Source organism: Pezoporus flaviventris, unplaced genomic scaffold (assembly GCF_033815535.1).
Source record: "Pezoporus flaviventris isolate CSIRO_AGI_PZ_B2104156 unplaced genomic scaffold, CSIRO_AGI_Pfla_v1 ptg000121l, whole genome shotgun sequence".
In the NCBI taxonomy this organism is placed as follows: domain Eukaryota; kingdom Metazoa; phylum Chordata; class Aves; order Psittaciformes; family Psittacidae; genus Pezoporus; species Pezoporus flaviventris.
This window is the reverse complement of record NW_026892669.1, coordinates 1377068-1521246: the sequence shown is the minus strand read 5'-3', so window position 1 is coordinate 1521246 and position 144179 is coordinate 1377068. Positions and strand designations below refer to the sequence as shown.

At 41.2% G+C, this 144179-nt stretch overlaps 2 protein-coding genes across 3 annotated transcripts; both read left to right on the top strand.

Annotated features, from left to right (window-relative positions):
- Positions 1 to 60841: 60841 nt before the first annotated feature.
- On the top strand, positions 60842 to 136775 carry LOC133282381 (chromodomain-helicase-DNA-binding protein 9-like). 2 transcript variants are annotated; one of them, XM_061478403.1, is made up of 38 exons: positions 60842 to 61169; positions 62341 to 62678; positions 73664 to 73769; positions 77727 to 77870; positions 79287 to 79355; positions 79444 to 79499; positions 87187 to 87304; positions 87850 to 87936; positions 89134 to 89271; positions 91386 to 91507; positions 92679 to 92922; positions 94010 to 94186; positions 94849 to 94992; positions 99542 to 99797; positions 100762 to 100972; positions 103348 to 103543; positions 105544 to 105708; positions 106228 to 106407; positions 107775 to 107885; positions 112991 to 113187; positions 114297 to 114496; positions 114977 to 115136; positions 116052 to 116141; positions 116933 to 117036; positions 117164 to 117281; positions 117973 to 118030; positions 118351 to 118393; positions 118542 to 118761; positions 118898 to 119100; positions 119351 to 120256; positions 122304 to 122467; positions 123267 to 123491; positions 124429 to 124588; positions 125663 to 125802; positions 126308 to 126529; positions 127357 to 127485; positions 131478 to 131582; positions 133349 to 136775. In XM_061478403.1, exons 1-38 carry the CDS (start codon positions 61131 to 61133, stop codon positions 134192 to 134194), a joined length of 7191 nt encoding a protein of 2396 aa, XP_061334387.1. In that variant the 5' UTR covers positions 60842 to 61130; the 3' UTR covers positions 134195 to 136775. The 2 variants fall into 2 exon arrangements, with proteins under 2 accessions (XP_061334387.1, XP_061334386.1); XM_061478402.1 differs by having other exon boundaries at positions 60843 to 61169; positions 123267 to 123539.
- A 1294-nt stretch (positions 136776 to 138069) lies between these two features.
- Positions 138070 to 138739, top strand: LOC133282374 (coiled-coil domain-containing protein 96-like). Its single transcript, XM_061478392.1, has one exon. It carries the CDS (start codon positions 138113 to 138115, stop codon positions 138689 to 138691), a length of 579 nt encoding a protein of 192 aa, XP_061334376.1. The 5' UTR covers positions 138070 to 138112; the 3' UTR covers positions 138692 to 138739.
- Positions 138740 to 144179: the final 5440 nt, after the last annotated feature.

Here is a 144179-nt window from a genome sequence, read left to right as displayed (position 1 = left end):
TCTCAGCGTGGTCATTATCTCTATACTATGGGAGGCATGTAATGGGAATTTTAAAAAATTACATATCTTTCTTTTTCCTTAACTTGGGGGGTCAACCTATGGAGGAGATACTCCCTCATACCCTCTGCTCCCCCACCAGGCTATTTACAGTAGGAGTAGATTCTGGAAAAGTTAGATTTTGAATATCCTTTCAGTGCCCTTGAGAACATCCTGCTCCTTCTGCCGGGAACCAGCTTGTTGCTGCATATGCTTTCTGTGTTTTGCCTATGGCGTGACCACCCTGAGAACGCTTGACCTTGTCCGATTTTGGAAGCTAAGCAGGGTATGGTTCGGGTCTTCTCTAAGGTTAAATGGCTATTTAAGAATATTACCAAGACATGTTCCTCGAGGCTGGACAGTCATGAGTGGCAGGGTGTGTGGGATCATATAGGCAAGCACTTAAGCCAGGTGGCCCCTCCAGTGCTTTGGAATTTCATTCCTGAAAAAATGTAGAATCCGGAAAAATTAGCAGAACAATTAGATGAGGTGTGATGTCATCCTGGCACTACCACAGAGGGACAACTCACTGCAATGTGCTGGGGCTTGGCTTATGCCTATAGGGGCCCTGTTCTATAAGGAGCAGGAAAAAGATGTCTCTGGATCTGATGGCAAAGCAACAGACAATGCAGGTACTCAAACCCAAACACAGGAGCTACACCAACTCCAGGGACAAGCACAGCAGCTACTCCAGCCCTCGACCATAACAGACAACGCAGCTACTCCAACTCCAAGCACAGTAGCTACCTCAACTCCAGCGACAAGCACAGCAGCTACCCAAACCCACACCGCAACAGACAATGCAGCTACTCAAGCCCCAAGTAGAGCACCTACACGAACCTCGACAACAGACACTACAGCTGCTCCAAACCTAGTGACAGACACTGCAGATATATCAAAGGACCAATCAGTGTCAATATCAGTTGCCCCTATAAGCAAGGGGAAAAGCAAAAAAGGGGCAGAAAGAGCAACCCGTGCAGTGAAGAAGGATGACCAAATGTGCGCAATAGAGGGGATGCCATCTTAACCAGAGTTATTACTACAGAAATCAGAGAAAGAGGAAGAGGTGACTTCTCAGTCCCGGACCTCGACCCAGCTGTGGAATATGCGAAAAGATTTCAGCCGTCTTCCAGGGGAGCACATCGTCACCTGGTTGCTCCGATGCTGGGCCAATGGGGCCAATGGTCATGAACTAGAAGGTAGGGAAGCAAAGCATCTAGGATCACTTGCTAAGGAAGGGGGAATTGACAAAGAGATTGCAAAAGAGAAATGAGCCCTCAGCCTTTGGAAGTGGCTCTTGGCAGCTGTGAAAGAAAGGTATCCCTACAAAGACAATGTTATGTGTCACTCAGCCAAGTGGACTACTCCAGAGAAAGTCATCCAGTCCCTGAAAGAATCAGCCATTCTAGAGATGATCTATCATAGGCCGGATGCTAGGAATGAACCTGTAGATCCAGATGAAGTCGAATGTATATGACCCATGTAGTGGAAATTAACACAGAGTGCGCCATCATCATATGCCCACTCATTGGCATCAATGGACTGAGGCAGCACCACCAACAGTGGATGAAGTGACTCATCAATTCTAAGAGTTCGATGACAATATCACCCCTTCCATCATTTCAGCTGTGGAAAAATTGACCAAGGAGGCCAAACAATTGAAAGACAATCTATCCAACCCCTGTCTCAGCTATTAACAGAAGGCTCCCTATTGACCAAGACAGAAGATATAGGAGGTACATGCCACGGGCCACCCTATGGTTTCACCTGCAGGATCATGGAGAAAAATGAGAAAGTGGGATGGAAACCTACCTCAGTTCTGGAGGAACGGGTGCGTGACTTGAAGAGGAAAACAACAGTTAAGGATGATCCTCTCAAGGAAGTTACTGCTCCAGCCTTTGGTGAGCAGCTACCCAGATGGAGTAGAAGAGCTGATTTTACTCATGCTCCTATGATAAGGAATTCTGATCTTTTTCTACATGACGTAAGTGGAGCATCTTATGATCACTATTAGAGGAGCCTTGCCTCCAGCCAGGTGGAGGAGAGGAACAACCAGGTTTACTGGACTGTGTGGATCAGATGGAATGGCATGTCAGTCCCACAGGAGTATAAGGCTCTAGTAGATAATGGTGCACAGTGTACCTTGATGCCATCAAATTGTCAAGGAGTAGAACCCATTTGCATTTCTGGAGTGACAGGAGAATCCCAAGAGTTGACTGTACTGGAGACTGAAATAAGCCTAATTGGGAAGGAGTGACAAAAGCACCCTACTGCAATTGGCAAAGAGGTTCCATGTATCCTTGGCATAGACTGTCTCAGGAGAGGGTAATTCAAAGACCCAAAAGCAGGGAACCAATGGGCTTTTGGTATAGCAACCTTGGAGATGGAGGAAACTGAGCAGCTATCCACCTTGCCTGGTCTCTCAGAGGATGCTTCTGTTGTGGGGTTGCTGAAGGTACGTCATGTAGATGCCCATGTACCTAAGAATCAGGCCACTGAGGAACACCAGAACAACCAACAAGTGGATCAAGCTGCTAAGATTGAAGTGGCTCAGATGGATTTAAATTGGCAACATATGGGTGAATTATTTTTAGCCAGTGGGACCATGACAAGGCCATCAAGGCAGAGATGCTCATATAGAGGGGCTCGTGATTGAGGGGTGCATTTAACAATGGACACTATTGTCCAGGTTATTCACAACTGTGAAATGCACTGCAATTAAGAAAGCCAAGTGGTTAAAGCTTCTGTGGTATGAAGGATGATGGCTGAAGTACAAATACGGGCAGGCCTGGTAGATTGACTATATCACACTCCCACCAACCTGCCAAGGCAAGTGCCGTGTGCTTACCATGGTGGAAGCAATCACCGGACGGCTGGAAACATAAGCTGTGCCCCATGCCACTTCCCGGAATACTATCCTTGGCCTTAAGAAACAAATCTTGTGATGACATGAAACCCCTAAAAGAACTGAGACAGACAATGGGACTAATTTCAGGAACAACCTTATAGACACTTGGGCCAAAGAGCACGGCAATGAGTGGGTATATCACATCCTCTCCCATGCCCCAACCTCTAGGAAAATAAAATGGTATAAATGATGACCCAGGGAACTACAGACCAGTCAGTCTCAAATCTGTGCCTGGAAAAATCTTGGACCAGATTTTCCTTGAAAAAATGCTAAGACACATGAAAAACAACAAGGTGCTTGGTGAAACCCAGCATGGCTTCACTAAGGGGAAATCCTGCCTGACAAATTTGGTAGCCTTCTATGATGAGGCTACGGAACTGATGGACAGGGGCAGAGCAGTTGACGTCATCTACCTAGACTTGTGCAAAGCGTTCAACACTGTCCCACACGACATCCTTGTCTCTAAATTGGAGAAACATCAATTTGACAGATGGAGCACTTGGTGGATAAAGAATTGGCTGGATGGCCACACGCAAGAGTTATGGTCAATGGCTCAATGTCCAGTTGGAAAACAGTAATGAGCGGTGTCCCTCAGGGATCAGTGTTCGGACTGGTCTTGTTCAACATCTTTGTTGGTGACATGGACAGTGGGATTGAGTGCACTCTCAGCAAGTTTGCCGATGACACCAAGCTGTGTGGTTCAGCTGATATGCTGGAGAGAAGGGATGCCATGCAGAGGGACCTTGACATGCTTGAGAGGTGGGCCGATGCCAGCCTCATGAAGTTCAACCAAACCAAGTGAGAGGTTCTAAACCTGGGTCGGAGCAATCTCAGGCACCGGTACAGCTTGGGCAGAGAAGAGATTCAGAGCAGCCTTGTGAAGAAGGAAATGGGGGTGTTGGTCAATGAGAAACTTAACATGAGCCGGCAGTGTGCGCTCGCAGCCCAGATAGCCAACCAAATCCTGGGCTGCATCAAAAGGAGCATGAACAGCAGGTCAAAGAAGGTGATCCTGCCCCTCTAATTTGCTCTCGTGAGACCTGACTTGGAGTACTGTGTACAATTCTGGTGTCCTTAACATAAAAAGGATATGGAACTGTTGGAACAAGACCAAAGGAGGGCCACCAGGATGATCAGGGGGCTGGAGCACCTCCCATATGAAGACAGGCTGAGAATGTTGGGGCTGTTCAGCCTGGGGAAGAGAAGGCTGCATGGAGACCTCATAGCAGCCTTCCAGTACCTGAGGGGGAGCTATAGGGATGCTGGGGAGGGACTCTTCATTAGGGACTGTATTGATAGGACAAGAGGTAACAGGTTAAAACATATATCTAACCTAAAATTACCCTGTTTAAGGAAGTTCTGTACTGCAAGGGTGGTGAGGAACTGGAATGGGTTGCCTAAGGAAGTTGTGAATGCTCCATCCTTGGCAGTGTTCAAGGCCAGGTTGGACAGAGCCTTGGGTTACATGGTTTAATGCGAGGTATCCCTGCCCATGGCAGGGGGTTTGAACTTTATGATCTTAAGGTCCTCTACAACCCTAACTATTCTATGATTCTATGATTCTAATGGGCTGTTAAAAACTACACTGAGAGCAGTGGGTTGTGGGAATTTCAAACATTGGGATACACGTTCACCAAAAGCCACCTGGATGGTCAACACTAGGGGATCTGCCAACAGGGCTGCCTTAGCCCAATGAGAACTTTTATGTACTATAGAGGGTTATAAAGTTAATGTGGTGCACATAGAGAATTTGCTGGGGAAGACAGTCGGGGTTATTTCTGCCTCAGTTAAACAGTTGTGGGATTACTTTTGCTCTGGGTCCCAGATATACTTTTTGAGTAATGTGTGAAGATGGGGAATTCTGATGTGTACCTCAAGGGGGTTTAACTGTGGGGGAAAGCAGCCAGTGAACTCAGTTATATGATGTTGCCTGCTATATAACACTTCTACAACCCGTCAGGTAGATGCCCATCTTCAACACTCTGGGCTTTGAAAAGAAGATATTTGCTATCATGATCATCAGCGGAGAATAAAGTCATGGGAAAATCTGGCAGCAGCAGAACTGTCGTTATGTCACCATTGACTCATTACTTCTCTCCAGTCATCACCCTAACAAAGAATGATTAAACAAGATGAGCTCAGCAGTGACCAGATGAGGTTGGCAGTGTTGTCAGCAGGCAACAATCCAACACTGCACACTGTCTCTCCTGCCCTGAAAGACTGTTGCAAGAGATGGAACCTGACTGGATGAATTCAGCAACTTTATAGGGATCGGTCCATGGACTAAGGAATGATATCTCTCTCTCTTTGGGTGTTTGTGTGCATATATATACATGAGACAAAAAACAATGGTACATTTTAAAAAAAATGGGATCTGAGCATGACATGAATGGTATGGAATAAGGGGTGGATACTGTCCTGGGTTCAGCTGTAGCATTCATTTTTCTCCTTAGTAACTGGTACAGTGCTGTGTTTTTGACTTTTAGCCTTAGAACAGTGCTGAGAACACATTGATGTTTTGAGTTTTTGCTAAATATTGCTTACTCTGATCAAGGACTTTCTCACTCTCATGCTTTGCCTTTGAGGAGGGGCATAAGAAGCTGGGAGGAAGCAGAGACAGGACACCTGACCAAAACTAGCCAAAGGGGTATTCCATACAACAGCATGTCATGCCCAGTATATAAACTGGAGAGAGTTATCCAGAAGACCTAGATCGCTGCTCAGGTTGGGTTGGGTATCAGTCAGCGGGTGGTGAGGAATTGTATTCTGTCCCCTTGTTAGTTTCCTTATCATTATTATTATTGGTGGAAGTAGTAGTGGTTTTGTAGTAGACCTTAGTTACTGGACTGTTCTTATGCTGTGGGAGTTACATTATTTCAATTCTCCTCCCCATCCCTCCAGGAGTGGGGGGAGGAAAAAGGAGGGGCGTGAGCGAGTGGCTGCGTGGTTCTGAAGTACTGGCTGGGCTTAAACCACACAGGCTGAATTATTTTTAGCCCAGTGGGCCCATGACACCTCAGGCCATCAAGGCAGAGACTGAATATATAGATGGCCTTGTGATCGAGGGGTGGACTCAACTATAAGATAATAGTTTTATATTCTCTCCCCTTGTTATTTCCCTTATAATGATTATTATTGGTGGTAGTAGTGGTAGGTTTGTGTGGTGTCTTAGTTACTGGACTGTTCTTATGTCAACCTGTAGGATTTACATTGTTTTGATTCTCCTTCCCATCCCTCTGGGAGCAGGGGGAAGAAGTGGGGGGAGTGAGTGAGTTGCTGTGTGGTTCTGAGTTACCGGCTGGGCTTAAACCACAACAGGAGGTTGGGGAACATATATCAATGTGGTCTCTTTTGAAAACCACTAGGATGGGAGAGAAGAAAAAAAGAACCCAAACAAAACAACCAAACAGGCAAACAGGTATTTTCATTTTCTGATGTTGTTCTGAATTATTAGATAGAGATAGGGAAATTAGAAAAGAAGCAAGGTCCTTAGGGATGGCTAAAAGTAGCAAGTACAGAAACTTTACCATAAGTCTTCACAGTGGACTTTCTAAAGAACCTGAAACACGATTAAACTTCTAGCCATGAAGAAAAAGAGGAAGGTGCTGCAAATCTAAAACATTCAAATAGCTCACTTTAAGGTTTGTCTTCAGAAGTAATATATATTTAGAAATCCTGAAATCAATTAATGCACTACAATATATGACTAAGCCTATAAGATACTGTCCTGGGTTCAGAAGTAGCAGTCATTTTTCTGTCTTAGTAGCTGGTGCAGTGCTGTGTTTTTGACTTTCGGCCTGGGAACAGCACTGATAACACTGATGTTTTTAGTTACTGCTCAAATGTTTAATCTGACCAAGGACTTTGTGAGTCTCATGCTCTGCCAGGGAGGAGGGGAAGCCAGGAGGAAGCAGAGACAGGACACCTGACCCAAACTAGCCAAAGAGGTATTCCATGCCACAGCACATCATGCCCAGGATGTGAACTGAGAGTTACCCAGAAGGGCGAGATCACTGGGGGGTCAGGCTAGGTATCGGTCGGTGGGTGGTATTGTATTCTCTTCCCTTGTTATTTCCTTTATCATTATTATTATTGCTGGTAGCAGTAGTGGTTTGTGTTATACCTTAGTTACTAAACTGTTCTTATTTCAACCTTTGGGAGTTACATTCTTTCGATTCTCCTCCCTATCCCTCGGGGGGGGGGGGGGGGGGGGGAGTGAGCAAGTGAGACTGCATGGCTGACTGAGTTTAAACCACAACATATACCCAGGAAATTTAATACTGGTTAAAATGACAAACTCTTATGTTAATTAGTATCCTAAATATGAAAGCAACAGGTTGGAGGGAACTGAAATATATCCTTAGTTCCCTGTTAGCAAACTACAGTAGGAAGACTTAGGATGGGATTTCTCATTACCTCTGTGCATACAGTCTTCCCAGGCACAGTATCAAAGTGTAGGTAACTTGGACTGGGAGTTCTCTTGTACTCCTGATTTAGTCCTTAAGTCAACTCATCAAGAGTTATGTAACTTCCCACCTAAAGAGTTTTTTCTATTTATATGCCACTACAGATAGAACTGCATGCAAGCCCCTTCAGTAATGCTCATTGCAAACATGCCTCCTCCCGCTTTCTGCTGTGCTCTTCTGCTACAGAGAACTTTGTAGATCAAGAAGTTTAATAAACATTACCTTAGAGCACGATATAAACATGAAGTGTCTTGTAAATTGCTACTTCTAAATTTTGGTCTTGAAATCAATACTTGGCATTTAATGCACTTTGTACGATTTTAGAAGCAAAGGGAAAGACTTATAGCTAACTTCATAGGAATCCATTTCCCCTGTTAACATATTAAAGTGCTCTACTTGAAAATGGCTTCATGTGGTGTGCCTGAGATTGTGCTCGCCCTGTCTGGTGTCCACCTTTATTTACCTTGGAAAGGCAGGCTTTTTGCTCTCCCTGCTAATACTTGGGCTTCAATGTAACATCTGGCAACGCCATCCATAGGTCAACTCAGTAATCGAGATGCTGACCATAGAGGCTCTCTCTGGAGAGAGACTTTGCTCACAAGCTGCATCTTGGAAGCCTTACACGAACCCCAAGTTTTATTGTAATAAAGGTAACGTCCGCAACGGGACCCCTCTTTTTCCTCCTCCCGTGAGGCGAGCTCTACCCCGCTATGCCCCGCAGCGTTGGGTCGAGCACCGCGCTGCTCCTGAAGAGACCGCCGATAGCGACTGCGCCAGCGCAAGGCAAAAACGTGCCGGAGCTCCCACCTTCCTTTCTCCAGGGAGAATCCCGGCTCCCCCTGCTGCTCCAGCCAGTGGCACCGCGGCGGCCTCTCCTCAGCGGCGGCCTGCTCAGCATCCTGGGCCAGAGCCTCCAGAGTAAACGCGACCGGGATTGGTTTCTGTCGGCGTAGGGGACCATATTGGATAGGCTCGGCTGGCCCCGCAGTGTGCACACATTACTTCATCAGCTTCACTTAGGGTTGCCCCCTCCCGTGGGGGATGTGGTGGAAGGTGAAAGTGTCTCGGGAAGTAAATCTGCACACTCCCGTTTCCCCTGCCCGACTGCTGTACACATTTCTCGCTGCGCACGCCCCTTTTCCTGCTTGTGTCTTTATTCCGTCCTCCCCTTCCTCCCACCACTTGCGGCCCCATTCAGCCGCTGCTGCTCCTTCCCTGGCCGAGGCGCCGTGTTAGTGTGTGGCGGCGACTAATCACCGTGGGAGGTAAATGCACCCTTGCCTGCGGGTGTTCTGGGGTTGCGGTGTGATGTGAGTGAAACTTCGCCCGGGGCTTGCCCTGTCTCGCTGCGCAGTGGGCGGTGGGGGAGGAGAGCTCGGCACGGCACATCGCACCGCCTACCTCTCCTGGCCTGCGCCAGCCACTCGGTAAGTGCCGTCCTCGGCTAGCGGCTCCCTAGGCGCCGGGGGGGAGGGGGGGGTGTGGGGGTTGGAAAGCCGTCGCCGTCGTTGACCTCAGAGTCGCCACGTCAGGCGGGGGAGCTGTCAGGCGCGGGGTATCTCATCCTCCTCACCGCTCCGTCTCCCCGCCGCGCGCGTGCCTCCTGCTGGGCAGCGGCGGCGGTTCCTGGCGTTGCTGTTGCTGCCGCTGCGTAATGGCGAACACGGCGGTGAGTACGTGCGGAGGGATGGGCTGCTACCCACCACCCCCGGAACAGGCCGCGCTTCAGGTGCCGGAGACGGTAGTTGGCCTTGGCGCCCTGTCAGCCGTCCCCCGCCCCTCCTCCCGCCGGGGCACGGCGCGGCCTGCTCGCCGCACGGGTTCTCTCCCACCTGCTTCCGCCCTTTGCCGACACCGGCGGTGGAGTCGGCGGGTGCGAGGCTGCTCGCCGGCCCCTCGCACCTCTCCAGTGAAGGGGGGAGGAGGAAGAGTGAGGGGGAGGCGGCGGTGAGGCGAATTTTTCTGGCCCGGCGGGGGTGCAGTGGGGCGGGTGGGGGCTCTCCGCGATGCGGTCCCCGGCCCCGCAGTGGGGCTGAGGCGGAAGGGCGAGTGGGGCAAAGTTTGGAGGGGAAGAATTGTGCTTTCCCCAGGTAGTGGGAAGGGGGAGAGGCTGGATATCGTGCCCCGGGACACCTTCAGGTAAGAAGATGGTAAGGAGAAGGGAAGAGGGCTGGTTTCCTTCTCAGGGAAGTCGGAAGACAGAGATCCCTCTGTCTTCCAGCGAGGAGGTGGCAGTGGGAGGAAAGGTTTGGGTGGAGGAGGTAGAGCAAGAATATCCCCAGCTGCCTTGTGCCCTTTAGGAAGGGGGCTGCGTGGCAGGGAGGGGAAGGTGACACCCTCACAGGCAGGAAAGTGGGAATGTTAGACCTGGTTTCTTATTATGCAAGATAGTGGAGGTGGGCAGAGAGAGGAATTTTTTAATTTCCCAGGTCAAGTGAAGCAGAAGGAAGAAGAGGAGCTGAGTTTGACAGCCCACTGGCTTGAATCCATGACAAAAGAAAACGTGGGAGCTGGGTAAAGGAATATAGAAGGGAAGGATTGACATTGCGTGAGGTGTGTCCAGGAGAGATGGATGGGCATGCAGTCTGCTGTCCTTCTGGACTGGAAGATTTTTGGGTTGAGGAGAACTGATGGCACATGGCTGCAGATTGCTGCTGCATGTGTGGAGGCTTAAAAAGAGACTTGGCTGTGAAAGTGCAAGGTGGGAATTTATAGACTGGCATTTTCCAGATAAGGGGCAACAAGCTGACTTCCTGTGGGGATGACGAGATGATTTTGAAGCTAGCTTGGTACTGTATGTGTCTACCACTGGGTGGATAGGTGCCATGCATCTTTATTTTAGTGAAGTGGAGAAATTATGCTTTTTCCTGCTGAGGCTTAAAACCTCTTCATTCCCTCTTCACATGCAAATTTTTGTGAACAGGTGTAGAAACCAGGCTAAGAGAGTCCAGAATTCTCTTGTGTGGCTTCATAGCTTTGACATCTGGGTTGATGCATACACTTTCAGTTCATAAGAGATGGTTTGCACTCCTTGCTGTCTTTGTAACATAAGTGCCTTGAATCTTTAGCAACTATAAATTTCCTTCAGTTTATGAAAGTTGTTTAACTTCTTCAATGTGAGAAAATACAGCTCAGTCTCTGTCACTTATGTAGAAGAGATCTGAACCCTTTAGTGTTATTTAGTGTCCTGCTTGTGCAGGACAAAATAAGAGTCCGTGTAAAGGAATAAGGTTCATAGCTCTCCTCTTGTGTGTCTTCTGAGGCTTTGTAAGAAGTACCACTAAAAAGTAATCCGCTTTTCTCAGGAAACCTAGGCCCATCAGTCCTAAGAGCAGTCTGTATCTGTTTTTAAACTTATGTCGTTTGACACCATGGAGTGAGTTTCCAGTTGGCAGGTGTGATGTAAAATAATTATTTCACCTTGTTTTACATGTAACCATTTATATGCAAATGTAAATGATTAGCATTCAAGACAGAATATGAACATTCAGTCATCTTTGAGCAATATCTTGATTTTTAGCCTGGCTCCAAGTTTAAATTTATTGGTGCATAAATCAACTTTTTGCTAGTTTATTTCACAAGGTGAATATTTTAAAATTAATGTATTGTTATTCCCATCTAACACTTTGTTAGCTGTTAAAGAAAAGGTAGCAATTGATTCTTTTGGTTTTACCTATTAAAAAAATTTTCTTATGCACCCCCAACCCCTCACCAACAACTGATAACTGAACTTTTTCATTGTTCCTGAATCTGGTAGATGAGGCTTCCAGAGTGCCATAGGCTTCAATGTCCAGCTTTTGTAAACCAAAGAGCAAAAAATTAATACAGATGTTCTCAAAAGAGGCCCTGTGCCAGGCCCTATGTATAAATCAAGGGCACACAGAGAAGTTAGTGGGATGTGAATCAGTAGGATGCAAACTTCAGGTATCAACAACTCTGTGATTACTGTCCTTTAACTCTTTAACCTTAAAGTAAATATGAAGTAGCTTTCTCTTTTTATTCCTCCATTGGTGAGTAAGCTACTTCAATTTACTTTGCATTTATAAGATGATAAGGGCAGGCACATAAGTAGTTACAAGGCCTCTGCGCTGGTTTACATTGTGGTAACTTACCTGTTTCTGTTTAATCAAGTAGTTTCAATTGTAAGAATTTATGTTGCTCTTCATGATGATGGATGATGTATTAACTTATTTCAATCTGAGTAAAGCTGTCATTTTTACTGTAAAAAGAAGTGGAATTTTAAGTCTTGCAATTTTTCAAGAATTTTGAGGAATCTCGGCACCTATTCATTTCATATGAGCTGCTGGTGCTAAATGCTTCTAAAAATTAGTCCAGTAATTCAGTCATGGAGAAAAGTTGATGAAAGCAGTGTGCTTTTAAAAAGTATTTTCAGTGATTTTATTTAAAAGATATATGACGTGAACCACTAAGAGACTATAGAGGCCCTAAACCAGGCATTCTCTCTCATAAAAGGAAGCAAATGAACAAATTAGTGATGCAGGCAGATTAAAACAAAAAGATTGTCATGCTTCTTGAAAATTGCTTTGCTTGTGCAACCCATAAAGTAAATGGATATGCTTTCATTCTTCCTTGCTTTATAGGGCTAGTTGTTAGAATATATATTTTTTGGTGTATGTTAGAATTTTACAATACAAATTTTCTCTATAATTGGAGTATATGTATCCTTCAGACACTTCAAAAATACAGGTAAGCTGGACAATTATATATTTTATGGGTCAAGATTCCTTAAAGTGCATTTTTATTTTTCTTTTATATCAGCCCTGTAGAAATAGGCTTCCAAACACTGCATTGTTGTCTGTCTTTGATACTTTTCATGCAGTTTGGGATGAGGGTAAGTTGGAGCTGATGGGTTGAGGTAATAACAGTTCAGTAACTAAGGTACAATACAAAACTACTACTGATAATAATGGTAAGGGAAATAACAAGGGGAGATAATATAAAACTAAAAAGGGAAGGAAAAAAAACCAAACAAACCAATAAGCACAAGTGATGCACAATACAATTGCTCAGCACCCACTGACCGATACCCAGCCCGACCCAAGCGGCCATCTGCCCTTCCAGATGATTCCCCCCAGTTTATATACTGGGCATGAGGTGCTGTGGTATGGAATACCCCTTTGGCTAGTTTGGGTCAGGTGTCCTGTCTCTGTTTCCTCCCAGCTTCCTGTGCCCTTCCTCCCTGGCAGAGCACGAGACTGAAAAGTCCTTGATCGGAGTAAACGTTACTTGGCAACAACTAAAACATCGTTGTGTTATCAGCATTATTCTCAGACTAAAGCCGAAACAGCACTGCACCAGCTACTAAGAAGGAGAAAAATAACCATTACAGCTGAACCCAGGACACTGGCCAAAAGTCAGACAGGCTGAACATGTGACCTCTTTTTACTCAGTGCAGGGAGGAGAGATCTTTCTTTAAGCAGTATATTTATTTTTTTTTCTCCCCTTAAAGTATTACATGAAAAAAATATGAAGTGGTTTGCAATGACCATGTTTTTGAGCAACTGCAGTGTTGGAAACTTGCAGAAGACCAACTCTAAATCAATCACTTTAACGATGTGGTTAGTGAAGCTATAGATTGACTTCAGAAACAGCATCTTAGTAATACTTCCAAAACATATATCTAGTAGTATTTAGGTGGATATACAGCTACTTCTTAGAATGAACTTTAGTGATCTGCTTTTGGCAGCTCCTTTGAACCACGTTCCTCTTTCAGTGCTGCCTTTACACTTACTAAGCTGTAACAAACAAGTTATAAGGCAGGAAGCATATATATATATATAAATATATATATATTTGTTTAACTTGGAATTCAGCAGGAATATATTGGTATGATATGGCATCTGTCAGGGAGCAAATGTGTTAAGATCTTCATACAGCTTACCAAAGAGATGCCAAATATCAAAATATCCATGTCTTTAGGCTGCTAGTATACATGCATCTTTCTTTAAGATACATGTTTTTGTTTCAATCTTAAATCAACAGTTCAAATCTGCAGGAAGGTGGAAAAATGTTACAATGTTCCTTTTTTTTTCTTTCTTCCCTAAAGACATAGTAATTTTGATTTTGTTCTTTATCTGAGTCATATTAGAAAATGTAGTAACTCTGGTTACCAAATTATTTCCTTCTGCAGTGCATTCTTGGGTGCTTTTCCTTGTGTTGCATGAGCAGTATTCAAAGGTTGGTTCACTCCTTTATGTTGGTCACTAAAATTATAGAATCATAGAATAGTGATTCAGGAAATTCAGTAATTCCTTCAAAATGTATTGTGCAAAGGGCTTTTGAAAAGTAAATGATTCTACTACATTTGATACTTAACACTCTAATGAAGAAATTTCAGATATGAAGTTTCAGAAAGGTTATATCTGTATAACAGCATGAAAATCTACCCATCTGATAATCCATATGTTAGAAGAAATCAGAATTAAGTAGGGTATATTTTTGTTTTCAGTTACCCTCTAGTAAAGCCATTGTAGTTAGAGGCTTCCATTGACAGTGAGAACAAGTGTTAGGTAAGACAAGGGCCTGATTGCATATAGTATGACATTGCTCATTTCAGCATGTAGTTTTTTAGTGTGTTTTTTGCTGTTTGCTTGGTTTTGCTCATTTTTCAGAAGCTAAGCTAAAATTTAGCTTCAGAGCCAGTTTTTTAGGTAAGTTTCAAGGTACCTAATTCATAGATACCTTGAGGGACAGATGAGTATTGTCTGTTTGGCTGGGCAAGTTTTTTAAAAACCTACTTGATTAACATCTTGTAGCAGAGTATTGATGTTACAGTAGAAGTCATCTGGAGTCTCTGCCTGTTACAGGTGAATGCTGGAGCAATGCCCTGAGTGTGCTGGAAACCATGAAATGAGACTGGAAATGTCTTTTGCTTGTGTTATCAATTTTAATTAATTTCCTGGTTTAAGAAGAGTATATTAAATCAGACTCTGAGCATCTTGCTTAATGTGCTTGGTAGGAGAATTTTGGAGGAACTTTGTCAAATCTCCTTACAGTAGATTTTTCTTTTTTTTTTTTTTAAACCAACCTGTAGCTGTGCCTGGGATTGCCCAGACCCAGGTGTAGGACCTTGCCCTTGGCTTGGTTGAGCTTCATGAGGTTGGCATCAGCCCATCTCTCAAGCATGTCAAGGTCCCTCTGGATGGCATTCCTTCCCTCCAGCATATCAACTGAACCACACAACTTGGTGTTGTTGGCAAACTTACTGAGGGCGCACTCAATCCCACTGTCCATGTAACTGATAAAAATGTTTAACAAGGTCAGTCCCGACATTGATCCCTGAGGGACACCACTTGTGGTCTCCAACGGGGCATTGAGACACTGAACACCACAACTCTGTGTGCAGCCATCCAGCCAGTTCTTTATCCACTGAGTGGTCCATCTATCAAATTGATGTCTCTCCAGTTTAGAGACAAGGGTGTCATGTGGGACAGTGTCGAAGACTTTGCACAAGTCCAGGTAGATGACATGAACTGCTCTACCTCTGTCCATCGGTTCTGTAGCCCCATCATAGAAAGCCACCAAATTGGTCAGGCAGGGTTTCCCCTTAGTGAAGCCATGCTGGCTGTCACCCAGCACCTTGTTGTTTTTCATGTGCCTTAGCATGTTTTCAAGGAGAATCTGCTCCAAGATTTTGCCAGGCACAGAGGTGAGACTGACTGGTCTGTAGTTCCCCGGGTCATCGATTTTCCCCTTTTTGAAAATAGGGGTTATATTTTCCTTTATCCAGTTGTTGGAAACTTCACCTGACTGCTATGATTTTTCAAAATATGGCGGACAGTGGCTTAGCAACTTCATTTGCCAGATCCTTCAGGACCCATGGATGGATTTCGTCAGTACCATGGAATTGTGCATGTTCAGGTTCTTAGGATGGTCTCGAACCTGAACCTCTCCTACAGTGGGCCTAGGGTCTTCATTCTCAGTCCCTGCGTCTGTCTTCCAAGACTTGGGTGGTGTGGTCAGAGCATTTGCCAGTGAAGACTGAAGCAAAGAAATCATTCAGAATCTCAGCCTTCTCCAAATCCAGGGTAGCCAATTTTGCTGATGGCTTCTGGAGAGGGCTTATGTTATCCCTAGTCTGTCTTTTATTTGCAGTGTAACTATAGAATCCCTTCCTGTTATCTTTCACATCCCTAGCATAGTTTAATTCTAACAGCCTTAGCTTTCCTAATGTGGTCCCTAGCTTCTTGGGCAACATCCCTGTATTCCTCCCAGACTGCCTGTCATTGCTTCCACCTTTTATAAGCCTCTTTTTTTTCCAATCAAAGTTTCCTCAGCAGGTCCTTATCCAACCATGGAGGTCTCCTGGCCCTCCTGCTGCACTTCCTTCTAGTTGGGACGCAACACTCCTGAGCTTATAGCAAGTGATCCTTGAATATCAACCAACAGTCTTGGGCCTCCCTGTCCTCTAGGGTTTTATCAAATGGAACCTTACTAAGCAGGTTCCTGAAGAGGCCAAAGTCTGCTCTCTTGAAGTCCAGGGCAGTGAGCTTGCTGCATGCTCTTCTCAGTGTCCTTTGGATCTTGAATTCGACCATCTCATGATCACTACAACCAAGGCTGCCCTGGAGCATCACATTTCCAACCAGCCCCTCCCTGTTGGTGAGCATGAGGTCAAGCATGGCACCTCTCCTTGTCAGCTCCTCTATCACTTGCAGAAGTATCCTGGGTTCAGCAGTAGCAGTCATTTTTCTCCTTAGTAGCTGGTGCAGTGCTGTGTTGTTTACTTTCAGCCTGGAAACAATGCTGATAACACAGAGGTTTTAATTGTTGCTCAGTAATGTTTGGTCTGGCCAAGGACTTTGTGAGCCTCATGCTCTGCCAGGGAGGAGGGGAAGCCAGGAGGAAGCAGAGACAGGACACCTGAACCAAACTAACCAAAGAGGTATCCCATGCCACAGCACGTCGTGCCCTGGATATAAACTGGGGGCAGTTACCCGGAAGGGCTAGATCACTGCTTGGGTCACACTGGGTATTGGTCGGTTGGTTGTGAGCGGTTGTATTCTCTTCCCTTGTTATTTCCCTTATCATTATTATTATTGGCAGCAGTATTGGTTTTGTGTTGTTCCTTAGTTACTGTACTGTTCTTATGTCAACTGGTGGGAGTTACATTCTTTCGATTCTACTCCCCGTCCCTCCGGGAGTGGGGGGAGAAATGGGGGGGAGTGAGAGAGGGCATTGTGAGGTTCTGGGTTGCTGGCTGGGCTTAAACCATGACAAGAAGGAAGTTGTCTTCCACACAGTCAAGGAACCTCCTGGATTGCTTGTGCTGGGCTGTACTGTCCCTCCAACAGATATCAGGGTGGTTGAAGTCTCCCATGAAGACAAGAGCCTGCGAGTGTGAGGCTTTATGCTCTTCTCAGTGTCCTTTGGATCTTGAACTCAACCATCTCATGATCACTACAGCCAAGGCTGCCCTGGAGCATCACATTTCCAACCAGCCCCTCCCTGGTGGTGAGCATGAGGTCAAGCATGGCACCTCTTCTTGTCAGCTCCTCTGATACTCACAGGAGGAAGTTGTCTTTCACACAGTCAAGGAACCTCCTGGATTGCTTGTGCTGGGCTGTACCGTCCCTCCAACAGATATCAGGATGGTTGAAATCTCCCATGAGGACAAAGGCCTGTGAGTGTGAGGCTGTTCATGTCTGCCTAAAGAGCGCTTCATCCACAGAGTCCTCTTGATCAGGCGGTCTGTAACAGATCCCCACAGTGATGTACTCCCTTTAACCCTTACCCACAAACTCTCTCTTGACTGATCACCTGTCCCCAGACAGAGTTCCATACTCTCCATCCTATCCCTAACAAAAATAACATCTCCCCCTCCCCATCTGCTGGGCCTATCTTTTCTAAAGAGCCTGTAACCTTCCATTCCAGCACTGCAGTCATAGGAGCCATCCCACCATGTTTCTGTAATACCAATTATATCATATCCTGGTAGATGTGCACACATCTCTAATTCCTCGTTTGTTCCCTATACTATGGGCATTTGTATTGAGGTATCTGAGCTGAGCTCCAAATAAAGCCAGCTCATTGGCTGGAGCGGCTGGAATATCTCTACATTGCTCCGAGCATTTATTATAGGTGTTGGCAAATGACTGGGTGTGTTGGGATGGAATGATGCCCCCTCCCCCAGTATATCTAATTTAAAGCTTTCTTGACCAGCCTGTCAAGCCTCCTAACAAAACAGCTCTTCCCCTTCTTTGTCAGACCAGCTCCACCAGCCTCCAGTATACCTGGTCTCCCAAATTGAGTCCCATGTTCTAAATACCCAACCCCCTGAATATGGCACCACCATTCTAACCATTTATTAACCTGCCAAATCCCCCTAGCCTTTTTAAGGTCCTTCTCTTTCTCTGGGAGATCTGATGAAAAGACTGTCTGAGCTTCAGAGCCTCTAACCACCTCTCCCAGGGCTCTGTAGTCCTTCTTAATATTCTCTAGGCTACTGCTATCTATATCGCTAGCACCCACATGAGCTAAGTGGGTAATAGTCAGTGGGACTTATTAGTCTCGGCAGCTTCTCTGCAACATAGAATCATAGAATACTTAGGGTTGGAAAGGACCTTAAGACCATCATGTTCCAACTCCCCTGCCATGGGCAGGGACACCTCACACTAAACCATGTCACCCAAGACTCCATACAACCTGGCCTTGAACACTGCCAGGGATGGAGCATTCACAACTTCCCTGGGCAACCCGTTCCAGTGACTCACCACCCTCACAGTAAAGAACTTCCTCCTTATATCCAATGTAAACTTTCCCTGTTTAAATTTGAACTCGTTACCCTTGTCCTGTCACTACAGTCCCTAATGAAGAGTCCCTCCCCAGCATCCTTATAGGCCCCCTTCAGATGCTGGAAGGCTGCTATGAGGTCTCCATGCAGCCTTCTCTTCTCTAGGCTGAACAGCCCCAATTTTCTCAGCCTATTTTCATATGGGAGGTGCACCAGCCCCCTGATCATTCTTATGGCCCTCCTCTGGACTTGTTCCAACAGTTCCATGTACCTTTTATGTTGAGGGCACCAGAACTGCACACACTACTCCAAGTGAGGTCTCACAAGAGCAGAGTAGAGGGGCAGGATCACCTCCTTCGACCTGCTGGTCGCGCTGCTTTTGTTGCACCCCTCTTCTGAGCCCCTGGTAGGTAACACACTGCCCTTGAGACTTTTTGAGACCTATAGATGGATGCCTCTGTTCCTTTCAAAGTTTAATCACCTACCACTGTGATTTGGAGAAAACTCCAGGAACAAACTTGCCAACAAAGTTTTCAAGCTGACAAGCAGGTATTCTTTATTGCGGTGCCGGGAGACACGGGGGATAGCTCCTCCCAATGTGTGTCCCCCAGTTGCCACACAAGCTGTCCTTTTATAGCCACTGGGCATACATACGTATTCAGGAGGCTATGTATGGATTACATCATTTTCCAGAAAGGTCCCCCCCATGTACAGAATTGTGGTGGTGGTCTCTGAGGGTCGTTTACTTCTTCCAACAATCTTCATCACTTCTGGCAGCCTTTGAAGCATGCGCAGTAGATGCTCACACCAGTTTAATTGGTTTGTTAGCACCAGAGACATAATAATCCTCCTATCCTCCTACTTATCAGTTAGTTTAACTGTAGCCCATCCTGGACACCTGCCATTCCCTGTGTCCTGTTCTTCTAGACTGCTTTTCCTAAACTATGTCACAACTACAACTATTTATCTTGTGAGATTTCTCAGTATGTTCTCTAGCTGTACTCTATTTTTTTTTCTCTATGTATCATGCACCTCAGTAATTTTCCATTGCTACTGCTACAAAGCCATCAAACTTAACATTACTTAAAACTAATTCTAAAGGTTTCTATATTCCATTTTGTGATTTTGTGCCCCCTTGTCTCAAATTCCCCCCTTTTTCTGTCCTTTTGCAAATTCTTTTGCAAGATTTTGTATATTACCATTACCATCACCATCAAAATTCTTTTTGAAATAACTTCCCATTTCTACTTGGTGCTTAATTTCATTACTTTTCCAATCATAGGCCGTTTACAACACCAGAGGGAACATTTTATCATACCATAAGTAATCAATATTAAAATAAGTAACATCAGTATTCCTGCAGCCATTTGCCTCAACCAGGAGAGATTGGGTAACCATGAAGTTAACTTTTTCCATATTTCTTCAGAACCCCAGGAAGTATCATCCATGGCCATTTCATGAAATATTTTAGTTTGTTTCCAAATTCCCTCCAGATCTGTTTCAATTCTGCCACTTTGGTATATGTAGGAACAACAGCTTTCATTGATTATGGAGCAAACCCCTCCTTGTGATGCCAGTAACATGTCTAGAGCCATTCGGTTTTGTAATACCGCTTTAGACAGGTTGCTTAAAATTGGGTATTACAGCACCTAAGGTACATGCCCGATTCCAGTTGGGGGGTAGAGTCTTATAAGCATTTTCTCCACATAATCAATATCATCCTTTCCCTTTAGGAACGGGCCATCACTGAACTACAATATCATCTATACTAATAGTATGATTGCAATTTGAATGGTGACCTACATCTGTGGCATTTAAGCAAGATTTCCTACCCTGGTCCCTGGTGTAATACATCTTTGTGCACAGGTGTAATATTTATTACCTGGATTAGGATTAGCTATCCCAAATTTTAACCTTTCCCTCAGATGTAGATTGCTAGTGTTCACCCACAAATATGTCCATGAGACAGTGTTAGGAATTGGAACTTCAATTAATGGGAGATCCAGGCTTTCTCCTGATTTAGAACACTGTGCACACACCCAACAGTCACTACAATTAAAAACATTAGTAACATTCTTCACTAATTTCAGTTATAAGTTATGGTCCCAAGCTTGTGCGCCAGTTATCATATAAGTCCAAATTATGACTGATGCAATTTCATACCTAAGGGTCCTGAAGGTTCGATCCGCCATGTCTTCTCTGGCTCTGGTGCTTTCTTTATTCTTGAATAATGTATCCAAGCAGGTTGTTCCTTTATCTTCACTGCTGTAAAGGTGGTCAGTAATATCTGGTACGGTCTGCTCTACTTCTGTAGAGGATCTCCTGACAAATCCTTAACATAAACCCAGTCTCCAGATCTGAAAGGGTGAATCGAATAATCCAAACTTCTTGCTCTTGTCCCTACTATTCTCTTATTTATCTTTGCCAATTGTTTTCCCAGATTGATCAGAAACTGTCAGAGATAGCCTTCTCCCACTTCCTGAAGACTTTCTCCTTTAAACTGGGACTGATATGGTCTTCCATACAAAATCTCAAATGGACTTACCTCTTCTTTCAACCGAGGTTTAGTTCAAATTCTTAATAGAGCCAGTGGTAATGCCTGGTACCAATATAAATTCATTTCCTGACATATTTTACTGATCTGTTGTTCAATCAGATGGTTCATCTTTTCTACTTGCCCACTGGCCTGAGGCCTGTAAGGAACATGTAGTTGCCAATCAATTTCTAATTTTTTGCTAATTTCTTGTAACAATTTTGCACTAAAGTGTGAACCCCGGTCAGAAGTAATTGCCGCTGGTACTCCAAAACAAGGTATTATTTCATTTAATACTGTTTAATCACTTGTCTTGCATTATTTATCGTACAAGGGAATGCTTCTGGCCAGCCTGAAAAAGTATCTATTAACCCCAACAAATATTGATAACCCGCTTTTCTTGGTAATTCAGAAAAATCTGTTTGCCACTGCTGTCCCAGATAACTTCCTCTCCCAATTGTCCCAATTTGATTTCTATTTTCAGTCTTAGGATTATTCTTAAGACATAACTGACATTGTTTTGTCACTAATTGAACTGGGGTGTATAGATTCCTTCCTACAATTTGTTTGTCTAAATATTTATACAAAGAGTTGCTACCCCAATGAGTTTTATTATGTTCTTCCGGAACTAACTTCCAGAGTTGCTTATAGGGGATTACAATTCGCCCCTCAGGTATTTGAGCCCAACCCTCTTTATTTTCCTGTCCCTTTAGATCCTCAATCATTTTTCTATCCTCTTTTGAATACCTAGGTTTAGATTTCTCAGTTGTTAGTTTGCCATCAGGGATTAAGGACATGATTTGAGATTGTTCAGCTACTCATTTGGCTTCAAAATCAGCCAAATTATTTCCAATTTCCTGATCAGAGTCACCTTGTTGATGTCCTTTACAGTACATAATAGCTACTCCTTCAGGTAGCTGAACAGCTTCCAGTAATTGTAGAATTTCTGTAGCATGTTTAATCTGTTTCCCTTGTGTGTTCAGAAGTCCTCGTTCTTTCCAGATAGCACCATGTGCATGGACCACACCAAATGCATATTTAGAATCAGTCCAAATATTTATCCTTTTATCTTTAGCCAGTTCCAGGGCTCTTATTAATGCTATTATTTCTGACTTCTGGGCAGAGGTGTTCGCAGGTAAAGGTTTAGCTTCTATTACCTGTGAAGTGATGGTAATGGCATATCCTGCCTTTCATTTACCATTTTTCATGAAGCTAGTACCATCAGTAAACCAAGAATCAGCATCTTCCAGAGGTTTTTCTTTCAAATCTGGTTGGCTCAAATATACAGTCTCTATGGTGGTCAAGCAGTCATGTGTTAGTGGTTCTGTCAATTGTTCCTGCAAAAAAGATGCTGGATTCACAATGTTATTGACCACAATTTCCATATCATCCTGTTCTACAATGGTGGCCTGGTATTTTAAAAAACGTGAAGGAGATAACCAGTGGGCTCCTTTCTGTTCCAGGACTGCTGATACCACATGGGACACTAGCACAGAAATCTTTTGTCCCAAGGTGAATTTGCGAGCCTCTTCAATATTCATGACAGCTGCTGCCACAGCTCTTAGGCATCCAGGCCATCCTTTGCTCTCTTCATCCAGCTGTTTTGAAAAATACCCCACTGCCCTTCTGTATGGTCCTAGTTTCTGAGCAGGGACCCCCAAGGCTATTCCTTGTTTTTCATAGGAATATAGCCAAAACGGTTTGGTCACATCTGGAAGTCCCAGAGCTGGAGTTCTCATTAACTCTATCTTTAAATTTCTAAAAGCCTCCTCTGCTTTATCAGTCCAGTCCAAAGAGGGAGGGTTTCCCTTCAACAGTTCATGTAGAGGTCTTACCAGAACACCATAATCATGGATCCAAACTCTGCACCATCCTGTCATTCCCAGGAATGTCCAGAGCTCCTTGACGGTCGACAGTTGTGTAGTCTCGCAAATGGCTTCTTTTCTGGCAGTTCCAAGTTCTCTCTGTCCTCCTGTTATTTTATATCCTAGGTAGGAAGCTCGGGTTTGGATTAGTTGTGCCTTTTGTCTGGATACCCGATAACCGTTCAGTCCCAGAAAATTTAAGAATTCCACTGTCCACTGGACACATTCTTCCTTTGTTTCTGTGGCAATTAATAGGTCATCCACATATTGTAACAGAGTCCCCATCTGAGTAGGTGGCTTTTATGATTCTAATTCTCATGCTAACTGATTTCCAAAAATTGCTGGACTGTTTTTAAACCCCTATGGTAATACTGTCCAAGTTAATTGAGTTTTTCTTCCTGTGTCAGGATTTTCCCATTCAAAAGCAAATAATTTTGGCTTTCTTTGGCCAATGGTAAGCAAAAGAAAATGTCCTTTAAATCCAGGAAGGCAAACCGTTTCTGATTATTATTCAATTTAGTCAATAAATCATATGAATTAGCTACTACTGGACAAATATCCTCTGCAGTTTTGTTGATTACCCTGAGATCATGAACCAATTTGCAACTTTTTCCATCATATTTCTTTACTGTCCAGATAGGAGTATTATATTCCAATTCACATTCAATTAATAATCTATACTTTAAAATTTATCAATGATTTCTTTTTTCATTCCCTTTGATCTTCTAATTTTAAGGGATATTGTTTTATTGTAATTGGGCAGGCCCCCCTTTTTTATTTCCACTTTAACAGGCAAAGTATTTTTTGCCTTACCTGGAACTTCAGGTTCCCATACTCCCACATATACCTGATTAAGGATTTCTTCTATTTCAGGGAGGTCCTCCTTTTTGCTTTTCTGTTGAATTAAAGATAAACTCAAAACTGCAATTAATTGACTGTTTTTAACTTTTTTTTTTTTTTCCCCGCTTTTTCTTGGTGGCCAGTAGCTCCCACATGTGTAACAAATTCTTTTCTCTCTAACACCAAATAAGTTGCTCCTGTATCCAGTAAAATTCCTCTTTATTTCCTCTAGTCCCTAGTTTTAATTTAACCAGTGGATCTGCTAGGGTAGATTCCCCTGGTCCCTGTCAGTCTAGTTCCAATTCAGTCACCGGAGCCACCCCATGGCACTGCCCCCCACCCAGGGCAGTCTCACTTCCAACGTCCAAACTCCCCATAGCACGCACACCGATCCAGTTCCAAGGAAGAGCCCACTCCCCCACCTCTGCACGTCGTCCCTCCTCCCATGCTCAAACACAGGAGCTGCCTGAGCTCCCCTCCTTTCCCCCTTGGTTTTCCCTTTTTTTTTTCCTCACAGTTGTTCACCCTGCTCTGCAGGGGCTGCAGATGCCTGCCGATGCAACAGCACTTCTGGTTTAACCCTTTCTTAACTCTGAATGCGAATGTGCTGCTTGTTGCCAGTGACAGCAATCTCTTCCTCCTTATCAATATCAGATAGAACAGATGCAGAGGATGCTTCTCCGGGAGGTACCTGTGATACATAATTTTCAACCTATCTTCCTGATTAATGTTTTTTTTAACTTTAAACATCTTTCCCCAATATCACAGGCTGAACAACATCTCTTCAGCTTAACTTTCAGTTTTTCCCTGTCCTTTTCCAAAGCCAAAAAAAAGGAATCTGGCAGAGCTATATTAATTTTGCATTCAGTCTGTCACTCCACGTGATTTGTTAAAGTGAAAAACATCTGCATACATTACTTCATCCCATTTTCCTTGCCCCCTCAAAACAACATTAATTGTAACAACGTATTATAGTTCAGAGTTCCATTTTTAGGCCATTTTCCCTGATCTTCCAAAGGCCACCATCGGTTACAATATTTTGCCAATGTTTTCTTATTTACCGAGCCCCCAGGAGACCCTCCAAGTTCTTTCCAGTGTGCCAAAATGCACCCAAAAGACTCTTTTTCAAGATCTCTTCACTCTGCTGATTTTGCATTATCAATCTCACATTCACACACACATATACACAAATGGGATCCCACAGACACACTCCACACAGTTACAACACTTGAGACAGAGACTAAAATTCAACCAAACAAACAACAGTTAATAACACAGTTATAACATCCTGTCAGCAGTACCAAAATCACAAGACCAAAATCATTACTGCAACAAGCCACAAAATAAGACGAATACCAGTAGAATCAAAAGCAATACTTCCCAACCCCTATGGCTCAGACCATATTGTAACATTAATAGGGGGGTTTCCTTGAACCCTTTATAGTTGACCAGCCTGTCAGTGTCCCAAGAAGGACGAGACCCTTGTGCCCAAACAGCCTGCCTGTGTCCCACTGTGGGACGTACTGGACAGCCCACTGTATTGGAGGGTGATTCGACTAATCTATTCTGAGACCCACGCTGACAGCATCACTGAATCAAATCCCTTATGGGCTGTTGATAGCACACTGGACCCAAAACCATTTCCACAAGACACCTCCTGTGTCTTGTAGGACCCAAACCACAAGATGCCCCCTGCTTAGTTATAACAGTCTGTCACTGATACCAAAATCACAAGACCAAAATCCTTAATGTAACAAGCCACAGAATAAATACCAACAAGATCCAAAACCATTTCCACAAGACACCCCCTGCATCTTTCAGGACCCAAACCACAAGATGCCCCCTGCTTCTTGTGGGTGTATACCAAATGGACGCTAGCAGCCAGGTATACGCTTTTACCTATGAGATTTCCTATCTTGATTTACGGAAGGCTTCCGATCCATGCATACACTTACCAAACAAACCCAATTACCAATTTAGTTTTTATGCAAGATGACCCCTGCACCTTACAGACTATATAAAAGAAAAGAATACCTTTTATGAGATGGTCCTTGTCTACTCCCGCAGTGATCCGAATGAGTCGAGGGGTCCCTCTGGGAAAAATTTCTGAGGGCCCTAGGGAGCCCTGTCCTCAGGGGGTCCCATCTGGGGTGCCAAATTGATTCGGAGAAAACTCCAGGAACAAACTTGCCAACAAAGTTTTCAAGCTGACAAGCAGGTATTCTTTATTGCGGCGCCAGGAGACACGGGGGATAGCTCCTCCTAACGTGTGTCCCCCAGTTGCCACACAAGCTGTCCTTTTATAGCCACTGGGCATACATACGTATTCAGGAGGCTACGTATGGATTACATCATTTTCCAGAAAGGTCCCCCCCATGTACAGAATTGTGGTGGTGGTCTCTGAGGATCGTTTGCTTCTTCCAACAATCTTCATCACTTCTGGCAGCCTTTGAAGCATGCGCAGTAGATGCTCATACCAGTTTAATTGGTTTGTTAGCACCAGTGACATAATAATCCTCCTATCCTCCTACTTTTCAGTTAGTTTAACTGTAGCCCATCCTGGACACCTGCCATTCCCAGATACTCCTTATCCTGTGTCCTGTTCTTCTAGACTGCTTTTCTTAAACTATGTCACAACTACAACTATTTATCTTGTGAGATTTCTCAGTATGTTCTCTAGCTGTACTCTATTTTTTTTCTCTATGTATCATGCACCTTGGTTATTTTCCATTGCTGCTGCTACAAAGCCATCAAACTTAACATTACTTAAAAATTCTAAAGGTTTCTATATTCCATTTTGTGATTTTGTGCCCCCTTGTCTCAACTGTCACCCACCACTTTTTACTGGTGATGCCAGTAGTTATCCTTTTTACTGGTGCATCAGCAGGTTGTTCATGTGGTGGGGTGTGTTTCGTCCTTATTTCCCTGCAGAACTGTGAAGTGGTTCTGGGTGGGGACATCAGATTTAGGAGGAAGCCCCTTGCTTTTTATTGTCCTCTTCCTCTTTTTTTTTTTTTTTTTTTGTTTTGTTTTGTTACCAGTTCCCAGTTTTCTGGGTTAATGCCCTCTGTCTTTCCTGTATGAGCTACAATGAATGCTTGAGGCCCCTGCACAGTTTGGGCCTGTGGCAAGCAGTCCAGTTTTCTCTCAGCTTCCCTGACATCTTTTAGCCTATTGACTTTGTCCCGCAGTTCAGCCATCTGCTGCAGGAGGACTTCCACCAGAGGAAATCGAGTGCAGCCCTGCCCATTGTGCACCCTCGCCTCAGGAGACCAATCGAGGCACTTTCTACACTCCGAGGTCTGTGCTGCAACCTTCTCTCTCATCTGCTCTGTCTGGGTGCTGCGCTGGCTACCGCCGGGCAGGCTAAACAGAGCTCCGAGACCGGGCTCCGGTCATGTGCTCACCATACCACTCGCTACTCGCTACCCGCTACCCGCTACCCGCTACCCGCTACCCGCTACCCGCTACCCGCTACCCGCTACCCGCTACCCGCTACCCGCTCGCCCTGCCTGCGCTAACTGTCGCGTTCCTAGTCGCTCGCGCTCCTTGGGGCGGGTTTTTACCCAGTCAGCACTGCCGCCGTCCTTCCTGGCACCGCCCACTTTCAGTTAGCTGCTTGCGTCTGTTGAGCTGCCGGTTCCTGGGCAAGTCCTCTCGAGGATTTGGGACTCCCTCGGTGGTTCTTGCAGCTCTGAGTTGAGGTTCCTGGGCGCTGAGCTTCCCCCTACTCCGGTGTTGAAGGCGTCCTTTCTGTAGCTACTCACCTCAGCAATTCATATAATCTTTTGCATGTTTAGCATGGTGTCTGTGAACTCTGTAGCAGAATTCTAAACAAAAATGGTATGTGGAGGGTATGATTTTACTAAAGGGATGGCTCATTTACTCAAAAATAATCAGAAATGCATACTAATAAAAAGCAACTTTAAAATATCAATGCATATTTGCATATTTTTTATATATGTGGGTTTTTTTATTTGATGAAACAGGTTATCCAAACAAGTTTTCTCCCAATTTTAATGATACCATAAGAGCAAACTCATCTTTTCAATCCATATTTAGTTACAGATACCATGGCGACATGGTCTAGTGTGAGGTGTCCCTGCCCATGTCAAGGGGGTTGGAACTAGATGATCTTAAGGTCCTTTCCAACCCTAATTATTCTGTGATTCTATGGCACTCTTGTACGTAGATTTACTCCTTTCTAATAGGGAATAAAAATTAATCTCTTCTGAATGTTTCAATGGTCTTTTTTTAATCTTCTGCTTTTCTTGGACTTTGAGGAAATTGTGCTGTCCCTCTGTGCCTTTTAAATTTAACATGTGCATTGATCTTTATAATAGCATATCATTTATATTGGCACATCAGTGTGAAGTAACTTCTGAATTATTTAATTTACTGCATCTTTTTGAACTGTGCCAAAGATTTAGTTGTAATTAAATCTGGCAAATAATTTTAGCATAATTGTCTTTCATTTTTAATATCGGGGAAGGAATGTCTCTATTGTTTCTGAATATTATGCAGAAGTGATCAGTTTTTTGAGTATTTTTTTTTTAACGTGCTGTATTGAGTGTTACCTCTAGAGTATTCTGTCTGCTAGTAGATGGGCAAATCATACAAAGCCACAAACCTGTCATGCTGTTGTATGCTACATAGAACTTAGCAAGTGTAATGATTCTTTTCAGTCTCTTTGGGAGATCTCTTGTTCAGAAGCATGTCTGTTATGCCTGGGTGCATTGCTTTCCTAACAAAACAAAAAATAAAACGCCAGAAGACCCAAATATTTTTCATTCAATGCAAAACTCTTCCCTAGCTATGAGTATCTGTGTTTACCCCTTCTGTGTCCTTTACCTGTGGTCTCATTTTCTGTTATGTCATGCTTTTATGACTTCACTTTTAATTCCTTCTGTCTACTGACTTGTCCCTAGCTTCCTTCTAGTTTCTATTATTTGTTTGCCATTGTTTCAACTTCTTTTGTGTAAAATGGCCATCAAAGTCACTGACTTCCTCTTATCTACAGTACTGTCACACATCAGTCATGCGAAGCAGTAATACTCAGTCTATCAAAGTGTGGGTATCGTGGTAGTGTGCTGAATCCTTACCTGTTTTACTTGCTTATAACTAGAGTACCTTGTTTTTTGTTGTCACTTCATCAAAAGTAATAATGCAATTAATGAAATAAAGCACATCAGTAGTTTTCATTATATTCTATTTTACTGCTACTCCCACTTAATTTATTTTTTTTTTTAAAGCAAAATTTGATGATTTTGTTCCATTCTATTTTCTTGTGTTCATTCTTTTTTTGGTGTATTCTGTAAAATAAATCTTTCCTTTTCTCTGGTCTTTAAATCTTGTACCATTCTCTTCATTTCTGCTCTTGCTTGTGTCTGTAACTATAGCTTGTCTTTTTTTTACAACTTAGATTTACTGCATGCTAATGTAGGGGATCATCTCTTTGAGATTTTCAGGCTATTTCTTCTAGGTATTTCTTAATAAAGGGTTATTAAGCTCCCATAAACAACAAAAATGCAGAAAGTTTCTTTATTGTGGTGTTTTTTGTTTGGTTTTGTTTGTTTTGGATTTTGTTGTTTGTTTTTTTTTTTTCTTTCCTTGAACTGTAACTTGAAAGCTCAGTTTCCTAACCTAGCTCAGGTGTTGATTTATTTTTCTTGCCACGCTTAAGGAAAAGAATCTAACTGGGATGAGTGTAGCCAATTTAATTTCTAAGTGGTTTTGAATATAATAAGTAAAATTTCAAAAATATCTTAATTTGAAAACTTAAAATTACAGCAGTAGTACATACAAGCTGCTTTTGCAGATTAAGAGGAACAAGAATAATGCATTGTTTTATATGCTGTTTGTAATTGAAAATATAGTTTTAGACCATAGAATGTACAACATTGTTTTTAAATTAAAAACATGGGTTGAGCAGAAATTAGTATTTTTTCATTCACTTGGACTTGTAAGGTCTATTTTAATACCATTTCTCTTGTTCTAACACTTTGGTTTAATTTTTTTAGTTTAAAATAGATGTCTTAAGGTTAAAAACTAGTAGATTAAAGAAAGTAGAGGTGTTCAGTTGAACAGATGAAAAAAACCCAAGAGCTGGAAGATGTTTCTGTTCTGATTCAAGTTCTGATTCTGTTCTGATTCTGTTTGCAGAGTAACTTAATACTTGGAGGAAATGCTGTGTTTTGTGCAACCAGGTTCCCCATTCTGATTAAGATGCTGCTCTAGTGGGAGCTTATCTTCCATGAGAAGTATTTTGGAACTGGTACTGAAAAAAACACTGGCTGCCATTGCATTGTTAAACTTGTAGCTGTCAAGTGATATAGATGAAAATCTTCCAAATGTTTACTTCCTTGAATGGTTTTCTGCCATCTGAAGGTAAAAGCATGTCCAAAGTTCAAATTGGTGTGACACATCTGTTTGGAGAACAAGGCTGGATAAAAGCGTGTTAAAATATAATTGTAGCTGCCATAATTTTCTATATAAGTGGGAGTAAAGACATGGAAAAGAGAATCACTTGCAGAAAGCATGTAAAGGTTCCAAGTCAGAACTGTTTCCTTTTGTTTCATTAAGTTTGCTTTGAGATGGTAGGTTTTGTGTTTGTTTTGTTGTTGGTTGGTTGTGTGTGTATTGGTTTTGGTTTTGTTTTGTTGGTTTTTTTTGTTTTTTTAAGGAAGGGACAGGAAAATATTAAGTGTGTGCCAATTAAGTTCAGAAATGCATCACAGTTTGCCTTCATAAACCTTCACAATTTGCAAGCTGAGGATCTAATGTCTTCATATACAAGTATAGAAGCAAAATAAAAAAGCACAATTGCTTAATAAATTTAGAAAATGGCTTTGTGTGAAAGGCTAGTTTCTCCAAATCAAATATCCTGAAAAGATGTGATGGATTTTGTAGATGCTGGAGTAAAAGGCTAGGGGTAAAAGTACTTCTCTGGTCAAAAAAACAAGGTGTCTTTGCAGCAATTGTGTTCAGGCTATCTTTAGCTGTATCCTTTCCAGAAGAAGTTTGGGTTGTTTAAGCTTTCTTCTTAACAAATTTATGTTGGTCTAATTGCAAGGTTTCTCATGTATCTAGCCTTCTTGCTTGGATTCTTGAAGTGAAGCTGAGATCTTCAGGTCATATTTCCTTTTTATACCTACCAAGTTTTGTTTGTTTTCATAGAATCATAGAATAGTTAGGGTTAGGAAGGACCTTAACATCATAGAGTTCCAACCCCCCTGCCATGGGGCAGGGACACCTCACACTAAACCATGTCACCCAAAGCTCTGTCCAACTTTTTTATAAAGCCTTTGCATTTTAAAGCAAGTTTGTATTTCCTTCCTTTTTTTTTTCTTTTTTCTTCTCCTTATGCTGAAAACAACTACAAAAAAATAAAGATGAAAAGTGTTTCTTGGGTTTTGAGCAAAGCAGCAAATTCCTGTGAGGCAAGTTCAGAGTTACAGTGCCACGACTGCAGTGATGCCAGCTATTTAATGTGCTTTTTCCCGTTTTTTATTTTTTTTCCCTCATTTTTTTACTGTAGAGGTACACAGTCAATCAGATATAAAGTGTGATACAGGATCCATCTGTCCTTTTTCTGTGTAGCCCAGAAGTTTTATATACCCAAACCTCAACAAGGTTTATTAGTTTAGTTTAGGCTTTATTCTGACTATGGTCACAACACCTTCAGTGGACTAGGAGTATGAGCAGAACAGGTTTTCATCGCCTTGTTAAAGACTACTTTGTATTTAATAGGTTCAACATGAAAAGAACCTATCTTTCTGGAAAGATCCCATATTCATTCTTAGGAGAATTCATTAATAAAGAATTGCAATTGAAATGGGGGGGGGGGGGGAGTGCATGAACATGAGATTTAGTAATAGGGTCAGTATTTAAGTACTGTGGCCATTTACTTCTTATAGAAATTGGATATATGTATTGACAGGATAAAGGAATGATTATTCCATGAAGATGCTTATTTAAAGTGATTGCTGCTCTATTTGAGAGGTTTACTAGTTACTTGGAGAGGTAAATTATCATGGAGACACATTTTCATTAATTTCTCATTCTGTTTGATTACACTATGAATGTGCAAGTTCTTAAGCTCAAGTTAAACTAACCATCCTTTTCAGCTCCTCTTGCCTGAAATCCCTGAATGCAAACTAATTCATTGGTGATTGCTCAGTGATGCTGTGATTAAATAAAAAAAGGAAAACAACTTGTTTTTCAAAAATAGGTAAGTGTGTAAACTGTGGTGTTGAAACAAAGGTAGTTCTTTTCTTGTGTTTTTCTTTGACTTTATCACTGTATTCATCCTCTTGTCTTGACTTTAGTTCTGTTTTGCCTCTGAGGTAAAATATAGTTTTTCAGCATCTTACTTAATTGAACTTAAATAGAAGAAATTGAGTATCTCAGCATTTCCTATTGAACTCAAGGCAGTTTTTTTTCTAAATATAGTTTGTAACCTTGTTAAGTTTCTTGTTTAAACATACAGAATTGTGTACATTTTGTGTACACAATGTATGGTATGTATGGTTTCTTCCTACAAACACTTTTTAATTCTGGTTTGCTGAAACCACAATTCTGTTACAATTTGGTAGTTTTAATGAAAATGGCAAAGGAAACTCTAAAACTTGGGTAACAGCAAACTGAATGAAAAACAGGAAACCATTACATTTAGAATATTAACTATCACTTTAGCTATGTAAGGCACAAAAAGGATACATGCTGCACAGGGCATCAAGTATAAGCAAAAATAACTTGATTTGTGGTTTAACTAAACTAATGTTATGAACAAAATATCAAACATCTGGAAAAGTATTGGAAGGAGCAATGAAGCGCAAGCCATGAAAGTAATTTTTCTCTTTTATCTTTCTCTTCCCCCCCCTCCCCCTCCCCCCCAATGCTTTAATACTTCGACATGAACATTTCATCACTAATGGATGTTGGCATTCCTTGGATAAGGTGGTGACCACTGGATATCATTTGTTTCTGTTCACTGCAAAGTACCAAAATTGACTCCATTTGGAGCTGAGAGAAAAAGCAGTACAGATTTATCAAGATGACTGATCCTATGATGGATTTTTTTGATGATGCCAGTCTTTTTAGTGAGACCTTAGAAGGTTTGTCAGATGATGCCTTTGTTCAACCTGGGCCTGTTTCGCTTGTTGATGAACTGAATTTGGGTGCAGAATTTGAACCTTTGCACATAGACTCATTGAACAATGTGCAAGATGCTCAAAATCAACAAAAGATGAGTGAGTTTGATCAGCTGAATCGGTATGATTCACTGAAACTTCACTCAGTAAATCAGTCTTTCAATAGCCCAGCTGATGGTGTCTTATCACCACACTCTCAATTCAATTGTTCACCAGTTCATCACCAAAACCAGTCTAATGGGATGTTTCCAAATGTGGCTGATGGTAGTCCTATGTGGGGTCATCAAACTGCCACAACTCTTTCAAATCAGAATGGGTCCCCTTTTCACCAAAAAAGCTTTGTAGCACACCATGACTTTGCCTTATTTCAGGCTAATGATCCACAGCATCAGCGTGCCTCTCTACGGTTGCAGCAAAGCAGAAACAACACAGGACAAGATACTCTGAGTCGGACAAAAGACTTCATGGAAGTTAATGCATCTACTTCTCTCGGAGTCAGTGTTAACTGCCCATCTCCAGTTTCTAATGCATCAACTTCACAGCAGCCTCTGTCTGTTCAACAGTTTTCTCGAACTGCAAGTAATTCAGTACATTTTTATGGAAATCAAGAAGGAAATTTTGGTGGACAGTCCCCAACTATTTCTCCATGTTCTATTAATAATAGCCAACAATTTTCATCTCCTTTTTCTTACTCTAATAACCACATTTCTCCTACCAGCCTTCTTCAGTCTACAACAGCTCTTTCTACTAGCCAGAAGACGCATTCTATCTCTGACTTCACTGGAAGCAATGCCTTTACATCTCAAACAGGGACCAAGCAAGAAGCAACCGATCACATGCTGAATCCTAATATACCTCTGAACTCAAATGCTTATCAAATGTTGCATTCTGTGCGTCCTCAGGGCAGCTTTAGTAGTTCAAAACTCTCTCCTGTGAATATTAGTTTTTCAGCTTGTACTTATTCTGTGTCTCAGATAAGCCATTTCACTGACCCAATTGAAAGCAACGGTTTTACATCTTTAGATGAGAACTTACTTCATCAAGTCGATACTCATAATGAACCATTTACAGGACTTGACCCAGATGACCTCCTTCAGGAAGACCTTCTGCCACAGTTTGATGAGTCTGCATTTGTTCAGGATAGCACAAGCCATGTTTTGGAGCATGACCTAGAACACCATATAAGACCACAACAAATAACACAGTCATCTGATCATGTTCAGGCACAGTCTCACAGTCAGATCCATCCCTGGCATTCTTCAGTTTCTAATCAGCATCTACAAGACAGAAGTCATGTAACCTCAGAAGGACAGGTATGTAAGGATTTGAAGGTGGGGGTTGAGCTCTTTGTTTTGGTTGATCTGGCGAAATGAATAATAGTGACTGGTGCTTGTGCCAAACCGTGGTAACTGAAGTCTCCGAGATTATGTTTTTTTTGATCCTAAAGAAGTTCAAGTAACAGCTACTTCAGGGGAACAAAACCCAACCTGTTGATGCAGACCTTGTGTTCTCTTGTTCTTTTCTTACCATTGCAGAAAACAAGATTTATATGATGTGAAATATTTGTTTAGAGAAGATGGTGCCAGTCCTTCTGCTGCTTATATTTCCTAAGTACAGTAGAGAAAATTGGTTGTTTTATGATTTTGATGTAAATACAGTGCCTTATTGTCTTTTAAAGTACTTATAGCAGCATATTTTTAAGAGCTTTGATAAGGCTTGTGTAGCTGATTTCCTGCAAGAATGGCACTGGTTCTGTTGTTACTCAGTCCTTTGCTTGGTATCTTTGTGCTTATGCTCATTGGCTAAAAATGCAGACTTATTGTTGTTGGTTTTGATGTGATTAGCAATAATAGAAAACATAAAAGGCTATGCCTATGTTTGATTTTTGTTACTTATGGCTAAACAAAACACCCCTCTGCAGTTGTTTGTGTAATTTGCACATCTACTGCAAGTATTAAGCCTTCCATGTGGAGGACAAGATAGCATAAAAATTATATAGTACTTTTTTTAATGGTATGCAAGAGAAACCAACTTTGCAGACAGTGCTTTTCAGATTATCTGGGAGAAATGACAATGGTGTGAACATTGAAGAGTTTGAAAGACAGTCCTTCAGCCTGTTTCTTAGGAGTGTTTTCTCATAACATTTCAACTTCTGCTTATGGTTATGGAGTGTGTAAGTGTTGATTCCTACTAGTGAAACTTTTCCTGTAAAACTGTGGTGTGACATTAATAGAAGATGTATACAGCTGTGTATTTGAAATCAGTGTGATTAACTGAATGATGCAGTAGATGCAATCTGTTGGTTTTGATAAACATTTCTTATTTTTTAGGTTGAGGAGGGAAGAACAGAGCACAGCCCAAGTAGCTACTCGTCAGTTATCTATCTCTGTAACCTAAAGACACATGGTATAGTAGCTACTAGTGAAATGTGATGTTGTTTATTACTGTGTGTACAGTAATGCAGAGGGGGCAGTGCCTGAGTTCCCTGCCAGGAAGTGGAACAGCAGAACTCCAAGCTGTGAACAGTAGTGTTGAGGCTGTTAGTCTCCCATGAGAATACTTGGGGTGAAGGATGAAGAGGAAGTAGATTCCAGGAAAGGTGGGGGATGGGATTGGTTGCGAGGAGCATGTGAGATACAAGACAGATGGTAAAAAGTAGGTCTAATAAAATTCTCCAGTGCTGTGACTTCCCTGTTGTATTCATCAAAACTATTTAAGACTTATTTCCATCTTGCTTACATCAGTTGTAGTGCTTTGTTCTGTAAATAGGAATAGAGGGGAAGTTCTGAGACCTGTGGAGAGTGTTTAAGGTTCTTGGGATTTGGTTTTCATTGTGGTGTGAAAACAAAGCGACTTTGCGGTATTTAAACTTCTTTTTACATTTTTTTTTTTTCCCCTGGAACTTTGAAATGAAACAGACATTATCGTGGTTCAAGCCCAGCCGGCAGCCCAGAACCACGCAGCCGTTCGCTCACTCCCCCCGCTTCCTCCCCCCACTCCCAGAGGGATGGGGAGGAGAATCGAAAGAACATAACTCCCACCAGCTGAGATAAAAACAGTCCGGTAACTAAGGTATAACACAAACCACTGCTGCTACAACTAATAATAATAATGATAAGGGAAATAACAAGGGAAGAGAATACAACCGCTCACCACCCCCCAACCAATACCCACCCTGACCCGAGCAGTGATCTAGCCCTTCCGGTTAACTGCCCCCAGTTTATATACTGGACATGATGTGCTGTGGTATGGAATACCTCTTTGGTTAGTTTGGGTCAGGTGTCCTGTCTCTGCTTCCTCCCAGCTTCCCCTCCTCCCTGGCAGAGCATGAGACTCAGAAAGTCCTTGGTCAGGGTAAACATTACTTAGCAACAATTAAAACCTCCGTGTTATCAGCAATGTTCCCAGGCTGAAAGTCAAAACCACAGCACTGCACCAGCTACTAAGAAGGAGAAAAATGACTGCTACTGTTGAACCCAGGACAGTATCCACCCCTTATTCCATACCATTCACGTCATGCTCAGATCCCACATTTTCAATACACCATCGCTCTCCCACATATATACATCCATATACATACAGACCAAGAGAAAAAGATCAATTCCTTAGTGCATGGACCAATCCCTATAAAGCTGCTGAGTCCATCCGGTCCACGATGTCAGGCTCCATCTCTTGTAACAGTCTTTCAAAGCAGGAGAGGCTGTGTGCAGTATTGGATCATTGAAGGAGGATGATACGGCAGAACTTGTCTGGTTTCCTCAAAGTTCATTCTTTGTTGTGGTGATGGTCAGAGGGAAGTCAGGGCCAGTCGCTGGTGACCTGGAGACATCTAGCAGGTGGGCTATAAAAGTGCTACATAGCAGGCAACAGCCTACAATTGAGTTCATTGACTGTTTTCCCTAAAATCAAATCTCCTTGAGGTACACATTGGACTTCCCCATCTTCCCGCATTACCCACCAAGTATATTCAGGTCCCTGAGCAAAAGCAATCCCACGAGTGGGTTTGCCTTTACCTGAAGCAGAAATAACCCAGACTGTCTACCCCAGCAAATTCTTCATGTGCACCACAGGAACTTTATCCCCTTTTACAGTATGGAAAAGGTCTGACTGGGCTGGGGCAGTCCTTTTGGCAGATCCTCTGGTGTTGGCCAACCAGGTGGCTTTTGGTAAATGTGTATCCCAATGTTTGAAAGTCCCGCCACCCATTGCTTTCAGTGCAGTTTTTAACAGCCTGTTGTACTGTTCGATTTTCCTAGAGGCTGGTGCCTGGTAGGGGATGTGATATATCCACACAGTGACATGCTCTTTGTCCCAATTGTCTATAAGATTGTTCCGGAAATGAGTCCCATTGTCTGACTCAATTCACTCTGGGGTGCCGTGTCACCACAAAATCTGTTTCTCAAGGCCCAGGACAAAGAAGCTTTAACCACTTGGCTTGTTTAATTGCAGCACGTTTCTCATTCATGAATAACCTGGGCTATATTGTCCATTGTTAAGTCCACCACTCTATCATGAGCCCTTCTGTTTATTGCATCTCTGCCCTGATGGCCTGAAGTGTCATGGGCCCACTGGGCCAAATATAATTCACCGTTATGTTGCCAGTCTAAGTCCATCTGAGCCACTTCAATCTTAGCCGCTTTATCCACTTGTTGGTTGTTCTGGTGTTCCTCAGTGGCCCGACTCTTGGGTACATGGGCATCTACATGACGTACCTTCACCACCAGGTTCTGCACCCTGGCAGCGATATCTTTCCACAGTGCAGCAGCCCAGATGGGTTTACCTCTGTGTTGGCAGTTGCTCTTCTTCCATTGCTGCAACCACCCCCACAGGGCATTTGCCACCATCCATGAGTCAGTATAGAGGTAAAGTACTGGCCACTTTTCTTGTTCAGCAATGTCCAGGGCCAGCTGGATGGCTTTCACCTCAGCAAACTGACTTGATTCACCCTCTCCTTCAGCCGCTTCTGCAACTTGTCGTCCAGGACTCCATACAGCTGCCTTCCATCTCCGATGCTTTCCAACAGTACGGCAAGACCCATCAGTAAACAAGGCATACTGCTTTTCACTTTCTGACAGTTTATTATATGGTGGGGCCTCTTCAGTGCGCACCACCTCCTCCTCTGGTGGCATTCCAAAATCCTTGCCCTCTGGCCTGTCCATGATGTCTTCTAGAATGCCTGGATGACTGGGATTTCCTATTCGAGTTCGTTGTGTAATTAGTGCAGCCCATTTGCTCCATGTAGCATCAGTTGCATGATGTGTAGAGGAGACCCTGCCTTTGAACATCCAGCCCAGCATAGTCAACCGGGGTGCCAGGAGGAGCTGTGCTTCAGTGCCAATCACTTCCGAAGCAGCTCGAACCCCTTCATAGGCTGCCGGTATCTCTTTCTCAGTTGGGGTATAGCTGGCCTCAGATCCTTTGTATCACCAACTCCAAAAGCCGAGGGGTTGACCTCGAATCTCCCCTGGAGCTTTCTGCCAGAGGCTCCAGGTAGGACCGTTCTCCCCAGCTGCAGTGTACAATACATTTTTTACATCTGGCCTGGTGGGGACAGGTCCAAGGGCTACTGCATGAACTATCTCGCGTTTAATTTGCTCAAAGGCTTGTTGTTGCTCAAGGCCCCATTTAAAATCATTCTTCTTTCAGGTCACATGATAGAGAGGGCTTACAATCGAACTGTAATTTGGGTTGTGCCTTCTCCAGAACCCCACTGCACCCAAGAAAGCTTGCATTTCTTTCTTATTAGTGGGTGGAGACATTGCTGTTATCTTGTTGATCACATCTGTGGGGATCTGTCTACGTCCATCTTGCCATTTTATTCCCAAAATTGAATCTTCTGTGCAGGTCCCTTGACCTTACTCTGTTTATGGCAAAACCGGCTTTCAGCAAGATTTGGATTATTTTCCTCCCTTTCTCAAAGACTTCTTCCGCTGTATCGCCCCACACAGTAATGTCATCAATGTATTGCAGGTGTTCTGGAGCTTGCCCCTGTTCCAGTGCAGTCTGGATCAGTCCATGGCAAATGGTAGGGCTGTGTTTCCACCCCTGGGGCAGTCGGTTCCAAGTGAACTGGACCCCCTCCAAGTAAAAGCAAACTGTGGCCTGCCCTCTGCTGCCAAAGGAATGGAGAAAAATGCATTGGCAATATCAATCGTGGCATACCACTTGTATGTGCTGTGGTATGGAATACCCCTTTGGTTAGTTTGGGTCAGGTGTCCTTTCTCTGCTTCCTCCCAGCTTCCCCTCCTCCCTAGCAGAGCATGAGACTCAGAAAGTCCTTGGTCAGGGTAAACATTACTTAGCAACAATTAAAACCTCTGTGTTCCCAGGCTGAAAGTCAAAACCACAGCACTGCACCAGCTACTAAGAAGGAGAAAAATGACTGCTTCTTCTGAAACCAGGACAGACATAAAACAGTTAAACTGCTGGGTTTGGATTTTATTTTCTGGGGCATGCAAGAAATTGTATTAATTGGATTCTCACCTTTAGTTTATCTAATCAGACAGATGTTTAATGATTCCTTCAGAAGCTGGTTGCAAAGCAGTAACTGTCAAACTGTTGTGAGGAATGTATTCATGGGGGAGTGCAGAAACAGATGTTATAGAAACTTCTTTAAGTCAGTGGTGTATGTAATGTGAATGCTAACAAATGTATGGCAATTACTGAAGTTAAGTTTTTCAGATCTGTCTGTTGTCTGAGTAAGGTGGGAAGGGATTTTGATAAGTTTCACTTGTAATAGTTAAGGTGAAATGTTTATTGTTTAAGAAGGCAATATTTCATACTGGCTTTTGTACACACTGAGGAATCAGTTATTAGTGGATTTAGTTATTTTCATCAGGTTTAGTTTGATCATGATTGAGATTTTTTTTCAGGGAGGAAATAGTTAATGAACTGTAGCTATTTGAATGGACCCAACATTAGACGACCAAAGATCTTCAACTACAGTTATGCTGAGGTTATTAGAATTAAGGAAGAACATTAAACAATTGTTTCATTATTTGAAAGCAGGCATACTCATCAAATTTTTACTCGTATAGCTATTATTTTGATATAAATGAATTTTAAAATTCATGCATTCTGTTCAGTGTAATACTGCAGAATTAAACAGTCTAGAATGTCTTATGATGCTATCACACTTTCTATACCTGCTGTAATTAGGTTATAGTTGTAAATAAATTGTCTCTTAATTTTACATTATGCATTTTTCATTATAGTTAGAGAACAGAGTAAAGTGGAGAAACGCACTGAAGATTCATGTAGCCTCAGGTTTGACTAATATAACACTTCTGATCTTTAACTCCACTTAAAACTCCTTTAAGTTTGCTAAAGCTAAATAATCTATTCACTTTATAAAAAAAGTTGAAGAAAGGTGGCAATAATACAGGCTTCAACATTCAGTTCTGTATGTTTAGAAGAAAAAGGAAGTTGGAAAGATAATCTGAAATATAAACTAAAGTTTACAACCCTGTCACTGTGTATGTTATTTTGTAATAAGTGTTTTCATCTCTTCTGGCTTCATGCATGAAAGCAGAATTACTGGGATTAAACTGGAAAAATAATATTCCATTAATGATCTTAAATGCAATAGGCCAAGGTGGTAGTCTTAGTTCTTAAATCAGGTGAATCTTATTTTCCCTTTTGTGACTACATGCTGTGCACCTACCTTGATACTTAAGTATATCAATGAATTCCAGTATCTCATATCTGACTTATTTTGTAAAAACTAACTTGAAACCTATGCCCACCACTTGTGTTATAGCAACAGATGTTATTTTATTTTTGGAGAGAATTTAGAATCATAGAATCATAGAATAGTTAGGGTTGGAAAGGGCCTTCAAATGTTCTAGTTCCAACCTCCCTGCCATGAGCAGGGACACCTCCCGCTAAGCCATGCCACCCAAGGCTCTGTCCAACCTGGCCTTGAACACAGCCAGGGATGGAGCATTCACAACTTCCCTGGGCAACCCATTCCAGTGCCTCACCACCCTCACAGTAAAGAACTTCTTCCTTATATCCAATCTAAACTTCCCCTGCTTAAGTTTTAACTCGTTACACCTTGTCCTATCACTACAGTCCTATTGAAGAGTCCCTCTCCAGCATCTTTGTCTTGGTCATGTTGAAAGCTTAGCAAAGAATGTCTGAACATTGTAGATAGTTGCTTGGTCGTGGTGTACCCTGGGACATCTGTATAGGTCAGAATAGCATAGCCTCATATATGAGTGTATCATCAGAGATGGAACTAAGTTTCACCTCATCAAAGTCCAGGCATCTGTGCTGCTGAGATCCTTGTCCTGAATTGTCACGCGTCTTTCACCTCTGAGTGTGTTAGCAGATGCCTCTCTTTATCAACTCTAAATTCATTGTAGACAAGTATCCCTTGGATTAGTTCTCTCATTAAACCTTTACTCTGCACTTGTCGGCTGTTCTACTTGTAGATGAAATCTTGAAATGTAAAAGTAAAGTTTTTATGAGAAATACACACTAAGTAGCGATGTGTTTTCTTGGCTAGTTATGGGAGGTACAACAAGCCTATTACTTGGTCTAAGAAGTTATGGAAGGTGTATAAAAGTCAAGGATATAGTATTTGTTAGAGTGTATTTCTTAACATCTTAACATTTTCTTAACATTCTGTGTAGTTTAATTTTAAGTGAGCCTGAAATGAGAAATATTTTGAAGTACTGAACTGATCACAGTACATACAAATTCTTTGTAGAAAAGACTGGCTTTTACATACTGCCTATTGAGGAGCTAGTCTGTGTTTGAAAGCAATTTCAATGTTAGCATATCGCATCTATGCACATAATGATATTTAATAGCATATTGAATTGCAAACCAGATCTAGTTTCATAGATTGATAGGAAGGCCTCTTTAAAGAGATATTCATGACTCGATTCAATTTGATAGGTAGACCACTCAGTGGATAAAGAACTGGCTGGATGGCCGCACACAAAAAGTTGTGGTCAATGGCTCAATGTCCAGCTGGAGACCAGTAACAAGTGGTGTCCCTCAGGGATCGGTGTTGGGACCGGTCTTGTTCAAAATCTTCACCGGTGACATGGACAGTGGGAGTGAGTGCACCCTCAGCAAGTCTGCCGATGACATCAAGCTGTGTGGTTTGGTTGATACACTGGAGGGAAGGAATGCCATCCAGAGGGACCTCGATATGCTTGTGAGGTGGGCAGATGCCAACCTTATAAAGTTTAACCATGCCAAATGTGAGGTCCTACACCAGGGTCGGAGCAATCCCAGGCACAGCTACAGGCTGGGCAGAGAAGAGATTCAGAGCGGCCCTGGGGAGAAGGACTTGGGGGTGTTGGTTGATGAGAAAATGAACATGATCCAGCAGTGTGTGCTTGCAGCCCAGGAAGCCAACCGAATCCTGGGCTGCATCAAAAGGAGGGTGACCAGCAGGTCGAAGGAGGTGATCCTGCCCCTCTACTCTGCTCTTGTGAGACCTCACTTGGAGTATTGTGTGCAGTTCTGGTGTCCTCAACATAAAAAGGACATGAAACTGTTGGAACAAGTCCAGACAAGGGCCATGAGGATGATCAGGGGACTGGAGCACCTCCTGTATGAAGATAGGCTGAGAAAGTTGGGGCTGTTCAGCCTGGAGAAGAGAAGGCTGCGTGGAGACCCCATAGCAGCCTTCCAGTACCTGAAGGGGAGCTATAGGGATGCTGGGGAGGGACTCTTCATTAGGGACTGTAGTGATAGGACAAGGGGTAATGGGTTAAAAGTTAAACAGGGGAAGTTTAGATTGGATATAAGGAAGAAGTTCTTTACTGTAAGGGTTGTGAGGCCCTGGAATGGGTTGCGCAAGGAAGCGGTGAGTGCTCCATCCCTGTCAGTGTTCAAGGCCAGGTTGGACAGAGCCTTGTGTGACATGGTTTAGTGTGAGGTGTCCCTGCCCATGGCAGGGGGGTTGGAACCTGATGATCTTAAGGTCCTTTCCAACCCTAACTATTCTATGATTCTATGACTTCACAACTTAGTTTTATTTTACATTTTGGCCTTAGTGTTAAAGACATTGCAAATAGTTTGGTTCTCAGCATTTTGGTTTTCATACAGTCTGAAACATTGCTTCAGAAAGAGTTCTGATAGGTTTTTAATCTTAAGAGTAATCCTAAAACCAATGCTTTGACTACCTTTTTTACTGAGTGCCACACACATAGGAGATTTCTTCAATAGTATTTTAAGCAAACTTGCTAGAAAAACATAGCTATTGTGCTTTTTGTGACTTGTAGTATGCTATGGCTTGCAAGTACCTATTTTTATACTTGATGCCTGTTTTCATACCTCAGGAGTATAAGAAATAGTGCTAAAAGGTACAGTACATTTGTGGTGGTTTTCTTTGCTAAATCTTTGTAGCAACTGCCCATGTGGCCCAGGTATGGCTTAGCTTGATGTGTAAATTTTGTTGTACCAGGAACTTTGGTTCTTGCAAGTCTTGAAATCAGTGACCAGCTGTTTACAGGGCACAAGTTGTCATGGGGAAGGCAGGTAAAGTAATGAACATATGAGTGACTAAATCAGATGTGTCTTATTGTCTTTGAGTTTAGGAAGAACAATTTTTTAAAAGATCAGGAAAATTTATTTTGATGTGTCTGTGTTGTAGCTCCTATTTTTATCATCCTCTGGAAGATTATTTGACCTGCAGTCACGTGGTATTATGAAATCTCATCAACTCCAGATACCACACACAAGGCATGTCTTACAGTGCCAGTTCAGTGTGCTTTCTGGCTTAATACAGTTCAATTGCAAATGTGTAATCAGGCTTTGGCTGATTCCATGTGATGTTCAGAAACGGTGACCTGGCCTTGCATGGTGGGGACAGAGGTATGAAGGTGCCCTGCTGCTGGCTGTGCCTGAGGATGTCTTTGGCAGCACGCTGCAGTCTCTAACCCAGCTGTCATTGTGCTGCATGTTGATAGCAGTTTCTGTTGACTAACTCCAATAAAGGTTGTAATAATTTCTCATCTTGAGCTTTATACTGGGTCTAGTCCTGACTTTGCTGCTAGTAGCCAGACTTAGTTGAGGTTAAAAATTACTGCTGTGCTTATGTTTCTAGAGACCTGTCTTGCAACTTTTTCTGTTTGATCCCTACCAAAAGGTCATGCTCCCTGCTGTTTTGTTTTAGGGTTTCTTTTAAGGTTATCCCAGTGAAGTGATGTTCTGTCTCTAAAAATTTTTTAGGAGACTTCTGGGGAAAAAGCAGTTTGGGGTATCTTTTGGTTTTTGTTTGGTTTCTCCCCCCTCCCCTCCTTTGCCTGAAATTGAATCCTCTTGGTCCCCAGTAGCAGCTATCCTCCAGCTTGTGACCTCTATTTTCAGACCATCACCTTTTCGTTGATAAATTCTTTTACTGCAGGCATCTAGTTTTCCTCAATTGTGGGGGAGGATTTTGTTCAGGAATATTTAATTGAGAAAACTAGATTCAGCAGGAGTGGTTTCATTAGGCTTGCATGTATGCTAAAGTACTCTTTTGTATTGGAGGTTCTGGCATGGAATGACAATGATTGGTTGTAGCATGTTGTTCCAGGAGCCTTCATACTCTGAATAAGCTGGTTCAGTTAAGTGAGTTTTATGTTATGATGGCACTCAATGTACTACAAACTTTGAGTAGAATTTGTTAAATTATACTGTTAAAACATGTTGTGGAAGAGAATCTGTGTTTTGTTTAATCTGTGGTTTTCTCTGACCTAGCCCTGCTCTCCTTTCTGAAGGCAATTACAAAAGCAAGGTGTTGAGACAAAAGGTGGGCAGGTTCCTGCTAGTTCTGCATAGTTCTTGCCTACTTGCCCTTCATTTTCATCACTTCAGTAGGTTAAGTGACTGCTTTAAGCAGCAGAAGAGTACAAAAAAAAAAAGACCATGGATAGTTCTGCAGTTTGCAACCTTTCACAACTGTAATGTTGTTTGAATGTGGGGCAAAAACCAGAGGTTTCCAGGGGGAGGGAGTGAGGAAGTAGTGACAGTAGTAAACTTCATAAGGATGAAAGGGGGATTGTTTTTAATTATACAAATGTTTCCATACAATGCCACTCCCATGAGAGTTGTAGAAGGAACACTTGAACTAAAATTAAGTTTTGCCAAGAACCAGCTACCACTAAGGTCACATTGCTTTTTCTTGCTCAGTAAGAGATATGTGCTGTGCTGGTTTTAGTGTGCTTGGGATAGCCATGCTGAAGCTGATCTTGGGTGTTTGGATTAAGGTGAATAAAAAGCTCCTTGTGTGGTGTTCTCCTGTGGTGGTTTGAGTAGGGTTTTGTCTCCTGGTCTTCCTCTCTAGTTGGTCATAAAAACCATGAGAAAATCACTCTCTCAATGGCACATGAAAGTGGTGGCCATTTAGAACACGGGCAGGCAGCAAACTGGGAAAATGGAAGGAGGAAAGCTCTTTTTCAGTTTAATGAAGAGTGTTTTTTAATTTTAGGGTTTTTTTTTTGGTTTTGCACACTTTTGCAGACAATTTGTTGTTGTTTTACATTAAAATCAGCATTTTTAAGGATTTTGTCATCTTGTATAAATCATAATTTCTGTCTAAAGATAAACGAAGTCACTTGATTTAAGACTACCTGAAAGCAGTAGATAAAACCTGAAGGCTTTTTTAAAAATATGGAAATTTACTGAAGACTGTATGTCTGAATAGTACATATGTTATTTAAATTGTTGAGTGTGTAGTGAAGAGGTTGGATAAAAGCTTGTCGTGCTTTAAGCCCAGCCGGTAACTCAGAACCACACAGCTGCTAACTCACTCCCCCCCCATCCCCCTTCTCCCATTCCCAGAGGGATGGGGAGGAGAATAAAAAAAAATTAATTCCCATGGGCTGGGATAAGAACAGTCCAGTAACTAAGGTATAACACAAAACCACTACTGCTACCATCAAGGCACAGCTCCAGGTTGGGAAAAGAAGAGATTCAGAGCAGCCCTGTGGAGAAGGACTTGGGGGTGTTGGTTGATGAGAAAATGAACATGAGCCGGCTTCAGTGTGCGCTTGCAGCCCAGAAAGCCAACCGTATCCTGGGCTGCATTCCACAGTCCAGGAGGTTCCTCCAGTGTATGGATGATAACTTCCTCATGCAAATGGTGGAGGAGCCAACCAGGAGAGGAGTGCTGCTGGATCTCATCCTCACTAACAAGGAGGGTCTGGTCGAAGCAGTAAGGGTTGAGGGCTGCCTTGGTTGCAGCGACCACGATATGGTGGAATTCAGGATCTTGTGTGGTAGGACCAGTAGAATAGCAAGTAGAATTGCAACCCTGGACTTTAGCAGGGCAAACTTTGGCCTTTTCAAGCAATTGCTAGGGGAAATCCCATGGGCAAGGCTGCTTGAAGGTAAAGGGGCCCAAGATAGTTGGTTGGCATTCAAGGATTGCTTTTTCCGAGCTCAAGATCAGAGCATCCCGACACATAGGAAGTCAAGGAAGAGGGCCAAGAGACCTGCGTGGCTAAATAGGGAATTGCTGGGTATGCTCAAGTGGAAGAGGAGAGCTTACAGGTCTTGGAAGGAGGGGCTGGCCGCTTGGGAGGAATATAAGGCTGCTGCTAGAGGATGTAGGAAGGCAGCTAGGATGACTAAGGCCTCCTTAGAATTAAACCTGGTGAGAAGGGTCAAGGACAGCAAAAAGAGCTTTTTCAAATACATGGCAGATAAAACTAACACCAGAGGCAATGTAGGCCCACTGATGAACGGGATGGGTGCCCTGGTGACAGAAGATACAGAGATGGCAGAGTTACTGAATGCCTTCTTTGTCTCTGTCTACTCTGCCTCAGGCAGTCCTGAAGAGCCCTGTACCCCTGAGACCTCAGATGAAGTCAGGTCAACGGAGCGGTTTGCCTTAGTCGATGAGGAATGGGTTAGAGACCGGTTGAGCAATCTGGACATCCATAAATCCATGGGTCCAGATGGGATGCACCCGCGGGTGCTGAGGGACCTGGCGGAAGTCATTGGTAGACCACTCTCCATCATCTTTACCAAGTCTTGGGAAACGGGAGAGGTGCCTGAGGACTGGAGGAAAGCAAATGTCATTCCAGTCTTCAAAAAGGGCAAGAAGGAGGACCCGGGTAGCTATAGACTGGTCAGCCTCACCTCCATCCCTGGGAAAGTGATGGAACACCTTATCCTTGGTGCTATCTTAAGGCATATCAAGGATAAGAGGGTTATGAGGGGCAGTCAACATGGCTTCACCAAGGGGAAATCATGCTTGACCAATCTCTTAGCCTTTTATGAGGAAATAACATGGTGGATGGATGATGGCAGAGCGGTGAATGTGGTCTACCTTGACTTCAGCAAAGCATTTGACACAGTCTCCCACAGCATCCTCACAGCTAAATTGAGGCAGTGTGGTCTGGATGATCAGGTAGTGAGGTGGACTGTGAACTGGCTGAAGGAGAGAAGCCAGAGAGTTGTAGTCTATGGGGCGGAGTCTAGTTGGAGGCCTGTAACTAGTGGAGTGCCTCAAGGGTCAGTACTGGGACCAGTATTATTTAATATATTCATCAACGATTTAGATGAGGGAATTGAGTGTCCTATCGGCAAGTTTGCTGATGACACTAAGCTGGGAGGAGTGGCTGACACGCCAGAAGGCTGTGCTGCCATCCAGCGAGACCTGGACAGGCTGGAGAGTTGGGCAGGGTATAACTTGATGAAATATAACAAGGGAAAGTGTAGAGTCCTGCATCTGGGCAGGAACAACCCCAGGTTCCAGTATAGGTTGGGGAACGACCTGTTAGAGAGCAGTGTAGGGGAGAGGGGCCTGGGGGTCCTAGTGGAGGACAGGATGACCATGAGCCAACACTGTGCCCTTGTGGCCAAGAAGGCCAATGGCATCCTGGGGTGTATTAGAAGGGGGGTGGTTAGTAGGTCGAGAGAGGTCCTCCTTCCCCTCTACTCTGCCCTGGTGAGACCGCATCTGGAATATTGTGTCCAGTTCTGGGCCCCTCAGTTCAAGAAGGACAGGGACCTGCTGGAGAGAGTCCAGCGCGGGCAACTAAGATGATCAAGGGAGTGGAGCATCTCCCTTATGAGGAAAGACTTAGGGAGCTGAGTCTCTATAGAAGAGGAGACTGAGGGGTGACCTTATTAGTGTATATAAATATATAAAGGGGGAGTGTCACGAGGATGGAGCCAGGCTCTACTCAGTGGCAAACAATGATAGGACAAGGGGTAATGGGTACAAACTGGAACACAAGAGGTTCCACTTAAACTTGAGAAGAAACTTCTTCTCAGTGAGGGTGACAGAACACTGGAACAGGCTGCCCAGGGAGGTTGTGGAGTCTCCTTCTCTGGAGGCATTCAAAACCCGCCTGAACACATTCCTGTGTAACCTTATCTAGGTGTTCCTGCTCTGGCAGGGGGATTGGACTAGATGATCTTTCGAGATCCCTTCCAATCTCTAGCATACTGTGATACTGTGAAAAGGAGCATGACCAGCAGGTCGAAGGAGATGATCCTGCCCCTCTACTCTGCTCTCGTGAGACCTCACTTGGAGTGTTGTGTGCAGTTCTGGTGTCCTCAGCATAAAAAGGACATGGAACTGTTGGAACAAGTCCAGAGGAGGGCCATGAGGATGATCAGGGGAATGGAGCACCTCCTGTATGAAGATAGGCTGAGAATGTTGGGGCTGTTCAGCCTGGAGAAGAGAAGGCTGCGTGGAGACCCCATAGCAGCCTTCCAGTACCTGAAGGGGAGCTATAGGGATGCTGGAGAGGGACTCTTCATTAGGGACTGTAGTGATAGGACACGGGGTAATGGGTTAAAACTTAAACAGGGGAAGTTTAAATTGGATATAAGTAAGAAATTCTTTCCTGTTAGGGTGGTGAGGCACTGGAATGGGTTGCCCAGGGAGGTTGTGAATGCTCCATCCCTGTCAGTGTTCAAGGCCAGGTTGTATGGAGTCTTGGGTGGCATGGTTTAGTGTGAGGTGTCCCTGCCCGTAGCAGGGGGGTTGGAACTTTATGATCTTAAGGTCCTTTCCAACCCTAACTATTCTATGATTCTATAATAATAATGATAAGAGAAGTTACAAGGGGAGAGAATAGAAAACAAAAAAAAACAAAAAAGCACTCCAAACAAAAAGTCAATAAATACAATTGATGCACAATACAGTTGCTCACCACCTGCTGACCAATACCCAGCCCCACCTGAGCAGTGATCTGGGCCTTCTGGGTAATTGCCCCCAGTTTATATACTGGGCATGATGTGCTGTTGTATGGAATACTCCTTTGGCTAGTTTGGGTCGGGTGTCCTGACTCTGCTTCCTCCCAGCTTCCCATGCTCCTCCTCACTGGCCGAGCACGAGACTGAAAAATCCTTGATTGGAGTAAACATTACTTAGCAGCAACTAAATCTTCGGTGGGTTATCAGCACTGTTCTCAATCTAAAGTCAAAAACACAGCACTGCACCCGCTACTAAGAAGGAGAAAAATGACTGCTACAGCTGAACACCGGACAGTATCTGCCCCTTATTCCATACCATTCATGTCATGCTCAGATCCCACATTTTTCAATACGCTATTGCTTTTTGTCTCATAAAAAATGGAATCCATGTCTCTCCACGTTGCCCAGGCTGTGCTGTAGTGGCTATTCACAGGCGCGATCCTGCTACTGAGTGGCACAGGGGCTTTGACCTGCTCTGTCTCTGACCTTGGCCAGTTCACCCCTCATTAGTAAACGTTCTGTGCCCTGGGGAGCTGGGGCACCCCTGGTTGACTAAGAAGGAGAAAAGTAACTGTTGCAGTGATGCGCGGATTGACTCCACAACTCGTTGAAGTTGTAAAGTAGGTATGCTTTTTATTTAGCGCTGAGGCGCATGGGGGATAACTCCTCCAAAAGCATGCGCACCTCAGCGTTGTTTCCCCTTTACATTTATCTTCTAAAGTTATACATATGCATGAGGTTGCACAGCGCGCCTATACATATTCATGTCCTATTCCAGCCTTGTATTATCATGAGCTAAGAAGTCCTTTGCGCATGTGCGGTGCCTCCTAGTGGTCGTGAGCGAGGGTCTTGTGATGAAGTAAATGAGTCTTCCTCGAGCCTGAACTTTTCACCTCTGGTCGTTACGCATGCTCCCTGGAGGCTTGGTCTTTGTCCAAAGCACAGAGCCAATTTCAGCCAGCTTAGGCGTCCAAAGGACGGGAATCAAGTCACGGTCTCTACCTCTTAACAATAGCTATGTCCTTATATCTAGTTCTAGCATACATGGAGGCGTCCAAAGGATGGGAATCAAGACACAGTCCCTACTTCTTGACAATAACTATGTCCTTATATCTTGTCCTAGCATAATCATGAGTGAGCAATGACATTGTTAAGCAAGCATCCTGATCTATCCCCTTGTACATTGCAAGTACGATAAGCATGAGCAAGCAGTAACATTATTAAATGGTTTGACCTATCCCCTTGTCTATTGCAAATACCATGTACGATAAGCACGAGCAAGCAGTAGCATTGTTAAGCAAGTGGCTCAACCTTAACCCCCCTGTACATTTGTTAACCCTTTTCATCAGTCCCCCTGTTCTATAAAGTCAGTAAATTCTTTTACTAATACATAGGTTCTTTTTCTAGTGAGCTTCTACAAAAGGTATTTTTTAAGTTAGAGCTGCTATTCGTTGCAACATTCTTCAATTCCAAACAAATAGTACAATAGAGAATATAAAATTTATTCTTACTAATATTAAAAGAACAACTATAGGGTGAAGAAACGTATTTAGAACACCAGTTGTAGTAGGTGACCACCCAAAAAGTACATCCCACCTGTGATGACTTGTATCTTGTCTTACTTTTTGTAAGACCCTGTTTATTTCTTAGTGATGGGATACAACTGGTGTTAAGTATGTAAAGTCACACCCGATAATTTTATAAATAATTTCATCTGAAACAAATATAGTCTTGGTCAATATATATGAGTATTGTCTGGATGGACTTCAAAATGACAGGCGCTTTGTTCTGTATTGAGGCATATGTCTTTAGCATCTATTGTGGTTTTGTGTTGTTTGTTTTTTTTTCTTGAGCTTTTACAGTTTTAGTTGTAAAGGGTTTTGGCCAACCTGAAAAGGTATCCATTAATATCAACAAATATCTATACCCCCCTTTTCTTGGCAGTTTCGTGAAGTCAATTTGTCATTGTTGTCCTGGCCTGTTGGCCCTCTCAACTTGGCCTATCTTTGACCTAGGTTTGTTTTTGGAATTTGTTTGGAGGCAGAGATTGTATTATTGAGTTATACAGGTTTCTAGTCATAATTTTGCTTATTAAATGTCTATGCAAGGCATTCACTCTCCAGTGTGTTTTTGATGTTCACTCCTTATTAGGGATCATAACAGGGAAGAGGGGACTATTATTTTTCCCTGTGCTGTGCTAGCCCACCCTTCCTCATTGAAGGTTCCTCCTTGGTCTGTAATTAATTTCTGATCTTCCTTATCATAATTTGGTTTATCTTTTAGGGAAATCTTCCTTTCAGGAATTAGGGTCCCTTCAGTTGTTATCTCACCTTTTGCCACTTCTTTTGCCTTTCTGTCCGCCAGCTCATTTTCCTCCTCCAATTCTGAGCTCACCTTCTAGTGTGCCTTGATGTGCATAATTGCTACCTTCTCAGGTAGTTGGACTGCTTCCAACAGTCGCATTATTTCTTGTTCATGTTTGATGGTTTTTCCTTGTGAGTTTAACAGTCCTCTTTCTTTTCAAATGGCTCCATGTGCATGTACAATCCTGAATGCATATCTTGAGTCTGTATAGATGTTTATATTTTTTTTCCTCTTGCTGTTTCTAAGGCTCTAGTTAGAGCAATTAGTTCTGCTTTTTGTGCAGAGGTGTTTATTGGCGAAGGTCCAGATTCTATTACCTCTCTGCAGGTGGTAACTGCATATCCAGCATGTCATTTTCCACTGATGACGTAGCTGCTCCCATCAGTGAACCAGGTTTCTGCGTAGTCCAAAGGGGTGTCCTTCAGGTCTGCACAGCTGGAGTATGTGGCTTCAATGGTTTCTAGGCAATCGTGGTGTACCGGTTCTCCTTTGTTTCCACTGAGGAAAGAAGCTGGGTTGACAATGTTAGTTATCACAATCTCTGCATCATCTTGTTCCACTACAACAGCTTGATATTTCAGGAACCTCTGAGGGGAAAGTCAATGTCTGCCTTTCATTTCCAGCACTGCAGACACTGTATGGGACACTAGCACAGTTATTTTCTGGCCTAAGGTGAATTTGCATGCTTCTTGGATATTTAGCATGACTGCTGCGACGGCTCTAAGGCATGCGGGCCACCGTTTGGCTGCTGCATCTAACTGCTTGGACAGATAAGCAACTGCTCATCGGTATGGACCCAAGTTATGTGCCAGTATTCTCAAAGCAATCCCTTGTTTCTCATGGGAGAATAGAAAGAATGGTTTACTCTCATCTGGAAGTCCTAGAACTGGAGCTGACATGAGAGCATTCTTCAGCTGGTCAAAGGCCCGTGTGGCCTCTTTTGTCCACTGAAGATTCTTACTGTTTTTTTTATGATTAGTGCATATAGAGGCTTAACAATTAGTTTAGAATTGTAGATTCACAATCTACATTATCCATAATTCTTTCACCGTCTGGGGTTTTGGCGTTTGATCTATTGTCTCTTTTTGGTCTTGTCCCAGTGTTCACTGTTCAGCATTAATTTTATATTCTAGGTAAATTATTTTTCTTTTACTATTTGGGCTTTTTCTTGGATACCCTATATCCCTGGAGTTCCAGAGAATTTAAGAGGCTTACCATCCAGGCAACACAGGCCTCTTCTGTCTGGATGGCTATTAAGATGTCGTCTACGTACTGCAATAACTTCCCTTCTTCCAGTGGGGCTTCTCAGGACTCTAAGTCTTTTGAAAGTTGTTCTTAAATCCCTGAGGCAGCACTGTCCATGTGAGCTGGGTTTTGCGCCCACTCTTAGGGCTTTCCCATTAAAATGCAAAGATTTATTTTTTTTTGTTGGCTTCGTGGAGAGGGAGGCAAAAGAAGGCATCTTTCATATCTAAAACAGTAAACCAAGTTAGCTCTGGTGTCAAGCATGTTAATAGGGTATATGGATTTGCTACCACAGGGTAAAGATCCTCAGTTATTTTGTTAACAGATCGCAAGTCCTGTACCACTCGGTATGGCCTGTCAGGTTTACGAACAGGTAAAATAAGGGTGTTAAAATCAGACTGGCACTCCTTTAGCAGTCTTAATTGTAGGCAATTGCTGTGTGACTTCTTTCCCTATTTTCCTTGTTCAGGGGGTATTGTTTAATTCTGACTGTTTGTTTTCCCTCCTTGAGCTTAATCTATATCAGGGGTGCATTTTTGGCCCTTCCAGGTATGTTCGTATCCCATACCCCTGGGAATATCTGATCCAGTATATTTTCCCTGACTTCTTCCTTGACACAGTTAGTAACCAAAACTAAATTTAACATTTTTATATATTGTTGGTCATTTACTTTTAAAGTGATCTTGCCTCCTTTGAAAGTAATGGTCACTTCCAAGTGTTCCAATAAATCTCTCCCTAGAAGAGCTTTTGGGAGTTTGGCATATATAAGTTATGAATGGCCCATTGTTTTTCCAATTGATATTTCAATGGTTTATAAAAATAAGCCTTTTCACTTTGGCCAGTCATCCCTTTTATCCCAGGAAAAGTGTATATGGATAACTGTAACCTGAGAGCTGAAAAACAAGCTAGCTGAATATTTTAAAGCTAAATCTTTCTCCTAAGACTTTAGTCAAAGAATTTATGATTATCTGTTTTGTTTTAGATCAGGCAACTTGGTAAAGAGGCCAGTCAGGTGAAGGTATTAATAATATGTTTCCTTAGCACAGCCAGTGAGGTTTAATGAAGTTGTAGTGAACAAACTTAGCTACATGTCATGTTATACTTAGGTTAATATCAAATACAGTAACTGCATGATGTCTGCGTGTCCAGTGAAGAAGCATCCTATTGGGAGGGGAAATAGGCTATGGCTTTGCATTACTCTCTTAAATTTAAAAATGTGTGGCATTTTGTAGACTGGCATGGATTTTAGTTGACATAGGCATGGCTTAGATTGAGGAGCATTAGGAAGAAGTCCACTGGTGCCTTTGGAGCTTTTTGCTACTTTACTATTTGGAGCTTTTTGCTACTTTACTATTTGGAGCTCTGTAGATAGCTGAAAAGCAATAACATGGTGCACAATACTGATAGACATTTGTCTGCCCTTTTTATTCATATCACTGCTACATCTGTGTGAAATACGAACTCACTCCTCTAAACAAGATAACAAGGTTTTATTGAGGGACAAAGTCAATAAAGCAAAAGCAACAGCACTGGGGGCATGACCATAGCCAGAGGCGCAAGTGATTAGCATTTGTTACAGGTTTATATACTTTCACTATTACATTAGTTACATGCATATTCATAATTCCCCCATATAGGCAGGGAATATTATAACTAACTCCTGGAACTTATTATCATAAGTCCCCTCCTCTTGGCATCTGCGCACTGCTCTCCGGTGTTTGTGGGCAGGGGTCTTGAGGATGAAGTAAGCAGTCTTCCTCTTGTGAGTAGGGGTCTTCAAGATGAAGTATGCAGTCTTCCTCACAGTGTACTTTTCACCTTTGGCACAGTTGGACCCCCCAGTAATCACAAAACTAGCTGAAACCAGCCATATCTGTAATTCTTCTGATAACTAGCAAAGATTTAAAACAGTGTGACCTTCCTGCAAAATTTATTGCAGGATGGGCAGACAAGGAGTATCCCAAGCTAGCAGATGTTTGGGAGGCTCTGTCTCTAAACTAACTGATAAGTAGGAGGATGGTGTGAAATAACTCATTCATGTTTAGTGGGGCCACTAAATCCTGTTATCTCACCACAGACTTACAACACAAACATTGTTCTTCAAAACCAAAGATACTTTGGAAGACTAGTGTGAAACAATTAACTCATGTTTAGTGCGGCCACTACATTCCACAGTCTTACAACATAAACATTGTTCTCTTTCTACAACCTAAGTTAAGCTAAAAAGTACTTTAACTCTATGTTTTCCAGGCACTAGCTTTTCTTATATCAAGCCCCCCCCCCCTTTCTTTTACCTTTACAAATGGTAGTACTTAGATGAGAAACAAAACCCCACATATAGTGTGTTGATGTGCAAAGCAGGTACTGGTTTCATCTTAGAAATGTGACTAGTTTAATGTTGCTGACCTTTACATTAATGTTTCCATTTCCATGTAAATTTGAAATTTAGTCACAAACTTGGTGTTAAATGCCTTGTGAGTACAAATCACAGTAACCAAATTTACATTCTGAACTGACTATTAAACATATAAAAACTGTTGCCTGGACATGCTGCTGTAGTTGTTAGCCATTCATTTATCAACATTGCAGATAAAAAATTGTCCTGGGTTCAGCAGTAGCAGTCATTTTTCTCCTTCTTGGTAGCTGGTGCAGTGCAGTGTTTTGACTTTCAGCTCGGGAACAGAGCTGATAACAATGATGTTTTGGTTTGGTCAAGGACTTTGTGAGCCTCATGCTCTGCCAGGGAGGAGGGGAAGCTGGGAGGAAGCAGAGACAGGATGCCTGACCCAAGCTAGCCAAAGAGGTATTCCATACCACAGCACGTCATGCCCAGGATGTAACTGGGAGTTACCTGGAAGGGCTGGGGGACTGTGGGGTTGGAGGAGGCATCGGTCAGAGCTTGGTCGGGCTGGGGGGGTGAGTTATCGGTTGGCTGGTAGTGAGATGTTGTATTCTCTTCCCTTGTTATTTCCTTTATCATTGTTATTATTGGTGGTAGCAGTAGCGGTTTGTGTTATACCTTAGTTACTAAACCGTTCTTATCTCAACCCATGGGAGTTGCATTCTTTTCGATTCTCCTCTCCGTCCCTCCGGGAGTAGGGGGAGGGAAAGAAGGAGGGGAGCGAGTGAACGAGTTACCTGACTGGGTTTAAACCACGACAGAAGATGGAAAAGATATTCCCCCTCTCCCTGTATCTTTTTTGTTTTTAATTTGTCTGTAACACATCTTTTTTAATTTGGGTTAAGTCTCACATATGTATGTCTTGAGATTCTCTATCCTTTAAACACTGAAACATTCATTAGTAATGATGATAAGCAATAAAAAGAAGGAAAAGTATTAGTAGCATATTGAAAGAACCACAGTTTGGAATGCTTCATTGGCTTTCCTAATAGTTCCATATATGCAACAAAGAGAACAGAGAAATGATGTAACCTGCTGGATCTTCATTTGCTAGTGCTAGTGGCTTTGTAGAGCAATCAACACAGATGGTGTGGGGCAACTGTTGAACAAGGAAGTAAAAAGCAATTCAGAAGGCACTCCGGGGGGGGGAAATAGGCACTTTTCTGGAGAATAGAAACCCTTTTGCATGTTTAAGTGATCTTCCCATCAGTTGTGCAGAAACAGCTTGATTAACCATGGAGATCTTATTTCAGTATATAGTCCAAAGAAAGCCACTTCTTTTGCTGGGGTTGCCCTTCAGCAAAGGACACCCCTTTCTGCATGCATGGGGGGGTGTGTATGACACATTCATACTGTAAGGGGTTTTCTACAGGTTGTCTCTTGTCAAGGGTGTGAGCTTGCCTTTTTATTTTTAATAGGTACAGTTTTTGATTATTAAACTGCCATTAAAAAAAAAATCACTGGAAGAGTTATTTATGCAGACTATTCTAGAGGAAAAAAGTTCAGAGTACTAGAATGGAATTCAGAAGTCACAAAGTTCATAAATTTTTTTGTTGCATTCCTAAATACAATTTTATAACTCAGATGATGAATGGTTATTCCTTTAACATTTCTCACTGCAGCAGCTTCAAAGCAACTGCAGTTTTCAAATTCTGATGTGATTATAATGTGAAAAAATGAGAAGCTAATTTGGACAAAACCCCAAAGTATCAATTATCATTAGTTATGTGATTAATTTATTTTTATTATGGTTGTAATATTGATAATGTTTTGGTGACTTGACTTGCACAAAGGGATTTCTTGTTTTAGTAATTAACATGGACAAAGATGATGTGGTATTGCATGAAGATCAGGTTTCCAGGTGCTAATTTTAGCTGCTTTCAATGGAGTTGATGTCAAGGTCATCTTGATTTTTCCTAAGGACCTGGTAGACTTCTTATACTCTCAAGGCATATGGTGCTTAGTATGTTCATCTTCCTGCAGGGGTGTGCTACTACCAGTAGAAGTAACGAATCATTCAAGGCATTGCAAATGTGAACCTTAGCTTTCTATTGTTGTACTACTTAGGGTCAGAATATAGTTCTTAGTGATAGCTAGTGTTTGGATGAGAAGATTCACAAGTGAAAAATCATTATTTAAAAAAAATGCTTTATATAATTAAATCACAAATGTGTGACTCATTAAAATTATAGGGAAAGGCATTGCCAGTCCTTAGAGTATATTAAGAATGGATGCAACTTGGGATAGATAGTCTTAAAGATTCCGTGCATACACAGAATTGAAAGTAAAATTTCTCTAAGAAAGGTGTTCTTAAAGTAGAAGCAATATTTTACTTATGGAACAGGTAAGGCAAGATTTGGGAAGATTTTCAAGGATGTAGAAGCTTTTTCTATGTGAAACTTTACTTCTTGGGACTTCCTTTGTAGGGAAATGCAGAGGACATGAAGAAACTACTAGTTGTTGTGGAGCAAATTAAAATGGGTTTGGGCCTTCAAGGGGAAAAATCCCAGCTGCTGTAAATGCTGAGGACAGTGATTTGTCCTTGCTGTGGGAAATACTGTGAAGGTCTTCAAATGCATGTCCTACACAACCCACAACAAAATGTTGAAGAAATGCCTTTCTATGAAAAGCCTACTCAGGAGAGTACTGGAGCTATTGGGAAGACTGCTATCATGATTTTGTCTCTTGGCATTATCTGGTAACTTTATTGCTTTTTAATTAAGATGTCATGCAGACGTGTAGTGCACCTTTGCCCCCTGTAAGACAGCATGTCAAATTTTTGAAAACTGCTGAGAAGATGCTTCCCTGGCTGCAGTGAATCAGGGCATATGTGAGGAAACCTACAGCTGTTGACTTATCTGTTCCACCCTTAGTAATTTTTAGAGCTAGCTCTTCCATGTGAACAGCAGTATGGTCTATACCTGCTGCTGTTAATGGCTTTTGCAGGCAGCAACAGCAGTGTGAATTGGATGTGATTCCTGACAATTTCCCTGCTACTAGCAGAATTACAGAGAGCAGTGGGGAACTGATGGGAGGCTTGTTCAGTGCACTCGGCTGCTGCTTGGCAAAGCTATTAGCAGCAGCAGATACCCTGGAGAGCTCTCTGTGCAGATTCAAGACAACATTGCATTGGTTTATGTTCAGCTATATTTGGATGGTTATCCCTGCAACCATGAAAAGTGTGTCATGGTTTAAGCCCAGCCGGCCACCCAGAACCACACAGCTGCTCGCTCACTCCCCCCCTTCCTCCCTCCAATCCCAGAGGGATGGGGAGGAGAATCAAAAGAATGCAACTCCCACGGGTTGAGATAAGAACAGTCCAGTAACTAAGGTATAACACAAAACCACTCCTACCACCACCAATAATAATAATGATAAGGGAAATAACAAGGGATGAGAATGCGACTGCTCAACACCTGCCAAACCGATACCCAGCCCGACCCGAGCAGCGAACTAGCCCTTCCGGGTAACTGCCTCCAGTTTATATACTGGGCATGATGTGCTGTGGTATGGAATACCCCTTTGGCTAGTTTGAGTCAGGTGTCCTGTCTCTGCTTCCTCCTGGCTTCCCCTCCTCCCTGGCAGAGCATGAGACTCAGAAAGTCCTTGTTCAGACTAAACATTACTTAGCAACAACTAAAAAACTATGTTATCAGCGTTGTTTCCAGGCTGAAAGTCAAGAACACAGCACTGCACCAGCTACTAAGAAGGAGAAGTGAAAATATATTTTTCCAAATCTTTAGTTTTTAAATACGTGGCTGCCTCACTCTTTTCTTCGTACCTTCTCCTATGTATTTGGCAGTTAAGTATTACTTTCCTACTGCTGGTAGTGGAATAAGTTTGTAAGCAGTTGATGAAAGGATATGCTCCTTCAAAATGTTTGATCTTTGTTCCCTCTCAGTAAGGGGGAGGGGTATTTTTGGCTTGGCAAAAAATTTTGTCATTTTTGTTATAGATGCTATTTAGCCTCTCATGTTGGTTTTGGTGTGCATAACTAACTTTTTTTTATAGCCACACATTTTTTGGAAGCATAAAATGATTATCAGAATGAAAGATCTTTGCTGAATTATGTGATTTTTGTTGCTTTGGTTGCTAAATACATGCAGATATTGTCTTCTGTAGTGTTTCTTCTGATCTCAGACATTTGTGTTGTTTTCCAGTTTTGTTTTTTGTTGCAATGGTGACTTCCTTGAAGGTTTCATTACAGCTTTATTTAGCTTAGAATGGCTGGCTGGTGGCTTCCTGCACCATTTCCATATTCTTAGAAATGTGAGAGCAAAATTAAGAAAAAAAAATTCTTGTTTTTCTAACATAGCTTATTGTTTGTACAGTGGAGGAGACAACTTAAAAATTGAACCATTAGTGCCGAGTAAGAAGCAGAGGGTCAGCCTCAGAAATATACTTGCAGTTCCACATTAAGGAAGTAATAATTGTCGAGGAATAACTTGAGAGGCAGCTTTGAGCTCTGTAGTGTAAGAAACTTTGCTTTAAAGAAATAAAATACCTAGGTAGATTATTCCAAAAGACTTATGAAAAAGCCATGATTACTGTATTGCCCACTTAATTATTAGGTGGAGGCTTTTTTTTTGTTTCTGGATCAGGAATGTTCAAGGACATACTAATTTCTTTTAAAAATCCCCAAGCCATGCTGGCATTTGTAGTGTTTGCCTTAGAGCTGACATTATACCAAGAGTACATTAGGAATATTTTTTTGGTTAGCTGATCTCAAAATGCAAATTAGTATGTGATTTAGCACTTTTACTAAATTATGAAATAATAACCTTAAAAGATAAATCACTGCAATGATTTATAGATGCTATGATGTAGCAGTATCTTGGCTAGAGTTCTCTAAAGTAAAATTAAAATTTAATAATTGTCCTTATGATTAAGATGCATGTTTACAGAAAGATCTTTGAGTTTAAATGGTATTGATAAGAAAATCCATTTAATGTATTGGTACCACTAGTGTTTTCAATGGACAATGAACTTCATTTTGAAATTAATCTTAAATAGAAGTTCTGATTAAGCCTAATCTTAATCTTAAAATCCTTGCTGTAATTTAAAATTTCTATGGAAAAACATATATTTATCACAAAAGTATAAGTATGTATTAAGCAAAACAAATCAAATCCTGATCTTCATATCTTCATTCTTCTTTAATGGGTTTCAGAGACTAAAGGGTGTTGCTAGGATGGAGTGATGTTGTCAAAACCTTCTTGTTTATTAATAAACTTTCAAGAAACCTGGTCATATCTTTTTTGTTTTATTTAATATGTTGACAATACATATTTAAAGACTTGTCTGATCTTTGAAAATAACAGTTGAAACCAGCCTTGGGATGGAGAGGAGTTTATTATTGAGACATGTCCGAGGTCTTCACCACAAAGCTTCCATGGGCCTTAGGCAGAGGGGTAAAGCCAAGCTAGATTATAGTAATGAGATTCTTCTTAGTAGCTGGTGCAGTGCTGTGTTTTGGCTTTAGTCTGAGAACAATGTTGATAACACACCGAATTTTTAGTTGTTGCTAAGTAATGCTTACTCCCATCAAGGACTTTTCAGTCTCATGCTCTGCCAGTGAGAAGGGGCACAGGAAGCTGGGAGGAAGCAGAGACAGGACACTTGACCCAAACTAGCTAAAGGGGTATTCCATACAACAGCACATCATGCCCAGTATAGAAACTGGGGGGAGTCACCCAGAAGGGCAGATAGGTGTTTGGGTCGGACTGGGTATTGGTCGGCAGGTGGTGAGCATCACTTGAGTTATTGTGCATCACTTGTGGGGTTTTTTTGCTTTTTTTTTTCCCCTTCCCTTTTCTGTTTTATATTCTCTCCCCTTGTTATTTCCCTTATTATTAGTAGTTGTAGTAGTGGTTTTGTATTATTCCTTAGTTACTGGAGTATTCTTATCTCAATCTGTGGGAGTGCTCCCCATCCCACCGGGGGGGTGGGGGAGTGAGTGAGTGGCTGAGTGGTTCTGAGTTACCGGCTGGGCTTAAACCCACGACAGGGTTAAACTGCAGAGCCTAATGGAATAATAACGGGTAGCACCATCTGCTGGCCTTCTTCTGCAGGAGTCAGTATTTTTAACGACATCTCTAATATTCGTGCTGATGCATTTTGATGCATTCATTTCTTCCCTTGCTTTGTTGGAACCTGGCTCCGTGGTTACCGTGGGTGCCGAGCCCAGCTGTGGCAGCAGGTAGCCCTCCCCTCCTGAGGCAGGCGGCTCTGGCACCCGTGGACCTGTGTTCACCCAGGGAGGAATATGTTGGTAAATCACAATATGTATTTGTGGAGGGTTGTGCATTTCATGGCTGCAGCTCGCTAAATAGGCCGTTTAGCAATCTTCTCTCAATACTTTTCTCTTGAGCACTGCCTGGGGTGCTGAAAAGCAGAGGGCAAGCCCTTGATGCCAAACATGTCTTCAATGAAGAGGCCAAGAGGAAGGGTAAGTGGAAGCCAATATGTGTGGGAGGAGGAGGGGTTCTTTGGGCTAAAAGGCTAATGGGATTGAATAACCTTCCTTATTACTGGCTGCTGCTGTGGGAGCTATGCCGCATCGCCATTTTGAGCTGGCTGCTGTGCTGCGGGTCCAGTGGTGGCAGCACCCGCAGACCGTGCGCTGCTGTCAACCCGGGGGGATTCGCTGCCGCCACCAGGCCCCATTGCGGGGGAAACGCACCCGCCGAGGGTCTCTGAACTTGGCCACAAAATGGCTTTGGAAATCTCCGGTAGTTTTTCTTCATGCTGTAGGCAGAGGCGTGTGTACGGGTGAGAACATAACGTGTTACTTGCTGGATTTTGTCTGCGTAAGAAATTGTTCCCATTCCTCTAAGAGGGAGGGTAGGGAAGCAAAAATATCTCTCCTAGCAGGGTTAGAGAGAGGCTGATAATCCGAATGTTGCATTTGTGGTGTTTAACAATGCTACATTGATGAAATGCATGATGATTAAAAACCAGCTAGTAAAGACAAGTTATATCTTCTAACTAAGTCACTGACCATATGTTGATCTAAATGAAAGAAATATTGCTTTCTGATCTTCTTATGAGTATGGAGGCATGTAATTTTAGTTTTGATTTTGTCTTGTTTGCTTTTTAATTTTGATTCTGTTCAAGCATCTGTTCAATGCTAAGTCTTGTAGCTGTTCCATCTGCTTTAAGGTAACTGTGGTCCTGATATCTTGCCACCAAAGGCAAAATACTGATGCTGTTACCTTTGGGAGTTCTTTGCTTTGTCAGATTTTCGAGAAGAACATTTACTGGAGCTGTGTGTCAAATATATGGAAATGCTGGGAAGGTTAAGGATGGGTTTCTCTAACTACAGAAATAAAGCTGAGAGAATTTTAGAATGATATTTTGTATTGATTTTCAGTATGTGGCTTGGTTGTTGAATACCCACAGTTGATTTAGTTATTCTGAAACCTATGCCATTCAACAGAATTCCTTCTTTTTTGTGTCTGTGAGCCCCTGCCAGTTTAATGTGGTTGGGTTTGGGGTTGGTTTGTTTGTTTGTATTTTTTTTTAATGCATATCTAGACTGAAAACATTTGCCCTTTTTATTTCAGGAAATGTTTATATTCTTATAAGGTGATTTTATTTCCTTTTGTCTCCTGCTACAGCCTCCTTTGTCCAAGAAGACTGATGGTTTGGGAGCATATACTAAGTTGCAGAATACCCAGGTGAAGGCAATGTCAGAAAAGCAGCAGAAGAAAAAAATAGATTTGGAAAGTAAACAAGAGAAGGCAAATCGCATAATATCTGAAGCGATTGCAAAAGCAAAAGAGAGAGGAGAGAGAAATATTCCACGAGTAATGAGTCCTGAAAACTTCCCCAGTGTTTCAGCTGAAGGAAAAGAGGAAAAGAAGGGTAGAAAAGTAAAATCCAAACCAAAGGACAAGGAGAGCAAAGAAACAAAATCTGGTTCCTTATCCAGAATTAAAGAGAAAGCAAAAATTGGGTAAGTAGTTTAAAATGTCATCTTGCTTCCTTTCAGATTGTAAATCCTTGATTAAAATGAAAACTATTTACTGATAAAATGTTCTTTCTCCTCCACTGTCTACACAAAATTCTTCCTGATTAAGTCCATGTGTGGACTCTCTCATTCAGGAACATTAAGAATGCTCTGTTTTCTCTTTAGATAAAATTATTTTAGGATGGTCCTTCTGAAAGGAATTATTTTAAATTAATATCCTAAAATATTCTGTACTTTCTTTGAAGCATAGACAAGACCAAAGTATCTTTCATCTAGTGTTGTTATTGGTTCTGACTCCAAATTAACTTATCTATACAATATGTGCTGTCTTTATCAATTTTGCCGTGTATCTTCAGTACGGTGTGCATGATAAACTGCATACGGAGGAACTGGAAGCTAAATGAGCTTGTTAGCAAGTGAATATTCTTACAGGTATCGCATGTATCAAAAGTAAAGTGCATATTGGAAAATAAGCACTTTGTCTTTGCTCATATCAATTTAATCTGCCCTCTTAAAAATTTTGCAGACTCATCTGGGTCAAGCTGGGTGGATACTGTGGGGTAAGAAGCTTTGGAAAGGCATTTGGCACTAGAATGCTCCAAGGGATTGAGTAGGTGGCACGTATTCAGTTTCTAGAGCTAACCTAATTTTCTTGTGTCCTTTTAAAGGAGTGTCTAATTTCCATTGTTAAGTATCTCAGAACTTGAAATGGAAATCTTAGCTACAGTCTGATTTTTTTACTTTTTACAATCCTTTTGTGGTAACAGGAATATTAACTGGCATAGCTCTCCAAATTTAAATCTCATATACATATGCATATTCTCAACAGAAATGAATGATCTTTTAATCAGCCCATTTCTGTGTGAGGTGGTTTTTAATTATTTTTTTCTCCCCCCCCCCCCCCGCTTTTCTTACATGTTTGAAGTAAACAACTTCCTTGAAGTTATCCTATAGAATTAAGGTTACTGCTTGTCACAATGCTGATTTATTGGCTCTCAAAGTTGTTGCTCTTGATCTCACAGTTTCAGCATGTCGTACCTTCCTTACAGCTGGTATTTGCTGTTTTAGTGTTTATTGGCTGGGGTTCTGGGCCTAAGGTTCTTGTTTTGCTGTACTTTATGGTGTCAGAGTGTTTGGACAGCATCGCAGCGTGGAGCGGTGAAACACTGCCAGCAGAATGCCTGGAACAAAACGGAGGAGATTGTACATGAAATGCAGGTGGCTTCTGTGATATCTGCAAGATGGTGGTAGCTTATGCAGACAAAGAACTAGAGAGGATCTGCCAACGGGGCTGGCCCAGCCCAGTCAGAACTTTTCCATACTATAAAAGGGGATAAGGTTCCTGTGGTGCACATAAAGAATTTCCTGGGGAAGACAGTCTGGGTGTCGTGGTTTAAACCCAGTCAGGTAATTTGTTCGCTCACTTTCCCCCCCCTTTCTTGCCCTCCCCCTGCTCTCGGAGGGATGGAGAGGAGAATCGAAAAGAATGCAACTCCCACGGGTTGAGATAAGAACAGTTTAGTAACTTAGATCACTACTGCTACCACCAATGATAATAATGATAAAGGAAATAACAAGGGAAGAGAATACAACACCTCAGCACCAGCCGACCGATCACTCACCCCCCAAGCCCCACCAAGCTCCAACCGATACCTCCTCCAACCCTGCAGTCTCCCAGCCCTTCCGGCTAACTCCCAGTTACATCCTGGGCATGACGTGCTGTGGTATGGAATACCTCTTTGGTCAGTTTGGGTCAGGTGTCCTGTCTCTTCTTCCTCCTGGCTTCCCCTCCCCCCTGGCAGAGCATGAGGCTCACAAAGTCCTTGGCCAAACCAAAACATCGCTATCAGCTCTGTTCCCAAGCTGAAAGTCAAAACACTGCACTACACCAGCTACCAAGAAGGAGAAAAATGACTGCTACTGCTGAACCCAGGACACTGGGTTATTCCTGCTTCAGGTAAAGGCAAACCCACTTGTGGGCTTTCTTTTGCTCAGGGACCTGGACATACTCCAGGAACAAACTTGCCAACAAAGTTTTCAAGCTGACAAGCAGGTGTTCTTTATTGCAGCACCAGGAGACATGGGGGGATAGCTCCTCCTGACATGTGTCTCTGTCTTGCTACACAAGCTGTCCTCATATAGTCCCTGGGCATACATACATATTCATGAGGCTACATATGGATTACATCATTTTCCAGAAAGTTCCCCGCATGCATACAGAATTGTGGTGGTGGTCTCTGAGGGTCGTTTACTTCTTCCAACAGTCTTCATCACTTCTGACAGGCTTTGAAGCATGCGCAGTAGATGCTTATACCAGTTTAATTGGTTCGTTAGCACCAGAGACATAATAATCCTCCTGTCCTCCTACTTATCAGTTTAACTGTAGCCCATCCTGGACACCTGCCATTCCCAGATACTCCTTATCCTTGCATCCTGTTCTTCTAGACTGTTTTTCTTAAAACTATGTCAACTATAATGATTTATCTTGTACAAGAATTCTCAGTATGTTCTCTAGCTGTACTCTATTTTTTTTCTCTATGTATCATGCACCTCAGTAATTTTCCATTGCTACTGCTACGAAGCCATCAAACTTAACATTGCTTAAAACTAATTCTAAAGGTTTCTATATTCCATTTTGTAATTTTGTGCTCCCCCTTGTTTCAATGTGCACTTCCAAAGTTGATTTCACTTTCATGTTTCTGAGTTTGTTTACATTCTGTAACTGAGTGGGTCTGTCTAATCAGAAAACTTACCCACAGTTGCTTAGCTAGGGTCAGTTTCTTGAAGCTGCATGTGAATTGCCCTCAATGTGCTTCCTATGCCTTCTTTTGGATAATGGACAAAACCTGCCAAAACACCATCCTTACAATATAAGACATGGTTCCCATAATATTTTTACTTGTTTTAATCAGAAAAAAATACATAAACTGTGACCTTTGATTTATACTTAAGCATTTTTTTTCTCTCTCATAAAATGCTTAGCTGTGCACATGGGTTAGGATCAGTTTCCAAGCTTTCATGACACAGCATCAAGAGATATTTCTCAAACTATGATTTAAACTATTATATTTGTGCTTGATCCAAAGTACAATGAAGCTGGTATGGAGACTCCCATTTAATTATGGCTAACATGTCATAATCTTGCGTTTAGCTGTGAAGGTTTGCCTCCCCTTTATTTATTGGTTTAATCAGCTAATGGCCCAGTAGCACTTTTCATAGAATCATAGAATCAACTAGGTTGGAAAAGACCTTTAAAATCATCAAGTCCAACCACTACCCTAGCCCTGCTAAAACCACCACTAAACTATCTCACTGAGGACTTCATCTCCACAGTTTTTGAATGCTTCCAGAGATGGTGATTCTACCACTTTCTTGGGAAGCCTGTTCCAATACCTGATCACCCTCTCTGTGAAGGAATTTTTCCTAATATCCAAGCTTTTTTTTTGTTAATTATGCTGCCAGGTATTGCTTTAACTATATGGGACACATACCTAAAGATTTGGCAGTCAGATCTTGTTAAAAGAGCTGTGGAGGGAGTATTCTAGAGCCACATATTACAGATTTTACAGAATTTCTGTGTTTTGATGGGCAAAAGTAAATCAAATACTTTGAGGTATCCACATACTTCATTTTTGTATCCAAACAGCTTCATGGTGTTATGTTGTTAGGACTACTTTATTTTATTTCACAAATACATAAAATATTACCTGCCTAGCAAAAAAAATACGCTAGTGGTTTTGAAGAGCAATAATCGCAAGAAGGCCTTGATGTTTTAAAAAAGAATAATCTTACCAGGCTGTTTTCTATGCAAATGTAACTATTGATCTTCTACAAGACGAATATTTACTAGAAAATGGCTATACTTGTATTCTTAAAGGTGGTTTAAAAAAATTGTGTGATTAATAAAATCTATATTATTTAGAGAAGGACAAAATAAAATCCAGTAACTAATAAGGAGGTTGAAGGCTAAACAAATCTTCTAAAGGTTTTTTCCCTATTTAAATGCCTAAGAAAATATTTCTGAACGAATCTTAGCATATCCTGGAAATTATGATGTCAAAATAGGACTGGGGCTTTAAATGTGTGGATTGCTAGATTGGTTTTCTATTTATATTAAAACAAGTCCTGACTCAATCTTGGGGAAAAAAATGCTACCATGCTAAAATAATACATTTAAGGGCTTTTATTGGGCAAGAAGTGGAAGAGAGGACCTCAATTCTATAAAAAGTCTTCATTTATCTTGGAAATAAATTTCCCCTGTTTAAGTTTTAACCCATTACCCCTTGTCCTATCACTACAGTCCCTAATGAAGAGTTCCCCCCCCATCATCCTTATAGGCCCCCTTCAGACACCGGAAGGCTGCTATGAGGTCTCCACGCAGCCTTCTCTTCTCCAGGCTGAACAGCCCCAACTTTCTCAGCCTGTCTTCATACAGGAGGTGCTCCAGTCCCCTGATCATCCTCATGGCCCTCCTCTGGACTTGTTCCAACAGTTCCTTGTCCTTTTAATGTTGAGGACACCAGAACTGCCCACAATACTCCAAGTCAGGTCTCACAAGAGCAGAGTAGAGGGGCAGGATCATCTCCTTCGACCTGCTGGTCACGCTCCTTTTGATGCAGCCCTGGATATGGTTAGCTTTCTGTGTTGTGAGCACACGCTGCTGGCTCATGTTCAGTTTCTCACTGACCAACACCCCCAAGTCCTTCTCTGCAGGGCTGCTCTGAATCTCTTCTCTGCCCAACCTGTAGCTGTGCCTGGGATTGCTCTGACCCAGGTGTAGGACCTTGCACTTGGCATGGTTAAACTTCATGAGGTTGGCATCAGCCCACCTCACGAGTGTGTTAAGGTTCCTCTGGATGGCATCCCTTCCTTCCATTGTACCAACTGAACCACACAGCTTGGTGTCTGAGGGTGCACTCACTCCCACTGTCCATGTCACCGGTGAAGATTTTGAACAAGATTGGTCCCAACACCAATCCCTGAGGGACACCACTCATTACTAGTCTCCAACTAGATGTTGAGCTATTGACCACAACTCTTTGCGTGCGGCCGTCCAGCCAGTTCTTTATCCACTGTGTGGTCCATCCATCAAGTTGATGTCTCTCCAGTTTAGAGATAAGGATGTCATGCGGGACAATGTCAAACGCTTTACACAAGTCCAGGTAGATGACATCAACTGCTGTGCCCCTGTCCATCAGTTCTGTAGCCCCATCATAGAAGGCCACCAAATTGGTCAGGCAGGATTTCCCCTTAGTGAAGCCGTGCTGGGTGTCACCAAGCACCTTGTTGTTTTTCATGCACCTTAGCCTGCCTTCCAGGAGAATCTGTTCCAAGTTTTTTCCAGGCACATTGGTGAGACTGACTAAACTAAACTAAAAAGTCTACTTCTTTATGCTTGATGTGAAGGAGAGAAGAATTATGAATTTGTGAACGTTCTGTTTATCAAAAAAGTAGATTGGCATTTAGGTTTTATAGCTCTCAATGTTTTCCCACCTACTCAAACATAAGGTTAAATACCGTGGTCCTGATGAAAAGCAGTAGCTCTGCACTGGTGATGTTAAGGACAATATTATTTGCCTACATTTAGGTTTTGGTTGGGTTTTGTTGTTTGTTTTTTTTAATCACCATGTAGTTTAAATAAATAAATCCCACACATCCTAAGAATTTGATATTCAGGAGTTCAGGGTAGTCCTTAAGTTCCAAATTTTTTCCTGTTATCAGAAATGGCTGTATTGTTTCATGTGCCAGAATAACAATGGTGGATTTTTTAATTTTTATTTTTTAATTTTTTTAACAGCCCTTAAATTATGTAGTAATAAATACAGCAAGTCGTGTGTGATCCTGTTTACTACTCGAATGTGTAAATGTTCTTGTTGCCTTGGAGTAGGTCTCATATTTACTGTTTACAAGAGCATTTTCAGGACCCAAGACCCTGACAGAAAGGTCAGGGGGAAGGAAGTGATTAGCCTGTTCTACTGATCCTGTATCATTTAAGTTTAAATGCCTAGAACTTGAAGTGAATTTCGTGTAAGGCAAGACAATGTGTATTGTCTTTTGTGTTTCATGTAAGTTGAGCAAATGATGGCTATGCTGAAAGGGAAGAGATGCTCATTGAATCTTTTTGATCTGTTATATCGTAAATTTCTTCTGTCATGATTGGAAATGGCACACAAATTCCAAATTTTATCATCCTTCTGGGAAAGAAGTTGTTCCCTGTGAGGGTGGTGAGGCCCTGGCACAGGGTGCCCAGAGAAGCTGTGTCTACCCCATCCCTGGCAGTGTTCAAGGCCAGGATGGATGGGGCTTGGATTAACCTGGTCTAGTGGAAGGTGTCCCTGCTCATGGCAAGGGGTTGGAATTGGATGAGCTTTAAGGTCCTTTCTTGGTGATGTTTCCTCTGCTCCCAGATTCTAGTTTTGATGCATAAGTTAGGTCTTAAGTGACATAATTTTAAGCTACTACTGCAAAATATATGTATGCAAAATAATGCGGTCTAATCAAATAAATAATTGTTTGTTCTCTTGCATTATTATTCCGGTGTTATATGAGCTTGAAATGGCTCTTGGTTCCATTAAGACTCAAAGAGTGTTTTAAAAATCTGTGCACAATCCCAACAGTTACCAATTCTAAGTATAACTGGAGGAGACAGTGGCTAATATTAGCGTTAGTATTATTTATTAAACATACGCTAAAAGGGTAAGAGCAACTGTTTTTATACCACTAGTTTAACTCATTCCAAGAGGATACACTGTCTTGTCAAGGAAATATCTGCTTTGTATAGTGCTAGTAGATAAGATTTTTAGCTAAGTTTTTAGTGATAAAGAAATACTAATACTGTTGATAACAGGAGTTTTATTGCTGGTAATATAACAAAGTGCTTTGACTACAAAATAAAATATCTGGGAGATGGCTTTGGTCACAAATAGTTACTTGGTGATCCCCTGTTTTGGAAAAATTAAAGTAAAATGTTGTATTAAAGGCATGTATTGAAGGCCAGCAATACTTATTATTTCTTACACACCTGATACATATTTGCTGGTTTTCTCTTCCCCCCCTCCCCCATGTTGACTAACTGGAAGGCTTTGGAAAAAAATCTGGTTTTCATAATTTTCAAGGTGTTTAAAGTGCTGACAGTTCTTCTGTTGCATTCTCTATCTGCTGTTACTGATTCTTAATTTATAAGAGAGAAGTTGTGTTCCTCACATAGAGATTCCTAGTGTCATTGCTCATACTTTTAAGTCTTTCAGTTTTGTGATCTAAACCATGTTAGGAGCCTTGTGCTAAGGATCAAAAGCACTAATGGCTCATAAGATGACCCATTGATAGGAGTCTCTCAGCGTCTTTAGTTTGTGGTTACAGAAGAAGGAAATACATGTTGAAGAAATCTACACTAATTAATTGTTAAAGTACTTCTAGGTAATATGGGGTATAATACATTTTAGATTTAAAAAGGCAAGAGAGTGAAATTGGAATGGAGTCTGATTATTTATTCTGTGTCTGCAGTATGGTGTTTCCTTTTCATAGAAGCAGAATAGATAATTTCTGTTCAGAACAGTTTGTTTTGGAGAGTAAGAAGGGATTTTAGCCAAGGATCTTTATGCTTTCATGTAGAAATTATAAATTGGCAAGAGAACTTGCTGTCTTGGTGAAAAATTTTCACAGGATTGGTACAGTTTACAAGCTTTTTCTGAAAAACATTTTCACGTAGCAGATTTTTAGAGGTTTTTTTTTCCAAAATATGGGCAGATTGTGTTTTTAATAATTGAAATGCATGACTTTAGCACCATACTGCTATTCAGCAACTTTTGATAGCAAGGAGCATTGTGGTTCTGAGCACTGGATCAGAAAGAACTGAAACTGTGTTTATTCCTCTCAATGGCACCATATCTGTATAGAGGAGGAAGTATTCTTATCTGCATCATCTAGACAAGATGTTTAAGAAATTTCAGGGAGATGCTTGTGAAGAGAAGTATGGGGGATAGGGAATACAAGATGAAGATAAGGCACAAAAGCCAACAGAAGTGGAATATTATGTGTAAGACTTCTGGGGCAGATCGAGAGGTGAACAGAAGGGGGAATTACAACTATGGGGGGGGGGGGGGGGGAATGTGCAAAGCAAAATGTCTAATCACAAAATAAGACCATGTTCTAAAACAGAGAGTCCTTAAAATGCTCTGCTATTCAATGAATGCCACCGCAACTCATAGTAAAATAGTTATGGCCTTCCATAATACTGTGCTTCTTGAATCCAAAAGGAACCTGAGCCTAAAATATTAGGCAGTAGCACATGAAATGAGGATGAACTATGGTTGCACAGATACAAATGCTTAACATAGCACCATGCATTTATGAAGCATTTTAATCTACCATTACACAAAAGCGGATCAAAATTTGGAATAGGTTGCATTAGGGAGGTGTAAGCCTTGGTGATAAGCAGAGCTTGTCTGAACTGAGCACCATAAAAGAACTCTGAAGTTGGCATTGAGTAGGAACCAGATGTCCTCCAGCGATCCCTTCCAGCTTGGCTTATATCTCAACACCTATTTAATGAAAGAATACTTTTTCTTTGTTGTTAGTGGTCTTGTTCATTTAAAAATCAAAATGTGTATCCCGTTCACAGTCATCTCTACATGCCGTATATTTATCAGGCCTTTAACGCCTTTGCTCCAAATCAAAGAGAAGACTTGGATTCTCATTTATTGGTCAAAAAATAATAATTTAAAAATTAAATCATGCGAGTTCACTGGACTGAATATGCTTCTATGTCCAGTTATTTAAATTTAAAGATTAACAAGGAACAAGTACAGATCAGCCCAGCTTGTTGCCCTTAACATACGGACAAAGTTTAGAGTGCCTACTCAGTTGAGACCAGAGTTTTATCTGGCCTAGTGTCTTCTCTCCAGCATGGTCAGAAGCAATGGGAAGAATTTAAGAACAGGGAAATCATACATGATACCTCTTAATATTTTCCCAAAGATACAAACCAGGAACTTTGTGGGATAGGTACCATCTCATGAACAGTCTTACAAGAAATTCTCACTTGTAAGTTTATCAGGTTTACCTTTAAATCCATGTTAAATTTTAGCATCCACAGTTCCATTTAACAGCAAGCTCAGAAGTTCAATCATAGTTTGCATTGTCTGCATCGCTTGGGAATATGTTAGCTGACAAATGCTAATGTAACACTTTAATTCCTTGAAACAAAGTGAGATAAAAATTGGAAAAGTGATTTATCCAAGTTTGTCACCAGAAAGAGTCATATTGGGAAAATACCTGAGAATCCAATAGTCTAAAAAATAAAACCCCAAAACAAAACAACTAATCAGAGATTGAAAAGTGAGGGGGGAGAAAAAACCCAAACTACTCTTGAAGACAATAGGAAAACTAGTGTGTTAATTGTTGAAATTATTTCCTGCAGTTATGAAACATGTTTTCTAAGGAATAATTAAGCTGAGAACACTTAATGAAAAGCAAAGACTTGAGGATCAGAATTTACTTCTGAACAAGCAGCTCTGTGATTAAGCAGATCTGTGATTATGCTTACTGCAGCTTCATTTCAGTGTGCAGTTGCTAGTGTCATTCAGTTTGTACTAGAAGTAAAAAATATGGCAGTGGAAACTTTTTTGTTTTGGTTGTGGGTTTTTTTGTGTGTGTGTGGTTTTGGTGGTTTGTTTTTGTTTTTGTTTTTTTTTAAACCTTTCCCCTGAACATACCTAGTGGTTAAATATTAAAAACCAATGAAAGTGTTAATTGCTTCTGAAAATATGCATGTAATCTTCTGTAAGCCATGTTACTTAAAGTATCCATAGTTTTTTTGTAATTTAAGATTTTCCTTTTCTGTTTGAGCTGTTAGTTTGGGCCTAGTAAATATGTGATAGTTCTTTTATTTGGACACTTGCAAAGAGAAGCAAATGAAATAAAAGTGTTTTAACCACTACCTTCTCATCAGTGACTTTTTAGGTGACCAATATATTTGATGCTAATTTGGTGTAAAATAACTTGTATTGTCTGTATAAAGACTAAAGACTTGTCTTTAATTTGTTCCATAAAATGGCAGAAGAGGCTTGATTGCTGCACAGATATGATGATTAGATACGGTATAAAATATATATTTATGGACAACACTAGCTGTGATTTTATTGGGCAGTTTGTAATCATTCTGCAATTAGGCCACTGAAAACATATTTCAAGAGGAGCATTTGGCACATCTCAAATATGAAAAAAAAATATACCCTTTAGTTAAAAACAAATCATTGGTATCATGATTTACAGCATAGCCTTTAAATCTTAACAAAGTGATAATTGGTGCTTTTTCATTAGAATTTAACTATTCAGCACAATGTTGCTGCTTAATGTTTTCTGAGAGGTTCTAAGGTTTCTTAGGGATAAAACTATGGCGTTTTGTATACAGCCTCTTTTATTTTTTAATATCTTAAAGGATTTGTGCGGTTCCCTCATTTTTACTATTGAATGAATGACTTAAATATGCAAGTTTTGCATGTCAGACAGCTTTGAATAATGTTTGCTTGTTGTCCATAGCTAATTGTTTTGAATAAAAATAAGGTATATTTTGCAATGGCAAATTATTTATGATAAATCATTTACTGTCCTCATCTGCAGATGATGTTCATGTTAACTTTGTAAAGCTTACCATTGTCAGTTAAATACTGGATTTGGCATCTCTTTTATGCATTTATAGATTCTGAATGTGTATGATACAGAAGAGTTTGCAAGGGTAAGGTAACTGCTTGCCTGTAGAGAAATTCAGTAAGAATAGTAGAAAATACTGTCTACTGTAAACTTGTGTCTTTTTCTTTTGAAATACATTTTTCAGCCAGTGGTGCTTCCTGAATTTTATATTAAGAATAACAGAATTGCTAGTGGTTGCGGTGTTACTTTTTAATCTTGAAGTTAAGTAGACTAGTATATGGCATTCACTTAGATTTTTTATTTTTTTTTTTTCCTAACAGAAAGCTAATCATCACACTGGGTAAGAAAAGAAAAAATGAATCTTCAGATGAATTGTCTGATGCTAAGCAGACTCCACAGCGGCCATTAAAAGATGAAGATTCACAGGTAAGTACTCAGAATTTTTCACTTTTAAATTTGTATGTGGTGTTATTTCTACAGGTCTTTCCCCCCCAAAAGAAAAAGTTATGTTCTTTTTGACACAGTGGCAGTTCCTCTCTTACTGCTCTCTCTCTCATAGGTAGAACCTTATGTTATAAGCAATAAGGTGAAAGTCAGAAAATCTTACAGGTTAGAGTCCCCTGTCTGTAATGGGACATTGGGGCTCTGCTTGTATCTGTTTCATTTCAGTACAGAAGTCCATAGATTTGAGACTGTAAATACTCATCTGTTAAGCTAGCAGTTAGACCTGACCTTTGCTTTGGCTGACTTTCTGGGGAGAATGCATAGATTGCCTAATAGAAGGAACATTTTTCAGTGAAACTGGCTCTTGAGAACATTTAAAAGTCTGGTTTCAAACTTTACTATTTTTTATGAGCTCTGCTTCTGTCAAAACATAAAGAATTGGTTTCTTGCAGTGTTGTATCACTTCAGTATCTTCAGTATCTGAAGGGAACAAAGATCAATATGCTGATAAGCTCTAGTTGCTTGTGGAATACTTCTAAAGCAAGTGTTAGATCAAGAATCAAAGTGGTGGAGTCATTCCCTTGAGGAGTATCTCCCTTGTAACTTTCTTTCTGCATTTATTTCATACATTGCCCTGATATAATAGTAGCATAACTGTGCACAATATGAGCTGTTTGTAAGAGATTATATCCTGTTCATGTGTATGTAACAGAACTATAATTTTCTTCCTTTAGGGCAAACTCCATTAAAAGTAAGGTTATATGCTGGAAATGCATAGGTTTTTATCCTGTGCCAATTTCATCCACAGAGATTAAATCATTATTCAAAACAAGGCAGTGTTGAGTAAAAACTGATCGCATTATTTGATGATAATGAGATACCGAGTTACCTTTAGTATTTCATAGATGACAATGTGTGGAGGAAAAGGATCAGAAGCCGTTTCCCAGATAGCTTGTCTTAGGTAAAGGTTAACTGGGAGGGTATGTGAATTTATTTATTTCTCAGGGAATTTGTCTTGGTATAGAAAGTCTGTTTAGTACACTGAAATTGGTGAAAGCAGGTTGTTTTTTTTTCTCAAGTGCTGTAACTTATCAGTAGTGCTCTGCAATCAGGTATAAATTTGTAAACCAACAAATACAATACAAAAGACTGAAGTATTTTTTTGTTCCTGCCCCCCCCCCCCCCCATCACTTGTGGTGCTTGGGATATTTGATTTTTAGCATGACAAGGGTCGTCTCTAATTCTACTGTGGATAGACAGGGAGTATGATCAAATTGCATAATTCTGGTGTGAAGGGAACAGAAGGTAGAGATAATAAGGGGTGGCATGGGATAGAAAAAGAATTATACTGCAGAATGTCACACCACTGCCCCATCTATCTTTGAAGGAGCTTGAGAGAAGCATAACAGGAAAATTTTAAGTTGTTGTGTTTTATTAATTCATTCCCTCTAGTTTTCTAACATTTTCATTATTTTCTTTTCCTATGGGAAATAGCTGTCGATTTCTATGCTCTGGGGAGCAATTTTAGGTCTCTTTCTCCCCAATTCATTTTGTATGCTTAGTTTTGCATTAAGCATCTTCTTTAAATACATTGATTTATTTCTTGTGTGCTTTAGAGCATTTGTTTATGACCATGCTTCTCAGCTCAGGGAAATACAAAGGGCTGTTTTTTCAAACTCAGGTTATACAATCATAGAATCATAAAATAGTTAGGGTTGGAAAGGAACTTAAGATCATCTAATTCCACCCCCTCTGCCATGGGCAGGGACACCTCACACTAAACCATGTCACCCAAGGCTCTGTCCAACCTGACCTTGAACACCGCCAAGGATGGAGCATTCACAACTTCCCTAGGAAGCCCATTCCAGTGCCTCACCGCCCTCACACTAAAGAATTTCTTCCTTATATTCAATCTAAACTTCCCCTGTTTAAGTTTGAACCCGTTACCCCTTGTCCTGTCACTGCAGTTCCTAATGAAGAGTCCATCTCCAGCATCTTTATAGCCTGTGTATCAAAGACAGACTCCAGCTCTGGTGAAATCTGAAGACCTTTATTACGGATCTCGCATCCCTTTTATAGTCCACTAAGAGCTAAGCAGTAACTTTCCACTCTTTTACTCCTTTATCATCCCGATTTAGCAAAACTGCTAAGGGTTACAAATATTCACACTGTTTGGTCTGTCTTTGAGATGCACATCCTGCTTTATCTTGCAAACCGCCTGCTTTGTTTTGCTAACCGATCTTTACCTTTCATTGTTCTCTTTACAGTTCCCAAGGGTTAGGCTCGACCAGGGAAATAGCACCTGGTGTTTTCTTTACCATTCCCAAGGCTTAAACCGGACCAGGGTGATAACGCCTGGATCCATTTTGTTAACTATTTCTATCACCCACAATAGCCCCCCTTCAGATACTAGAAGGCTGTATGTATTAATATGTTGAAGAACATACATCTGTTGATGACTCGTTAATCACTTCATACTTGAAGAAAAGTCATAGTGAGAAGGATTGAAAATGCCAGTTTCTAAACCTCATTAGGTTTACAAAAATTCAATAAATAATGAATGAAACTTGAACCTGGTTCTTAATCCTTCTTTTGTAATTCATACATACATTGCTCCTCTTAGCTGTCATTTTAAAAAAATCTATTGTCAGCAAGCTGTTGTTGATTTAACTATAATATGACACACAATCGCTTTTTATTGAAGAACAGCTAATCTGGAAAGCTGGTTGAGTAGTTTCACATATTTGGATTCTCCAGAAGAATGGTGATACTAGTGTTTTTAGTGTGTATGTAGTGTTACTACTCTACAACATGTAGTTGTTAAAGTATAGCCAGATCAAGGGCTGAATTTAACAGTCAAAAAGAAAATTCCTCTGCTGCAATCTTACTGTTACTTAGCATCTGCTCTGTAGAAAGTAGTATGACCACAGGATTTTGGTTTTTTGTACTATTCACAACTTGTTTTTGTCCCGATTACTATAGTGTATTGCAACCAGCAATGGCTTTTTTTTTTTTCCAAACAAAAATACACTTTTCTGTGTAACACAATAGAATTATTTTACTGACTGGTTTACTTTGCTGATTTTATTTTTGCAATGATAATTCTCTAAAGCAGATTGCAGTGTTTTTAAATGTTAGCTGACTAGTTTGATTCTGCTATTGTTATTTACCCAATAGACTTACAAATTAATCTTATGGTTAAATGTATTGATACTGAGGAGTGGAAGTGTATTATCTGAATAATCTACGTTTTTGAAACTTAAACAGTGAGTCAGGAGGAATTACTTTCTTAGACTGAACATTATTTCTCCATCTGGAACTTGTCCTCAGATTCTTGCAGAAATAAGAGTGGAAGATTAGAGAGAGAAATGGCAAAGCAAGCCAAATACTGCTGTTAAACAATCTTGATTAAGGTGGAAAAAGCAAATACATTAAGCAACAAACTTTATTAGCCATAAAATCAGCAATCTGATCAATATGATCTAATGAAAATCTTCATGATTTTAATAGCACTGGTGTTTAGTAGAGACACTTCAGTATGTGTTGTCGTTCACACAGATAATTGGATTGTATGGTAACACACTGCTGTTATACTGCATTATGAAATTGCTGTTGCAATACTGATGCTATGGGAGATCTGCTGTATATCAGCTTTGTTTCCATACTCTGAAAATATTGTTCCATGTTTGCTTTTGAACTCTAAATATATAAGTATCAAATGTTTATCTGGAATGGGGGGGAGGGGGAATTGATCACAAATAGCATATGGCTATTTCTATCCCTCTGTGATTCACATGCTTCATATTTTCTACCAAATGTTGGCCTTTGACTTTAGATAAATCTAAAGTATTGCTTAGAGTGTCCCCAAACTTGCAATTCATGCTAGAGGAAGCTTTTGGTAAGACCTATATTTTTTATTTTTTTTTCTCCTGCATGCAGAAGAGAAGATCAAATCGTCAAGTTAAAAGGAAAAAGTATGCTGAAGAAGGAGGAAAACAATCGGAAGCAGCAGCTAAAGTTTCTGTGAAAATCAAAAAGAATTCTGCCCCTTTACCTGCTGAACAGCCTTTACAATTATTTGTTGTAAGTAAAAACTGGCTTGGTCTGTAGTGGGAGCTTTCCATTTGTCTCCAGTGGTTCAGTGAATAAAGGTCATAACTTTGAAGGAAAACATTATTACTAAGACATGGGTTTTTTTTTTAATATGGCATCTTGCTAAGATCTTGAAAACTGGAAGAAATTGCTTATATACTATTTTTTCTTTTCTGTTAGAAATATTTGTTAACATAACTGAAGTTAAGGATAAGACTAGGTATATCTCAAATAGTGTGAAAAAGCTGTATGCCAATATTATCATGACTTTCAGAAGTATAAAATTAATTGAGCCTATGGGGTCTCTGCTTACTGAAATATTTAAAAAGGAAACTTCTCCCTTTTTTTGCCCCCTTTGGGTTTATACTTCACTGTTCAGCTTGTTCCAGCTCTGGTAATCAAACTTAAAATCGAGCCATACTAGGTAAATAAAGTTGCAGGAAAGAAGGGGGGGGAAGTGTTCATGAGAATTTAGGAGGAGTGCCAAAGTTGTAAGGGAAGAAGAAAGCTAGCATAGTTGGGAGCAAATTGGAAAAGAGGGAAGGTGACTCTTTACTGGAAGCAGCCTTTGAAGACTGGCTCTTTATCTCTGGAACCACATGTTCAGCCTTGGTAACCCCTATCTGTGTCATACCTAAGCCATGCTGAAATTCCCAAGCATGACCTTCTCTGCCTGATTCTGCAGCATGTTTGTTATCTATGGTCAGAGTAAACCTATTAAATTGACACATGCTGGTTTTGTTTTAATTTACTTTTTTAACATGTCTCCTAGAGTTCTTATTCATAGAATCGTAGAATAGTTAGGGTTGGAAAGGACCTTAAGATCATCCAGTTCCAACCCCCTTCCATGGGCAGGGACACCTCACACTAAACCATGTCATCCAAGACTCCATCCAACCTGGCCTTGAACACTGCCAGGGATGGAGCATTCACAACTTCCTTGGGCAACCCATTCTAGTGTCTCACCACCCTCACAGTCCTTTTCTTGTCACTACAGTCCCTAATGAGGAGTCCCTCCACAGCATCCTTGTAGGCCCCAAATGTGTATGTATGCTGAAATTCTGGTTATGTCCACTGCATCAGATCAGCTCACAGCAGGGCATTCACAGTGAGTCTGTGTCTGGAAAGCATCAATCACCATTGCTTGTACATTGTGTTTGGTAGGTGACCATCACATCTGATGCTCTTTGGAAGTGCCAGTCTTATTGTGCTTTAGCATGCCTTTATCTTTGGATATAGACCTGGCTTTTAAATTTTATTCCCAGAATGTTAAAGAGGATGTTCCTGGTAGAGGTCAAATTTGCCTTTATTGTTGATCTTCTACTTGTGCTTGAAGGTTTTAAGCCTGATCAGTTTGAATAGAGGGCATTTACTGCAATTTCTGTTATTGTTTTCCTGCATTTATAGGAAAATCCAAGTGAAGAAGATGCAGCAATTGTAGACAAAATCTTATCCTCCAGGGTAATAAAGAAAGAAGTAAGTGATTGTTATGGGATAAAATTGCTTATTTGAAAAAGGGGTTTGTATTTGTCATTTAACATTTCCCCTGAATTACTTTTCCTAGATAGCTGCTGGGATGACAGTAGAAACAGAAGAGTTCTTTGTAAAATACAAAAACTAGTAAGTACTAAAAAGTTTCATTGAGGTGTGGACTGAAATGATAAGTACTGTATACATGTTCTAAAGTTTTGTATTGTTGACCATTAATTTGTAACTAGATTTTGTCATCTTTTGATAGTTTTATTTACAAATTTAATCTTAAAAATGCTAAGAATCTGCATTGTATTCTTAATGATTCAGTCAGCTGATCGGAGCTAGCCTAGCTAGAGCCGCAGCCGGCACGCTTCAGTGACCGCGAGGGTCAACGGAGATTAGGAAAATCAGAGGGGAGAGCGTAGAGACATCGCTATTCCCAACATCTCCCGATCCCCGAAGACCCAGCAGCCCTTGCGAGAGAGAGGCTGACGTGGCGGGGGGCGTTCCCACGGTGACGGTGACCACTCCCCTGCCCCTTGCCTTGAAAGAGCCTCTGAGAGGGCAGCGGCATGTCACTGCCCACCGGGCGCAGGGAGGAACAAGCAGGTCGTGTTGCTGACCCTGTTGCTGGTGTCCCAGACTGCGGACCAATATGGTCGCCTCCAGAAAGAGAGCTTGCAGTAAGAAGACTGCAGCAACTCAGACAGAGACCCCGTCCCAAACCGTGGCTGTTCAGGTCTCTGGATGCAGGGAGTGCCAGAGCCTGCTGCTGCCGGGGGAGGGAGGACAGCATTCCACCTGCGTGAGGTGTGAGCAGGTAGAAGATCTGCTTAGCCTGGTGGCAAGACTTAAGGAGGAGGTTGAGATGCTGAGGACCATCAGGGAGTGTGAAAGGGAGATCGACTGGTGGAGTAACTCCCTGGCGTGCCAGTCGGAACGGTTCCAGGGAGATACCCCCCAAAAGGGGAAGGACCCCCTGCCTTCTCACACAGAGGGGGATGGCCCGAGACAGCCCCTGCCCTGTAGCTGTTGCGCAGAGGTAGGGGACCAAAAAGGTGACGAGGGTTGGAAGCGAGTTCCAGTTTGGCGTCATGGGAAACCCTCCCCCCTTCCTGCCCTGCTTCCCCAGGTGTCCCTCCGTAATAGGTTCGAGGCCCTGGATCTTGAAGGAGAGGTAGGTGAGGATGTGGTGCAAGGCCAGCCTACAAGGCCACATAGGAAAAGGCGGTCGACTTTGCACCTCAAGACTGCCTCTGATAAGAAAGAAAGAAGGGTAATTGTAGTAGGCGATTCACTTCTGAGAGGAACAGAGGGCCCGATATGCAGAGCTGACCCTCATCATAGGGAAGTGTGTAGTCTGCCTGGAGCCCGGATCAGGGATATCACCAGGGCGCTCCCCAACCTGGTGCACCCGACAGACTACTACCCGCTGCTGATCTTCCAGACAGGTGAGGGGGAAGCTGCTTCCCGCAGTCTGAGGGAGATGAAGAAAGACTACAGGGCCTTGGGGCGGATGGTGAAAGTCTGGGGCTCAAGTGTTCTTCTCCTCACTCCTTCCATCTTCCACTGATGATGTGGGAAGGAATGGGAAGATTCAGTCCATAAACGATTGGCTTTGAGACTGGTGCTACAGGCAGGGCTTTGGATTCTTTGATAACAGCTGGTTTTATAGGGCACCAGTCTGGACAATGACAAGTGGGAAAGGTTTATCTCACAGAGGCAAAAGGATGCTGGGGCATGAATTAGCAGGGCTCATTTGGAGAGCTTTAAACTAGATTCGAAGGGGGATGGGGTTGTAGCTGGGCTTGCCCTAGTGGGGCAGCGCTCCAGAATTAATGAAGACTGGGAGGCCTCCTATAATCCTAGGGTGAAATTGGTGTGCTCAGCTCGCTCCCTGGAATGTCTGTACACCAATGCGCGCAGCATGGGAAATAAGCAGGAGGAGTTGGAAACCTGTGTTAAGTCAGGAGACTATGATCTGGTGGCAATTACAGAGACGTGGTGGGACAGCTCACATGACTGGTATATAGTCATGGAGGGCTATGTCCTTTTCAGGAAAGACAGGCCAGCCAGGCGGGGTGGTGGGGTTGCCCTTTATGTACGGGAGCAACTACAATGCACCGAGTTCTGTCCAGGGACAGATGACGAGTGAGTTGAGAGTCTGTGGGTGAGAATTAAGGGGCAGGCTGGCAGGGGAGATACTGTTGTAGGTGTCTGTTACAGACCACCAGATCAGGGTGAGGAAGTTGACGAGGCCTTCTACAGGCAGCTGAGAGTGGCCTCACAGTCACAGGCTGTGGTTGTCATGGGGGATTTTAACTTCCCTGATGTTTGCTGGAAGGACCACTCAGCAACCCAACCACAGTCCAGGAGGTTCCTCCAGTGTATGGATGATAACTTCCTCATGCAAATGGTGGAGGAGCCAACCAGGAGAGGAGTGCTGCTGGATCTCATCCTCACTAACAAGGAGGGTCTGGTCGAAGCAGTAAGGGTTGAGGGCTGCCTTGGTTGCAGCGACCACGAGATGGTGGAATTCAGGATCTTGTGTGGTAGGACTAGTAGAATAGCAAGTAGAACTGTAACTCTGGACTTTAGCAGGGCAAACTTTGGCCTTTTCAAGCAATTGCTAGGGGAAATCCCATGGGCAAGGCTGCTTGAAGGTAAAGGGGCCCAAGATAGTTGGTTGGCATTCAAGGATTGCTTTTTCCGAGCTCAAGATCCGAGCATCCCGACATGTAGGAAGTCAAGGAAGAGGGCCAGGAGACCTGCGTGGCTAAATAGGGAATTGCTGGGTATGCTCAAGTGGAAGAGGAGAGTTTACAGGTCATGGAAGGAGGGGCTGGCCGCGTGGGAGGAATATAAGGCTGCTGCTAGAGGATGTAGGAAGGCAGCTAGGATGACTAAGGCCTCCTTAGAATTAAACCTGGTGAGAAGGGTCAAGGACAGCAAAAAGCTTTTTCAAATACATGGCAGATAAAACTAACACCAGAGGCAATGTAGGCCCACTGATGAACGGGATGGGTGCCCTGGTGACAGAAGATACAGAGATGGCAGAGTTACTGAATGCCTTCTTTGTCTCTGTCTACTCTGCCTCAGGCAGTCCTGAAGAGCCCTGTACCCCTGAGACCTTAGATAAAGTCAGGTCGACGGAGCGGTTTGCCTTAGTCGATGAGGAATGGGTTAGAGACCAGTTGAGCAATCTGGACATCCATAAATCCATGGGTCCAGATGGGATGCACACGCGGGTGCTGAGGGAACTGGCGGAAGTCATTGGTAGACCACTCTCCATCATCTTTACCAAGTCTTGGGAAACGGGAGAGGTGCCTGAGGACTGGAGGAAAGCAAATGTCATTCCAGTCTTCAAAAAGGGCAAGAAGGAGGACCTGGGTAGCTATAGACTGGTCAGCCTCACCTCCATCCCTGGGAAAGTGATGGAACACCTTATCCTTGGTGCCATCTTAAGGCATATCAAGGATAAGAGGGTTATGAGGGGCAGTCAACATGGCTTCACCAGGGGGAAATCATGTTTGACCAATCTCTTAGCCTTTTATGAGGAAATAACACGGTGGATGGATGATGGCAGAGCGGTGAATGTGGTCTACCTTGACTTCAGCAAAGCATTTGACACAGTCTCCCACAGCATCCTCACAGCTAAATTGAGGCAGTGTGGTCTGGATGATCAGGTAGTGAGGTGGACTGTGAACTGGCTGAAGGAGAGAAGCCAGAGAGTTGTAGTCTATGGGGCGGAGTCTAGTTGGAGGCCTGTAACTAGTGGAGCGCCTCAAGGGTCAGTACTGGGACCAGTATTATTTAATATATTCATCAACGATTTAGATGAGGGAATTGAGTGTACTATCAGCAAGTTTGCTGATGACACTAAGCTGGGAGGAGTGGCTGACACGCCAGAAGGCTGTGCTGCCATCCAGCGAGACCTGGACAGGCTGGAGAGTTGGGCAGGGACTAACTTGATGAAATATAACAAGGGAAAGTGTAGAGTCCTGCATCGGGGCAGGAACAACCCCAGGTTCCAGTATAGGTTGGGGAATGACCTGTTAGAGATCAGCGTAGGGGAGAGGGACCTGGGGGTCCTAGTGGAGGACAGGATGACCATGAGCCAACACTGTGCCCTTGTGGCCAAGAAGGCCAATGGCATCCTGGGGTGTATTAGAAGGGGGGTGGTTAGTAGGTCGAGAGAGGTCCTCCTTCCCCTCTACTCTGCCCTGGTGAGACACTCCTCAGTTCTTGATGTTGGATATATAAGCACATTTTTAATTCTATACATGTGAGTAATTTCATTAGATTCTTGCTAATAAATGTGATTTTTGTGAGACTCTGGATTCACATGTTTCTGGAAACCATTTAACTCTTGTTTTCTGAAAGGGTAAAGCCTGTCTTTTCATCTGTGAGTGAGTAATACCCAACAGTAGCTCTTCTTTATTTCTGTCCTATCTTTAGAAAGCTTAAAAAGGATGAAAACATTAAAAAAGGGGTGTGAAGGAAGGATTATCTGTACTTCTGTCAAACCAATCTGACTTCAGAAAGGCTCGCTTGGGATGCAGTTAAATGTGTTGGTAGAGGTGCTTGGGATGCAGTTAAATGTGTTGGTAGAGGTGCTTGGGATGCAGTTAAATGTGTTGGTAGAGGTGCTCATGCTTCCTTTGACTATATTACTTTGTGCTTCTCTCCCAACCGAATCTGATGATCTGTTCCTTTTTGCCATAGGCTCTTGATGCTCCTCACTGATCTTTTAATGGGCACAGCTATATAGTGCAGCAATACTTGTGAAGAGATGATCACATGTAGTACACAACAAAGATCCAATATATTAAGTATATCTCTGGGCAGTTTCTGATAGAGGTGTCAGATATTCAAATTGATTTATTTAAGCTCACTTTAAATATACTTGTTTCTCTTCTTAGGACGCATGCAAGAAATTTGTGAATCCATAGAGTTCTATGGATCCCAGCGCAAAAACGCTGCTTTAATTAGATGCTCCAAAATGATTATTTGGAGGAATAAATAATAGAATCATAAAATAGTTAGGGTTGGAAAGGACCTTAAGATCATCTAGTTCCGACCCTCCTGCCATGGGCAGGGACACCTAACACTAAACCATGTCACCCAAGGCTCTGTCCTTGAACACCGCCAGGGATGGAGCATTCACAACTTCCTTGGGCAGCCAATTCCAGTGCCTCACCACCCTCATCGTAAAGAACTTCCTCCTTATATCTAACCTAAACTTCCCATGTTGAAGTTTTAACCTGTTACCCCTTCTCCTACCACTACAGTCCCTAATGAAGAGTCCCTCCCCAGCATCCTTGTAGGCCCCCTTCAGATACTGGAAGGCCGCTACGAGGTCTCCACACAGCCTTCTCTTCTCCAGGCTGAGCAGCCCCAACTTTCTCAGCCTGTCTTCATATGGTAGGTACTCCAGTCCCCTGATCATCCTCATGGCCCTCCTCTGGACTTGTTCCAACAGTTCCATGTCCTTTTTATGTTGAGGACACCAGAACTGCCCACAATACTCCAAGTGAGGTCTCACGAGAGCAGAGGGGCAGGATCATCTCCTTCGACCTGCTGGCCAGGCTTCTTTTGATGCAGCTGAGGATACGGTTGGCTTTCTGGGCTGCAGGCGCACACTGCTGGATCATATTCATTTTCTCATCCACCAACACCCCCAAGTCCTTCTCCATGGGGCTGCTCTGAATCTGTTCTCTGCCCAAGCTGTGGGTGTGCCTGGGATAGTCCCGACCCACGTGTAGGGCTTTGCAGTTGGCTTGGTTGAACTTCATGAGGTTGGCATCGGCCCACCTCACAAGCGTGTCAGGGTCCCTCTGGATAGCATTCCTTCTCTCCAGCTGTCCTGGGTTCATCAGTAGCAGTCATTTTCCTCAGTCTTAGTACCTGGTGCAGTGCTGTGTTTTTGACTTTCAGCCTGGGAACAATGCTGATAACACCAATGTTTTTAGTTATTGCTAAGTAATGTTTACTCTGACCAAGGACTTTTTGAGACTCATGCTCTGCCAGGGAGGAGGGGAAGTCGAGAGGAAGCAGAGACAGGACACCTGACCCAAACTAGCCAAAGAGGTATTCCATGCCACAGCACCTCATGCCCAGTATATAAACTGGGGGCAGTTACCCGGAAGGGCTAGATGATAATCAGGTCGGGCTGGGTATCGGTCAGTGGGTGGTGAGCAGCTGTATTCTCTTCCCTTGTTATTCCCCTTATCATTATTATTATTATTGGTGGTAGCAGTAGTGTTTTTGTGTTATACCTTAGTTACTGGACTGTTCTTATCTCAACCTGTGGGAGTTACATTATTTTGATTCTTCTTCCCATCCCTCTGGGAGTGAGGAGTGGGGGGTGGGAGGTGGGAGGGGGGGGAGTGAGTGAGTGAGTGGCTGTGTGGTTCTGGGTTGCCGGCTGGGCTTAAACCACAACAGTTCTTTGTGGCACCCAGTGTGGGGCACAAATTGTTGACATAACGACAGATCTGACCAGAGTGTGTCTAGTCCTATTTGTGATAAACATTCACTGTTTTGGATTAATAGTCACATGTCACAATGCTGATTTATTGGCTCTCAAAGTTGTTGGTCTTGATCTCACAGTTTCAGCATGTTTTTCCTTACTTACAGCTGGTATTTGCTGGTTTAGTGTTTATCGGCTGGGGGGCCTGGGCTAAGGTTCTTGTTTCGCTGTGCTTTATGGTAATGACTTGTAATACGATCGACTCATTGATCATGAAACTGATCTGGTTTGCATTCTCAGTGTGGTCATCACCTCTGTACTTTGGGAGGTATATAATAGTAGTGTTTAGCAATTACACATCTTTTTTTTCCTCCTCGTGTGGTCAGCCTATGAAGGAGACATTTCCTTACCTTCCCAGCCCCCACACCAGCCTATTTACAGCATCAATTGAGAGTTCTGAAGGTTTTGAATGTCCTTTGGGTACCCTTGAGACTTTCCTGCTGATTGTGATGGGGATCGGCATGTTGGCACACATACAGACTGTGTTTTACCCATGACCATTTCGTCTGATCTCAAAAGTTAAGCAGAGTCAGGTTTGGGTTTTGTCTAGGGGTAGATGACGTTATAGGAGGACCAAGAGATTTTTCCCGAGGCTGGACAGTCATGAGTTGCAGGGTGTGTGCGATAGTATGGGCAAATATCTAGGCCAGTGGGCCCCTCCAGTGCTTTGGAGCCTCACCACTGAACAAGTGCAAATTTAAGAAAAATTAGTAAAACACTTAAAGGAGGTGTGTTGTCATACCAGAGTGGGACAAATCATGGCAATGTGCTGGGCCTTGGCCTATGCTTACAGAGCCCTGTTCAACACTATCCAGAGCCTTCAAAGGGAAAAAAATGTCTCTGGATCTGATGGCAAGGTAACAGACAACGCAGCTACTCCAACTCCAAATACAGCAGCTACACCAACCCTAGTGACAAGTACAGCAGGATCATTATCAACTGAACCACACAGCTCGGTGTAATGGGCAAACTTGCTGAGGGCGCATTCAGTCCTGCTGTCCATGTCACCAGCAAAGATGTTGAACAAGACCGGTCCCAACACCGATCCCTGAGGAACACCACTCTTTACTGGTCTCCAATAGTACATTGCTCCGTTGACCACAACTCTTTGCATGCGTCCATCCCAGCCAATTCTTTAGCCACCGTTCTTTGATATTTTTTTTTCAGTGAATTCTGTCTTACATGATAAAATATTCTATTTTTAGTGAAATTCTGCTTTATAACATAGTTTTTTTTACCTGTGTATTAAAAATTGATAATAAGCTTTTGTTTTTGCTAATACATTAATCTCTATTATTTTAGCTCTTATCTTCACTGTGAGTGGGCCACAGAGCAACAGCTTTTAAAGGATAAAAGAATCCAGCAGAAAATAAAACGATTCAAACAGAGGCAAGCACAAAGAGCTCACTTTTTTGCAGATGTGAGTATGAAATAGACAACTAAATAAGCTTTATTCTTTGTAAAATTGTAATTAAGAGCTTGCTTTCAAGTAGACCAGCTGCATGTTGAGCAGTAAAAATTAGCCATTGGGGTTGTGGTTTTGGTTGCAGCATATTGGTGGAGTTTTTTATTTTTTGGTGTTTTTTTTTTTGTTTAACATAATTGTAAGAGCAAGTGTTCTGGAGGCACTGGACTATTCTGACATGCATGGTTTAAAATTGGGACTGTTTGGGTAACTGCTTAAAAGTGTTAAGGAGGGGAAGATTATGTTAGTAAGACTTTCCCAATACAGCACTTAATCCCTAAATGACTGTGTTTTCTATTCTAATGTCAGATCTCTCTTCAGTGTCTGTTGCCAAAAAAAAAATGGGGGGAGGGGATGGGGGGAATATGTTTTAAGGTGTGTGCAAAAGCCTCAGTAGTTTCCGACTGCCAGACTCATTTTTTGCATGATGAGACTCTGCCATATACCAGCTTTTTTTTTTTTTTTTTGTCTCTACTGATTTTATTAATCTTGCATTGCAGATGGAAGAAGACCCTTTTAATCCTGACTATGTTGAAGTAGATCGGGTATTAGAAGTATCTGTTTGTGAAGATAAGGATACTGGTGAGGTAAATACATCTTGAATCAAGTCAAGAAGATACATCTCCAAGTAGTGACTGATAATAGTGATTTTTAGCAGATTTCAGAGTAACACCTTAATGATTTTGAGCTTCCATAATATTTTCTAATGAGACAATCTTGTCTTTTCTTATGCTAGCCATGTATTTTGAAATAGAAATCAGAGTTCATTGGCTTATATTTTTATTGGTATTAGTAGGTCATAGTAGACAAAGCTTGGGTAGTTACTGACATAAAAGTGATGTCTGAGAATTGCCTTGTGAGTTCTGATGAAAGGCAATCCCATGCGCTGTCCAGTCTGATAGTGACAGGGGTCACTGAAAAAAGCACCAGGGAAGGGGTGGTTCCCTGATCACTATTACGAAACAGAAAACAGAAAGGCAAATCAATTGCCAAAATTCAGAAAGTCTGAAGCAGAGAAGGAATACTGACAGTTGTTGATTAAGTCTATTGGAATAGCTATGATGCTTATTTTGTTCTTCCAGGCAGCAAACCAAGCAGATTTTTATCCAGCGATTTCTGCATTAATCTTCCTAAAGCAGGGTAGAGGGTTGAAATTATTTTTCATTGTATGCGGCAGATTTGCTATTATTACACTTTTTAGGAAATAATGTGTTGTTGTCATAAGACTTTCCCCAAGATCTTGAAAGTTCACATTTTATTTCATTTTAATTTTTTTTTTTTACTGATTCTAAATAAGGTAATCTGCTTAGGTTCCATCTTTTGAGGCTTTTCCTAAATTCCAGCTGACTTGTAAAGCTTTTTCTTTTGTTGAGAAGACTTCTGTGTTAGGAACTTTCTCAAGTTCTTTGTTTTGGTCTTAGGTAGCCTGATTTGGAGAGTAGAGGAAATGTTCTGGGTGGCACCTCTCTAGTCCAGTAAATTCTAGTTTGTAAAAATGGGGCAAACATCACAAATGTAGTAATTTATCTTTTCCTAAGAATTAGATTTACTTGTGGGTATGTGGGATTTTTAAGTATTCCAGGGGTCTACAACAAGTGGCAAGAGTATGAGAAGCCAAGGTTAAGTAAGTAGATAACAAGAATATATACCCAGTATTTTAAATAGTATCAGAAATGTGCTTCTGTTCCCAGCTCTCATGCAAGGTAGCTACTCAAATACTAAGGCATACTAACAGTCTGTATACTAAATTAAAAGCTGATAACATTCAGAATTTTCTTCTGCAGCCTGTTATTTACTACTTAGTAAAATGGTGTTCATTGCCATATGAAGACAGTACATGGGAGCTGAAAGAAGATGTAGATCAAGCAAAAATAGAAGAATTTGAACAATTGCAAGCTTCCAGGCCTGACTCCAGGAGACTGGTAAAATTATATCTAATTTACTTGTCTGTCTTGGCAAATTGGATATGGTTTTCCCAACTTTAAGCTTTTGTGTTAAAACATAAGGCTTATTGGCATTCTGTGTAAAGGATTTCTGTGCCTTGTTACCTAGGAATAACGATATTTTCAGGTAGGCATAGATAAAATTCTCATTTAATTTGTTACTCTGTTAAAAAACAAATGTTTACGAAAAAATATTAAATGCTAAACTTTGAGTGATGAGCAGTATATTGAAACTGACTATCATAGAATCTAAACGGTTTTAAGACAAGGAGAAAACAGAATAAAGTATAAACATCCTTTAGAGAACACAGTTAAGTCTTGTGCTTTGACACTGAAGGAAATTGGCAAACGAGATCTGTCAAGCAGATTCTGTAATTACTTCTTGCTTTTATTTTTCCTCTTGTCATAAAGGGCTAGCTGAAAGGAAGAAAAATGCACCTAATAAGGAAATGTGGTTTATCTTTAAATTATCAGTTTTCTGTCTCATAGAGCAGGAGAAAACAAAATAGTTCTATTTGAAGCCCTGTATGTCATTGTCAGAGTGAGACGTGTGTCCTGTGTGGTGTAGTACCACACTTGTTCTGACTTACTTATTTTACATAACTGAATATGCACAGTGTTCTGATTTGTAGGCTTGTATTTTAATATTTTTTTCCGTCTATGGGCAATGACAGTCACAATTAATGTATTCTTATTATACTTAATTCATTTTTCTAGTGTTTATTTTAAATTCTGCCATTTTGGCATGTGGAAAGAAGGGCTTTTATACTTCTCTGTTGCCATATTTGGCTTTGAGAAAAAAAGTGCACCTGTACAACTGACAGTCATTTTAGCATCAGCAACAAATATTTTCTGTTCCAGGCTCCAGCAACTACAAGGAAGTGTTTGCTGACAGCAGCCCTGCAAGCAGGAGCCTGGCTGCTCCTGGTGTGGGGGAGTGGACAGATGGGTGCTTTGGGAGAGGGGAGGAAGCCACAGCTGCTGGGGAGGGACAGATACTGCTGCTCAGAGATGGGTCTCAGGTGATGTTGACATTGGCAAGAAAGAGGTACAAAATTCAGAGCTGGGCAGATAAGGCCACATGAGTCTAGAGTGAATGCAAGCTTTTATAAAAACTGAGAAATGGGGGGGAGTGCAGCTGATCATGACAGCTTGTAACTAAAAATATTTTTGCTCGAATGTGTGGGTTTGTTCAAGGTACAAAGCAGAAGCTATCTGAAGAGAGTGTTTTCTGCTGGAATCCTACCTAGTATAAATCAAGACCTTCATAATTTCTCTAAGTTCCCTGCTAAGCTTATGGCCAGCCAGTTTAGTCTCCAGGCTTGGGAACTAGTGTGTGTTTGTGTATATTTATATGTAGCTTCTCAGCTTTCCTTTAGCTTGCTAGGGACATTATGATGATGTGCCTTGATACTGTTATGGTCTATTTTGTCATGTTCTTTGCATCATGATATTGTGTATGCTTATACTGTCTTTCATCTGATCCCTTGGTGAAATCGATTCAGGGAACTAAACTGCTCACAAGTCTACTTGTTTATGTTCCAGTTGTTGGCTTCCTGAATTGGCTGTGAGATTGAGTGATCAGCAGTGACCAGGTCAAGTGCAGAAAGGAAAGGGCAAGATCATAGTAACTGTGTAGATTGCCCAAATGGCTTCAGAAGGATAGTGTCAGCATCAAGAGTTACTCAGACTTTGGGGATTTTGGTAGTCCCAAATACTTGGTTAGCTCTGGCTGTAGGACAGCTGTTCTTAGAGCTTACAAAGTGAAACTTCATATATTCTTGAAGCTTCTTGTGTAAGTGAATTAGTGTTTCAAATTACCAGTGCCAAGCTATTTGCATTCTTAGTTTTAGAAATTAGTTGCTTGATATTATTATAATAGGGTATTAAATTAATTTTCAAAGTGTTACTTTAGAGAAATACAAATTTCAGGTTTCCACAAACTAGCAATTAGTAAGCAATGTTAACACCTTCCCAGTTTTAAGGTTGAATTGTAAGTCTAAGTTGTTAACACTTTGGAAATAGTGGGTTTAAAAGTTCTTGAAAAATAAAGCATTTACCAACTTGCACATGTATTAATCTTTCCCTTAAAGGACCGACCACCTCCAAACTCCTGGAAGAAGATAGAACAGTCCAGGGAATATAAAAATGGCAATCAGCTCAGGGAATATCAACTGGAAGGACTTAACTGGCTCCTATTCAACTGGTACAATAGGTATATCTATGGAATGGTTTTTAATGTAAACTTTAAACCATATGGGGTGAATCATTATTACTGGGGATGAATCAGTTTTAGTTAAATTTATCTTAATCTCTCTGCTCATAGCTAAAAGGGTGTAACTGGAAAAAAATCTATTCCTTTGGGTGTACAAATATGTTTTTAAGATTTGCTTTGTTATTCTCGTTGATAAAAGACTAAAACTAACCTAACTGAAAATAAATTTTCAAGACCTATGAGGAAATTAAAATAAAAGGCAACTTCCACCAAAGTACAAGCTTTCAGAATTTTTGGAACAACTAGGAAATATTTGCATATTTCAAAATGATTTCTAGAATTAGTTTGTATTCCAAATAAAGTTACTTTCTTCAAAATTAAGTCTAGTAAATAATTGTATTTTCTGTGTTGTCAGCTAAAGTTAATTTTTGTTAAACAACGCTATGATACATTAACAGGAATATAAAAGCTTTCAAGATTGTTTTTTTCCCAGAACAGTGTATTTTCTCTGTATGTAAATTGGATTTCTATTCATGAACATAGGTTATGTCAGTGAGCATACAATTTCACCATACAATTTGTTTTAATTCTTAGTCAAGCACTACATAGCTGTGTGAGCATGTGTGCAAACAGCTTGAAGGGCTGGAATGTATGGCTGAGGGTGAGCACCTAGTGGTACTTCATGTAGTAATTTGATTATATGCATCTGTCTCAGTCCTGAAAACAGGAAGGGAAATTTGGCAGTGATGCTATAATGCACTCCTTTTATGTGAGTGTAGCTGGGATACTTTCCATCTGTGACTTTTGGGGAATCTTCATTAATTTCTAGCAGTTTTGTCAAGGTGAGTGTACATGTACGAAATCTGATTGATTTGAAATCCTTTAATTAGGGCAGATGTAGCTTCAAAACAATACTTTTCAAATCTTTTTCTAGGAAAACCTCATAGAACACTCTATTCTCAGTTTTTTGACAGCAGTAAACATGATTGAAAGCTTGTGGTTTTGTATACTGAGTTCATTCTTTCACCATAACCAGGGAACCTTTGCAAGCATCTTTTACAGTGCTCCAATTTTGACTGTTTGACTTTGATTTTATAAATTGTCCATTTGAATAACAGCTTTAGTGTCTTTACTTTCTCTGATGCTAATCACAAATATATTTTGTTTTCAGGCAAAACTGTATTTTAGCAGATGAAATGGGTCTTGGCAAAACCATTCAGTCAATTACATTCCTCTATGAAATCCTCCTGGCTGGTATAAGAGGGCCTTTTCTAATCATAGCTCCGCTTTCCACCATAACAAACTGGGAAAGAGAATTTCGCACGTGGACTGACCTTAATGTTGTAGTGTATCATGGAAGCATGATCAGCAGGCAGATGATTCAGCAGTATGAAATGTACTTCAGGGACTCACAGGTAATGTAATGACACTTGTATGCTGTAACTTACCCAAAACCTGTTTCAGGTAGTAGTAATGAAAGCAAACTTTACATTATCCATACATATGTCTTAGTGAAGGTCATTTTACATCCCGTGATGTGTTTTTCAAGCTTTTTACATATCAAAATCTTGAACATATCCTTACTGAGCTAATTTTGTGGAAGTGGTTGCAGCAAGGTATATATTATTTTGGGATGGTGAGTAATTTTGCAATTGAATAGCAGTGATGCTGTTACTCATTGTGGAGATGGAAGTGTACACAGATGGTTGCAGTTGAGTCCTGAATATGAAGAGCAGCGAGAACAAAAATACAGCCAATTAAGCTCTACGTTACTTTTATGTAGCTGTTGATTTCCTTTTTCCTAGCTTTGTCTGTGTACAGTTTGCTTTTCTACCTGAAAAAATTCACATTAAATGGCATGAAATCTGTGTTTTTCCCCCATTCTATATATTATGTATAAACTTTTTTTAACCATCACTATATTTCTACAAAATTGATAATGCTGCAAACTTTTTTTTAAGTAGTGCTAAATATTAAAATGGCATTTGTTTCTCCAGTGACTTATTGTATGCTGCCTTTTGAAGGCCTTTACATATTCTCTTTGTCAGATGACCCGAGTTGAGTAAGTTGGAGGAAAAGTGTTCATTTAGTCCTCAGGTGATACTTTCATTATTTACTGTATAAGTGATAAATGTATTACTGTCATATATTTTGATTGACAGGGTTTTTCCTGTCAGTCTTTCAGATTTTCCCAGGGTTAAAAATGTGATACTATCTATATACACCTTTTTGAAACAGTTTTATTAGATGGTTGTATCTGTAATTTAAAAGTGCTTAACATTTTATTGTTGGTTACATAATATTGGATTTATGGCTATGGATAATTACTCATTAGTATTAATTACAGAGTTATGGAGATAAAATAAATGTATATGGGATGACAAAACAATTTATAATGTAAAATCTGATGTCTGGCTCTTGATAAAATTTCAGCAACAAAAATCTTTAAATTGAATAGATTCAAGGTAATGTAACAACTTCTATGTGTTGATGAATCTCTAGGGATGTATCATTCGTGGTACCTACAGATTCCAAGCCATTATCACAACTTTTGAAATGATTCTTGGTGGGTGTCCAGAGTTAAATGCCATTGAATGGCGATGTGTTATTATTGATGAAGCTCACAGACTGAAGAACAAAAACTGCAAACTCTTGGAAGGACTAAAATTAATGAACCTTGTGAGTAACCATATTTCACTTTTGGGGTTTGATTCCAGTTAAGTACAGTACAATAATAAATCATAAGTTTAATGTAATTTTTTGTGCAGTAATTAATGTTTAAAAACATGGAAAGTATTTTAAACAAGTTTTCTAACAATAAAAGCAAGTAGTAAAATGTCAAACAGAATTATTATCTAGTCCTGTAGTTAAGGTTTCATTTGATGTAGCTTTTTTAAAAGCGGATACAACCATGAATCTTCAGGCTTTTGGTGCATTACTAGAAGATCCACCATGACGAGTTTTGCATTGCGCATTTGATTTCATTCTTACTTTGATACGCTTGTTGCTACATGTTCTCAGTAGTCATCTTACTTGCTTTTTGATAAATGCTTAGTGTGTATATTTTAACCACAATAGAGAGGATTATACATGTGTGACTGTTACAGGAAAATTTGTAGTGTTCAGTCATTTCTTCATTACCGATGTAGGAAGACAGGATTTAATAAAAAGCTAGTAGAAAATACTTAACTGTTGTTCCTGATAAATCTGTTCAACTGTATTATCTGTGTACTTACTGACATGTAGAACTGGTATTTTCATGTTCTGAAACTGAGACTTAACACAAAAGTTTTTGCAAATGTGTGCACATACGGTCATAGGAGTTTTGTTTCCTTTTGTAGGAGCATAAAGTGCTGTTAACAGGTACCCCTCTGCAGAACACAGTAGAGGAATTATTCAGCCTCCTTCATTTTCTTGAACCTTTGCGTTTTCCTGCTGAATCTACATTCATGCAAGAATTCAGAGACCTTAAAACAGAGGAACAGGTATAGCATGTTGCATAAGTTCATTTTGAGCTTCAGTGTGCAAGAGTGACTTCCTCAAAGGGAAAACTTCTGTTTTGGATATTAAATGTTATTGCTCCCCACATACTCCCTATGAGATCTTTTGTCATGTGATTTCTCTGAACTTTGCAGGCAGTAGAAATCAGTTAAATATGATATTTTATATAAAAGAATTAATTTGGGGGGCCAGTATTTTAGATTTGGCAACTAGCGAGAATAATAAAAAATTGAAGCTTTCTGGCTTAAGAATCATAGATTAGTTAGGGTTGGAAAGGACCTTAACACCATCAAGTTCCAACCCCCCTGCCATGGGCAGGGACACATCACACTAAACCATGTCACCCAAGACTCCATACAACCTGGCCTTGAACACTGCCAGGGATGGAGCATTCACAACTTCTCTGGGCAACCCGTTCCAGTGACTCACCACCCTCACAGTAAAGACCTTCCTCCTTATATCCAATGTAAACTTTCCCTGTTTAAATTTGAACTCGTTACCCTTGTCCTGTCACTACAGTCCCTAATGAACAGTCCCTCCCCAGCATCCTTATAGGCCCACTTCAGATGCTGGAAGGCTGCTATGAGGTCTCCACACAGCCTTCTCTTCTCCAGGCTGAACAGCTCCAATTTTCTTGGACCGTCTTCACACAGGAGGTGCCCCAGTCCCCTGATCATCCTTGTGGCCCTCCTCTGGACTTGTTCCAACAGTTCCATGTCCTTTTTATACTGGTCACGCTCCTTTTAATGCAGCCCAGGATATGGTTGGCTTTCTAGGCTGCAAGCACACACTGCTGGCTCATGTTCAGTTTCTCATTGACCAACACCCCCAAGTCCTTCTCTGCAGGGCTGCTCTGAACCTCTTCTCTGCCCAACCTGTAGCTGTGCCTGGGATTGCTCCGACCCAGGTGTAGGACCTTGCACTTGGCATGGTTAAACTTCATAAGGTTGGCATCAGCCCACCTCACGAGTGTGTTAAGGTCCCTCTGGATGGCATTCCTTCCCTCCAGTGTATCAACTGAACCACACAGCTTGGTGTCATTGGCAAACTTGCTGAGGGTGCACTAAATCCCACTGTCCATGTCACCAACAAAGATTTTGAACAAGACCAGTCCCAACACCAATCCCTGAGGGACACCACTTGTTACTGGTCTCCAGCCAGACATTGAGCCATTGACCACAACTCTTTGAGTGCGGCCATCCAACCAGTTCTTTATCCACCAAGTCGTCCATCCAATAAATTGATGCCTCTCCAATTTAGAGATAAGGATGTCGTGTGGGACAGTGTCGAATGCTTTGTACAAGTCCAGGTAGATGACATCAACTGCTGTGCCCCTGTCCATCAGTTCTGTAGCCCCATCATAGAAGGCCACCAAATTGGTCAGGCAGGATTTGCCCTTAGTGAAGCCATGCTGGCTGTCACCCAGCACCTTGTTGTTTTTTATGTACCTTAGCATGCTTTCCAGGAGCAACTGCTCCAAGATTTTGCCAGGCACAGAGGTGAGACTGACTGGTCTTTAATTCCCTGGGTCATCCATTTTCCCCTTCTTGAAAATGGGGGTTATATTTCCCTTTTTCCAGTTGTTGGGAACTTCACCTGACTGCCATGATTTTTCAAATATGATGAACAGTGGCTTAGCAACTTCATTTGCCAGCTCCTTCAGGAGCTGAGGATGGATTTCATCAGCTCCCATGGACTTGTGCACGTTCAGGTGCTTAAGATGGTCTCAAACCACATCCTCTCCTACAGTGGGCCTAGGGTCTTCATTCTCACAGTCCCTGTATCTGCCTTCCAGGACTTGGGTGGTGTGGTCAGAGCATTTGCCAGTGAAGACTAAAGCAATAAGAGCCTCAGCCTTCTCCAAATCCAGGGTAGCCAGTTCTGATAGCTTCCGGACAGGCCCCACGTTGCCCCCAGTCTTTCTTTTATTTGCAGTGTAACTATGGAATCCCTTCCTGTTATCTTTCACATCCCTAGCCAAGTTTAATTCTAACTGGGCCTTAGCTTTCTTAACCTGGTCCCTAGCTTCCTGGAGAACATCCCTGTATTCTTCCCAGGCTGTCTGTCCTTGCTTCCACCTTTTATAAGCCTCTTTTTCCCCTCAAAGTTTCCTCAGCAGCTCCTTATCCATCCATGGAGGTCTCCTGGCCCTCCTGCTGCACTTCCTTCTAGTTGGGACACAACACTCCTGAGCTTGTAGCAGGTGTTACTTGAATATCAGCCAACAGTCTTGGGGCCCCCTGCCCTCTAGGGCTATATCCCATGGAACCTTACTAAGCAGGTTCCTGAAGAGGCCAAAGTCTTCTCTCTTGAAGTCCAGGGCAGGGAGCTTGCTGAACACTTCTCACTGTCCTGAGGATCTTGAACTCGACCATCTCATGATCACTACAACCAAGGCTGCCCTGGAGCATCACATTTCTAACCAGCCCTTCCCTGTTGGTGAGCATAAGGTCAAGCATGGCACCTCTCCTTGTCGGCTCCTCTGATACTTACAGGAGGAAGTTGTCTTCCACGCAATCGAGGAGCTTCCTGGATTGCTTGTGCCAGGCCGTACTGTCCCTCCAACAGATGTCAGGGTGGCTGAAGTCCCCCATGAGGACAAGGGCCTGCAAGCATGAGGCTTTTCCTATCTGTCTATAGAGTGCTTCATCCACAGAGTCCTCTTGATCAGGCAGTCTGTTAACAGATCCCCACACTAATGCCCCCCATAGCTGTTCTTCCTTTAACCCTGACCCACAAACTCTCTGTGGACTGCTCACCTGTCCCCAGACAGAGTTCCATATTCTCCAGCCTATCCCTAACATAAATAACATCTCCCCCTTGCCTTCTGATGGGCCTGTCCTTTGTAAAGAGCCTGTAACCTTCCATTCCAGCACTCCAGTCATAGGAGCCATCCCATGTTTCTGTGATGCCTATTATATCATATCCTTGCAGACATGCACACATCTCTAATTCCTCTTGATTGTTCCCCATACTACGGGTATTTGTATAGAGGCATCTGAGCCGAGCTCCAAATGAAGCCAGCTCATTGACTGGAGCGGCTGGAATATCTCTACATTGCTCTGAGCCTTTATTATAGGTGCTGGCAACTGACTGGGAGTGCTGGGATGGAATGATGCCCCCCTCCCCCAACACATCTAGTTTAAAGCTTTCTTGATCAGCCTGGTAAGCCTCCTACCAAAACCTCTTCCCCTTCTTTGTCAGACCAGCTCCACCAGCCTCCAGTATACCTGGTCTCCCAAATTGAGTCCCATGTTCTAGATACCCAAACCCTTGACTATGGCTCTGCTGTTCTAACCATTTATTAACCTGCCAAATCCCCCTAGCCTCTTTAAGGTCCTCCCCTTTATCCTGGAGAATTGATGAAAAAGATGTCTGAGCTTTAGAGCCCCTAACCACCTCTCCCAGGGGTCTGTAGTCTTTCTTCATGTTCTGTGGGCTACTGCTGTCTATATCACTAGCACCCACATGAATGACTGGAAGTGGGTAATAGACAGTGGGACTTATTAGACCAGACAGCCTCTGTACAAAATCCCTTATCTGAGCCCCTGGTAGGCAACACACCTCCCTTGAGACTGGGTCAGGCCAATAGATGGTTTCCTCTATGCCTTTCAAAGTAGAGTCCCCTGCCTGCTGCTTTTTTCCTGGCAGCACCAGTAGTCATCTTCTTTACCCAAGCATTAGCCGGTTGTTCATTTTTCAAGTATGTTTCCTCATTAGTCCCCTGCAGAACTGCAAAGCATTTCTGGGTGGGGACAACAGATTTAGGAAGAATCCCCTTGCTTTTAATTGTCCTCTTTCTCCTTTTTTATTTTTGTTAGGTTTTTTTTTTTTTGTTACTCTTTCCCAGCTTCCTGATTTGATGCCCTCCTCTTTTCTGCATGATTTACAATGGATGCTGTGCGCTGCAGCCTCCCCTCTCATAGGCTCTGTCTGGGTGCCTATGCTGGCCACAGCCAGAGCAGAGCTCCCAGACCGGGCCCTGGTCATAAGGCGAGTGCTCACCATCCCGCTCGCCTGCCAGCTTGACCTGTTGCACCAAACTCCTGGTCGCTCGTGCTCCCTTGTGCAGGTTTCTAACCAGTCAGGGCTGGTGCCGCTGCTCCTGGCTCCGCCCCCTGTGAGTCAGCTGCTCGCGTCAGCTGAGCTGCCGGCTCCTGGGCAGGTCCTGTTGAGGGTTTGAGGCTTCCTCGGTAACTTCTGCTGGTCTGAATTGAAGTTCCTGGATGCTGAGCTTCCCTCCACTGAGGTGTTGAAGGCGTTCTCTCTCGAGCTACTCACCTCAGCAATTTACCGCAGCAGTTCTGTTTTGTAGGCAGAGTCTTTGCAGGCAAGTATTAAAAAGATACTCTTTTTATTGGTTTTGGAGTACGTCAAAAAAATCTTAAGTACTTTGGGATTAAAAATAAGGCTATATACCATCTGGCAAATATATGTAAGTCTAGGGAAAAAAAATGATGTAGAGTACAAAAGTTTTTCATTAAACTATATTATTATTTTTCATGTTTGAACCAACTGTTGTGTTTCATTTAGGTTCAGAAACTACAAGCTATTCTGAAACCCATGATGCTCAGACGTTTAAAGGAAGACGTAGAAAAAAAGTTGGCTCCAAAGGAGGAAACTATAATTGAAGTAGAACTAACTAATATTCAGAAGAAATATTATCGAGCGATTCTGGAGAAAAATTTTGCTTTCTTATCCAAAGGAGCAGGGCAAGCAAATGTACCCAATCTGGTTAACACCATGATGGAACTCAGAAAATGTTGTAATCACCCTTACCTCATCAAAGGTAAATACATGATAAAGACTGATGATTTTAATTTTTTATTGATTTTTTTCTATTAATTTTAGTACTTTTGTAGTTCTTAAATATTTAAAATATATAAGAGCTTTTGTATTTCTTAAATGTTTTCATCAGACTTTCCAAGGGACTGGATTAGGTGGAAGCATGTTTTTGATAGATGTAAGGCAAAGTTGTGATGCATTTGCATATTTAAGGCCTGAAATGTGAACTTGCTTTGTAGGATTTTACAGAATATTTAGAAGCTATTATCTCATGGGAATGTTACATATCTTTAAAGGCAGTGTGAAGAACAACTAGACCTAACTTTTAATGCTTCTCATAAGTGATATGGTCTGTGTCAGTCTTCATTGTTTTTCTCAGTTACTTATAACTGATTTGGATAGTTTTTTAAGCTCCTGAAGTTTTTGCTATGATTTTAATCATAGTGGGACTTAAGAAAAAGTCTTTAGAATGCTGTTTCTTAAGATTCCTGTCCCATTTAAAATATCACAGAGACTCAAGGACTTGTGGTTTTTCAGTTGTTGGGGTTTTTTGTTTGTTTTTTTTTGGGGGGTGTGTTTTGTTGGTTTTGGTTGGGTGGTGTTTGTTTTTTTTTGTTGTTGGTTTTTGTTTTTTTTTATGTGACACATGAGAACAAGTGGTTTTGGTTTTGCAGTTGGGGGATTTACCTTGTTCTAGGTGTTCTTTCTGTGGTACTCTGATTAAAAACTTCAGGCTGCTTTTCAAAGAGCACAGAAATAGATGTTCTTGATAGACTTTAGATCCATCTAGAACTTTGTTCTTTCTTCAGCAGCAACTAATGGAGGCATGTTTAGAGTACAAGCACCGATTTTTTTTTTTTGATTTTTTTTTTTGATTTTTTTTTTTTTTTTTTGGAACTTGGCCTTGTATGTACATGGAGATATTTGTGTAGATACACCTGTAGATACAGAAATAAAATCTTTGATAGGTGCTGAAGAGAAAATCCTTGGAGAGTTTAAAGAAACATATAACCTAAGTGCTCCAGACTTCCATCTGCAAGCAATGATCCAGTCTGCTGGTAAATTGGTTCTTATTGATAAACTTCTTCCAAAAATGAAAGCAGGAGGCCACAAAGTCCTTATCTTCTCTCAAATGGTGCGCTGCCTTGATATTTTGGAGGATTACCTTATACATAAAAGGTAAGATACTCCCTATTCTGTCTCCTGTAGTATGTTGTTCTCTGTGGGCATATCTTTGAATATTAGTGTAGGATTAGTGATTACAGCACACCAGAGATAGGAATTCTTTCTTTCTGGCTAATCACTATGTAACTTGCTGTGGCGGCTTACCATTTATTCACCAACAAATGAAACCTTCAGAGAGGTTGTTACAGTCAATTGTTGCTATATCAACCTGAAAAAAAAAATATAAAAAGACATAGTTCTGGTTGTTTTAATAGTCTATTTGTTGGAATGTACATTTTGCTTTGAAGTGTATATTTGTCAGTATACTACATAGAATCATAGAATCGTTAGGGTTGGAAAGGACCTTAAGATCATCTAGTTCCAACCTCCCTGCCGTGGGCAGGGACACCTTACGCTAAATCATATCACCCAAGGCCTCGTCCAACCTGGCCTTGAACACTGCCAGGGATGGAGCATTCGCAACCTCCCTGGGCAACCTATTCCAGTGCCTCACCCCACCCTAACAGGAAAGAATTTCCTTCTTATATCCAACCTAAACTTCCCCTGTTTAAGTTTTAACCCGTTACCCCTTTTCTTGTCACTACAGTCTCTAATGAAGAGTCCCTCTCCAGCATCCCTATAGGCCCCCTTCAGATACTGGAAGGCTGCTATGAGGTCTCCATGCAGCCTTCAGCAAGTTTGCCCATTACACCGAGCTGTGTGGTTCAGTTGATAATGATCCTGCTGTACTTGTCACTAGGGTTGGTGTAGCTGCTGTATTTGGAGTTGGAGTAGCTGCGTTGTCTGTTACCTTGCCATTGGATCCAGAGACATTTTTTTCCCTTTGAAGGCTCTGGATAGTGTTGAACAGGGCTCTGTAAGCATAGGCCAAGGCCCAGCACGTTGCCATGATTTGTCCTACTCTGGTATGACAAGGATGACAACACACCTCCTTTAAGTGTTTTACTAATTTTTCTTAAATTTGCACTTGTTCAGTGGTGAGGCTCCAAAGCACTGGAGGGGCCCACTGGCCTAGATATTTGCCCATACTATCGCACACACCCTGCAACTCATGACTGTCCAGCCTCAGGGAAAAATCTCTTGGTCCTTCTATAACATCTATATTACATAGTAATATAGAGTTTGCATGTTAAAAATTAGTGAGAATGTCAAGCCTTCCTGCAGCGGATACTGGAAGGTATATTGAAAGCCATTACTAGAATATATTAAAATCTCCTTTTGTGATAATTTTATATAACTTCTATTCTTCTATGGTTTTGGTTTCATAAAACAGTCTATTTGAGCTGCAAGCTCAACAGTTTGTATGTTTTATTTTAATAAACTAATTTTAATTTCATAGTAGTATCCAATATGGAAAATACTCCTTTTTCTGTAATGTTGTAACATCTAAACTAGTGCATCACATTTACAGGTAGAATTTTCTGAAATCCATAGGAGGTGAAACTTGCTCATGCTGCTCTTTGATTAGAAATTTTAGAGTGCACTCATGATTAGACTTCATATTTAACAGAATTCATGACTGTAGGAGATGGCTGCCTGCCAAAATGGCTGTGGTCCTGTGGATTATCTGCTGTGCCATTTTATAGCTGATTAGTAGAAAAATGGTTTTGAGGCTCTTTGACTAACAGATACACATTCAACACCTTCATCTACAATGTACAGAAGCATTTGCTCTCTTTTTAAGCATTTCACTTGATTTCAGAAGTTTCATTGGAGTTTTTGTAACTATCAAAAGTAACAAAAATGACAGCTCTACTTCAGGCTTTTAAATTTGCTGGTTTTACTTTAGGAAGCCCTGGATTCATTGATGCCTTGATAAAGACTGTTAGAGGTGCTGTCCATATCATTTTTGTTCTGTTCCTATGACTCTTGACAGAATTGATATGCAGTTTGTCCAATGATAGCTTACCAGGGACTGCTTTCTGCTGGTTACTTGGTTACCCCTAACATGTGCAGACAATTTGGTATATAATACGAAAGATCATTGTCCTGCTACTGTGACCCCAGGCAGGGATCTAAGCATAATAGCATGTGAAAAACTTGTAAGTGTCCACTTGGGACTTCAGGTTATGGTGTGTTTTAGTGCAGCAAAGTGCCATGGTAATACATGTTTCCTGGTATATCTAACCAGGTACTTGCTTTAATGAAGCAATTTCAGATGAACTTCTCTTAAAATGCTCAGTGTTTGTATTTGCTGATGTGTATTGGTACTACAGATATGCAAGTTCTGTCATGATTCCTTGTTATGTTATTCTCTGATAATCAAAGTTAGTTGGCATCACTTCTATTCACCATAAAGAATGAATATGCAAGCAGGAGATCTGTTCTAATCCCTCTTTGTGTGTGTGTGTATCCATGGCAATTTCCAGATACTTGTATGAACGAATTGATGGGCGAGTACGAGGCAATCTCAGACAAGCTGCCATTGACCGGTTCAGCAAGCCAGATTCCGACCGTTTTGTCTTCCTTCTGTGCACCAGAGCTGGTGGTTTGGGCATTAATTTGACTGCAGCAGATACATGTATAATTTTTGATTCTGATTGGAATCCTCAAAATGATCTTCAGGTAAATTCTTTTGAGCATAATAGTGAAATCTAAGCAGTCAAACCTGGCTGATAAAAATTTGATCAGTTATAATGTTGTCTTCATTTTGAATATGCATAATTTTAAAATTTTCATATTTTTGTAAGGCAAATATTTCATGGTTTTTGATGAATACTTTCTACTTGGATAGGAGAGGTCATCTGGGTTTGGATGGGTTCTACCTTTTCCTTTCAAATTGATTACACTTCGAAAGCACAACACAAGTAAACTAAGCCAATAAGTAGATAAAATGCTTAAGACTTTGATGACACTTTGAAACCAGGGATTGGATTTTGCATTTGCTGACTAACACAATTTTTGGAAATAGAGTTGTTCAGCTAAAACATAATATATAGAAAATGAGTAATGTGTTGTCGTGGTTTATACCCTAGACAGACAGCTTGTTCACTCACTCCCAGTGAGTGGTGCAGGGCTGAGAGCAATTGAGCCCCCCCCCCCCCCCCCCCCGGGGCTCTCCCCTTCCCTGCTCCCGTGAGGGATGGGGAGGAGGATCGAACAAGTGCAATGCCAGGGGTTGAGACAAGAACAGTCCAGCAACCAATGTACAACACAAATCACCACCGCTACCACCAACGACAACAATGATAAGAGAAAATAACAAGGGACGAGGATACAATACCACTCGCCAAGAAACGAGTCCCACCCGGAAGCCCGTGTCCTTCTGGGTAACTCCCAGTTACCCCCCACCCTGGGCATGACGTGCTGTGGTATGGAATACCTCTTTGGCTAGCCTGGGTCTGGCGCCCCATCTCTGCTTCCTCCCGGCTTCCCCTCCCTGGCAGAGCATGAGCCTCACAAAGTCCTTGGTCAGGGTAAACATCACTTAGCAACAACCAAAAACATCGGTTTCACCAATACTGTTCCCAGGCTGGAAGTCAAAACGCAGCACTGCACCAGCTACCACGAAGGAGAAAAATGACTGTTACTGCTGAACCCAGGACATGTGTATTAAGATACAAAGAATGAATCAAATCTAGGAATTGGTTCCTGAAATTGAATTCAGTCTTAAGTCGCAACTCCTTTACCCTTTTGTCATGGTTTAAACCGAGCTAGTAACTCAGAACCACGTAGCTGCTCGTTCCTTCCCCGCCCCCCTTCTTCTTCCTCCTGCTACTGGAGGGATGGGGAAGAGAATCAAAAGAGTGTAAATCCCATGGGTTGAGATAAGAACAGTCCAGTAACTAAGGTACATTACAAAACTACTGCTACTACCACCAATAATAATGATAAGGGAAATAACAAGAGGAGAGAATATAAAACTAAAAGGGGAAAAGGAAAAGAAAACAAAGTGATGCACAATACAGTTGCTCACCACCCGCCAACCAATACCCAGCCTGACCTGAGCAGTGATATGGGCCTTCCGGGTAACTTCCTCCAGTTTATATACTGGGCATGACATGCTGTGGTATGGAATATCCCTTTGGCTAGTTTGGGTCAGGTGTCCTGTCTCTGCTTCCTTCTGGCTTCCCATGCCCCTCCTCACTGGCAGAGCATGAGAATGAAAAGTCCTTGATCAGTGTTAGCAGTACTTGGCAACGACTGAAAACATCAGTGTGTTATCAGCACTGGTCTCAGGCAAAAGTTGAAAACACAGCACTGCACCAGCTACTAAGGAGAAAAATGACTGCTACAGCTGAACCCAGGGCAAATGTGTATTTGGAGATCATATAACTTAGGTGTTAGCTTGTCTTGTTACGTAGTTACTGCAAGAGAAACACTATTCTGTAGCATTCAGCACAGATCCTTCCTCTTCATTTTACTTACTATACTGTTTTTAGAAAACTTCACAATGCAGAAAATGTCTGGTAGTTTCTATTTAGTTATATGTGAATTGACTTCCTTTTGAGTTCATGCTGTTGTTTTTCAGACTGTGCTACCGCAGAAATAATTTCTTGAAAGAAGAGGATCTTATTCCTAGATATGTCTAAATTCTTTCTGCTATTCTTTTCTCCCTTCAAAAGGCTCAAGCCCGTTGTCACAGGATTGGTCAGAACAAAGCAGTGAAGGTCTACAGACTGATAACACGGAACTCCTATGAGAGAGAGATGTTTGATAGAGCAAGTCTGAAACTGGGACTAGATAAGGCTGTCCTCCAGAGTATGAGTGGAAGAGAAAGCACTGGTGGTGTATGTAGACATTTCTTGAAATAACTCCTTTTGCTTTGTTAATCACATGGGAACTATTTTAAATTACAGAACCTACCATTTCTCTGTTGTTTGCATCTGGGTTACGTTTTCTGATGTGGACTAACAGTGTAATTGACTTAATTTTAAATGTAGTCAATTACTCTGATAAATCTCATTATTTCTTGCTTATTAAGGTCCAAAGTAGATAATGCAAACAAGGAGGTAAGTTCCCTTTGTTTCCTTGTATCTTTTCATATTTATATATAATGTGTTACTTTAATACTAGATGTAAATCTCATCTTAATAGGTAATTCTTCTAAGCTTGTATTCATCATGGTGTTGGAACAACCAAAACAAAACATGTACCCGTAAAAATGTGTACTGTAACCACATAATAAATTGTTTCAATTGATGACCAGACTTTTATCTTAGCTTTTAATAATCTTGAATTTAAAATTTATAAGTTGTAAGACACAATTCAGTTGCACAAACATTTTTTTCTTCCCCCCCCCCCCCCAGATCCAACAACTCTCCAAAAAAGAAATAGAAGACTTGCTTCGAAGGGGTGCATATGGTGCCATTATGGATGAAGAAGATGAAGGCTCTAAATTCTGTGAGGAAGACATTGACCAAATTTTACAGCGTCGTACTAAAACTATCATGATTGAATCAGAAGGAAGGGGCTCCACATTTGCCAAGGTGTGGAAGCAGCAAGTTCTTCTTTGACAGTATAGAGCTGTAAATGTAACCAGTGCTGTAAAGCTTATGCTTTAAAAAAAAAAAAAAAAAGTTGTTTACTTTTATTTAATGTTTGTGTGTTAGGTACAGCTTTTGGGTTCCTACATCTATGTGTTTATACTAACAATGCATCTAGCAAAGTCAGTTTTGCACATACAGATTGTGTAATAGGCATGTGCTGCTTTTGAAAAGGCTAAGATTTGTGTGAGATATAATGGACTGCATTAACCAGGAATAGTAAACCAGCTTATTCTAAAAATGCCTGCATATAGGATACAGGTTGAACCTTGAGCTTTGTTAAGCAAAATATGACTGCTTCTGAAATAGCAAGGGGTGGAGAGTATATTTATGTGCCGGGGAAGGGGGGGGGGGGGGGGTGAGGCTGAGAGTGTAAGGTCTTAGAAGGAATAGTCTAGAATAAAATTGGACTGACACTTTTTATAATTTTTGGTACGTAGGAGAAAAACAGCAATATAGCATCCATGGAAAATTGGATGAACAGAATAAAAAGTAAATTTGGACTCCTTAATTTCCAAAGTATGTGCAAATATGAATCTGAACAAATACAAATTCAGGTAAATTAAAAAATACATAAATAAATCAAGCAGTATAACTGAGATTGGAATGTGGGTACTTGATGAATGCAGTTGTGACAGTTTCCCCCCCCAAGGCAAAGCAAAAGGAAAACTTACAAGAATATAAATATATATTTTTATATATATATATTTAAGATAAATTATATTTCTATATTTTATCTTATATTTTGCTTATTGTGTCTTATATAACAAACAGACTTCTAAAAACAATCACTATCAAAAAAAGTAAAAATTTTTGGTTTTACTTTTTTCCCCAAAAGCAGTATACTAGGGTTTTTAAAATGCCTTCTTGAAATTAAGCTTGTTCCACGCTCTCAAGCTTTGATTGTTAGTAGTTTAAACACTCCATTGAAATTTCCCTCACGCGAGTACTTTTGCATGAGATGAAATCCCCAAATGCTGATAAGTATCTTCAGAAGATCCTATTTTCTTCCATTCAACTCATTTAGATTCAGAATTAGAAGAATCTTGCTGCTTAATGTTGTTCTCTCCTGATGGAGCATAAGAGTTCATTAGATTTTTCTTATATATTATGGATCTGATTTAAAAAATTAAGGGGGAAGAGAACTTTTGAGACTTTTGGCACTGTAAGTAGCTTCTGAAGTCTTAACAGCTGCTTGGGAGGAGACTTTTGATGAAATAACCTTATGCAGTCTTCGCAGCACTGAGGCATTCAAACTCGACTGACTTTTGATGTATGATGTTGGTAAGATTAAGTTTTATTTATTACAGGCTAGTTTTGTTGCATCTGGAAACAGGACTGATATTTCACTAGATGATCCCAACTTCTGGCAGAAATGGGCCAAAAAAGCAGAAATAGATATAGATGCTATCAGTGGTAGAGTAAGTACTTCTCTTTCTAATGCATATTTTCTCAAGTATTTGTTTGCTGTTGAATTCTGAAATAGCAGGTGTAGAATTTCTGGTGCTTTTTTGTATTACTATTTCAACAAGTCAGACTTCTTGTGCTGGTTAATTTGTGCATGGGTAATTGTTGACGCGGGAGTCACGGACAACACAGACACGATCAATGTGATCAAGCGATTGCCAAATTTATTACAAAGCCTTAACTCCTTATATACTATTTCTTACATGCACTTACAGTGATTTGGCATATTATGATTGGATACATGTCTTGAAGACCCTTAGTGACTAACATATAATTGGTTAAGCACAGGTGTGACAACTTGACCTCGAAAGCTTGCCAACAGTCCACAGTTCTCATTATGTCAGTGAATTCCAGCTTCTTCTTATCTTGCTTGCTTAAGCTTCTTCAGGCCTCTCATGGCCTTGCTGTATCTTTCAGGATTATTCAGAGTTTATGTACCAATTATGCATTCTCCTGTGAGAGCACTGTCTCCACATCTCCCCCTTTTTGTTTTATATATGTTTTGGGTGACCCTACTTGAGCAGGGGATTTGTGCTAGATCATATCTCCAACATATGCCAACTACAGGCTGCTGGGCCTGCCCCTTTTTTCTCCTGTATGGCTCTCTGGTAACAGGGGAGGCAATCCTTCACATCAAGGTCTGGCATGGCATGTGTCCCCACCGCTCCACGCCTGCTGGGTTGCAGCCAACAGCAGAGCTAAAGGTTCTTCTTGGTGGCAAACACAGAGGCCAACCCAGTCTTGCCCTTGATTGTGGTAGCAGGCATTTTGTCATCCTCAGTCCTTGCACCTTGTTGTCAATGCAGAGTTTCACCTGCTTCATCCAGTAACAAGTCACTACTACAGCAAGGCACACACAAATTTACATTAGCAGAGTAACTATTACAGGGTGCAGCAGCATGTTGAAGATGTTGATGGCAGCGAGGGACTAGCCAAAGAAATTTCTTACCAGTGGAATTCTCCCACCCTCTTAATTTGTTCCATCACCTGCTTTATAACACTACCATTGTATTAGAATCTTTCCAGTTTTTGCCTTAGCATTTTCTAGCAGCTACTGCAAATTTCCATACCCTAACATCTCTTTTACAAATGACAAATCTATACAATACAAGGTGAAGTTCATTAGCAACTGGCTAGTAAATACAGGTGGTTTTATACACAAAATCTCAGCCTCTAATAATAGCTACTTTACAAACACACATATATTCAAGCTGTTACTTTTCATTTCCCCCCAAGTGATGTTTTGCAATCATTCATTTTTCTCTTCCCCTATCTCATTCTGCTTGGGGTATTCACGGTCAGCTCCTGTAGCTGAGGCATCAGGTTTTTCCAGTCGTCTGTCCAGCTCATGGCAAGGCTTGACAAACTTTGCAGGCAGTCTCCATGGACCTGTAGGCAGGAGGACACAAATATACCCCCTCCTCCAGTTTATCAGTTCTTGAGAAGCAGACAGGTTAAACTGCACATTGTTAACAGTCAAGGAGTTTGCTGCATCATTGCCTCTTTTTTTTTTTTTTTTTTTTTTGTTTTTCTGCCACCCTGATGCTGCTTAGGTGACGGCTCATAAAGCTTGTGGTTGCACTACCCCTCTCGCTTTTTTAGTTAGCAGTTCTTATTTCAACCGATCCATCTATTCCTCCAAGTCTTGGATTCACCCCAGGTTTCTTTAAACATACTAAGCAGGGCTCCTACCATGCACCCACTGTGTTGCAGGTGCTCTTTAGGCTTTGTCTGTGGTGTCTCTACAAACTGCCTCAATAGATTGAGAGGTTGGGTTTTGGTTTGGTTTTCTTTTTTTTTTTTTTTCCTCTTCACTCCTCTGCTCTGGCGTCCATCCTGGCCGTTCCGCCAGTGGAGCACCGGGAGCTGAATCAGAGGTCAGCTTTTTTTTTTTTTTTCCAAAAGTCGCTCACCCTGCTTTGCACAGCTACAAACGCCAGCCTGCTTGGCAGCAGGTATAAAAGCCTGTCTGCTCGGCAGCAGCTACAGCTGCCTGCCTGCTTCAGCAGCAACCATAAATACCTGCCGGTAACCTCACTTTTGCATTAACCCTTTCTTGCCCGAAATGTTAAACTGCTACCCGTTAAAAACTTTTACATGAACCCAACAACAAAAAATACACAGAACACCGTCTGCCCTCAACACACATACACACACGTATGGGATCCCAGAAGCACACGCCACAGAACTACAATATTTGAAGCACAAAATCCAGGCAATCATTACTCCCACTACAGTCCCACGTACAGAACGTGGCACAAGGACCCTGTGGAGACTAACAGCAAACCAGCTCCGAGAAGCATCATTGCAGTGCGAGGTGGCAGGCTCATCCTTAGCGGGCATCCCTGCAGAGGCTCTGCCTCCCCCACATCATATGAGGCTTGGGCTTTTATACTGACCAAAATGCACACTCATTCCGACACAGGTGGCCAGCCTATGTTGGAAGAAGTGGCCAGCAATATTTTTAAAGGTCTCCAAAGGTCGATAGAAACGTGGACATACTTATATTTACCAACTTCTAGTACATGAGTATCACAGAGAGACTGTATCAAATGAGTTGTATAAGGGATCCCAAGTCCACGGTCCGTCACAATCCCAATACCCCTGATAACAGCATAAAAGAGACCTTCCCACCACCAGAAAATCACACAATACTTCTGTATCCCGCGCTGGTCTTGCTTCCCTGGAGGTTCAGGGGGGGTGTGGTGGTTTTTCTTGTTTTTTTTTTTTTGGAGGGGGGTTTGGTGTTTGTTTGTTTTGGGGTTTTTTAATGTAAAAAAGGTTGCTCCCTTCACTTTAAGAAGGACTGAAAACATCCATAAAATGGATGTCCTGAGCTCAAATTTCAATTAATTCAATCACTGATAAGGGGGGTGTCCTGGGGTGATGCTGACTCTTTCCAGGGTTTCACCCATCGAGGTGGCACCCACCACAAACCGGAATCTGTAATTTACACACATATAACCTTGACCAGTTAGTTTTACTTCCACAGGACCTTTCCAAATGCCGGTTTCCAAATTCTTGTGCTGGACCAGAATACCTGGAGTTTTAGTCATATAATCTGAACCTAATGCCTGACCATGTATTATAGCAGGGGAGTCAAAGTCTCCTGTCAATCGCAAAAAAAAAATCATAACATATACAGCTTGAGTATAAGAGGATTTTAACCCGTATGTGGTCACTGCTTGTCAGGCCTCCTTAACTATTCTGAGATCAAAAGCTTCCAACTCTTTACCTCCCTGCTGTGTAGTAAACACAGGATATGCAGAGAGGCCCATTGCAAAAATTTCACCTGTAATAATTGCATCTTTGATTAACCCGTGCAAACAGTGCACAGGATTTGTGCCTCCCCCATACCTCTCCCACCCCCTCCCCTGGTTGCCTTCTTTAAGGAAGGGGTTTTGCAGAGGATAAGGTGGAGGTGCCGATGGAGATGTCTCAATCCCAGTCTCCAGGGCTTCAAGCTTTTTCATCAGTTGTTGCAGCTGAGCATCTCCAAGGCCAGTGAGTAGTTGCTGATGAGCTGAGCAGACTGACCCGGGAGACAAAGAGTCAGAGTCTGGAAGCAGAGGATATAAATCTGGCTCGGATTCAGGGGACTCAGAGTCTGATCCTGGGTTGAACTCAAGGTCTCCGTTGTTCGCATCTATGTCTTTCTTGTCAGGTGTCTCTCGTTCGGTATGTGGCCATCTGCGGACCTGGCTCTTGCTTTCATTGGCTCGGGGCGTTGATTTTTTTCGGCGCCGTTCCAGGTACCACAGGAGGTGCAAAAGTCATAGCCGCAGCTCTGTGATGGGGGTTAGGAGAGACATCCCCTTCTGGAGCTGTGGCGGCAAATACAGACGTAGTACACCACACTTTCCAATTTCATCTCTTTCAAAGTCTCAAACACCAATTTCCAAAGTGTAGAGTGTTTCTGTGTATCTTTGGTCCCTTTACTAACCTCGCGATCATGGGACCACTTTAACAGCCTCTGTAAGGCGGCACTATCGTATTGCAGTCCTCTCTTAGAGAGAATGTGTTGGAGGAGCTTCACCACCGCCTGTTCCTCTTTGGATAGCAAGTGCCACATCTCCTCCCCAGCCACTCACCTGATCAGGGCGAGATTGCCGAAGTTTTGCAGACGTCTGACTTCCCAGCGCCGGGGCAGCGCTGACTTTCGGCCAACTCTCCGCTCCCTCCTTTTCATCAGACCTTCAAACTCGTCTTTGTCGAGTTACCGATCGGAGGGTCCCTGTTCGGGTGCCACTTGTTGATGCAGGAGTCACGGACAACGCGAAGACAATCAGTGTGATCAAGCGATTGCCAAATTTATTACAAAGCCTTAACTCCTTATATACTGTTTCTTACATGCACTTACAGTGATTTGGCATATTATGATTGGATACATGTCTTGAAGACCCTTAGTGACTAACATATAATTGGTTAAGCACAGGTGTGACAACTTGACCTCGAAAGCTTGCCAATAGTCCACAGTTCTCATTAACTCAGTGAATTCCAGCTTCTTCTTATCTTTCTTGCTTAAGCTTCTTTGGGCCTCTCATGGCCTTGCTGTATCTTTCAGGATTATTCAGAGTTTATGTACCAATTATGCATTCTCCTGTGAGAACACTCTCTCCACAGGTAATCAGCCTGCTGATAGCTTTAGTATTTCCTAGCTACCTGCTGTCCCAAAAGAGCATGGGGGTCTTTGGTTTTTGTTGAAGGCCTGGAAATGGTTTAAAATATGTAAATGTTCCAATTCCTCTGTTTTTGTCTGTAGATCCTGGGCTGGAATCTGCAGAATAGCTGACTAATAATTCTATCAATTTTATAATACTGAAAGTTGTGTCCTATACTTGAAGATGTTTCCATGCTCTAAAAAGGTTTCAGTGCCCCTTTTTACACAGACTGCAGCATGGTCTGTGTAAATATTCAGCTCAGGTGAGGTGTTTACTGTGATTTCTTTACAGAATGCCTATTATTGACATTAGATAGAAATTGTTTCTGAATTGAAGCCATCTATTTCAAAACAGTTGGTAAGCTTTTCTTTTGTCAAAGTTTGTTTGAAATTTTGCAGAACAGCCTGGTTATTGATACCCCAAGAATTAGGAAACAAACACGGCCCTTCAGTGCTACAAAGGATGAGCTGGCTGAGTTGTCGGAGGTGGAGAGCGACGGTGATGAAAAACCGAAACTCCGTAGGCCTTGTGACCGTTCCAATGGTTACGGTAGAACAGAGTGCTTTCGAGTGGAAAAAAACTTGCTGGTCTACGGGTATTGTATACATCCTTCTTCATTCTAGGAAGTTTTTAAAAAATACTGTTTTAAATGTACTAAATTGTATTTATGGACTAACTTTTAGCTATAGTGGCAATAACCTGGTGTGTGTATATATAGCATTTATTTAGAATATGAATTTATGTGAATTTATCATGCATCCTGTATAAATCTTTATGACAGTTTGCAATAAAAGAAACATGAAAGAAGGGAGGTGAAAACTTCTTCAAAGGAGATTGACATTTAAAATGTCACTAGAGTAGTCTCTCTAAAAATCATTACAGTAAGTTATGCAGGCAGGGTCAGAACTGTGAACAAATATCTGAAATAAAGGCTTGGTAGGTGACTTGATATTCATAATTGCAGAACATCTTCCATGAGGTGCAATTAGGAACTGAAAATCTAACCAGCTAGTATGCTTAAATTGAACATGTTGATTTGGAAGTGAAATCTTAGGTTTTCTCTCACCTACCTTGCGTTTGCTTATCAGTGTGAGTTCCCATCAGTTTGCAGTCTTAGAAGCCTAAAACAATCATCCATGTTTTTGTAAGCCAACAAGTTTTGTTTAAACTAGTGGGTTTTTTTTAAACTGGTTAAAACCCAGTATCTGAAGGGGGACTACAAGGATGCTGGAGATGGACTCTTTATTTAGGAACTGTACTGATAGGACAAGGGGTAATGGGTTCAAACTTCAACAGAGGAAGTTTAGGTTAGATATAAGGAATAAGTTCTTTACTTTGAGTGCGGTGAGACACTGGAATGGGTTGCCCAAGGAAGTTGTGAATGCTCCATCCCTGGCAGTGTTCAAGGCCAGGTTGGGCAGAGCCTTGGGTGTCATGGTTTAGTGTTAGGTGTCCCTGCCCATGGAAGGGGGTTGGAATTAGATGATCTTAAGGTCCTTTCCAACTCTAACTCTTCTATGATTCTATGAAATAGATGGAGTTATGTTGCAAATGTTAACTTCATATTTCCACTCAGTAGCTTAAGGTGAACGAAAAATGTGGAAAGCTAAATGTTTTACAGAGAAATTCCCTTTTGTAATGGAAATTACAGGATACCCAAGCATTCTAGTTCAAAGTGCTGATCTGTGTTTCACTTTGGACTAGGTGGGGTCGATGGAGAGAAATTTTGTCACATGGCCGCTTCAAGAGACAGCTGAATGAACAGGATGTGGAGATAATCTGCCGAGCTCTATTAGCCTATTGTCTCATTCACTACAGAGGGGATGAGAAAATAAAAAGTTTTATATGGGATCTCATTACCCCAACAGAGGATGGGCAAACAAGAGAGTTACAGAATCACCTTGGTAAGGCCTTCTGTGTTTCTGCAGTTAAATACCTTCATATAGTATGCCTGTGGTACTGGGATGAAAACAGCTAAAAATTATCCCTGCATCCTACTTGAATTAAATGAAATTTATTCCAGATATGCAATTCAACTGATGGGAAAATTTTCATTTCTGTTTTGCTTTCTATTTGATGGCTTGCCCAAATGGATTGGTGTGCTCTGTGTAAGCTTTATTTCCATTTCAGTTCATAAGGACCTATTGTGTTTCAGAGTAGGTGAGAGCATGCTCATTTTCCCCTCTCCTGCTTTGTCCTTAGCTGGTGAAATGTACTTCAGAAATGCTCTAAGAGATGAAAGAAAAAAAGCCCCTCATATCTAGAGGCTGTGATGCTAGTATTTTTTCTGCACTGCAGGTCCCAATATTGATACAGGAACTATAAGTATCATGGGATCTATGCCTACGTGTTGCTGTTACTGTATAGTATTTTAAATTATATAGGCTTATCAGCCCCTGTGCCTAGAGGAAGAAAAGGAAAAAAAGTGAAGGCCCAGGCTACCACTTTTGATATACACAAAGCAGAATGGCTTCGAAAATACAATCCAGAACATCTATTGCAAGATGAAGGATACAAAAAGCACATAAAACACCATTGCAACAAGTAAGCAGTAGCTGAAGTGTGAATGTCTTTCAATGTCTGTGTAAAGATTCTTTTTTTTATTCTAATTGCTTATTGTCTTGAAAATACTTGTAGCACTATGAAGAAACAAGTTTAATGGTGTTATCCTGATTAGAATAGTTAGGTTTGCAGTATATTAGGAGGCGAATCAAGTATTTCACATTTAAAATAGTTATTTTTAAAGAAACTGTCTGTACAGAGAGAGATCTTGCTAGGATGTTTGGGGAGTCTTGTAGCAGCCAAAGGACTAAAAAGTTTGGGACCGCTTAGCAAAGAAACATAAAGTGCTATCAGTAAAAAAAAGTCATTACCCCTCAATCTTACATGCTGCTTACCTGGCCTGTTTTCTAGGCTTTTGGGAATCTGACCTACTAGCTTGTTTGGAAGCTCATTCATACCTATGAGCTTGTTTTAGATAAATCATTTTGTGTAGCAAAACTTCCCCCATTCTGCTTGAAAACTTCATACTGCTGTAGTAAAGATTTGAGAGAGAGCATGTGGAAGCCATTGGGGTCATGCATCAAATTCTCAGAAGGAATGAAAAGGTGATGTGAAAGATGTCAGCCCATTCACTTCTTTCGAAGGGAATCTTTTAAGTAGGAAAAGGGAAATAGTTTGTTCTTAGCAGCATTTTTATGAAGCAAGTGAGGAGTGTTCTGCTGGCCCAGGTCTTTGTCTAGGACTTGAAAGAATTTTTGCAATGAAACTGTTTGTAAAAGTGATCACAATAAAAGGTGTTAGAGGACCTGGTTATCTCCTCTTACAACTGGAGAAAGTATATTTTAGGAAGGTGACTTTGAAAGCTTTGTGATTTTACAAAACACAAAACAAAACCACCCACAACTATTGAAAGCTTTTAGAGTGCTAATATTTGTATTTCTTTTTTTCTTTGTTTAGGGTTTTACTTCGAGTAAGAATGCTGTATTACTTAAAACAAGAAGTCATTGGTAATGAATTCCAAAAGGTGTTTAATGGAATTGATGCCAGGTGAACTATACAGAGGTTTTTTGCTTATTTATTTAAATGTAAACTATCAAAGGAAAACTCAGGAATCTTCCTGGACCTAAATAGGAAGTGTTAAACCCAAATATTTGTAGCCTTAGGCAGTGAGAAAAATGCTTTTGTTTACTTTGTATTGACATGAGGAAGTCCTGATTCCTATTTATGAGAGTCTAGTTATATAAACTAAAATTATTTAAGTCAAATAGACTGAAAAACTGAAAGAGAGAATTTTGTACTTTACATTCTAATTAGCAGGGGTTTCCTGCCTGCGTGCACACTTTTGGTTATATGCTGCATATTCTGTTAATTTTTTTTTTATTATTTTTTTTTTAATGGAAGTATTGCCATTTGGAAATTCTTGACCTCACTGCTACAGGAGCTTGTGGAGGATAGAAGGTTTTAATTTGATTCAGAAAGGTGTTACAAACATTCATGGAAAAATGGTCCATCTTGTGCTGTTAAACACAAAAGCAGATAATCTTTGGTTTGCAAAGTTTTGCAAGCACAAACTACAGGAGTTGCTGGAGTTTACTGAGAGGGGAAGAATATTGTATACTGGTTCTGCTTTCATATTCTTTCTGTTACTGGTCTCTGTCAAATACAAAATATCAAGCTGTCTGGATGCTTTGTGGTGCTATTTTTAGGGTCTTACTGTGTATGTGTGCTTAGAGAAGTTTAAAAATCCCACATGAAATAGAAATGTACAAAGAGGAAAATAAAGTTTTATTTCTTCCTCTTAATATTATTGGTGATATGCTGTTGGTGATTCTCCTTAGTGAAATTGATGTTTGGGTCCCTGAGCCAGATCAGTCTGAAGTTCCTACTGAGTGGTGGGATGCAGATGCAGATAAATCCCTTCTAATTGGAGTTTTTAAACATGGTGAGTAATGTGGATGATTACATATGTACTTGCCCACCCCTCAATCTAAACACTCTACACTCATTTTTTTTTTTATAGCTTACTCTGAAAGTTGAATTTTTGCCACTTTTTCTTTTTTCTTTTATAGGTTATGAAAAATACAACACTATCAGAGCAGACCCAGCGCTGTGCTTCTTGGAAAGGGTTGGCAAGCCAGATGAAAAAGCAGTTGCTGCTGAACAGAGAGCAAATGATTATATTGATGGGTATGAGCACTTCAATTGGGCATGAATATTTCAGGGCCTTAAAGTTAACAAGACTGAATTTGTGTGTTGAACATTATTCTCTTCTTAACTACTTTTATACAAGTTTGATGCTATTGTTATGAGGAATTCTAGTTTGATTTTTGCTCCCACAGAAGAGAGTTAGGAACAGTGTAACAGAACCATTGAAGTCTGGGATTTCATACTTAAATACAGCAACTAGTTGTTAACAAGGACTCTACCTTGTGTTGCTGTATCAGAAGTATTACTTAGACACTGAAATACAAAAGCCTTCAAAGGCACAGAGTACTACAAACCTATTTAACTTGATTTTTAGGTCAGTCAGCTTGGTGTATTAGTCTTGTGTAGCTAGCCAGTGACCCCAGTAGATCAATCTGAGTATTGCTGATAATTGCTGAAGGGGAGAACTGCTTTTCTTCATTGCTTCATCAGTGAGGTTAGTAGTTGTGGTCATAAAGAACATCTTTGAATGAAATTGTGAAGGGGGGGGGGGGGGGGCAGCCTCCAGGCAAGATTCAAGCCACAGCTGCCATGAAATACTTTCCTTGTTTCAAATAGAAAATGAAATACAGTCCATCTAACTAAATTTAAATAAGTCTTGTTTAATTGAAGAGAGTTTGAGGACTTATAAAATATTACTAAGATGGGTTCCTTTGTGTTAAAATTCTAACAGGGATGTAGAAGATCCAGAATATAAACCAGCACCAGCAATGTTTAAAGATGACATAGAGGTATAGTAGGCACCTATTAATAGCTCCTTTTAACACTCTGAATATAATACTTCTACCTTTTAATTGAGAAAATTATTAGCTTTTCTATATTTATCTAAATTTGTAAAACTTATTCCATGTGTTTCCACAGTTTTGTGGGCAGGTTACATGGGAGGGAATTGCTGTATAATTATTTTATTTGCATTGTTAGCCATTTGTCCAAAATATCTCTTACTGTTGTTCTTTGACATATTCATAAATTGACTATAAGATGTAAGTTTAACCTATATCTCTGCAGAGGGCTACGTTTTAAGTTTTGCTTCACTTCTGTTTTCCTACAGGATGATGTTTCATCCCCAGGTGATTTAGTAATAGCAGATGGAGGTAAATACATAAAACTTCAAATCTGAGCTAATTCAATCTATTTTGAATTGTTTAATTCTCCTGACTTTAAGCTAAACTGTGTTTAGATAGCATAGGACCATAGGCACTAGCAACAATTATTTTTTCCTGTGTCTTTGTTTTAATATAGATGGACAAATGATGGAAGGAGACAAAATCTGTTGGCCCACTCAGTCTGCCTTAACAACACGTCTTCGCCGCCTGATAACAGCTTATCAGCGAACAAGTAAAAATAGGCAGGCCCAGCAGATCCAGCCAGCATTCCCAGTACAACATAGTATGATGCAGCCTCCATATGATGAAGTTGGTCTAAACCCAAAGATGGCTGCTAAGATTGAAAAGCAGCAAAGGTATGTGCAGCATGCAAATACACATTTTTAATACATCCTTTTATTAAAAATAGCAAATTACTATTTCACACAGCTAGCAACTGTTAAGAAAATGACAGAACTTTCAAATTTTACTTTTTTTTTCTTGATGATCAAGATGGACTAGAAGAGAAGAAGCTGACTTCTACAGAGTTGTCTCCACATTTGGTGTCGTATTTGATCCAGAAAGGGGGCAATTTGATTGGACCAAATTTAGAGCAATGGCTAGACTACATAAGAAAACGGATGTGAGCTTAGAGAAATACTTGTCTGCATTTATGTCAATGTGCCGGAGAGTCTGTCGTCTCCCCTCAAAAGAAGGTAGATGTATATATTTTTACTTTTAGTTTTATCTTTAGTTTCTGTTGCTAGGGCTTATCTTCAGAAGGTTTTTCTTTCACGTGTTCCAATATTAAAAAGGGGGAGGAGGAAATAAGGAAGTGTGTTAAGTGTAAAATGGAAATCTTATAATGGGGAGATGTGTATTAACCAATTAAAGCCAACTCCTTGTAGAACTCATTTGTGGTGGTTATTTCTGCCAGATTCTCATATTTGTTTTATTTTAATACAGAACTCGTAGACCCAAAAATCTTTATCCAACCAATCACAGAAGAGCGTGCTTCTCGGACTTTGTATCGCATTGAACTCCTAAGGAAAGTGCGGGAACAGGCCCTTAGACACCCACAGTTGTTTGAACGACTAAAACTGTGCCAGCCAAACCCAGACTTACCTGTCTGGTGGGAATGTGGAACTCATGACAGGGATTTACTTATTGGAGCTGCTAAGCATGGAGTTAGCAGGACAGATTATCATATTCTCTGTGATCCTGAACTTTCATTTATGTCTGCCCAGAGGAACTATAATCAAAATAAAGTGGCACTCTCAAAGACTTCTACTCCACTCTTGCATCAGTACCAGATGGCATTATCTGCTTCTCCTCTTACACCTCAGTCAAGATTGTCAGATGCTAAAGCGAATGCTTTTGAGGACACAAAAGCTAAACATGAAAATCTGAAAGAAGACCCTCAGTCTTCTGAAGACGAATCTATGTCTACAGAGGAGACACAGACAATAATGAAATCTGAACCTTTGAGTCCAGAAAACGGCATGCCAATACAAAATACAGATCACAAACCTAGTGTGAAGACTGAAACAGACAGGCGCATGGTGGCAGCAAGAACAGAGCCTCTAACTCCAAACCCAGCTTCCAAAACACAGAGAGTCAGCAAAAGGGGATCTGACTCTAGCTCTGATTCAGACTCTGACTCAGATAAATCATCCCGTTCTTCTAGGTCATCATCTTCATCCTCTTCATCTTCCTCATCTTGTTCACACTCTCAATCAGGCTCTAGCTCTTCATCATCATCATCTTGTTCCTCATCATCTTGTTCCTCATCATCTTGTTCCTCATCATCATCATCTTCATCATCGTCATCTGAAGAGAGTGATAGTGATGAAGAGGAGACACAGAAACGTGGTATGTGTGTAGTCTGCAGTATAACTCTTAAACTGAACAAGTTTATTCTTACTAGAAAAATGTCTAAAAAAGGATATTAAATCCCACAAAAATAAACTTAAATAAACATTTTTGCTTGATTTTTCAAGTGAATTGGAAGAATTTAAGGGATACAGCTTTTTTTTTTGCTTCGTATCAGTGCCTTGGATGAAGTATTTAGGATTTGTTGGTTGATGCCCTAAGCAAGCTTACCATGCATGTGGCTCACATGTGGGAGGAGAGTTGAGCAGCTTATGTTTTCTGGAAATGTATATTCTGTGTGTATTCCCTACTACCATTTCTTTTTCTTCTTCAATATAGAGATTCTTTTGGTTTTCCCTCTTTGTTTTTTCTACTCTTGCTCACTTGTTTTTGTAGCTTGCTCATTGTGCTTTCATGTAATCTGTAAACTTCCTTCTGGCCAAGCTATGGAGTAATGTGAGCTGCTTTCTCTTCTAAACTGGAAGTGGCAAGCAGTGTACTTCCACTGAATGTTTTCAAACGCTTAAAAATACGTACCTGGTTAGAAAAGACTGAGGTGACCATAGAGCATAGGACCAGATAATAGTGTGAAAGTTTTAAAGTAGAAGCAGAAACCTCTGTTCAGTGAAGTGATTTAAAATTTTTAATAAAGCAACCAATCATTTAATACATTCCTTATTTTAATACTATGAAGTGTTTTCTTGCCCCCTTGAAACTCAGAATGTGGAAAGATCTCTCTACTGTGATAACAAATAGTAATGCAAAAAGGAAGAGGATAAAGTTAAGCAGTTAAGTTACAACATAAATGAATAACTTCCCCCCCTCCCCCAGTATCTTAGGGAAAAGGCACTGTGTTAATCAGATGCATTCTCTTGTCTGTGGAAATGACAAATGGAAACTATAGGGTTAGTTTACTGAGAAAATGATTACTGGGCAAGTAAAATGCCACTGAAACAAAATGATTAAGATGCCGCTGCCTGTAGCAGTGGAACAATGTTTTCAGAAGAAACAGTTGTATGCAAACATTAAAACAGTGAGAGAAAAGGGATGCTTATACAACATAAATGTTTAGATCTCGGTGGTGGATACTCTAACATATGCTATAAGTCCAAATATTAGGTTTGTTTTCTGCCAGGTCAGTCTGTTCAGGCAAGTAATTGCGTCATCCTCAGATTGCAGAGTCTCATAAATCAGTTAGCCTTTCTTGTGGCTATTTTCCTGTAAATTGGTGTTGAAGTTTGATAAATGCTGAAAAATTCTCTTAACTTCATCTGCATTTTAATTTTAAGCCCAGGTTTTATTTCAGATCTGGTACAGTGACCATGGATACTTGGCATACTTCTCACACTTGAAATATCTTTTAAGGGATGAGTCTTTCAGGTGACTCAATGCATAGCTACTGTCCTCAATAGTCATACTCGTGACAATGTAGTATTTACCTTTTCAGGCAGCACCTGATTGTTTTCCTATGTCATAGTGAAACTTGCATTGTTATCTGGGTAGAGGCAAAAGTAAAATAATGATAAGTATAACCAAGTCAGAGGACACACTGGAAAGATACTAAGAAGAAATCCTCTGTCATTAAAACTTAAAAAATTCCATGATACAGGCACATGTGTCCAAGATGTGGAACATCCAGCATTCCGTCCAGAAAATGAAAAGGGCTGTTTTTTTTAAAGTGGTATCCCAGTTGATTTGCCATTTTCTGGTGATAGATATCTTTCCTTTCAGTTTAGTTCTGCATTTTAGTGTATGTTAGCTTACAAAGGAAGTATGTTAAAATAAGTAAGAACTGTCTATCAAGTTACTCTGTTTTCAAATAGCTATATGTTCAACATGTTTAGCTCTTGAAATATTGCCAGGAGTATGTGTGGAATTTCCATGCCTAGGAAAGGCTCAGCAATTATCCTGAAAAACCTAACAGATCAGTTATTCAGTTTAACTTGTGTTTGGACTTTCTCTGAACATTGTGTTTTGTTCACCTGAACCTCTTACAGTGAGTGTTAACTTCCTTATGACATCAAATGATGATAATGTTTTTATTTAGCAGAAGGAGCCGGTCATATAAAAGCATATGATGAAGAGAGTGTAGCCTCTCTGAGTACAACACAAGATGAGACGCAAGACAGTTTCCAGATGAACAATGGGACACCAAATTCCAGTTATCTCCTACAAGGTGGATACATGATGGCTGCATCCTACTGGCCAAAGGCAAGTTTATTATACTACTTTGAAAACCAAAGTTGGAGGGGCAGGTGGGCTGTGACGTTAGTATTCCATTAAATATGTTAAAACCATACCACTGAGGTGTAGGGAGATCTTGGAAAAAAAAACAGAATTTTCCTCATGGTAAATTAAAGTAAAATTATGACAAAGCATTTTGTACATTGGTTGTACAGCTGCATGTGTAAAAGGGAGAACGTGCACATAGGAAACAAAAATGTAAAGGAAGGATGTTTAAGGTGAGGTAATTTAAGATCAGATATTTGGATGATCTTAAGTCTGTGAGAGGAATTGTTTAGAGTAATCAAGAAAAAAGTAAGAAAATAAACAGCAAGAAATCAGTTAAGCTAAATATTTAAAAAACTTTTTGAATAGTAGTAGGACTCCTTCAGCTACATGGCAAGATCCTAAGTCACATTAAAGAATAGGCTGGCTGAAGCACTGGTGTAATACTGCTTCTATGTTAAAATTTAACTATATGATTCCATATGGGAATTCGTGAAATCAGTGAAATTTTAAAGTATACTTTGAAAAGGTGATAACAGTAAGTGATGAGAACGATGGCATACTTGTTTACAGGTGGTGAAATTTAACTACAGAGGTGACTTTCACAAACTTTTACAGGCAATTGGTACAAATCCAGGAATTTAGAAAATAAAATCTTTTAAGTCAGTCCAGTGATTAAAAATGTTGTTGTTTCCCTTCCTTTTAGAATTAGAAGATAATAAATGTAATGTGTACAGTGTTGTTAAGCATTATTTATGAAAATATTTTCTCTGGTTTTTAGGATCGAGTTATGATTAATCGGCTTGACAGTATTTGTCAAACACTTTTGAAAGGTAAATGGCCTTCATCAAGAAGAAGCTATGACAGCAATACAGTGGCCTCTTTCTACACAACCAAGCTTCTGAATAGCCCAGGTGCATCTGCATGTTACAGTGATCCCAGTGTACCACCACCCCCTTTTGCAGGTGTTAAAGAAGAATACGATCAGTCACCACAGATGTCAAAGGTGAAGAAGCATGTACGAGAAAAGGAGTTTACAGTGAAAATCAATGACGTATGTTTATTTTTATTGCTCTAGGACCTGATTGCGATTGTGGTGTGCGGCATGCTTTACTTGCAAGTGGCTGCCTGCTCTCACTCTCACTTCTTTCACACACTTGTTTGTGGGTATTTGGGTCTGCTGCTTCTGGGCATTGAGGATTTGGGTTTTGGGTTTGCTTTGGGGTTTTTTGGCAGGTAGTGGTGGTTTTTTGGTTTGGGGGTTTTGGTGAGATTTTTATTGGGGTTTTTTGTTTGTTTGTTTGTTGGGATTTTTTTTTCCTTTTTTATTTACATAAGCCACTGGAAGGAATTGTTGCTATTTCTCTCTCTCTGAATTGAGGTTTTGCCATTCTGATTCTTCTCCAGACAGCCTATTTTATGCTGTTTCTAAGAAGTCTGGTTAGTAATAAAAGTTATTTCTTCCGTTTGGCTTTTTTAAAGACATTTCAGCATGTCCTATCCAGCAAGCCTGGCCTTTTAGAAGGTTATATGTAAATTTCCCACTTTACATGCAGTCTAGAAGCTTCAAACATTTTCCTTACCTGTAGTTTGAGACCTGTTCATAGGACATAAAAAAAATGTATGAAAATTTCCTCTTGTAATTGAGTTTGGCATTTCTTTAAGACTGGATTATTGAGGTAGACAGCTGTTCAGTGTCTAGATTTTTCAGTTACAATAGTAGGTAATTTAAAATTTATATTCATAGAAGCAATTCCATGGAATTTCTGTTCAGATTTGTTTTTTACATTGAGGAGAAGCCAGGCTTGTTTTAAGATCTAATACAATGTTTTCATTCTTCCTCAATTCTTCTGGAGTAACTGTTGTTATGTGAGAATACTGATTATGAAGTAGCCATTTCTGCTTCAGAATAGACTCTTCTAACCCTGGCATTTATTTAACAGGAAGGTGGTTTGAAATTGACCTTTCAGAAGCAGGGACTGTCTCAGAAAAGGCCATTTGAAAGCGAGGAAGGTGTACTGGGACAACAGCACTACCTGGCTGAACTCCAGAATGCCTCAGAAACCAGCCTTGTTAACTTCCCCAAATCACTTCCCAAATCAGGTTTGTAAAATGTCAGAGGGCATAAAAGTTAGTTTTTGAATCTTATCTTCTGGGTTCTTCAAGTGATCTCCATGTACAGGCAGTGGATGAGAGGTGTGTGCAGTGTTATTTGCTCTAAACTGTAGTCTGAAGGAATCCTCTCCAGTGTGTTAGGAAAACTGGGCACCTGAGTTGAGGCACAAGGTTGGACAACATGAGTACTCTCTCACAGTGTCAGTTACAGCAATGTTCTTTTGTTAGAATGATGCCTTTTCTGTATTATAATCGCCCCCACAAGAAGATTTGAATAATGAAGTTGTGCATCACTGTACCCTGACAGTAATTGATTTAACTCTGAACTCACTGCGGCTTATTTGTAAATAAAGATGAAGAGTTAGAGATTTATGCCCATGTCAGTTTGCACTCTTCATATTCTTTCCTGTGTCTCACACAAAAAAACAGTGGAGGATGATAGTCTAGAACCAGTTTTTAGCTTATAGCCAACACTTATATCTCATTTTCATTAGAAATATTAGTAGGTATACACTGATAAATGAAAATGAACCTAAAGTAAGAAGCTAAAATTTGGATTAAAATACTCAAAATTGCTAGAGTTGGGTACTTGATTTAGGCTGGCTTCTAATTAAAAGACTTCAGTTCATTGAGGTTGCATACATGCAAGGATGAGAACATTTCCTTTAAACAAAAATACTACCCTTCACTTGAATTTTTTACTTTCTTGTTCTTTCGCAATATACCATTAAGGTCTTGTTATAAACATGTATCTAGTTATGTCTGCCTCTGTGCATGTGTGATGTCAGCAGGTTTTAACAGCTCTCCTCCCTATACAGATTTGTTTGGAAGGGGTAGGGGAACAGTAATAGGAAACTAATGTGGTAGAGTGGCTTTTCAGAGCCTGATACTAACAGTGTTTTAAACAGCCATAAACAATAGGCAATTTCTGTTAGATGTTACAAGTAGAAATTATATACACTTGAACTATTTCAAATAATTTTATTTCCTTTTTTTATTCAGCCATTTTTTTTTATAAATAGCTCAAGCATCTAACACTGACTTTATTGCATCATTAATTAGGTACTTGCAGTCACTTAACAGCCAGTGCCAATGGAGTCATAGCTGACAGTCAGCCTGCAGTCAAAAAGAGAAGAGGAAGAAGGAAGAATGTGGAGGGAGTTGATGTTGCTTTTATAAACAGAAATAAACAGCCTAATCATGTAAGTAAACTTGATTTGGTATTCAAGAATAAGGTCCAAATTACTGTTAATCCCTTAACTGAATATAACCAGCTGTCAACATACAACAAAAATGTTATTATTCAAAAACTGCAGGCTTCGTTTTTTTTTCTGAAATTCTTCACTGATGGCTCATGACTACACAAATGAGAACTTGTAGTTTTAGTAAATGTTACATATATGCAGTACTGGTAACTTTTTAAAAAGTAAGTTTAATTCCAGTTTTGATGAACTGTAATTAACGTGTTATTAAGAACTTGATATTTGACCTAGCAACACCTTCTAACATCCTTTCTTGTAACATCTGTCACAGGACCTGGTTGTATAGACTTAAAGGGCGCTATCTATGGTATGAGTAGTCTCACTTAGTCCTTGAGTGTGTGCATAATGATCTGCAGGACTGTGGCCTTCATTGTATCATACATGATATAGTTGTGATGGTTTGTTTTCTATGGAGAACTTAATCAAATATCTTGAATTTCTCCAGGTTAATCCAGGTATTAACTCCAGTCAAGTTGCTGCAGGAATAAACCCAGCACTCACTCACACACAGTTCCAAGGCATGCTTGATGCAGAGAGTCCAGTTCCTGTTATTAACCTAAAAGATGGAACAAGGCTTGCAGGTGATGATGCCCCCAAAAGGAAAGATTTGGAAAGGTGGCTTAAAGAAAATCCTGGCTATGTTGAAGATTCAGGAGCTTGTATTTCTGTGAGTATTCCTTTCAGCTCTGCTTCAGCTAAATAGTAAAACATTTCTTGCAAACTGTATTTGGATTTGTATTCTATGTTACACGGAATTATTCCTTCTTTGTTATTCTATTTTGTTTAAGAAAAGGAAAATGTCCGGGGTTTGGGTTTTTTTTTTTTACATAGTTTAACCTCTGCAAGCCTTCCTTCTCTTTCACAAATTCAACTGCCAAGGAAAGCAATACTAAACAAAGACATTTGATCTTGGTCTAATTGCACCTAAGATTAAAAAAATAACGTAGATAAGAAAACTCATGTTACCATGATACTGATGATGGGAGCTGAAAATGTGTAACCACATATTAGTGATGTGCAAGAGGACTCAAGAATTTACCGTGGGATGTAACCCATACCTGTATTACAGTGCTATGGTAGTGATGTTTGTGTGGGTATCATCATGTTCACATCATGTTACTTCTGAATTTGAGATTTGGTAATGTTGAACAGAATGTAGGAAAACAATATATACAACATCTGGAATAATAACCTCATTTCTCCATAAAGATGTTACAATACAAAACAGTAGCAACATTCCTGACAAAGCACTGTTGAAAACTAAAATTTATTAAAACAGAGCAACGGATAGAGGCATCAGAGAGAGGGTTTAGTGCTGTTTACTGGGCTGCATATTCCATGACTGTGATTAGTAAATTACTATGGCTATTAAAAAAGTTTTGAAATCGATGGTGACTTCAAATGAATGCCTGACTCAAGAATGCATGGGTATCTTAGCATTTTTAAAACAGTTATACCAGAAAGATATTGGGCTTTTTGATTACTTTATAACAGAGGATGCAGCTGCATGATGGGAGGCCCAAACAAAAAAGACACCGTTGTCGCAACCCTAATAAGCTGGATATTAACAGTTTGACTGGTGAAGAACGTGTTCAGCTCATAAATAGAAGAAACGCAAGAAAGGTATTTATCATACTGTTCCCATTCTAATGTTCCCAAAGGAAAAGTTATCTGAAATGAAGAACTCTGTATACTACCCTTGCTAAACAATTGTGTACAGATTAAAGGGTTTTGTTGAAAAGCTTTCTCACAGAGCAAGAAAGTCAATGACAATCTTCTAGTAAATGTTTTGCAACTATGAAAATATGTTAAGATCCAGTTAGAAATTTACTTTGTTGTTTATGTTCAGATTGAACTGAACACTTGATCTATTGCAAAATTGTCATTGACTAATGCAGAGGCATGACCACTAAATTGCACACTATTCTGATCAAAGCAGCAACGTTCTCGTAAGTTCTAAATTTTTTGTACATCTTTCATTACTACTTCTGCACGTGATTACAATTACATTGGTAGTGCATCCTACATAGAAAATTATCCATTGGAATTGCTTAAATCCTGGCATCGAAGAGGTTCCTCGATTGTGTGGAAGACAACTTTTTCTTGCAAGTAATAGAGGAGATGACAAGGAGAGGTGCCATGCTTAGAATCATACAATAGTTAGGGTTGGAAAGGACCTTATGATCATCTAGCTCCAACCCCCCTGCCATGGGCAGGGACATCTCACACTAAACCATGTCACACAAGGCTCTGTCCAACCTGGCTTTGAGCACCACCAGGGATGGAGCATTCACTTCCCTGGGCAATCCATTCCAGTGCCTCACCACCCTCACAGTAAAGAACTTCTTCATTTTATCTAATCTAAACTTCCTATCTTTAAGTTTTAACCCATTACACCTTGTCCTATCACTACAGTTTCTAATGAAGAGTCCCTCCCCAGCATCCCTGTAGGCCCCCTTCAGATACTGGAAGGCTGTTATGAGGTCTCCACACAGCCTTCTCTTCTCCAGGCTGAACAGCCCCAACTTTCTCAGCCTGTCTTCATATGGGAGGTGCTCCAGTCCCCTGATCATCCTCGTGGCCATCCTCTGGACTTGTTCCAATAGTTCCATGTCCTTTTTATGTTGAGGACACCAGAACTGCCCACAATACTCCAAGTGAGGTCTCACGAGAGCAGAGAGGAGCTGACAAGGAGAGGTGCCATGCTTGACCTCGTGCTCACCAGCAGGGAGGGACTGGTTGGAGATGTGGTACTCCAGGGAAGCCTTGGCTGTAGTGATCATGAGATGGTTGAGTTTGAGATCCTCAGGACAGTGAGAAGAGCATGCAGCAAGCTCACTGTCCTGGACTTCAAGAGAGCAGACTTTGGCCTCTTCAGGAGCCTGCTTAGTAAGGTTCCATGGGATAAAGCCCTAGAGGGCAGGGGGGCCCAAGACTGTTGGTTGATATTCAAGGATCACCTGCTACAAGCTCAGGAGTGTTGTGTCCCAACTAGAAGGAAGTGCAGCAGAAGGGCCAGGAGACCTCCATACATGGATAAGGACCTGCTGAGGAAACTTTGAGGGGAAAAAAGAGGCTTATAAAAGGTGGAAGCAAGGACAGGAAGCCTGGGAGGAATACAGGGATGTTGTCTGGGAAGCTAGGGGCCAAGTTAGGAAAGCTAAGGCCCAGTTAGAATTCAACTTGGCTAGGGATGTGAAAGATAACAGGAAAGGTTTCTATAGGTATGTAGGAAATAATTACAGACTATTGACAACATGGGCTCTCTCTAGAAGCTATCAGGAGAACTGGCTACCCTGGATTTGGAGAAGGCTGAGGTTCTTAATGACTTCTTTGACTCAGTCTTCACTGGCAAATGCTCTGACCACAACACACAAGTTGTGGAGGGCAGATGCAGGGATTGTGAGAATGAAGATCATAGGCCCACTGTATGAAGGGATCAGGGTCAAGATCATTTTAACCTGAATGTGCATGAGTCCATGGGACCAGATGAAATCAATCCTTGGCTCCTGAAGGAGTTGGCGAATGAAGTCGCTAAGCCATTGTCCATCATATTTGAAAAATCATGGCAGTCAGGTGAAGTTCCCGATGACTGGGAAAAGGGAAATATAACCCCCATTTTCAAGAAGTGGAAAATGGATGACCCAGGGAATTACAGACCAGTCAGTCTCACCTCTGTGCCTGGCAAAATCTTGGAGCAGATTCTCCTGGAAGCCATGCTAAGGCACATGAAAAACAATGAGGTGGTTGGTGCTATTAGCCTTTCAGTATCTGAAGGGAGCCTGCAAGGATGCTGCGGAGGGACTTCTTCATTAGGGACTGTAGTTATAGGACAAGGGGCAATTGGTTCAAACTTCAACATGGGAAATTTAGGTTAGATATAAGGAATAAGTTTTTTACTGTGAGCTTGGTGAGGCGCTGGAATGGGTTGCCCAGGGAAGTTGTGAATGCTCCATCCCTGGCAGTGTTCAAAGCCAGGTTGGTTGGAGTCTTGGGTGACATGGTTTAGTGTGAGGTGTCCTTGCCTATGGCAGGGGGGTTTTAACTAAATGATCTTAAGGTCCTTTCCATCCCTAACTATTCTGATTCATTTAACTTTATGGTTCCCTCGTACATACCTGTTTTCAGTCACATTGTTTAGGTAGTGTAACGGGAACAAACGTAGAAGGGGAATTTTTGTGTAAAAGCACAAAAGCAGAAGATTAGAGACCAGGTGTTGAATTCAAATTTTTGAACAGGTAATCAAATCTTTGGAAAGGTGTAATGCGTTATTGGGGAAGCCTAAAAGTCAATATTCAAAAAAAGCATGCAGAGTATGACTGTTTATTGAACATGTTTGGACAGAGGTATGGGATGGTGCCTTTGAATGTAGCTTTAGTACCAGAGCAGTAGTCCAGTGGGAGTCTTGGAGGTATTATGTCACTGAATGGAACATTTTCTCTTGTGATACTGTGTACTTTTCTTTGTGTTAGAGAGCAGGTGTAGGGAAAGCAGGAAATGTTTTTATGTTGCTATATTAGGGTCAAAAGCTTTGTGCGTCCATAGAGGAGGGTCAGGCAGAATTTTGAGTCTCTTATCTCTTCAGTGCATTGAGACAGCAGCTCTAGAGAGGAACCTGTGTGGTACTAGTCTCTTGAAAAACAGCTCTGGGCTGTTCTACAGTGTGCCATGCCCCAAGGAATCTTTTCAAAGTTGATGATCAAGGAGTAAGAGATTTGATCCCTGTTTGCTGTAAAAGTCTGTTTTCATGATGGCTTTTTTTCTCTAATAGATTTCCATACCATAGTTGAGACTCTTCTAGTTTATTAATCTGTTTTCCCATTTATAACCTGTCCCATGCTTCTCTGCATCACCGAACACAGTTTGACTCATTTTCTCTTTTAGTTCAGTTCTGCATTTAGTAGTAGGTGGTGAGGGGACTTAAAGTAACCTAGAGAATGTGAATTTAAGTTGCAGTTTATAGAGAAAGCTCTGTAGAAACTGGAATTTTTTCCTTTCTTCTTTCTACCATTTCTCCTTTCTTTCTGGGTATGAACAATATCTCTGATTAATTTGAAAGCTGACTTTCCTGCTTATGATATCATTAGGACATGCTGTCTTGCAATCTTAGACTTTTTTTCATGGAAAAAAAATGCAAGAAATAATTTCACAAGAGAAGCAGAGCCTCTTAATAGAAGTATTTTTACAAGTTGACTGAGATTATGGGACTCGTTTAGTGGATAAAGGAAAGGTTTAACAGGTTTGTAGTTACAACCTTCTTGCTAAGACTCAGGCACTATTGTTCTCTATTCATGTGGTTGCTCTTCCATTTGTTGCTTGTTTTCATAATCTCTGTTATTAAATGTTATTCAGAATGTGAAGTATTAAAGTTGCAAAGTATAAGTTTAATAGATGAGTTTGAGTTTAGTAGGTTTAGAACAAATCAAGAGTATCGCACCTATACCATGAAGAATCACTGGAAAGCTATATCATATGCATTGATAATTTCAAGTGAGACTTTATTTGTATTGTTCTGTAATAAAACACCAAAAAAATTAAACAGTGTCAGGTATGAATACTCCCTTTCTTCTTATTGAATGAGAAGTATTTCCTGACTTCTGTCTTCTGCTTCCCAGGTTGGGGGTGCATTTGCTCCTCCCCTGAAGGATTTGTGCAGGTTCTTGAAAGAAAATCCAGAGTATGGAGTGGCTCCTGACTGGGGAGAAGTTGTAAAACAGTCTGTGAGTATTTGCAGAACAAGATAACCATGGCATGAAATGTATCTTAAAAATCAACAAGGCAAACAGGAAAAAAGGCATGCCAAAAGGCATACTTTTAATTTCTGATATTATATTAAATGTGGAATGTGAGTCAATGTTAGCTTTTTTCTGCCAGCTCAGTTCCCTAAACTGGTTTATTTGGCACATCTGTGAGTAGGAGGAAGGGAAGGACAGTGGCTGGTAACCCCGAATTAGAGATTTGGGTGAAGGCTCTTTATAGAGCCTGTGACTTTCTCATCTCTTAAATGTAGCCTTTGAAGGTTTTTAAGAAAAGTATTAGGCCACAGAATACTTTCTTATTCTTAAAGCTACAGTTGGGAAGATTAAGATAATTTTAAATATTTTATTTTTAATTAATTAAATTTCATTGTGCACTTTTAAGAAATTACTATCCTCAATCAAAATTTTAATCAAGTATTAATACATTTATTTTCTACTACTATTATATAGCTGGTATCTCTTTCATTTTAAGTGTCATTGGCTCAAATGTGGTGTATGGTTCTGAGTTCATTCCCTGTTTGCCTTGAAGATAAGGGCATATTTTGAATTTTAAAAAGTTGTGTTGTATACTGAAAAGGGTTTCTGGGTAACCCAGTTACTCTTCCATTCCATGTGTCTAACAGGAGTGAAGATGGTTTTGTCAACATTCTTGCGAAGTCTGTTTCCTCGCCTACTATAACTCATCAGAAGTATATTTATGCTACACTTTCAGCCTCTGGCAAAGAAATGACCAAGTTAAATCTTTTTTCTAGTTCACTGTCAACAGAACCTGTAATCTTTCTATGAAGTTCTAAATGCCAGTCTCTCCAGTACCCTTGTGGGACATTCTGGTAGAAAAATAGGTAACTAGGAACAGGATTGGACTGCAGTGAATAGAGGTATAAATAACAGCACAATTACTTTTAGAATTTAGTGGTTATGCACAGGGCAGAAAAACAGCATGAGCTCTGAATTCCTCTAGTTTCATTAGGTTAGTTTAAATTAGAGATATTTGCTGAGGGGAAAAAAGAAGGCTCTACTGTAGTATCGAGGTAATAGTTGATCTTGTAATTGCCATTTATAAGAGGAATTTTTAAGACAGTGCATTTCGAAGAGAATGTTAGTATCCACTACAATTCTTTCTTCATTGTTAGGTAGGAGGTCTTACAGAGGTGAAGTAATACTGTGCAAGCACTAAAAAGAAGTGCTCTAAATCTCATTTTAATTGAACTTGAGTCTTCAGTGTTTATTCTTAAGTTTATGGATGAGGTGAAATAAGAGGACGTTAAACAGACACTAGCAGTAATAAAAAGGGCTCAGAGATTGTTGGTGTGTGTACAGTCACACATTTAAATTTGAGTAATTTTTTAGTTAAACTGACAAATGATTTAAATGTTGTAATAATGTAAAGCAGTGCTGGGTTAGATCTTGAATTGAGATTGCTCCTATAATTAGCTATATTTGGCTTGATCTGCAAACAAGCCTCTAGGGATGAGTTATCAGAGGGGCAGAGGGTCTGAGAAGACACCTGTGTGGACCTCACTGTGGAAATGGGTGTTCAGTTGTTTAAGATGTGATAGCACAAAGTCACCACAAATTCCAGTGAGTTGTCTGGAGATCAAGCTGCTGTGCTAACATACCAGCATAATCTTTGATATTGCTACTGTATGCTTGGGTCTTTTGTTTGCTTTTCCTTTTCCATCTTTAAGCTTTCAAAATACTAACAATACCCAATGTGTCTCTTGGAGGGGTTTCTTCCAGAAGGTATGTTTGACCGTATTCTCACTGGACCTGTTGTGCGGGAAGAAGTGAGTCGGCGAGGAAGGCGCCCCAAAAGTGAGATTGCTAAGGCTACAGCAATTTCCCCTGCCACAGGCATATCAGTTAACCCTCTGCTAGCTAACGGACTTCTTCCCACAGTGGATCTGCCCAGTCTTCAGGCTTTACAGCAAAACCTGCAGTCACTGCAAGTGACAGCAGGATTAATGGGAATGCCGGCTGGTTTAACTGCTGGAGGAGAAGCTAAGAACATGGCTGCCATGTTCCCCATGCTGTTGTCGGGGATGGTTGGATTACAAAACTTGCTGGGCATGGGAGGGCTTCTGACAAAGTCTACAGAATCTATTTCAGAGGAAAAAAAGGGAAGTGATTCAAAGGATGCAGATACAAAGAAAGAAAGGACAGAAGACCAAAATACAGATGCTGGTGGTGAAAATTCTGTTTCAAGTTCTCCTTCAACATCCTCTGCTGCTGCAGCTGCCAGTCCCCTCTCTCTTAACCCTTTACTTTTGTCCAACATAATTTACCCAGGGATGCTTCTCACTCCAGGCCTTAATCTTCATATCCCAGCTTTGTCTCAGTCTAATATTTTTGATGTACAGAACAGTGAAAGCAATGATACAAGCTCAGCAAAGCTTACAGAAGAAAAGGAGGAAAATTCAAGGGTCAGAGATGAGGAAGACAAAGAGGGAACAGAACCAAGCTCTCACAATGAAAACAGCACAGATGAGGGTTCAGAGAAAGCAGATGCTTCATCTGGATCTGATAGTACATCGTCTTCATCTGAGGATTCAGATTCTAGTGATGAAGACTGACCCCAGACTCTGCACTTAAATTATAAACTGATTTTGAATTTATTCTTTAATTATTTTGTTGTAAATAACCTAGTGTTGAGTGCATCAGTGATTTACTAACCGAACATTTCAATATTTGTTTAGAAGTGCAAACTGCTTTCAGAGACATTTTGCATGTAATATTTCTTGAAGTTCATAAGTTTCCAAACTTGTATGTACTATCAAATACACAATGGTGTAAAATTACAACAAAATGCATTATAATTTTGTTGGGGGGTTAATTTTATGAAAATGCTCAATTAAGAGCTGTATATTTAATATATTTGCAGTGAACACAGAATACTTTATGCATATTTGATTTAATTTGAATATAATTTTACAGCCTCCTTGACACCTATAATTTACAGATCAAAACTCAGCAATAATTTGGGCAGCTAATGAATGTCATGAAAGCTGTAGAATCTACATCACCATCCATTGCTTTAATTACATGAAAATGCTCTAGTGTTGTGATGCACTACTGTTTCCAATTCAGGTACAAGCGTGTTTAAAAGAAGAAAAATTTTTCCAAATTAGCCAATTAAACTGGCTACCTGTTACCTCAGCTGAGTTAGTTTAGGAAGTTTACATTGGTTTCTATTACTTGTTTTCAGGTTTTGTTTTCTAAACACATCCTGTATATCATGTTAAAATCTGAGTTAAGACTGTTGGGTTTGTTTGTTTTGGTTTTTTTTCCCTTTATTACAACTGTTCTGTTTTGACAGCGCTAAGGGGAACTTAAAGCAAAACCTGTTTTATCTCATACTACTTGACACCATGTAGGTCTATTTAGTTTACACCTTGCAAAGTTTTGGGCTCCCTCTGCAGAATTGCAAGTCCCAAAATGAGGAGTAGTTTCCCCAAGTCTCAGAAGAGGCAGACTGTCATAAAGTGCCACTGAAAAGACCTTTCAGCACCGAATACTTCATGTAAAAATTGTTTGTTTGCTTTGTGTAGATTTCTATTTGTGTCTTACGTCATAAAACCTCCTGGAGTTGCCAGTTTTGATAATGATAAATAAAGTATAGATAGTTTTGAACTCCTTTTGAGTTTAAACTTCTCTGAAGATTTAAATCTGACTAAATATTACTCAAAATCATTATTGGTATATCACTTCATATATTATGCTGAGTTACCTACTGAAGAAAAAGCACTTTGAATAGTAAGGAAGACAAATTATTCCTAGAAACCACAGTAACAGGGCAGAAGGCATCTGTCTAATTCCAAATCCTTAGAACAATTACTATATAAAAATCTGTCTAAGATTTGATATGTGACGATTCCTCCCCCTTCTTAAGCTGCTATTACTCTGTCGCAGTCGAGGCCCAGATTCACATTTACCGAAGTTCAGAGCTGACCGAAACTTCAGTTGACCTTGTCTAAGAATAGGCAAGTATTAAGAGGAAATAGATACAGGTAATAGTAGAAGTCATTGATAAATCTTTACAAAGGGATAAATAAATAAAAAAACACCACAAAAAAAAAAAAACTAAAAAATCCCACAACTGTATATTTTGATATAGTTCCGTTGCTTGCTTGCACAGTAAAACTGTGGGTTTTATTAAGAACTTTACCAATGAAATATAACTTTATGTGCAAAATAACTAGTCCCATGATTAGAAGCAGTATTACATGTAATTACACAATTATACAAGTACCATTTGGATTGTGCTAGTTACATATTTTCCCAAATAATATTCTGATTTTTGGCCCTTTATGCAGTGTCTTAGCAATAGTGAAAATTAAAAACTGCCAAGAGAAGGGAGTAGCAATTCTTCATCATGGGGAAAAAAAATAAAAAATGTAGTACTTCATATTTTGCTGTTTGTAATATAGCACTTTTAATTAACTAGGATGCATCTATGAAATAGCCAAAGTTTTACAAACAGTTATTAGTTTGCTGCTGGAGTATGTCAACAATACCATCACTTCACACCCTTCCCCCTCAAAACAAATCCTAAATCTTGTGACTAAAACCTAATTTATATAATATTTCTGAAAGAAAATATTTTCCTAATTATAGTCAAGTGAGTTTGGTTACCATTCTAGTGATTCTTTCTATGTAATAAGGCAATTGCAGTTTCAATTAACAAAGGCTGGTGTAGATTGAGCGTAATATATTGGATTTATTTTTAATCTGTTTGAACTCGAAGGGAAAAAAATGTCCCACTATCAGCTAAACTATATGCAAATACAGTTGTATAAAGTTAAGGGTTATAAGGAAACCTCAGTAGAATTACATTGATACTGAAGTTAAAATTAAAAGGATATCCAAGGTGATGATAAAGCGTGTGTTGGTAGTTACTAAAAGATCCTTTAGCTGTTATCGCCTTGTATTTCTATCCCTTGTTTCAGGCTTCATGATTCAAGTCTTAGTCCAGGGTTGGTTTTTTTGGACATTTGCAATATTTGCCAGTTGTGTTCTGTGTAGTCTGAATTTGCTTTCTGTAGTTGATCAAGTGTCTTAAAAAGTCATTTGTAATTTATTGAATTACTTTCTATGATGTTCTATAGAGCAAATGGAAGTTTAATTATTTTTTATTAAACATATTCTTTGACTACCCATGATGTCAGCCTCAATATGTGAAAATAATGCTGTTTGTGTAAGGATTAAATCTGTGGATTTCAGCAGCAAAAGTTAAATTTTAGTGTTAAGCTCTAAAATGGAATATTAAGACTTTAAAAAAAAAAAAAAATCAAACCGAGGATTTGTCCTGGGTTCAGCAGTAGCATTCATTTTTCTCCTTAGTAGCTGGTGCAGTGCTGTGTTTTCAACTTTTGCCTGAGAACAATGCTGATAACGCACCAATGTTTTGAGTTGTTGCTATGTATTGCTTACTGTGATCGAGGACTTTTCAGTCTCATGCTCTACGAGCGTGGACAGGCATGGCAATCTGGGAGGAAGCAGAGACAAGACACCTGACCCAAAGTAGCCAAAGCCATACCATGGCACATCATGCCAAGTATTATATAAACTGTGGGGAGTCACTTGGAAGGCCCAGATCACTGCTTGATTCTCCTTCCCATCCCTCTGTGTGGTTCTGAGTTACCGGCTGGGTTTAAACCACGACAGGATGCTTCTCTGGGAATCAATTTCCTATTAGTCTTTTGTCATACAAACAGTGTAAGAAGTTGGTTCCAGCCTTTCAGTAGTTAGGGTTAGAAAGGAGTATATGGTCTAGGTTCTGGTCTAAAAGTTGACTTGACATAATGATGCACCTGATATTCCAGGATGAAGATGGTGGCAGTGGAGTGCCTTTTGAATATTTCTTTTAAAAGTCTGCATTACTAAATCTTTTAATTATGTGCACAGCACTTACTATTGCTATTTTTCATTTATTTTGTGCAAGGTATGGGCATTTCTCCTGACACCGAGTTGTCTCCTGGTTGTCAGATGCTTCCTTGTTCCAACCTATCATTGCACTTGAATGATTCAATGGTCTCATTCTTACTGCAGTCTGAATTTTGTTTTCAGATCATGATCTTTCTGTCTGAGCTGCTGCTTTCTCAAATCTGTACACAGGTGATATAAATACACATACATGCACATACACATATGAGCACTGTTCTCATGTTCTCCTGTGTCCTGGGTTCAGCAGTAGCAGTCAATTTTCTCCTTAGCAGCTGGTGCAGTGCTGTGTTTTTGACTTTCAGCCTGGGAACAATGCTGATAACACTGAAAGAGAACACAGTTTTTGGCACCTAATGTGGGGCTCGAGGAGTTGAGATAACGACAGATCTGACTGGATTAATAGTCACTTGTCACAATGCTGATTTATTGGCTCTCAAATTTGTTTCTCTTGATCTGTTTCAGAATGTTGTAACTTAGAGCAGGTATTTGCTGTGTTAGTGTTTATCAAGTGTGGGGCTTGGGCTAAGGTTCTTGTCTCACTGTACTTCATGGCAATGACTTGTAATACGGGCGGGCTCCAGAAGCAGGGTGGGACGGACGTGGCCGTGGACTTGTACCTGGCCATCCTGCTGCTCTTCACTGTCCTGGCCCTCATCCTCGCCTCCGTCTTCATGAGGCTGCGGGGAGCCGAGGGGGAGCGGCCCCGGGAGCTAGCGGCGGCCGAAGCGGCCCAGGAGAGCGGCCCCGGGGACCAAGCGGCGGCGGGAGCGGGGCCGGAGGCCAGCAGGGAGTGGCATCCGGTGGAGGAGGTCGGGGCGGTCGAAGAGCAGAAGGAGGCGGCTGCTGAGCAGTGGGAAGAGGCGGCTGCTGAGCAGTGGGAGGAGGCGACGGAGGAGCCGAGCCCCCCGGAGGAGCCGAGCCCCGCGACGGCCGAGAGCATTCCCCGGAAGCTGCCCGCCAAGCACCAGGAGGATGCGGAGAGCAAGATATCCCCTTTGGGAGCCTCAGCTAGGTCCAGCCTCGGGCACCCGGGACAAGTGGAGGGCGCAGGAGACCACACAGCATTTCCCAGCAAGGCAGAGGAGGAAGATCTGGACTCAGAAAAAGAGAAGCTGGTGGTGGAATAGCTGGCAAGCACAGCAGCTACACCAGCCCCAGTGACAAGTACAGCAGCATCGTTTTGAATGGCCTTTGGGTACCCTTGGGACTTTCCTGCTGATTGTGATGGGGATTAGCATGTTGGCACACATAAAGAGTGTGTTCTACCCACGACCATTTTGTCTGATCTCAAAAGTTAAGCAGAGTCAGGTTTGGGTCTTGTCTAGGGTTAGACGATGATATAGGAGGACCAGGAGATTTTCCCCAAGGCTGGACAGTCATGAATGGCCAGATGTGTGAGACAGTATGGGCAAGTATCTAGTCCACTGGGCCCCTCCACTGCTCTGGAAGTGTCGGAGATGAAAGGCAGCTGTATGGAGTCCCCAGCGACAAGTTGCAGAAACTGCTGAAGGGGAGGGTGAATTATTTCGGGCCTGGTGGGCCCATGGCACTTCAGGCCATCAGGGCAGAGATGCAACATATAGATGGAATCATGATCGAGGGGCGGACTTAGCAGTGGACACTATTGCCCAGGTTATTCAAGAGTGTGAACACTGCAAACAGCTTCTCCTGCTCTGAAAGACTGTTACAAGAGATGGAGCCCATCATCATGGACCAGATGGACTCAGCAGCTTTATAGGGACTGGTCCATGCACTAAGATAAGAGTGCACTGAGATAAGAGTGATGGTATATTGCAAATGTGGGATCTGAGCATGACATGAATGGTATGGAATAAGGGGTGGATAATGTCCTGGGTTCAGCAGTAGCAGTCATTTTTTCTCCTTAGTAGCTGGTGCAGCACTGTGTTTTTGACTTTTGGCCTGGGAACAGCTCTGATAACACTGATGTTTTTAGTTACTGCTCAAGTGTTTAGTCTGACCAAGGACTTTGTGAGCTTCATGCTCTGCCAGGGAGGAGAGGAAGCTGGGAGGGAGCAGAGAAAGGACACCTGACCCAAACTGACCAAAGAAGTATTCCATACCACAGCACGTCATGCCCAGGATGTAATGGAGGGTTACACATAAGGGCTAGTGCTTTGAGTGGTTGGACTAGGTACTGGTCGGTGCTCGGTCCAGGAGGGGCAAGTTATCAGTCGGCAGGTGGTGAGGTGTTGTATTCTCTTCCCTTGTTATTTCCTTTATCATTATTAGTGGCAGCAGTAGTGATTTGTGTTATACCTTAGTTACTAAACTGTTCTTATCTCAACCCGTGGGAGTTGCATTCTTCTGTTTTTCCTCCCCATCCCTTCGGGAGCATGGGGAGGGCAAGAAGTGGGAGGAGTGGGAGAGCAACTGCATGATTTATGGCTGACTGGGTTTAAACCATGACATCCTGGTTGGGTTTTTTTTCCTTGGAAGTCCTGCAGGTTCTGTAATAGTATTTTTAAATGTATTTTTAGCAGGTCTATTAGAAAATTCATGAAAACTCATAGGTTAAGGAGGGGAAAAAAAAAAGCAAAATAGCGTCTTCTAATTTTGCAGTCCAATCCTCTTAGTCTGTAAATGAAAATATAAGCAGATCAGTTAAACTCTTTCAAAGGAAAAGATGATTAGATGATACAGTCCAGTAACACAGTATTGATGTTCAATTTCTTGCACTCCTTTTAAATTTTTCTTTCAGAAACAGAATCTGAATGATTAGATGAGGTTATTAACAAAGTGTCCCAGGCAAATTCCTGTTCTGTTTGTTGTATCTTGTCTATGAGAAAATTGTTTCTGCCGTGCTTAGTAATTTCAATTATTTTAAACATGAGAAGGCTGTATCAATGTAATGGGGGATTTACACTGCTGTTAGTTGACCAACACTTCACAATTTACATCTACATTGCTGGAATATCGGGGTTATTCTGGTGTCTGTGGAGGAGACTTTTTTGTACCAGTGTAGCTATAGGAGTTTACAAAATGACTCTCCTGCCTCATCTACATGTCCCTTATGTTCTATGCATGGGTGATACCATTCCTTTGTCAACATTCAGAGGAAAAGGAAATAATATCTTTCCAGAATTAAACAGTGAGAAAATCTCAAACACTTTGTTTTGTTTATATTTCTAATCACATTTGTAAAATTACTTTTTTTCTATTTAAAAAAATTACAGCAATGACTTCTGATGGTCAAGAGTCTCTGATGACTCATGTTAACTATCAGTTAACAATTCCCTAAGGAAAACTATTCTTTTAGGAGAAAACTTTTCCTAACTTACTATAATTAAGTACATGTGAGAGAGGTCTTTGAAAATATTGATGATATAGAATCATCATCATAGAATCATTCCATATTAGCATAGAATATATCATAGAATCATAGAATAGTTAGGGTTGGAAAGGACTTTAAGATCATCTAGTTCCAACCCCCCTGCCACGGGCAGGCACACCTCACACTAAACCATCTCACCCAAGGCTCTGTCCAAACTGGCCTTGAACACCACCAGGGATGGAGCATTCACAGCTTCCCTGGGCAACCCATTCCAGTGCCTCACCACCCTAACAGGAAAGAATTTCCTCCTTACCTCCAATCTAAACTTCCCCTGTTTAAGTTTTAACCCATTGCACCTTGTCCTATCACTGCAGTTTCTAATGAAGAGTCCCTCTCCAGCATCCCTATAGGCCCCCTTCAGATACTGGAAGGCTGCTATGAGGTCTCCATGCAGCTTCTCTTCTCCAGGTTGAACAGCCCCAGCTTTCTCAGCCTATCTTTATATGGGAGGTGCTCTAGTCCCCTGATCATCCTCGTGACCCTCCTCTGGACTTGTTCCAACAGTTCCATGTCCTTTTTATGTTGAGGACACCAGAACTGCACACAATACTCCAGGTGAGGTCTCACAAGAGCAGAGCAAAGGGGCAGGATCACCTCCTTTGACTTGCTGGTCATGCTCCTTTTGATGCAGCCCAGGATACAGTTGGTTTTCTGGGCTACAAGTGCACACTGCCGGCTCCTGTTAAGTTTCTCATCGACCCCCAAGTCCTTCTCTGCAGGGCTGCTCCAAATCTCTTCTCCACCCAACCTGTAGCTGTGCCTGGGATTGCTCCAACCCAGGTGTAGGACCTTGCGCTAGGCATTGGGTTTTTTGTCATATACACGTAGGAAGGATGTTGAAATGCATTATAACTCTAGTGGTGTCCGTAAATTATACTGCCTAAAGTTCCAGCCTGGCAGAAATTATAAAAATATTTTGATTGTTGGATTTAATTTTTTAGCCCATGATTTTAGGAACTCTGGAAATAAATACAAATAATTGAGTGAGAAATTTCCACAAAATAGGGTGGGCTGAAGTCTTGAAATGAAGTACATGCAGGTAAGTATTTCTGTTCAGAATAGTTGCAATCCCAAAACACTTTGTCTTAGATAATTTAAATTTTAGCTTCAATTTAGAATATTTCATGCTTTAGCTAACTAACATTCATATTTCTTAAAAAAGGCAACCCCTCCCCCCCAAAAAAAAACCAACCCAAAAACCCAAAAAACTACTTGGCATTAATCAGATCAAGCATGTCTCTACTTAAAAGGAGCTCAGTGATGACAAGTTAAGGCTATGATTTTTTAATTTTTTTTTTAAACTCTGCCTGCTTTTATGCTCTCACACACAAAGAAGGAAGATGCCATTCACAAGATCCTGATGTAAAGTTATTCTGCAAAATGAGGACTTCATTTTCCCTGTGTCCTGGCTTCAGCAGTAGCAGTCATTTTTCTCCTTCTTAGTAGCCTGCGCAGTGCTGTGTTTTTGACTCTCAGCCTGAGAACAATACTGATAACACTGATGTTTTCAGTTGTTGCTCAGTAATGTTTACTCTGACCAAGGACTTTCTGAGTCTCATGCTCTGCCAGGGAGGAGGGGATGTCGGGAGGAAGCAGAGACAGGACACCTGACCCAAACTAACCAAAGGGGTATTCCATCCCACAGCACATCATGCCCAGGATGTAAACTGAGGGCGTTTACTCAGAAGGGCTAGATTGCTGCTCAGGTTGGGCTGGGTATCAGTTGGTGGGTGGTGAGCAGTTGTATCCTCTTCCCTTGTTATTTACCTTATTATTATTAAGGGTGGTAGCAGTAGTGGTTTGTGTTATACCTTAGTTACTGGACTGTTCTTATCTCAACCTGTGGGAGTTACATTCTTTCGATTCTCCTTCCCATCCCTCCAGGAGTGGGGGGAGGAAGGGTGTGAGGGAGTGAGCGAGCGGCTGCGTGGTTAGGCGTTGCCGGCTGGTCTTAAACCACACCACCCTGCCTCTTGTCTGCTTCAACTGTGAACAAGACCCAAGACTCCAAAATTCTTATTAGTGTTACAGGTAAGGTCTGTGTATAAAGGAGCCTGGTTTAGGAAATTCTTGGGATCTTAATGTTGGAGAGACAGTATTACCATCTTCCTTTTTCACCAGTGCTCACTAAAACTGATAGCATGTCCTCCAGCTGTTTATTGTTCTGAGAATAGCTTTTGATTTGGGAACTACTGTGTCAACTCCTCTGATTCATGCTGCTTGAGCTATGTTCGGTTTCTCAAAGCAGGTGGTAGGAACTCAGCTTTTTGCTCATGTTAAGGCAGTTTCTAAGTCCTAGACCCTAAATCAGGTAAGTGTACATGCAGCACAATTCTAACCTAAATCACTGGTCTTCATCAACTGAGGCTTAAGGTAAAATACCAAATGTTGGAAGAGTCCTGTTAGTGGTGCACATAGACAAAATAGCATCAGGAGTATAAGAAGATTGGCTGTGTTGGGAAGGTCCCAGGAAGAATACTGGAAAAGTTTCTGTGGTGTGTTCTTCTCTTTACACAAATACTTGCAGGAGTTGTTTATCTTGGACTTGCCTTATTAGGGAATCAGACTTGTCCTGGTGTGTATCTAGCCTTACCTGGGAGGACACTTCATCTCCCTGCAAGTAGACAATATTGGCCACCATTTCAAAAATTCCTTGTCACAATCTTCACTGAAGACAGCAAAGTCAGGGCCTGTGCTATGCACAGCATTTGTTTGACCTCAAGATTTGCTACCTGTTTCTTGTATTTTGCAAGGAAATGAGAGTTTATTATCAAGGTGTTGTGGTTTAAAACCAGGCAGAGGGCTCGTTCACTCACTCCCCCCCTTCTTGCCCTCCCCCTACTCCCAGAGGGACAGAGAGGAGAATCAAAAAGAATGCAACACCCACGGGTTGAGATAAGAACAGTTTAGTAACTAATGTACAACGCAAATCACCACCACTACCACCAACAACAACAATAAGAGAAAATAACAAGGGAAGAGAATACAACACCTCACCACCAGCCGACCAATAACTCACCCCCCCCAGCCCGACCAAGCATTAACCAATACCTCCTTCAACCCCGCAGTCCCAGTCCTTCTTGGCATGCGCAGTTACCTCCTGGGCATGACGTGCTGTGGTATGGAATACCTCTTTGGTCAGTTTGGATCAGGTGTCCTGTCTCTGCTTCCTCCTGGCTTCCCCCCCTCCCTGGCAGAGCATGAGGCTCACAAAGTCCTTGGCCAGACCAAAACATCAGGCCAAAATTCAAAACACAGCACTG

Coding starts and splice junctions, on each gene's coding strand:
- LOC133282381 (XM_061478402.1), top strand. CDS start 61,131: ATGCCAAACATGTCTTCAATGAAGAGGCCAAGAGGAAGG. Junction 61,170..62,340: donor TGAAGAGGCCAAGAGGAAGG/GTAAGTGGAAGC, acceptor CTCCTGCTACAG/CCTCCTTTGTCCAAGAAGAC. Junction 116,142..116,932: donor TTTAATGGAATTGATGCCAG/GTGAACTATACA, acceptor GATTCTCCTTAG/TGAAATTGATGTTTGGGTCC.
- LOC133282374 (XM_061478392.1), top strand. CDS start 138,113: ATGGCAATGACTTGTAATACGGGCGGGCTCCAGAAGCAGGGTGGGACG.